Here is a 144179-nt window from a genome sequence, read left to right on the forward strand (position 1 = left end):
TATAGAAAAGTTAAGGGTGATCAGATTTAGGTTACGTTAGTGCCCAAGGTTCTGGTTTTGAGTCTAGTATCTCTATGAGTTTTTCCTTGATGTAATGATGTCTCTAACTTGGGTGAAAATATTTGTTTTCACTGACTGGTCCAGAATTAGATGCATTGATATCCCATCTTGTAAAATCCATAATAAATTGTATAAAAATTGTATGGACCTGTACAAGTAGTCCCTGGAAAACTAAAAGAATAAACTACCTAATTATTGAAAAGCAACTTGGTGTGAGTGGGTTTCCGACTACAATCAGAGGTTTATTCTGCTACTCGAGGCGAGTTTCTCTCTGCATTGTGTAATCTGTAATGCTGTGCATTATTTGCTATAGCTCGTATGTGTTATGCGGGTAGCACTAGGTCGGATTAGTGTCTAGCGAGATTATGGTATTCGCCCAAAGTACTAAGGAATATGTATAGAAGGGCTCGATGTATCCAACGAGGGATCATACGTAGCTAATATGTCTCAAGGGCTCGACGTACTAAGCAAGGGGGATCAGGCGTAACTGATGTGTCCCAAAGGGGTTAGGTTCAGGGGATATGGCTTAACCAATGTGTCCTAAGGGCTCGATGCACTGAGCAAGGTGGTCAAGTTTAGTCAATGTATCCCAAGGGGTGTATGCTTGTTTATGATTTGTTCTTTGACGGGTATGTGTGTTTGTGTGGTCAATGTTGTTGGAACATGTGTGTTAGGGGGAGAGCTTGTATGAGATTATACCATGTATGTGTGAAATTCACTAAGCTTTGTGCTTACCCCTTTTCCTTAAAAATTATTGTTTCATGATCAACAGGTACCTGGGATGGCAAGGCATAACAGTACACATTGGCTCGAGACAGATTATCGGAGTTTTGATGTTACATTGGATTATGCTTTTCTTAAATTTGGAATTTATAATTATTAAATGGTTTTTGAAATTACTCGATCGTGGGATTGTAGTTTTGAAACTTCTTTTGAATAAAAGATACAATTTTTATTATACTTATGTGGTTTTAAAAATTTCAAATTTATTTAAAATTTTGGAACATTACAAGTTGGTATCAGAGCACAACTTGAGAGAATTAGCCTCACTTCGGTGAGTTCTAAACTTAATTTTGCGGCTCGAGAATTATTTTGAAGGAAAGTTTTTGTAAAAACAAAAGAAAAGGTTTTGGAAACATAGATCGAGGACGCGGGGTGTACAGTCAGCTGAAGCAATTAGAAAGGATTAAATGGTTTGATGTGGTTTATTGCTTTCTAGGACATAAGGTGTATACATCCTAGATGCCCTAATTTTTCAAATGTTATGTTAGACGCATGTTATATGTGCTATTTGGAATTTATGTTAATGTTGATAGGTTGTTAAGTGAATGTTTTAGGTTGTATGCAATATGAACTAAATAGACTTAGAATGTTTGATTTAGTCTCGTGTGCAGCTCTCGTTTCAGTCCAACCGTTATGGTGTGAAATCTTTTATTCGAATGACTATCTGGTTTTACATTGTATATGATTGTGCATTCACGAGACGCCACATCAGGACTGGTGGAGACTCTGTGATATAAGATTAGGAAGGTGAGGGTGATTCCTAGGGATCTAGGAAAAACATAGCAAATGCTATGTAACATCCCAAGACCATGTATACCTTATAAGCCCTTATTCTTTGGTAAATTGTCAAGTTTAGCCTTTTTTTAGAAAAGGTGTTAAATGAGTATGCAGGGCATATGCGAGTGTACACTCAGCATACTCATATGCGTGTTTTTGGCGCGGAAGCCACCTAGTACGTTTGGCGTACCAGAGGGTACGTTGGGTGTACTAGGCCCAGAGTGAAAACCCAAATTTAGGTTGTGTCCCTATATAAAGGATATGATGGCCTCATTCTTGGCCACCATTCTTAGACAACCAACCCTCCCAAACCCTAATCCTTGTCCTTGAGCTTGTGTGTCTCCATTTGAGAGCATTTAAGTGATTTTGTGTGTTCTTGGAGTGAAGAAGGAGCTTTGAAGAAGAAGGAGTGGGAGTCCAGGCTATAGATCTGAGCATATATGTGTTGGGAGTTTCATTTGGAGGTATAAAGCTCAAAGCTTGCTCACTCTTTTGTTTTGTGCATCATGTTAGACCATTTTAGGGTTTTGGTCCCAAAGTTGCATGCTTTATGAGAAAATGAGCTCCAGAGATTATGAGCAGCTCCTTTGAGTGTCCTTAGGGGTATAGTGTCATAAAAATCGAGACTTGGACGTTTGAATCAACCCATGCATGAGATATGAGCATTTTGAGATAAGAGAATGAGAGTTTTGGGTGTTTGTGACTTGATCAAGCATGCAAAGTCTTAAAGTCACTGACTTTTTGGAGTAAGAGACTTTAGGGAGTCCAGATCTATGATATGTGCCAAGGTCTTAATTGATTAAGACCAAAAGAGTAGAAAGAGCAAAACTGGGACGTACGCCGAGCATAATCCCAGTCGTCACAACGTAGGGTTGAGGATCCCCGATGAGAATTATTGTTATGAGCTTATTGAGTTAGGACCGGAGGGTCCACCTGAGTTGTGGGACCAGAGGGTCTCCACTAAGACACATTGACCGGAGGGTCGTATTGAGTTAGCCTCGAGTGGCTAATGTGATGTGTGTGGTATTTTGGGGAACTCACTAAGCTTCGTGCTTACCTTGTTGTGTGTTATGTGTTTCAGGTATCTCTTAGGATCACAGGAAGGCACCGACTTGATTATACACACAACCGAGTTGGAGTTATGTTTTTGGAGGATCATGGATTTGTGTTATAAACAGTTTTGGGACCTATTTTTGGACAATTTGATGATTATGGAATTTTGTGATTTTGAAATGAGATAATTGGGTTTTTAAATGAAATTTTTTGTTTGAAAATTTACGGTGTTACAAGTTGGTATCAGAGCCTTGGTTTGAGGGATTCAGATGCACCCCGAGTGTGTTTGGACTCAAACTGAGGATTTGAGAAAAGATTTCAAAAGTAATGATTTTTCCTAAAACGAGAAAGAGTTTTAAGAGAAACGAGTTGGAGCAGTGTGTACAATCAGCCAGAGCCCAAATGGTGATTTCCCAAAATACCCTTACTTATTTGTGTTATGAGATATTTATGAGATATTAGAAACACATGCTAGAGAATAGGCTAGGTATTTCATATTCTAGGGCTAGAGTTGCCTGATTTGGGATGCATTAGCCTAGGAGATGCTATTGATTAGTGTTATCTGTTATTTTCCCTAAGTATGTGTTGAGTTCTAAGATGAGGGGTAACCTAGGAGAGATACTTAGATAAGCATGTGAGTAGCCTACTGAGAGAATAGTCTGATATTTGTGAGAGATAGGGTAATTGTGAATTAGAATCCTAGGAGGAGGACTTGGGGTGACTATAAGTTAGGTGTGGAATGTAGTATTGGACCCGTACTACTAAAACCACCAGATATGTATGCAATCCAAGTAGGAATCCTTAGGATGCTAAGGAACAATTAGGGATGAGTGGTCGAGTATGGGTGTGCTCGATCGAGTATCTGATGATTTTTGTGTTGTGTTTCAGAGACATCATGGTGGGTACATGCCACAACCCCGAGAGCAATGGGACTAGCAATGATGAGATTCGCAAGATGATTCATGATGAGGTGGTTGTAGCCATTCGAGAGGCGATTCCTGAGACGTTTGGATCTATTAAGACCACCTTGATCGATACATTTGATGAGCGATATGCTGCTACCGCCACCGCAGCTATCGTTGCTGCCAGGCCACAGGGAGGTGACTTGTTGTTGTTTTGGAAGTTCAGCAACACGAAGCCACCTGAGTTTGATGGGACACAGGATTTGATTGCTTCTATGAGGTGGATCTCTGATATCGAGGGATGTTTTTACACATGCTCTTGGCCAGAGCATTTGAGGGCTAGGTTTGCGTTGAACCAGCTTCGCTTGGGAGCGAAGGACTGGTGGAAGTTTGTGACAGCCAGTTTTACTCTTGCAGAGGATACTGAAGTGACTTGCGAGAGGTTTACATTGATGTTCCAAGATGAGTATGTTCCCTGGTGGAGAGGGAACGGTTGGCCCAGGAGTTTCTGTCTCTCAAGCAGAAGACAGTCGGTGACTGAGATTACATGGCCGTTTCACGAGAGGGCGTTGTTCTACCCCTAGCATGTGTCTACTGAGCAGGCACGCATGAGCCGGTATTTGAGAATTTGAGGAGGGATATTCGATAGTTTGCAGCGAACTCATATTATCGAACATTTGTTGAGATTCAGGCAAATTCCAGGAGGAGGGTGATCGAGCCGGAGACTCAGGCCAGGGAGGAGGCAGAGTCTCAGGGGAGAGACCGGAGGCTGGTGCAGTCGCAGCCGACAGCGAAGCAGGCTAAGCCTGTTGATTCGGGATCAGGAGGCCAGAAGGGCCACACTTGTGGCAAGTGTGGCAAGAGTCATGAGGGATCTTGTCGGGCGGGGAATTGGTACAAATGTGGCAAGGAGGGGCATATGGCGAAGGATTGCCCCAAGGGATTTGCAGTCTGCTTTCACTGCAACTACACCGGCCATCAGAAGGCCGAGTACCCTCAGCTGGTTCAGGGATCAGCATAGGGTTCCACTCCTGCTGCTTTGCGTGGTATTGATAGTCGGCCGATGAAGGCCGAGGCTTCGAGGGCTCATGGGTGAGCTTTTCAGCTGACAACGAAGGAGGTCCACGCAACACCTGATGTCGTGGCTGGTACATATCGAGTCGGGAAAAGTCATGTGGAATCCAAGGAATTGATCTTAAGCTAGTGAGCATTTAGATAGTATGCTGGTACATATCAAAAACGATTTTCCATTCGATCGAAAATGGTGATCGAGGACACCGAAGTACGAGTAGATAGAGAGTAGTTTAATGATAATCCTTTAGATTGGTAGTGAGGAGTTCTGTTTATATCAATAGAATGTTGACTACGCGACATGGAGCTGAGATCTCTAGGATTGGATGGGATAACACATCCCTACGTGATTGGATTGTTGCCGATGTATCGAAAAACCTTACTAGAGGAGTTGGTTGGTGTCATCGAGTGGATCATTGAAAGGCCAGTCTTCAGATTCGAGGAGTGGGTTGAAACCGTTTAGACTGCTGATAGGAATATAGAGGCATATCAGGAGAAAGAGCTTAGTTTGGAGACATAGTTGGGCAAGAATAAGCTGATAGGTTTTACAGGTTACAAAATCATGTGGCAAAAACTAACCTAACTCTTAAGTTCACATGCAGCCTAATTGGATCTATATTTTACTATTGAAAGATATAAACTATGAACATCAGAGAACCATATGGAAACCCTAGTATTTTCAAAAATCATAAATAAGTTCTGGTTTACATACCTTTTTATTATTCTTGTAAATAACCAATGAATTCCTTCTTTAATAGCTCTTGGAAGCAAGCACCAGAAATCTCGTGTCTCGTGTCTCAAGATGGTTCATACCCAAACCCTAACAACTAAGGAAACTTGAAAAGAGAGGAGAGGGGAGGTAAATTTTGGCTTTCCTTTTGGGAGAAGTGATGGCCGCAAATGGGTAGCCTAAGGGCCATATTTTATAGCTGATATGAAAACCTAAATAACCCTTACTTGATTAAAATAATATTATTTCAAATCAAGTAATTATCTAGTTTCCTAATTATCCATATTATTTATATGACATATTTTAGAAACCCTAATTTAGCTCCTCAAAACCGTCCACCACCTTGTAAGGTTCTAGAATCCCTTCTGTTCAATTGTTGAATGATTACAATTTTAGTCCCTACACCTTTAATTAAACCAATTAGTCCCAAAATGTGACAACCCAAAATTTCCATTCTGTACAAACAATATCACTTCAATAGAAGTTATAACAGTCATAGTTAATTTTCAGACTTTTTCGTATAAGTTTGAGTACTTCAGGGTTTACACTTCAGGAAATATCAGGAGAGTGGATGCACTAGGATTTTGTGCAACACTGTTATTCCAACACTCTGTTATATTAGAAATCATTTCGGGAATAAAAATATTTTCTGCCAAAAATATCTCAGGACTATAAATAGAATTCTGAACCAAATTCATTCATTATTCGCATTTCCAACTAGATAAAAGCCATTTTCTCTCTCACGGATCTTCGGGTTTTTATCCCAAATCATGAGTACACTTCTCTAGTTGTTTTATAATGCTTATTATGTGCTTAACAACTTAGATTACATATCAAATCTGTGAGATTCGAGAGTTTACCGCCCAAGAACGTTCTTGGAGAGTAAACTCCAAAATGTGGCTTAAATGCTACCTAGTCTTTTCCCCATGATAAGTAACAAATTTAGGCTTATTTATAAATGTATTTAGGACTAGAAAAAAATCCAAAACACCAAGATCTAGGTGTTCACGGCCCAAGAAATTCTTGGACCGTGAACTCCAAAATCAAGGGCCAAAGAGTGTTTTAGTCACTCCTAAAGCCTTGGACTTTAACCCCTATTTAATCCTAACTAATTTGAGGAATTTAAAAGATCAAAGACACCTTCCAATGTGAGTTTACGGCCCTATTAATGTGCTTGGGCCGTGAACATCAATCAAGGGCACCAAAGTGTGCCTAGGACCTTCATTAGCTTAAAACAAATGCCTAGAAACTATCCTACATGTGCTTGGGACTTGAAAGCATAAAAACACCCATCCCATGAGAGTTTACGGCAGTAAACTCCAAAGGAAATGGTCTTTGGGCCGAAAACTCCTAAAAGGAGTGTATTAATGCCCTAAACTACCCAAAGGATTAAACCACCAAGTAGAACTTATTCTAGAAATCAAGTAACACTTCGAAACAAATTATGTCAACATGTTTGAGAGCTTACGGCCGTAAACTCAAGGGTTTACGACTGTAAACTCCTTGTGTGGATTTTATTGAAGAGTAAACACATATATAAGGTCTTTGGGAACTTTAAACCCCTTTAGCCTTGTCCCACAACAACTTAGATGCAACCCTTAAGACTTATAACACATATACAAGGTGTTTACATGTTTAAGAGTGTCCAAACTTAATCTATTAGTTATTATTTGGCTAATTATATATATATATATATATATATATATATATATATATATATATATATATATATATATATATATATATATATATATATATGTTCATTATATGATAACTAGGCTCGTGCGTGTGTACAAGTCTCCGTTTGCCACCTAAAACAGTATCTGACACTCCATCCAATCCACTCACCACAAATGAGTTCATACCCCTTTAATTAACCTTTGAAATACTTTTAAATGTTTTTAATGCTTTTATGGGGGGAATACAAGTTAAATACTTATAGTTATTACATCAATCACATGTGATTAATAACTATAAAACCAATGATTTTATTACTGTTCAAACTGTTTATCAAACTGTTTTACTTCAAACTGCTTTACAAACTCTTGTACTTATCAAATACTTTTATTTAAACTTTGTTATACTTCTTATAAATTGCATGCCCATATATGTATAAATATATAAGCAATGTTTAAAGGGCTTAGGAAGGCCATCCGCCCTATTTCCTTTTCCTCGATTTGGATGTGGTTTGGTGGGATTTCGGGTAGCCGTCCAAAGGTCGTTTCAATATTAATTATATATCAAGTGTACATATATAGACATAAAAGTACTTCCATATTCATGCGTATTAGTTACATCATTAGTAAGTTACCATGGGGGTAACACATGATCATACTACTACAATTTCTAGATCAATGAGTCAGTTCATTCATGAGTCAATACTTACTACTATGAGAACATATACAACTATACTAAAGAAGAACATATACAACTATACTAAAAGAAGAACATATACAACTATACTAGGAAGAGAGCATATACAACGATACTAGAACAAGTAACATTACATTACATATACATGAATACGTTAACAATTGTTATCCACTGTATCGGAGCATGCCTTAAATGTCATGGCCCGAGTTGTAGCCAGAATTCTCTTAGAGGGAGAGCGTGAGTTTGCGTATAGATCTATACTGGATTGACTATCCTACACCTTGCTGGTAGCTACAGCCGGACCTGCAGGTCTGCGGGTGCCAAACGTCATTCCGTTTTACGACCATTCGTATGTCGTTGTTACCAGTCAATAGTATGGTGCAATTAATCACATGATACCTTAATATAAATCCGGTTTAAGGTAGTTAGTACAACAGTAGTTCCTATAAGACAACACTATAGTACTACAATAATTTACCCCTTACATATATTTAGTGATTAATTCACTTAAACATTAATGTACAAACTATATTTTGTTAATGATAGTTACACTTGGGAAATTACACACTTTTACAACAAATGAACATACAAAACAGTTAAGCCTTGGTAGAAGGCTACTTTAATAGAAAATATAGGTTTTTCTAAGAGATTCAAACTTTTACAAACACTTGCAAACATTTACATACATTTTACAAACTTACACTTAAGACATGTTCAAACGTTTTGATAACAAACACCGACATTAAATACTTATGAACTCACCAGCTTAATGCTGATAAACTCTTTCAAAATAACTTGTATTCTCAGGTCATCAGTAGACAGGTACCGAGACCATCTTTCGAGAAAATGGAGCGCATCCAAGATTCATCTTATTATTTTGATTTACATTATTTTTGGTGTCTATAACTGTACAGAACACGCTTGTATTAAAATTATATATTTAATGCAATGGATGATGTTGTTTTCTTGTTTACTTTTACTGTGTTGTGATACTTTACATGACGTCCTCCGCCCCATAACGTTTCCGCCGTTCTCGGTTTTGGGGTGTGACACAATATTTATTCTAATTAATTTTTGATTAACTCTTAATTAACTAATACTACTTCTAATTAATATATTATTCTCATAATATATTAATAAATCATTTATTGTTATTTATTAATCATATAGTAAATCAATAAATCAGTGTCTCCCTTAAAAGCCATCGTATTCAATTACTAGGTTTGAGGCAACCCAAAAGGACTTTGCTAATAATTCCAGTATATACAAATTTAGTTATTGGATTAGACACCTAATCCAACAGCCTCCCACTTGGATAAGTCTATAATTACAATTGTTAGTACAGTTTCTTAATTAAACAACAAAGGGTGCTTCCCAAAGCAACTCCAGACTTTGATCTGATCTGACATTAGTCCTAAGATAAGTGATCAAATATTTCTTCATTCTACCAAATATCGTATGGACACGAGACATGGATTAGAATCAATCTCCTGTCAAAATTTTTTCCCAAGTTTCTGATTTGTGATGACCTCATAAGACTTATTAATTGAAGACGTCAATTTAGTCATGGTTAGGCCCAACATTATAAGTCAACACCAAATCACCGAGGGACCCAAAGATATCGTTTTTTCGGTTATGGCAAAAGGAACTAATAAACTTTGACTCATATGCTTGTATCCTTTACTCATCAAATCATGCAATGCACTAAGTTTTATAACATCAAGTTACTGATGCGTTTACATAATACCAATCCATAACCGACTTGTAAATTACAACTCATATATCTCCACTTTAAGAATATAAGATATTATCATGTCATAATTACTCGTGATAGAATCCATGAAGTAATTCTCTGAGCGTGGGTTTATCCAATACTCAAATCTCCAGTTTCTAAGTACTCATGAATGTTACAGCAACACAATTGTTATTTCTAATCTCCATAGACAATCAACAATCCAATTCATGAAAATCTTCATTAATTACTTCCTAAATTATGAGCGGTTGTGGAGTTTCAAATAATCAAATTATTCAGGATGTAAAACATGCAAATCAAAACACAAGAAGAAATAATTGACAAAGGCAGTAAACTAACTCATAAATAATCTTTATTATTCTGTAAAATCACAAAATCAGTGAAAATTTAAATTTTTCAAAAACATCCTAATAACCATAAATGTTTACAAAACCATTGTTTCAAGAGTGTTATTCAATAATCAGAGTGTCCCAGGATCCAAAATCACAAAACGATAAGGATGTGCACGGTCACACATTTGCTTCCCTGATCATCTGAAGTATCCGAAACATAAAACTAAAATTGTAAGATCAACTTAGTGATTTCCCTCAAGTGCCACCACAAAAACAGGTAACATATACAATTATGCATGATGAGTCCACATCTAACAGACTGGATTACCCCTAAGCCCACAACAAGAGTCTTGCTTGCCTTCCAGCCCACAACTCATGTTTGGCTTGCTCCCGAGCCTACAACATAAGTCTAGCTTGCCTTGCTGGCCCATATCTTATGTCTGGCTTGCTCCTAGGTTTGTTGGCTACTGCAAAAAGTAGTACTACCTCAATCCAACAATACCATTTTGACATATACATAATAGATAACATGTATCCAACAAGAAAATAATAATATAACCAGTCAGACAAATAAACATGAAAATCTATAGATCACTGCCGTATAACAACATCCTATATACCAAGATACATAACCTAGTGGGCCGACATTGGTGCCTTCGACCCATAAGTACAGTGAGGAAAACTCAACTCTCGGTCTGAAAAAGATCATTTAATAGGACACAACTCTGAATATCAGATCAAACGGTAACCTATTCATCAAATAATGATCAGTCTAAATTACCACTCAAAATACCCAAAATACCATTAGGTAAAACGTGACAACCGTCAAATTCCAGTCAAGTCAAAGTCAACTAAAGTCAACAAGTCAAGTCGATCGACTTAATTAACCTTTGTGTACTAGGGCTTACGTTAGGTAATTACTATACAACTCGCTATGTTAACAAGAAATCATCAAAAGTCCGTACATCTAGATTCCCTTAACCTAAAATTGTGGTAAGTAACGAACCAAACCGATAAAACAATGTTGCATACTCATTGGGAGTGTGTAAGATCCTTAAACATGGCTTAATGGGACTTACGGACCTTGCGTTGCGGAGCCAAACACTCACAAATGTCACACACGAAACCTCTCTCAATCATTTTCACTCTATCTCTCTTTATCTAGAAATCTCTCCCAAATCTCTCTTTGTATGAGAAATATCTCCAAGAATGTGAAATCTCTCCTAAATCTCTCTTTGTATGAGAAATCTCTCCAAGAATGTAAAATCTCTCCCAAATCTCTCTTTGTATGAGAAATCTCTCCAAGAATGTGAAATCTCTCCCAAATCTCTCTTTGTATGAGAAATCTCTCCAAGAATGTGAAATCTCTCCCAAATCTCTCCAAGAATGTGAAATCTCTCCCAAATCTCTCTTTGTATGAGAAATCTCTCCAAGTATGTGAAATCTCTCCCAAATCTCTCTTTGTATGAGAAATCTCTCCAAGAATGTGAAATCTCTCCCAAATCTCTCTTTGTCTGAGAAATCTCTCCAAGAATGTGAAATCTCTCCTAAATCTCTCCAAGTATGTGAAATCTCTCCCAAATCTCTCTCAAAACCTCTTTTTAATTTATTTTGATCATTTGGGGCATTCCGACACTTGACTTGGTGAAAAAGCACTCGATACGAGAAGAATCCTTAGAAATTAGCCTCTTAGGGCCGAAGCCTCTCTATAGGGGCCAAACCCCTCTTGGAACCGAGGCCACATAGATCAAGTCCGAAGTCCTTGACTAGCCGCAACCAGCGAGCCGCAACCACCGACCACAGCAGCCTCGCCTTCGGTTCCCTGCTGATGAAGCCACCACGGTAGCTGCTCGGACCGCATCGGATCTCGCCTTCGGACCGCAGTCATGCGACCAAGCCACTTTGGATTTAGGTTGCTGATGACCGAGCCTTAGCACCTCCGGTCCCGAACTTCGGATTTCAGCACTTTCTACCCGGTTTTCAGCATTTTTAACGTTTTAAGCCCGTTTTTTAATTATTTTAACGCGGGATTTTCTCCAAAAATCATATTTTAACATATAAGACCCTAAATATTCATAATTTAAACATATTTTTATGGAAATATATATTTAAGAATAAAATCTATTAAGTAAGATCTTAAGGTGGAGTGTGGATCTTGTTATAATATTTGACACAAACAACCACCCCATGCCCATTCCTTTGACCAGATATTGTACTCCTAGTCACCTCTTGGTACTTTCCTACTCTTTTCCCCAGCAAATCCATATCCAAAGAGTTGGGAAAATCTCCTCTTACTCTTCATTTCTCTCATTTCTCTCATTTCCTGTGACAACCCGATATTTCAATTCTTTGTAAATGACCAAAAAGGGTCAAGTATTGTAACCACTTTTGAGTAATAAAATTTACTTTCATAATAAAATGTACAAATAGTTCTATTTAATTTCCTTCTATGTTTAAATGTCTTTGAACCATGATCGTACGTGAAAAGAACGTCCAAATCCGACTTCATATAGCGAAGTTATGATTTTTTTCAAGTTCGGCTTAGCAACAGACAACTAAAAACTCGAATCAGAGATCGAGCGACTTTTGGCCGGAATGACCTAAACGAGAATCGAAGGTCTCGACAATGGTATTCCAGCGGTAAAAAGTCTGGCAAAAACCGACATCAGATAAAGAAGTTATGAATTTTCAAAGAAATTCCTTAAACACGATGAGTTTAAAATAAATAATAAAAACATAATTTCGGAATTTGCAGTCGGAGTCTAAACAAAAGTTGTAGAGCATAGTCTCACCTACGCGTGGATATAAAGACCATCGAAAACGGAGTTCGTATGAAGAAGATATGAATTTTTGAAGTTTATTAAATAAATTATATATTTATTTAATTCAAAATTCGGACCTTATCCGAAGAGGAGTCAGCGTCCTCATCCGAGATACGCGCTGCGTACCCCTGTACGCCCTGCGTACCCGAGAGACTTGGCCTCTGATCGTCCACGTCGCCCTATCCGAGGCGTCCGACCCGTCCGAAGCATCCGACCTGTCCGACCCGCCGTCCCATCCGACCCGCCTCCCCAGCAACCCGTCCCATCCGACCCGCCTCCCCAGCAACCCGTCCCATCCGAAGCCGAGGCAGTCGAGGCTTCGGTCATGCATGACGTACGCGTACGCGCTGCGTACGAGCGTACGCCCCGCGTACCGAAGCAGACCAGCCTTCCTATAAATAGGATGCGAGGGCTTCCGAGAAAAGGGCTCATTTCTCTCCTCTCTCTCACAATCTTGCCTCGTTTTCCGTGCCCGTTCAAACCCGAAGCTCTGGTCTTTTTGCTCAAGTCCCGAGGGTCGATTTTACTCCCGAGATTCCTGAGAATCCCAAGAAAAATCCGTTTCCAGAGACGAAACTCTGCTCGGTTTTCCATCTCGCTATCTTCAAACTTTCAAGTGAGTTCATACCCCTTAATTTACCTTTTAAATATTCTATAAATTCTTTTATATGCTTTCAAGGGGGGTATTACAAGTAAAACACACGAGTATTGTCGTGTGTTACATAAAGAAACTCTTTTATATGCTGTTATATATCCAAATCACATGCGATTTATAAACCTTTAAGGAACTTTCATATATATATAACGTATGTTAAAATAGCATTCTATCTTTTGAAATATAAATTTGTTGTAATGCATGTATAAACTAGACTTTTCTTAGATTATTCTTGTCTATCTTAGACTCTACACCAAAAATCTATGCTTTCATAAACAAGTGATTTCCTTTTCTAGGTATTTCTAAACAAACAAGACACACTTTTAGAAAACTATAATAGGTATAGTTTTACGAACAAATTTCTAACTCTTATGTACTAGAAACATGAATTTCAAGAAGTTTACTTTCGTATACAAGAACAAACGTAACATTTTAACAAGTAGATCTGTTTTTATACCACGGTTTTGTGAGACACTAACTTCATGTACGTTCGAGTACACATTTCAAGTCCTATATTATATACCAGAATCCCTTGGAGGGGGAGCATGGTGTTTGTGTATAGATCTATACGGGCTTGACAACCCGCGCCCTGACTGTTAGCTGCAGTCCACCGTTTGGGGTGACAAACGTCATAACATTCCAACGCCTGAAGAACGTTGTGTATAGGCATTCCGAGTCAATAGTATGGTTATAAAACTCACAAGGGGTATTAAAAATGCATTGATTTACAAGGTTTTCAAACTCATTGGTTATTTTACACTTACATACAATTTAGAAACAAACATTGGTCTTGAGTGAAGGCTACTATTATACTAGTAGAAAATATAGGATTTTCTAAACACAAACAAACAAAGACAAAACATTTCATTTCATTCAAACATTGTCATTTAAATACTTATGAAACTCACCAGCTTAAATGATGATCTACTCTTTCAAAATTTACTTGTATGTCCCAGGAAATCAGTAAATTTCAGGTATTCATTTTGCTTTTGATGAAGGGATGCTGCGGCGCCAGTTTAATCTCGTATTTTGACATCATATTGTAATTGGTTTTGAACATGTAACTTTTGACAAATGTAAACTATAAATTATATATATGATGGTTGTATTGCTTTCTTTACTATGTATTCATTTGTTACGTTACCACATGAAGTCATCCGCCCCCGAACGTTTCCGCCGTTCAGGTTTGGAGGTGTGACAGATTGGTATCAGAGCAATGTTTATAGTGAACTAAGTATATCAAACCACATAAGATATACAAACTATAAATGCTTAAGGGACTAATACTCTCTGACAAAACAAATTTTCTTTTTACGCTTAAGCAGCTTTGCGTTCAACTTAAATTGATAGTTCATTTAAGTACAATTACATGCATACCACAAATTATTTTCATGTTATACAACTATACAAGTATTTAGACAAGTTGACACTACGATTGAGACTCGATATATGTAATCAGATTTTGGACAAATATAGCGTGATCAACTATATTTGCCCGAGATTGGACCAACGTATATCGAGGAATGATCGTAGTAAGCAACAAGTCAAACGTTACCAAACCATTACAAGAATTAAAATACTATAGGAGTATTTGCGATCTAAACTAGTTTAACTTACATGTTTTGCATGTTTCAACTTTATTCTATTCTTATAACCCTATTTCTCGTACAGTCAAATGGCTGGATTTCACCACCCTGGCGACCCCTACTTTCCCAACCAAGGCAACGGTGGATGGATCGAAGATGATCCCGAAGAGGACGAGGAACCCATAGAAGTGGGTGATGACTCCGGTACCGACTCAGAGCCGGAAGTTATCGATCCACCACCCATTCAACCTCCCGTCTTCGTAAGGAACTTTCAAGGACCGACTCCCGTCTGGGGAAGTCACCTCCACCATTGGAGCCAACAGCAAAACCTACGCCCTCCCTACGGCATGTGTCGGGACTTCTATGATGTCCGCGTCGGATGTTTAGCTGATCGAGCACTCCCGGTAATGGTGGGTAAGTTAGCCAATCAGTCCTATCAGTCTGGAGTTCAAGCTAGTCGACTCCGGGATGTCAACATGGAAGTGCAGGTTCACACTTCTGACATCCGTAAGCTGGACAAGATACAGGACAATGCTCAACTCCAAACCGAAGCATTTCAAGCGCAAATGATTGCAGCCCTTGCTGAACTGAGGGAACAACAAGCCGCTTTTGATAGGCGTCTAATGGAGTCAAAGCAATCAGATGCGGAGTCAAGCTCCAAGCGCAACCTTCGACGCAAGTAGTGCTTGTCAAGGACTCAAATTTTGTTATAGCTTAGGACCTCGGCTAAAAGTCTTTAAATTTCTCGAACTTTGTAATCGGAGACCCTTATAGGGGTCAAATTTTCATGATCGTTGTAACAACTTTTATATTAATATAAGTGACACTATTACTACTATGTTGAGTATTTCGTTCAAACCTTGAATGGTCTTTGGGAAGCCAAATACTTGTTTCATACCTTCAGTCTTACAAATAACTTTCATTCTTCTATTTTAAGACTCATAGTATCATCTATTGTTGAACTATAGCGATTTAGTTCATGAGACACATACATTTTCTATTTTATGAAATTCTTATCCTTGTCTTTTCAACCTATAGTTGAAGGATGCCTCCGCGTAGGAATCCAAGGCGAAACAACGGTGAGGAAGCACCTGTACCACCACCACCTCCTCCACCTCAATTTGATGTTGTTATGTTTCAAGCAGCCGTCACGGCAGCGGTGGCAGCTGCCATGTCACAGATCAATAACTCGAGTACTAATGGCTCGGGATCTGGCACACACCTATCCAACCATGGCGAGAGTCATGGACCACCTCGAGAATGCACCTATAAGGACTTCACTAATGCCAAGCCCCAGATGTTTTATGGAACTGGTGGTGTAATGGCCCTGAGGCAGTGGATTGAAAGGACGGAGGCAGTCTTTGAAATCTGCTCCTGCCCCGAGCACAGCAAAGTCAAATTTGCAACTTTCACCCTTCTTGATAAAGCTTTAACTTGGTGGAATGGCCACGTTAAAGTACTTACCCTAATCGTGGCAAACTCCATAAGCTGGGAGAGCCTGAAAGCCATGATGATGAGAGAATACTGCCCACAGGGAGAGATTCAAAAGCTTGAACACGAACTATGGACTCTCGGAATGGTTGGTACCGACATCGCTACTTATACCAACAGATTCTGCGAGCTGGCAATCCTTTGTCCAGATATGATTGCTCCCGAGAGCAAGAAAATAGAAAGGTACTTCTGGGGACTGACGCCCCAAATGCGATCAAGCGTGTTAGCTTCTAAACCTGACACCTTTGAAAGTGCTAAGGAACTGGCACAATCTCTGATTGACTACGGAGGTCATCAGAACTCAACCACTTCTGCACCAGCACCACAGAAAGGAAACAACAACAACAACAACAACAACAATGGCAGAAAGAGAGTGTGGAATAAAGGGAAGGTTGGGTCTTCCCAAGAATCCGCAAAGAAACAACTGGTTTCAGTGAATGCTGCCACTGTACCTACTACAGCTCCTACAAATACCTACCCAACAAAGCCTTATATAGGTAACCTCCCAAAGTGCACAAAATGCAATTACCACCACCATGGACCTTGTCAAGAAATGCAGTGCGCCAACTGCAACAGGAAAGGACACACAGCCCGTTTCTGCAAGGACCCTGCAAAACCTATCACTCAAGTTCCTGGTGCGGGTGTAGGGCAGACTTGCTACGGTTGTGGTGAGGTGGGCCACTACAAGAGGAACTGTCCTAAGGCAGCAGGCACCGGAGGTGTGGGACGAGTTTTGGCAATAGGCCACGACGAAGCTGTAGCTGACCCAACTATAGTTGCTGGTACGTTCCTTCTCGATAATTCATACGCATGCATATTATTCGATAGTGGAGCGGAGAGAAGCTTCGTGAGTCAAAACTTTATTCATTTACTTAAACCTAAACCTAGCAAGTTAGAAAAATCATTCACTGTAGAGATGGCCAATGGAAAAACCGAAAACACTAATTGCATATACATGGACTGTACGTTAACTTTAGACGGCCATTCTTTCCCAATCAATCTCATGCCGGTCCAAATTAAAAGTTTCGACGTCATAGTCGGCATGGATTGGTTGAGTCTTCTTCGCGCCGACATCATGTGCTTTGAGAAAGCAGTCCGTCTTAATCTCCCTAACAACGAAACCTTAGTTATCTACGGCGACAAATCTAGTACAAACCTTCGCATCATTTCGTGCATCCAAGCTCGAAAGTGCTTGCGGAAGGATTGTCAAGCATTCCTAGCGCACATCGTTGATACAAGTCAAGAACTGAAGGACATCAAGAGCATCTCGGTAGTACGCGACTTTCCCGATATCTTTCCAGAAGAACTACCAGGATTACCACCGCAACGCCAAGTCGAGTTCAGAATCGACTTAGTTCCAGGAGCTACCCCAGTAGCAAAGTCGCCTTACCGTCTCGCACCAGCAGAGATGCAGGAACTTTCCAGTCAACTTAATGAACTCCTTCAAAAAGGATTCATAAGACCAAGTTTCTCATCTTGGGGAGCACCGGTCTTGTTTGTAAAGAAGAAAGACGGATCGTTCCGTATGTGCATCGACTACAGAGAGCTGAACAAACTTAGTATCAAGAACCGCTATCCTCTACCCCGCATTGACGACCTATTCGATCAACTTCAAGGAGCGAACTACTTCTCAAAGATAGACCTACGATCCGGATATCACCAATTACGAGTTCTAGAGGGGGACATTCCAAAGACAGCTTTCCGAACTCGTTATGGACACTACGAATTTGTAGTGATGTCGTTCGGATTAACCAATGCACCAGCAGTATTTATGGACCTAATGAATAGGGTATGCCGCCCTTACTTGGATCAGTTCGTCATCGTCTTTATCGATGATATACTTATCTACTCTCGAAGTGAGGAAGAGCATAGTCAGCACCTACGAAAAGTCCTAGAAACACTGCGAACGGAGAAACTCTATGCGAAGTTCTCTAAATGCGAATTTTGGATTCGAAGAGTCGAATTTTTAGGCCACGTTGTTAGCGAGAAAGGTATACACGTGGACCCCTCCAAAATTAAGGCTATTGAGAACTGGTCGGCACCAAAGACACCTACAGAAATTCGTCAATTTCTAGGTCTAGCTGGCTACTATCGCAGATTCATAAAGAACTTTTCGAGCATTGCGAAACCTCTTACTACATTAACCCAGAAAGGTGTGGCCTTTGACTGGGAAGCGAAACAAGAGAAGGCATTCCAGACACTAAAGCAGGCCTTGTGCACCGCACCGATACTATCCCTCCCCGAAGGGATAGAAGACTTCGTGGTGTATTGCGATGCGTCAAATCAAGGACTTGGTTGTGTTCTTATGCAGAGAGGGAAGGTTATCGCTTATGCCTCCCGACAGCTTAAGACACACGAAGTGAGCTATACGACACACGATCTCGAGTTAGGAGCAGTGGTATTTGCTCTGAAGATCTGGAGGCACTACTTATACGGAACAAAGAGTACTATTTTCACCGATCACAAGAGCCTTCAACACATTTTCGATCAAAAGGAACTCAACATGCGACAACGACGATGGGTTGAGTTACTGAATGACTACGAATGCGAAATTCGTTATCATCCTGGCAAGGCCAACGTAGTAGTTGACGCCCTCAGTCGAAAGGAATACACTGGTCGGAGGGTCAAATCTCTGACCATGACTATCCATTCCCACTTATCCACACAAATTAAGGAGGCACAAATGGAATCTTTGCAACCTAAAAATGTGGCAAGTGAATCCCTGCGAGGAATGGAGAAGAATCTAGAAGTCAAGGGTGGCGGAGCCTACTATCTCATGGACCGAATCTGGACCCCGAAACATGGTGGTTTCAGAAACGTAGTAATGACCGAGGCTCACAACTCAAGATATTCCATTCACCCGGGTTCATATAAAATGTATCTGGATCTTAAGAAGCAGTACTGGTGGCCTAACATGAAAGCAGAAATTGCTACCTTCGTGAGTAAATGTCTTACTTGCGCTAAGGTTAAGGTCGAGTATCAGAAACCGTCAGGATTACTACAACAACCAGAGATACCAGAATGGAAACGGGAGCGGATTACTATGGACTTCATAACCAAGTTACCCAAGACGACAAGTGGACTCGATACCATATGGGTCATTGTCGACAGATTCACCAAATCTGCGCATTTCCTACCCATCAAGGAGACTGACAAAATGGAGAAGCTTACAAGAACTTACTTAAGGGAAGTAGTGCGACTGCATGGTGTTCCGATATCCATTATCTCCGATCGAGATAGTAGATTCACTTCAAGATTCTGGCAGTCACTACAAAGTTCCCTGGGAACTAGGCTAGACATGAGTACAGCCTACCACCCACAAACAGACGGACAAAGTGAGAGAACAATACAAACTTTAGAAGATATGCTGAGAGCCTGTGTGATTGACTTTGGAAAGGCATGGGATATTCATTTACCCCTTGTCGAATTTTCATACAACAATAGTTATCATACAAGCATAAAGGCTGCTCCGTTTGAAGCCCTCTATGGTCGAAAGTGCAGATCCCCTATGTGCTGGACTGAAGTTGGCGATACCCAGTTAGCTAGAGGAAGAATTCCTGAAAGCACTCTCACCGGTCCGGAAATCATACGAGAAACGACAGAGAAGATCGTTCAGATTCGTGAACGATTGAAAGCCTCGAGAGACCGACAGAAAAGCTACGCTGACCAAAGGAGGAAACCTTTGGAATTCCAGGTAGGAGACCACGTCTTATTAAAGGTCTCACCGTGGAACGGTTTAATACGATTTGGAAAGCGTGGGAAACTAAATCCAAGATACATAGGGCCTTTCGAGATCCTTGCCAGAATCGGCCCTGTGGCTTACAAGCTTAACCTACCGCGCGAACTTAGTAACATCCATCCAACCTTCCACGTCTCAAACTTGAAAAAGTGTCTGTCCGACGAGACTCTTGTTATTCCACTCGACGAGATCGAGATCAACGAGAGCCTCAACTTTGTGGAAGAACCAGTAGAAATCATGGACCGAGAGGTCAAACAAACAAAACAAAGTCGCATACCCATCGTGAAGGTTCATTGGAACGCCAAGCGGGGACCTGAATTCACATGGGAACGCGAAGATCAGATGAAACAACAGTACCCTCATCTCTTTCATGTTCACTAGTATCTTTACTACTTTAAATTTCGGGACGAAATTCTCTCTAACGGGGGGATGATGTGACAACCCGATATTTCAACTCTTTGTAAATGACCAAAAAGGGTCAAATATTGTAACCACTTTTGAGTAATAAAATTTACTTTCATAATAAAATGTACAAATAGTTCTATTTAATTTCCTTCTATGTTTAAATGTCTTTGAACCATGATCGTACGTGAAAAGAACGCCCAAATCCGACTTCATATAGCGAAGTTATGATTTTTTTCAAGTTCGGCTTAGCAACAGACAGCTAAAAACTCGAATCGGAGATCGAGCGACTTTTGGCCGGAATGACCTAAACGAGAATCGAAGGTCTCGACAATGGTATTCCAGCGGTAAAAAGTCTGGCAAAAACCGACATCAGATAAAGAAGTTATGAATTTTCAAAGAAATTCCTTAAACACGATGAGTTTAAAATAAATAATAAAAAAAATAATTTCGGAATTTGCCGTCGGAGTCTAAACGAAAGTTGTAGAGCATAGTCTCACCTACGCGTGGATATAAAGACCATCGAAAACGGAGTTCGTATGAAGAAGATATGAATTTTTGAAGTTTATTAAATAAATTATATATTTATTTAATTCAAAATTCGGACCTTATTCGAAGAGGAGTCAACGTCCTCATCCGAGATACGCGCTGCGTACCCCTGTACGCCCTGCGTACCCGAGAGACTTGGTCTCTGATCGTCCACGTCGCCCTATCCGAGGCGTCCGACCCATCCGACCCGTCCGACCCGTCCGAAGCATCCGACCCGTCCGACCCGCCGTCCCATCCGACCCGCCTCCCCAGCAACCCGTCCCATCCGAAGCCGAGGCAGTCGAGGCTTCGGTCATGCATGACGTACGCGTACGCGCTGCGTACGAGCATACGCCCCGCGTACCGAGGCAGACCAGCCTTCCTATAAATAGGATGCGAGGGCTTCTGAGAAAAGGGCTCATTTCTCTCCTCTCTCTCTCACAATCTTGCCTCGTTTTCCGTGCCCGTTCAAACCCGAAGCTCTGGTCTTTTTGCTCAAGTCCCGAGGGTCGATTTTACTCCCGAGATTCCTGAGAATCCCGAGAAAAATCCGTTTCCAGAGACGAAACTCTGCTCGGTTTTCCATCTCGCTATCTTCAAACTTTCAAGTGAGTTCATACCCCTTAATTTACCTTTTAAATATTCTATAAATTCTTTTATATGCTTTCAAGGGGGGGATTACAAGTAAAACACACGAGTATTGTCGTGTGTTACATAAAGAAACTCTTTTATATGCTGTTATATATCCAAATCACATGCGATTTATAAACCTTTAAGGAACTTTCATATATATAACGTATGTTAAAATAGCATTCTATCTTTTGAAATATAAATTTGTTGTAAACTAAACTTTTCTTAGATTATTCTTGTCTATCTTAGTTTCTACACCAAAAATCTATGCTTTCATAAACAAGTGATTTCCTTTTCTAGGTATTTCTAAACAAACAAGACACACTTTTAGAAAACTATAATAGGTATAGTTTTACGAACAAATTTCTAACTCTTATGTACTAGAAACATGAATTTCAAGAAGTTTACTTTCGTATACAAGAACAAACGTAACATTTTAACAAGTAGATCTGTTTTTATACCACGGTTTTGTGAGACAGTAACTTCATGTACGTTCGAGTACACATTTCAAGTCCTATATTATATACCAGAATCCCTTGGAGGGGGAGCATGGTGTTTGTGTATAGATCTATACGGGCTTGACAAACCGCGCCCTGACTGTTAGCTGCAGTCCACCGTTTGGGGGTGACAAACGTCATAATATTCCAACGCCTGAAGAACGTTGTGTATAGGCATTCCGAGTCAATAGTATGGTTATAAAACTCACAAGGGGTATTAAAAATGCATTGATTTACAAGGTTTTCAAACTCATTGGTTATTTTACACTTACATACAATTTAGAAACAAACATTGGTCTTGAGTGAAGGCTACTATTATACTAGTAGAAAATATAGGATTTTCTAAACACAAACAAACAAAGACAAAACATTTCATTTCATTCAAACATTGTCATTTAAATACTTATGAAACTCACCAGCTTAAATGCTGATCTACTCTTTCAAAATTTACTTGTATGTCCCAGGAAATCAGTAAATTTCAGGTATTCATTTTGCTTTTGATGAAGGGATGCTGCGGCGCCAGTTTAATCTCGTATTTTGACATCATATTGTAATTGGTTTTGAACATGTAACTTTTGACAAATGTAAACTATAAATTATATATATGATGGTTGTATTGCTTTCTTTACTATGTATTCATTTGTTACGTTACCACATGAAGTCATCCGCCCCCGAACGTTTCCGCCGTTCAGGTTTGGGGGTGTGACATTTCCACCCAAGGAACAAACACCTTTTCTCTCAAACTTTCTCCCTGAAATTCGATACTCAAGGCTGATCATCAAGTTTTCTTACACTCTTGGTAAGTATAATTCACCCCCTTGTGTTAATTACACTTCCCTTTATTTATATCATAGAATGCTTTTACAAATTCCATCAATTTGGAATTAGATTCTCGTAAATCTCTAGGCATCTTCAAGTGTTCTTGAGTTGAACACTTCTCACCTCCAACACTCATCTACTGAAACCACTCAAGGTGAGTTCATACCCCTATCTTTTCATGTTTTTCTTAAGTTTTAAGGTGTCACACCTCGAACACCGAAGGCGGAAACATTTCCAGGGTTGACTCCATGTTGAGTATCAAATCCAATGCACATAGTAAGCAAAGTAAACAATCATTACATTACATATAAAAGTTTACATTCGTTTGAAAATAAAGTTGTACAAGTGTGATACATAGTATATATGAACAAAAGTAAGACGTGTCTTCTACGCACTCCGTCTTCTCCTAAGTGAATCATCGGGTACCTGTCTAATACGGACCTGAGAATACATGCAGTTTGAAAACCAGCATAACGCTGGTGAGTTCATAAGCGGTTTTGTTTTCTGAAAATGTACAAGTTCCTTTCTATTTTCTGAAAAAGTTACACACCAAGAAAATCCCATATTTTCTTAAAAGTTGGTTATCGAATCCAAAATGTAATGTAAAAGTTGTACACTGAAAAACATGTTTACCCTTGTGAACTGTAAAGTTTAGTTATCTAAATTGTTACACGATTCTGGTTATGTACAAATGTTACCCCAGGAAAATCCCATATTTTCCTGAATGTTGGTTACCAAATGTGAAAGATGTATACTGAGAACCTGGTTGTCCTTGTGAAATGTATTAGTTTTAACACGTATATAAAACTAACATGTAGAAAGTAAACTAGTTACTAAATCCATTATTACTAACAAGTAAATCTCTGTTATCCAAATTCCGAGTTCCATAACCATACGATAGACTAGATATGGCAATAAGTAGTCCACATCACCTATGACTTTCGTCACCCTTGAACCTTTCGGTTCGGCTGTAGCTAGCAGCCAGGTGTAGGGTAGTCAGCCCCGTACAGATCTATACACTCAATTCACACTCCCTATCTAAGAGATTCTGGTTACGGGTGCGGTCCTCCACTCGCGTATCTCCGTGGAGTGTTCACCGAGGACGTGTCTCCAATTTATAGGAATAACAAACTTACTAGTAATAATACAGAAAGTTCCTGTTATGAACCATAATCCTCCACTCGCGTATCTCTGTGGAGTGTTACCGAGGACAAAATAGTGTACTGAGTTTTATGTTCAAGGTTCAAATGTCATGCTTTTAACTGATATAATGTGGAAAACCATTTGTGAAAATATAAAATACAACATTTTGTAACGTAATTCACAAATAATATGTTTACGTGTTCTGCATGTTCAAACGGTTATCTGTTATGACTATCAATGTTAAAAGCATATGTAATATGAAACACAACATATGTAAAACAAGTTTTGAGTACAAGTATCCCTTGTACTTTGCTTGTATTCCCCCTGAAAACAGTGAAAAACATTGAAAAAGGGTAGGGGTATGAACTCACCAGACGAGAAAACGCGATGGTTTGGATGCTAAGTGTTGGTTCGGGGCTTGATAATGCGTGAGGTTCCTATGTAATATGAAATGATATCTAAATGTATCTAGTTAGATTTAAACCACTAATTAGATATGATAATACACTCCAATGAGCGAAAACACTTCAAACCAAGTGTTTGGAGTGACCCGGGTGGCATCTATGGACAAGTATGGCTTAGGAATGGAGTTTACTCTTCAAGAGTAAACTCCTTAGGGAGTTTACGGCCCTAAGACCATGACCACATGATTTCACGGCTGTGAACTCATGGTTGATGGGTTTTAAGGTGCTAAATGGTCAAGTATCACTTGGGGAGTGTTGGTATGATTTAATCTAAGGCATGGGAATGAATTAAACCACCAAAAGAACCATCAAAGGGAGTTTACGACCCTAAACTAGGAGTTTATGGTCGTAAGCTCCTTTTACGTTTCTTAAATTGATGATTTAGTGGCCTTAGATTAATCACATGTGATTCAAACAATTTTTACAAGCCTTAGAATGAATTTAGGGCACCATTTGACTAGTTTATGTGAGTTTACGGCCCTGGAACCCATCCTTGGGGGGTTATGGCCGTGAACTCTCAAATGGAGGGTTTTGATCATGTTTAAGGTCCCCAAATTGATTGTGGTTGGTTCTAGAATTTATCCCAAGGCTATTGGTGTGTTTAAATGGCTTTTAAACACTTGATTTTGAGTTTACTCTCCATGAGGATGAGGTTACGGCCCAAGCATGTTCTTGGGTAGTAAACTCATGTTTACTCCTCAAAAATGATGTTTAAGGTGTTCTAAGTCCGAATTGGTAAGCCACAAAGTCATATCTAAGTCCCAAATGTGATTTGAAGGGGTTTTAAGGCTCAAAAACCCACTTTATATGTGTTTACGGCCCAAGCATGCTCCATGGCCGTAAACTCATGAAGATGGTCCTTTTCCAAAGATTAAACACGAATTTGAAGGCTAATGATGCTATACTATGAGTTAAGGAAGTTACCTTGATGAATTTGAGCCTTAAATTGATGTTTTTGGACCTAATTCTTTGGTTTGAGGAGAGAGGTTAGAGAGAGAGAGTAGTGAGAGAGAGCAAAAGCTTCAAATGGAAGCTTAAACCACTTTAAATAGTGTTCAAGATTTGGACACGGTGGAATTCTACCCGATACCGATGTTAGACGTAGCTTTTGGTCGCACTCGATCAAGTTGCCGTAATCCGATATGGTTGATTCTAAAAATTTTTTGTTTACTAGAATGGGGTGTTATTATGGGTTTTAAACGTGTTTGAACACCCATTAAGTCATAATAGAAATCTCAATTTTTAATGACTTAATTAATGACGTAAACGGAAACGAAATTGATAACGACGAATGAATTAACGGAAAGGGTTACGAAAAGGATTACAAATAATGGTATGAACTTCGGGTTGTCACATAAGGGGGGGGGGATACAAGTTAAAACACCAAGAACACAACTAAACTCATTTAACAGCCTTCATCAGAAAAGTTCAACTCCATTCACGGACTGTTTTGGGCAACTTAAACATTTTAGTTTTCAAAACTGTTTTATGTGCAAGTAGTTCCAGTTCTTAGCTTTAAAATGACTACTTGCACATCTCCACACGCCTTTTCTACAATTTATGGTGATTTTTACAAAACTGCCTATCATTCCAAGAGCAAATCCGGACCAGTCTGTGATTATGTGTCACACCCCAAAACCGGAACGGCGGAAACGTTCTGGGGTGGATGACGTCATGTCAAGTATCACAACACATGCATTATAGTAATGAAAGTACAACAAAACATTGTATTAATAGTAATAGTTTTACATGGTTACATTACAACAATTCAGAGTAATACAAGTAATAGAATAGATGGTAAGGTCCAAAACAGTGAATTCAGATCGTAGACATTATCAAATGAAAGATACGTCTAGCAAGGTCTAAAACAGTGAATACAATGGATACTGTGAATACAGACCCCATACAACATCAAATGAGAGATACGTATTGTAAGGTCAAAACAGAGGAGACAGACCCCAGACGGTATCAAATGAAAGATACGTCTTGTAAGGTCAAAACAGTGTGACTCTGAAATGAATTACCAGCATACAGTGTAAATTGCTGGCGAAATACTGTTACCTTAAAGCCAATGAATTATAAGGTAACCCGGGATACTCGTAACCATACTTACTAGAGTACCAGACGCCCTACAAGCGTCTAAAATGTGACATTTGTCACCCGTTGGCTTGGTAGGCCGGGACTGTAGCTAGCAGTCTGGGTGCGGGGTTGTCAATCCCGTATAGATCTATACACACAATGTCCGCTCTCTCTACAGGAGACTCTGGTTACCAACTAGATGACGGAGAAGGCCGTGTCCTGAAGATGCATCCCAAATAGTGGGTAGAGACTTCCAACTAGTGGGTTTCTAATGTAAGTGTAGGCTAGAGGTAGAGACTCTTAACTGAACTGACTAGAGAATTCCTATATGTCCCAACTCATATACATAATATATAACTAATGATTCAACTACCTTCGGACGGCCATCCGATCCCACCAGACCACATCTCAACAAAGAAAAGGAAATAGGGCAGACGAGCCTTCCTAAGTCTTTCAATCATTACTTATATGTACCTATATAAGCACAGACATACATCTAACTACGAATGAGTGTGTATCAAGTAGGAGTGATCTTTGTGAAGTAGGTGTGTCTAATAAGTGAAGTAGGAGTGATCGCAAAGTGAAGTAAGAGTGTTGAACGAGTATAAGCGTATCACGAAGTAGAGATGACAATAAGTGAAGTATGAGCGTATCGAGTATAAGTGAAGTAGAGTCAATATCAAGTATAAGCGAAGTAGAATCGTATCACTAAGTAAGAGTGTGAATAAGTATAAGCGTCCATCAGGTATAAGTGACTTCAAGTATAAGTGAAAGTGTTACAGAGTAGGAGTATAAAATAAGTATAAGCGAAGCAGCAGTATTTAACAAGTAAAAGTATACGTCGAAAAGGGGAAACTTTGATGAAAAACCTTTATATTCGGAGAAAATCACAATTTGTATCCTTTTGTAAAAACATGTTTGAAAACCTTTGGAAATCTTTCATAAATCAGTTCAGAATGAATTTAGGTAAAACAGTATAAATAAGAGTTTTGAAACAATTGAAAACCATTATAGTGTCCTACTCGGTAAAACAGTGTATAGTGTGGTAAAATCTTGAGCATGCGGGTTATCAATCACATGTGATTGAAATGATAATTGGCATGTTTAACTTGTATTCCCCCCTATAAAACATGTAAAAACATTTAAAAGGTTCATTCAGGGGTATGAACTCACCTGGTGCAAGTAGGTCCGACGAAAGTGTCGTTTGGGCGTTCGGTGTCACGCAAGGACTTGAACACACACAATGACCTAATTAACATATGATAACATATGTTCACATACAATTAGTATATTTAATACTAATTAAACAAATATACACGCTCGCAGGAGCGGAAAACACTTTGGTTAAGTGTTTGGGTGTCCCGGGTAGCGTTTAAGGGTGTGTATGACCTAGGAATGGAGTTTACTCTCCGAGAGTAACCCTTAATACTTAGTTTACAGCCCAGGGACTACTCACCATGATTTTACGGCCGTAAACTCATGGTGAGGGTATCTAGTGTGCTAAAGTGTCTCATATCCATGGTAGATTTATGCTAGGCTCAAATATCAATTGTGTAAATGGGTTTAAGGCATGAAATGGCCCCTTTGAGGAGTTTACGGCCATAAGCAAGGGAGGTTACGGCCGTAAGCTCCTATACATACATTCTTTTGGTGTTTTTAAAGGCTTAAGTGGTAGAGGGTAATTTCCTAAGCATTTTGGTAATAGTCTAAGGCCATTTGGGGGACAAAATTATTGTTTTGGGGATGTTTAAGGGTGTTTACGGCCCTGGTACATGCCTGGGCCGTAAACTACTTTTGACCCTTCATTTTGTTGTGTTTAATTGGTCCAAACCCCAAATACTAAGTCCCTAAATTATGTGTGAAGCCTAAGGGTGTTTTAGGAGTGAGTTAGGGGCACTTTTTCATGTTAGTGAGGTGTTTACGGCCTTGGCAAGAGCCTGGGCCGTAAACTCCATTTTACACCCCAAATCTTTATGTTTAAGTGATCTAAACCCAAGAGGATAAGCCCTTAATTCATTTGTTAAGCCCTAGGGTGATTTGGGAGTGTTTTTGGGGCATTTTGACAAGGTTTAGAGGTGTTTACGGCCTAAGCATGTGCTTGGGCGGTAAACTCTCTTTTATGCCTCATTTTGATTATATTAAATGAGCAAACACTCCTAGGCTAAATCCCTAATAGTTTCTAAGCTTAAGGATGAGTTTTAAGGCATGTTTGGCACCATATTAGGGGTTTACGGCCCTAGAGTGTTCCTGGGCCGTAAACTCCTTATTCCATGCCTTCTTGGACCATTTTTGGGCTATAAACACAAATCATAATGTTTAGAATAAGCTAGGGTAAGCGGACTTACAATTTGGAAGCGTTTGGTTGCGGATTCGGGGAGAAAACGAGTCTAGAGAGAGTATAGAGAGAGAGTGTTTAGGGAGTGTAAAAAATCTCCAGTGGACTCCACTCACCTTTATATAGGGTTCCGAGTCGGGGCTCAGTGGAATTTTACCCGATACTGCCGTTAAACGGGGCTTTTGGTCGCACCCGATTTAGCGGTCGTAATAATAAAAACTAACTTTTTCCAATTAAATAGAAATGTGTGTTATGTGTTTTTATTTCTTTTTATCACGACTTAACGACATATTAATGTAAACCAATGGAATGTTTATTAAATTGACGCCCTCTAATTAACGAAACTTTTATACAGTGAAATATTTCGTTAACGGTAACGGGGAAATGTAACGGGACAACTTGGGTTGTCACATTATGGACTTTTTCACACAAGTTGGAGGTCATTAAAATTCATAATAATAGTTATGAACAAACTACACTCATTTCCCAAACCCTCAGAATTTACGGATGCTGATTTGGACCTTTGATGATTTTTCTATAAATTTTCTAAGATCAGTAAAAGAAAATGTTAACAACAGAAAAATGCTATCAATTTCATTTCACCTTGTAACATGTTGAGCAAGGTGTATATCTTTACGTGGATGTATGTTTTTGCAAATAAATGACATTTTGACTTAGTATATAGTCATACATCAGAAAACAAATGGATTTTTACCTACAAAAGTATGGTAATTAATTAGTTGTTATATTGCATGTTGCTTCACTTTAGTAAAAGGCATATATACATATCGGTAAACAAAAGGGTTTTTACCTTCACAAATACAGTAGCTAACCATAATAACAAAGTTATAACTATCACATGTAAACGTTTTGATAAACTATAATAGGTATGGTTTATGTTTCCATTAACACAACAAACACATTCCGGAAGGTTTTATTCCCACAGAAAAAGGTTTTACACTCACGCACACCACACATAAACTTGTTAACTTAAATTGTGAGACATTCTCTCCCCGTACGTCCGAGTATGGGAGCCAAATTCTTGGTAGTTATAACCAGAGTCTCTTGTAGGGAGAACGTGATATTTGTGTATAGATCTATATTGGGTTAGACACCCCACACTTGAGCTGCATGCAACAACTAGACTGGCAGGTCTGTGGTGACAAGTGTCATTTCTGTTCCGCGACGCCTGAGAAACATCGTGGCAGGTTCATTCAGTCATAGTATGGTTATAGCGACTCATATAGGAAGTTAGCAACTCATAAAGTTTACGGGGATTTTTATAATCAAAAGGGGTTTTATGTCAATCTAAAATCACTTTCTATCTCAATAAGTATGGATATTACTGTACACTTTCGGTCTTGGTATTTAAGGCTACACGTCATTCATTACGGGAATTCCCCTCATATCAAAAAGGGTTTTATGCCAATTTAAAACCACGGTTATATCATTAAGTATGGAAAATACTTGTTTATTCTTGGTCCTGGGATTTAGGGCCACATAACTTTTAAAAGGAAAATATTGGATTTTTCTTGGTGACACACAACACATTACAAAGAACGGTTTCCAAACTCTTTGTCTCAAAAACTTATGAACTCACCAACTTAATTGTTGACACTTTTTCAAAACTACTTGTATTCTCAGGAATTCAGTGAAACAGGAAATCAACAGCGTTTTGAGGATGGGACGATAAATCGTCAAACAGTTCATTTTGTTATCATAATATAATTGATTTGAATCATGTAAACATATACTTTGGTGTAACTTTTTAAATTATATTTATGATGCTTGTATTTACTTTGAGCACTATTATACTCGTTGTTGTGATACTATACATGAAGTCCTCCACCCTCGGATATTTCCGCCATCCTTGGTTTGGGGGTGTGACAGATTGGTATCAAAGAATTGTTTATTATGAACTATGTATATCGAACCACATAAGATATACAAACTATAAATACATTGAGACTAAAGTATCTGATTTAACATTTTCCAAATAACTATACTTTTAAAAATAAATTGTTTCTTGTTAAAAGTATACATGCATGCATACATACTAAGGTCAACATCATTCTAGAACAAAACAAAAGTAATGGTTGTTGAATATCACAGGTAAGCTCGGGGATGCATGGTCAGTCTTAGGAGTGGCATAGGCTGATCAACTATGCTGGTCCGAGGAGTGATTAGCACCTGCCCAAGAATGGTTGTCATATGGCGACAAGTCTAAAAACTTACCAACACTACCACAATGAGAACATTAGAACAGAACATGAGTTTAAAATACTAAGGGAGTATTTTGTGTTACTATAAGTACTTACATGAGAACTAAACAGGTCTCTATCAAGTAGGTCAATAGTTGTTAAGTGGATATGCTAAGGTTATATGAAATTTAGGCGTTATAGACTCAGAATTTGTGACCGTTGCTTTACTTCCTATTCGCGTTGGATTGTGGATTTGGAGTTAGAATAACCTATTCGAAGGACTATCCTGCCTTGATTTCATATAATTGGTATACACTACACAAGTATTGACATAACTGATAAAGATCATCTAATAATTATCTAGATAGTTCGTCCAATAATTATCTCCTTACTCTTATTCTCGCACGTATAACATGACAATATCCTACCTACCAGACGACCCTTACCTTCCCAACCAGAGAAATGGTGGATGGTTATGAGAAGAATCGGAACCGGAACCGGAGGTAATCAACCCTCCATGCATATCCAGGGTTCCCGTGAACCGTTTCAACTATATCGAACATGTGCCCCGTTGGGCAACCATGATCGAGGGTTGAAGTCGACAACAATGACAGCAACCACCATGTGGAGACCAACGAGGGTGCTATGACCTCAACCACGGGGGACCGACAGATAGAGCCCTCCCGGCGAAGACCTGGAAGATCGCGAACATCGGGGATTAAAACAGGAAGATTACAACCCAATTTCGGAAACTGCGCGCTACTACAGACCCTACCGTCTAACGTACCTGAGACTCGGAAAGAGACTACTATTTCGGAGACCAACTCTCTATTTAGGACCTTATCGCCATTTGGGCAGAGGCAAGAGAGTAACGGGATAGACACACGACATTCAAAGAGAGGAGGATTGCAGACAAGCATCAACTGACAAAGCTGCAAGGTGCATCGACTTTGCCTCAGGCATCGCAAGGGACGGATCGTCGTGAGTAGAGTTCATACCGCTCACAAGACCTTGTAAATTAGGTTCATGAGTATGCGTTGGTGCTACTCTATTCTAGGCGTAAGCACGACACTGCGATTTAAGCGGTCATACTAAATGAGAGATCTAGTTGCTATCAAAACTTTTCCATGCACGGATGTGAGGTAGACCTGCATCGAGGTCAAAATTTTCGCTGAAACCATAATTACTAGATTCATATAACCAAGATGGGCTTAGGACGTACCTAACAGAATCAAAGGTTTATTCAGTCTTAATTATATAACTAAGCATACATCAATTGGTCGTAATAAGGACCTAGCTTGGATCAAGTTACAAGGTTTCACTTGGATACAGAACTACTAAAACACATGAGTTTATCATATAAAGACTCTCGTTATGAACTGTTTACAGAACACCCTTAACAACTGAATTACGTTACAAATTGATATAAGATAAACTTAGTTAGAAAACTCGCGACGTATAGCCATTCTAAAGACTAATTTCCGTCTTACCTTTAAACATTTTGGTTGAGAGGTTCCTTCTTCGTAGACCTAAAGGGTGCAATCATACGAGCACTAATGCACCGGATCCCATCAAAACTCCTTAGAAAAGTGTGTTTGAACAAACATGATCCCAAGATGAGTAAATCTTAAAACGCCTGTATGAAACCTACTTCTACCCACTACCATAACTCGGTCTCAGGAACGTTAGCAGAAACACCAAGAATAGTACAACAATGTGCAAAATTTATATATGTGAATATGAATCGTAAGAATGAACTTGAGAAAATTATCCCCACTCACGAAGTCGTTTTCATCGTAAAACAGAGCTATGTCTTCACCAAGAGGCAACCAACCAACTAGCAAGGCGCCAACCTTGCAGATAGACTCTGCTACTTTTCAAGCTGCAGTCACGGCAGTCGTGGCAGCCGTCATGGCGCAACTCAATGCTAACCACGCTAGCAGACACGGAGAAGGTGTCGGAAATACTAACCACAATAGCAATCGAGAACACCAGCGGACATCTACCAACGAAAATACCTCAGGCCACAAACCTACGAACAAGAAGCGAAAGTTTTGGAACAAAAAGGAGCGCAACCAATCTCAAAGATCCGCTAAAAGACAACAACCCGTGGCAACCCCTACAATTACGACAACAATCACAACACATGCCTCGACATCACCCACAACATCTATCGCTCAAGCATCAGACAAGAAATATATGGGAGCACTCCCAAAGTGTAACAAGTGTAACTACCATCAGACAGGAGCTTACCGGATTTTACACTGTAACAACTACAACAGGAAAGGAAATACCGTCCATTTCTGCAAGGCCCCGACCCAACATCTCCTTTCAATCACCAGCACTAAGGTAGGCCCAGTATGCTACCTATGCGGTGAAACGGGACACTTCAAGAGAGAGTGTCCAACTGAGAAGAATGACGGAGGAGCAGGAGGAGTGTGATGAACACACCAGCAGGAGCAGCAAGGAAACCTATTAGGACTTTTGTAATGTTTCCAACGACAAAAACGTTTAAGTACCATATGTTTGTAATGAATTTGGTATGCTTGCTAAAATCACCGTCTCTCTAAAAGTAGTTAAAATACTCTCTCGTTCAAATCAAACCAAAGACACTCATATATGACCTTAGGATCATTACCTGTAAGCTGTGATGACTTTGTATATACATCGGTGTTAATTATAATCAAAATACTAAAGACTTGAAACAAATAATTCCATTCTGACTCCTATTCCATGTCTAGTGGTAGGAATTGAGTGGGGCCACTCACTCGACGATTTCACCAACATCAAATTACATACGACGTTCATATACCGCTCGATCACAAAATGACCTGTCAGGGATCATGATATCAAGTATCATTACTAGCTATTGAAACACACCCACTACTAGTGCTAGACACTGTGGTATGAATCATCTATAGTAATATAACATCGAGCAAAACGGAACACACAGAAAAGAAACACAAGATACTCTATCACTCTAATGATCACTTCTTATGAATACAGCTTAACACATGTTTTACCTAAAGAGATACTATTATCACCATTCAATTTTGATTGGTATAGCCCTCATCTTCCCGGTTTAACGACTATGAAAGGACCCTTCACCTAACCCACTGAATATCGAAACCTTTGTCTCCCATAAACACATCCAGCACGGACCTCCGGGTCATCTCTCGCTGTGAAACCCCAAAACACGCACCAGAGGAGTGTTATACTTCCCGAAACCTTATCACAAGTATTTCCAGGAGACACTTCGGGAATGTCATGCATACAACATACCAGGTTCAAGCACAGAAGCTTGGGATGGATACAGTTAGTCTACCACTACTACGTGTATACGCGAGGATAATGTATAATTAAGATTCTATGGACATTGGATATGTGCTTCCGCCCTATTTCCTGTTCCATATCTGGTTGTGGACTTGGGGCAGAGTCACCCATCCAACTGTCTTGCCAACCTTAAGTACATACGAACTATATGCGCAAGTTAATGATAGATGGACCAGGTACGAGTCCTGCCATGAACTTTGGGCCAAGGTTGCCCAGGAGGACGAGCGAACGTCCTACCATTCGAATAAGTCTAGTCACATAAACCAAACCCTCGTGCTTCTTACCGAGCTAAGCAATCGAGGAACACTGCAGCAGGCCATATACAGCGCTCCGAGGAGAAGTCATTACTTATGGCTTAAGACAGCTAAAGATGTACGAGGTAGGCTAGGTCACGCATGACATTGAACTATGAGCAGTAGTGTACGCCCTAGAGGTCTGGAGGCACTATCTCCACGATACGAAGCACACGAAAACTCGCTACTCCCCATCATCCAGACTCGGACAAGATGAGTCCGGACCTCAAAAAGTACCATCAGTGGACGAATAGGAAAGCAGACATCGCTACACATGTGGGCAAGTATCAGACTTGTGCCAATGTCAAGAGAGAATAAGGGAAGCCTTCGCGTTTCCTACAACAACTAGTGATACCTGAAAGGAAGTAGGAGCGGCTAACCATGGGCTTCATAACCAAGCTACCCAAGGAAATGGATGGTCTCAATACCATTTGGGTAACCGTCGACAGACTAGACAAAAACGTACACTCCCTACTAATCAAAGAAACCGACAGGATGGAGGAATCGACTAGAACATACATCAAAGAGATTATGCGACCATAGGGTCTATTAATATCTGTTATCCTTATTAGAGATAGTAGATTCGTTTCGTGACCCTGGCGACCCTTGCAGGGAACTAGGTTAGACTTGAGCATGGCCTACCAACAGCAAACCAACAGGCATAACAAAAGGGACTGTTCAAATCTTGGGCTACATGTTAATAGCTTGAGTGATTAACTTCGGTAAAACGTGGGTGTGCCCACTTACCACTTGGTGAAATCGAAATGAACGAGAGTCTCCACTTTGTAGCGGGGAGCATAAAGGCACACATAGAACACACTATCATTTCAAAACAATAACTCCTTTAAATTGACTTAGCTCAAGTTACAATAAGAAATTCCAAGGCGTCATTTAACATCAGGCGGATTGGTCCCCGCCATACCAATTTCTTGTACTACAAAAAGTTCTCCCCATCTTTTCTCCAAATTCATTAAGTCCCGGCCAAAGTGCTAATTTCGGGACGAAATTCCCTCTAATGGGGGGATGATGTGCCAACCGTCAAATTTCAGTCAAGTCAAATTCAACTAAAGTCAACAAGTCAAACCGATCGACTCAATTAACCTTTGTGTACTAGGGCTTACGTTAGGTAATTGCTATACAACTCGCTATGCTAATGAGAAATCATCAAAAGTCCGTACATCTAGATTCCCTTAACCTAAAACTGTGGTAAGTAACGAACCAAACCGATAAAACAATGTTGCATACTCATTGGGAGTGTGTAAGATCCTTAAACATGGCTTACGGACCTTGCGTTGCGGAGCCAAACACTCACAAATGTCACACACGAAACCTCTCTCAATCGTTTTCACTCTATCTCACTTTATCTAGAAATCTCTCCCAAATCTCTCTTTGTATGAGAAATATCTCCAAGAATGTGAAATCTCTCCCAAATCTCTCTTTGTATGAGAAATCTCTCCAAGAATGTGAAATCTCTCCCAAATCTCTCTTTGTATGAGAAATCTCTCCAAGAATGTGAAATCTCTCCAAGAATGTGAAATCTCTCCCAAATCTCTCTTTGTATGAGAAATCTCTCCAAGAATGTGAAATCTCTCCCAAATCTCTCCAAGAATGTGAAATCTCTCCCAAATCTCTCTTTGTATGAGAAATCTCTCCAAGTATGTGAAATCTCTCCCAAATCTCTCTTTATATGAGAAATCTCTCCAAGAATGTGAAATCTCTCCCAAATCTCTCTTTGTATGAGAAATATCTCCAATAATGTGAAATCTCTACCAAATCTCTCCAAGTATATGAAATCTCTCCCAAATCTCTCTCAAAACCTCTTTTGAATTTATTTTGATCATTTGGGGCATCCCGACACTTGACTTGGTGAAAAACCACTCGATACGAGAAGAATCCTTAGAAATTAGCCTCTTAGGGCCGAAGCCTCTCTATAGGGGCCAAACCCCACTTGGAACCGAGGCCACATAGATCGAGTCCGAAGTCCTTGACTAGCCGTAGCCAGCGAGCCGCAACCACCGACCGCAGCAGCCTCGCCTTCGGTTCCCTGCTGATGAAGCCACCACGGTAGCTGCTCGGACCGCATCGGATCTCGCCTTCGGACCGTAGTCATGCGACCAAGCCACTTCGGATTTAGGCTGCTGATGACCGAGCCTTAGCACCTCCGGTCCTGAACTTCGGATTTCAACACTTTCTACCCCGTTTTTAGCATTTTTAACGTTTTAAGCCCGTTTTTAATTATTTTAACGCGGGATTTTCTCCAAAAATCATATTTTAACATATAAGACCCTAAAGATTCATAATTTAAACATATTTTTATGGAAATATATATTTAAGAATAAAATCTATTAAGTAAGATCTTAAGGTAGAGTGTGGATCTTGCTATAATATTTGACACAAACAACCACCCCATGCCCATTACTTTGAACAGCTATTGTACTCCCCACCACTCCTAGTCACCTCATGGTACTTTCCTACTCTTTTCCCCAGCAAATCCATATCCAAAGAGTTGGGAAAATCTCCTCTCACTCTTCATTTCTCTCATTTCTCTCATTTCCACCCAAGGAACAAACACCTTTTCTCTCAAACTTTCTCCCTCAAATTCGATATTCAAGGCTGATCATCAAGTTTTCTTACACTCTTGGTAAGTATAATTCATCCCCCTTGTGTTAATTACACTTCCCTTTACTCATATCATAGAATGCTTATACAAATTCCATCAATTTGGTGTTAGATTCTTGTAAATCTCTAGGCATCTTCAAGTGTTCTTGAGTTGAACACTTCTCACCTCCAACACTCATCTACTGAAACCACTCAAGGTGAGTTCATACTCCTATCTTTTCATGTTTTTCTTAAGTTTTAAGGGGGGAATACAAGTTAAAACACCAATAACACAACTAAACTCATTTAGCAGCCTTCATCAGAAAAGTTCAACTCCATTCACGGACTGTTTTTGTCACACCCCAAAACCGGAACGGCAGAAACGTTCTGGGTGGATGACGTCATGTCCAGTATCACAACATATGCAGTATAGTAATCAATGTACAACAACCATTGCATCAAGAGTAATAGTTTTACATAGTCTACAATGCATAGAAACATCAAAGTAATACAAGTAATAATATAGTTGCACCTCGGTTCTAGGCTGGCTTCACAAAAGCTCCCGGGTGTACTTGTCTAATGCTGACCTGAGAATACAAGTTATTTTGAAAGCGATTATCAGCATTTTTATAAATGCTGGTGAGTTCATAAGTAGTTAGTGTCATTTGTGTAAGTAAGCATTTTATTCAAAATAACTTTATAAAAATAGTAGATTAGAATCAACGGTGTATTAGAGTCCTTTCCAGAAAATCCTATATTTTCTAAATAAAAGCAGTCTTCTACCAAGACTCGACAAAGTTATGTTTTAAAGAGTAATTTTCCCTGAAATACTATCATTACCAAAATACGGTATTTGATTTTAATGTAAGTAGGAGAATAAACAATAGGGAAAATAACATATGCCTCAGCAGAGAAATACTGCTGACTAAGGCAAAAGAAATCATAGACTCCAGGAGAGTATCGAATGAACGAAACGCCTGGCTCAGTCTAACAAAAGGAGACACAGACCCCAGACGGTATCAAATGTATGATATGGCTAGCAAGGTCAAAAACAAAGAAACACAGACCCCAGACAGTATCAAATGAAAGATACAGCTAGCAAGGTCTAAATCCAAGAGAAATACAGACCCCAGACAGTATCAAATGAAAGATACAACTAGCAAGGTCTAAAACAAAGAGTAATTCTAAGAGTGCGTTTCCAGCATACAGTGTTAATCATCGTTACCTTAAGGCCATGAATTATAAGGTAAACATGGAGATACTCGTAACCATACTGATCGACACTAGAGTACTTGACGCCCTACAAGCGTCGGTGTAAATATGACATTTGTCACCCCTTGGCTTGGTAGGCCGTGGACTGTAGCTAGCAGTCATGTTGCGGGGGTGTCAATCCCGTATAGATCTATACACACAATGCCCGCTCTCCTTACAGGAGACTCTGGTTACCAACTCGACGACGGGGAGATCCGTGTCTTGAAGATGCATCTCATAATCTGAATTCTATTAGAGGCGCTGGACTAACGGTAGAGACTCACAACTGAATTGATCGATGTAAACCTTCATGTCTATACATGTATACTTGATATATAATTAATGTTTAAACGACCTTCGGACGAATATCCGATCCCATGAGACCACATCCAAACGAGGAAAAGGAAATAGGGCGAACTAGCCTTCCTAAGTCCTTTAAACATCATTTAAATAACTATACAGGTACATACATGCATTTAACGACGTAGAAGCATTTAACTAAGTAGAAGCGTTTAACGAAGTAGTAGCATTAACGAAGTAGGAGCGTTTCACGAAGTAGAAGCGTTAACAAAGAAGAAGCATTAATAAAGTAGAAGCGTTAATAAAGTTGAAGCGTTTCACGAAGTAGAAGCGTTTAACGAAGTAGTAGCATTTAACTAAGTAGGAGCATTTAACGAAGTAGAGGCATAACAAAGTAGTAGTATCTAACGAAGTAGAAGTATAAAAACATGGAAGAAAACTTCGATGAAAACTTTGGAAAACCTTTACACTTAAGAAAATCATGACTTGGTATTCTTTTGTAAAATAGTTTGAAAACCTTTAGAAACCCTTGAAAATCTTTCATAAACAAGTTTTGATTATAACTTTGATAAAACAATATAAGTAAAGAAAAACCTTTGTTTCAAATACTGCTGTAACTGGTTTTGAAGTAAAACATACAGCGCGAGAGTCAGGTAAAGACGTTTTGGAAAACCATTTATAGTACCATCATTGGTAAAACAGCTGGCAGTGTAATAAATCCTTGTGCATGCGGGTTATCAATCACATGTGATTGATATGATAATTGGCATGTTTTAACTTGTATCCCCCCCCCCCATAAAAGCATGTAAAAACATTTAAAAGGTTAATTTATGGGTATGAACTCACCTGTTGTAAGTGGATCGGGTGAAGGTGCCAGTTGGGTGCTCGGTGTCAAGTAAAGACTTGAACACGCTTAGTGACCGATTAACATATGATGACATATGTTTACATACAATTAGTAGATATAATACTAATTAAACACGTATACACATCCTAAAATGCGGAAAACACTTTGGTCAAGTGCTAGGAGTGTCCCGGGTAACATCTAAGGGTGTGTATGGCCACTACAAGAAAAAGATCCTTTTACGACTTGCAAACAATGACACCCATTGATTTATGTTACGCAAATGAGAGTGACATTAAAAAATTGTCATCTCTTCAAAAAATTTAAGGATTTAGGTCACGCATTATTGCGTGCCCTTAAAAATAATGTCAAAAGAAAAAAAGTTAAAAACACGGAGGGCGCTGTATCTTAAATGGGCGTCCTCTGTAAGTGTAGCTTTATAATTTTAATGAACGCGCGTGTTTAGTAGACACGGGGGAAAATGAAATCCCCAAAATTTTGAAAACCCGCCTTGTTCTTTTCTACCTTCTTACTATCATTCATCTTCGCAATCATAGGATCTCTACTCTAGTGACTCTGAAGATCAACAAATTTCAAGCCCTAGTCTCCCTCTGAGACAGATACAAAAAGAGAAGAAACATGAAGAATGCACCTATCGTTGTTACAACTTATGATGCTTCTCAAAGCTTTTGATAAGAACACCGACTCAAATGTTTCTCAAAGCTTTTGATAAGCACCCTGCCGGCTTTGCATACCAAAACATCGCATAATCTTCTGTTTATCCACCTGTGTTTCTTGCAACAGGTGTATTTTTCATTCTCTAAACCTCACTCCAAATCTCGATTTGTATGATTTATAGCCCTAATTTCAATTCCTAGATTTTGCAGATGCTCGCACGCCTTTTTCCCGTCATCCTTCTACCTTGGTGTTGTTTCTTTCATCGGTCCTTCCGATTGGTCTTCTTCTTCATCACCATCTACTAAAAGACTCATCGATTTTGGCGATTATGGCTTCTGTGATTCTCTCGTCTTCGGCTCTCCAATCTCCAATTTCACTCTAAAAACATCGATTGAACTCCTCGCTTCACCTATCGTCTACCAAAAATAAATGTTGATTGCAACCACCTTCAAGCACGATGCCTCTCAGCTACACATCTAGAATAATAACATATATCACTCTCAAACACCCCCCTTAGTTTCTTCATTATTATCGACGTCGTGTGATTTCTAGGGCTCGCAACAACCTCCTCTATCTTACATTGAAAATCATTTCCCCCTCCCATCGCTGACCCTTTTGGAGCGATTTCTAGGGTTTAAATCAACATTTACCCTTGTCGACAATCCATCCGATGCATTCATTGCCTTTTGTTACCTTTCGAGAATTCTCTTGATGTACCAGCTGAAGCAACTTGGCTTAATACATATGAAAGATTATCACCATGCTGGATATCCATTCGTCCTTCCTTCTCAGGTAAATCATTCGTCCTTCCCTCTCTGGTATTGACTGTAGGTTTTGTTTAATTTTCTTTCAATTAATTCAGATTCTCATGTTAATCCATACGAAAGTAATGTCCAGGTTATGAATCTGATGTCGAACTAAATAATTAAACTCATAAAGTGATCATTTGTTAAGCTGTTTTAAGCAAAATCAGCTTTCAAGATTAGGAATGTCATATTGGATTAATTGATTAATCTTAGAGTGAATTAATTGAGTTTTTGGAAACAAATTTAATGCTCAAGGACCTCATATACATTCATCAACATCTTTCTAGGATATTGTAACAATTACTAAGGGCAAAAAGGTAATTTTGGTGCCTGAAAAGATACTTGTTTTTGTTTCAGGAATGCTCAGACGACATGCTGAGGTGCTTGGGAAAGTACATGTAGCTACAAGGATGCGGCCTGCAGCCCTGCTGAAGCTTTATGGGCTTTAGCATATGGGGGTCCAATGTCTTTACTTCCATTTGTAGTAAGCAAAGTTGATGCGTGATGCAAAAGCTATTCAGACTCTTCTTGATTGTAGCATGTGTAGTCTGAACTTTCAAGCACTATCAGTTCATTTATATTGTTTGGTCATACTTCCCTTTGACTCTAATATTTATATTTTCCTTCCTACCCTTTTGTTTTTGCTGCAGACTCAAGTAATTGCTACAACAGCTGTTGGGTGCTTCTATTATGCAACACCATTGCCCCAGTTGTCTTTATTTCATTGTGCTTATTTGAAAACAGGGTCATGAAAAGGAAACTGCTGAAAATGGGCCATGGGTGTTTACTTTGGATGCTCCAAGTTGGCTACTGTTAGTAAAGCAGAAGAGCTTCTGGAAAAACTCAGGAGTGTTTCCTGGAATGCTGCAGTTCAGGGTAATATACCTACATATATCTTATTGATTGTAGTTTCTTGTCACTTCTAATGAATGCTTTTGTTACCATTCATTTTCATATCTGATTCCACGTTTACATTGTTGATGTTCTTTTCACTAAAATCCTATTGAAAATGGTTCATGATACCTATTCCTCTATATCTTGTAGATATGGAAGATCTGAAGCAGTTTGCCAAAAGTAAAGGCGCCCCTGAAGCTGACAACTTGAACCACTGGGTTGATAATATTTAGAAAAGAAACATGTTCATTATATATATATATATATATATATATATATATATATATATATATATATATATATATATATATATATATATATATATATATATTTCATATGTCATTGTCACAAGAGGATGTGTCTCAAGCTGACTCCGCACTTTATGCAGCTGTGTCAGTGGGTCTAGAAACTGAAACCATAATACCTTGAAGATCTCATCTCTTTTTCTGATGCTTTTGGATCTCTTTGTTTAAGGTATAAACCTGTTTTCATCACACATTAAGCAACTCAAGAATCCATTAAGATATGTCTCTTTTAAGGTCTTCCTATACCACTATGTTTGAATATCATGTCAATTTCATGAGGGAAGCATGTTTAAATTTCATGGAATTGTGCATAAAGTAAATTACATTTTTGTCCCTGAGTAATGATAGAGTCTGGATGGATGAGGTGGCAGCAATGCAGGCATATTCTTGTCCCACAGGTTATTATTTGTTCAGTGCATAAAGTAAATTACATTTTTGTCCCTGAGTTAACTGTTTTTTTTTTGGTTCCAAAAAGTTTTCTCTTGCAATTTTGGTCTCAAACTGAACATATAATGACAATATATTACAAGAACCTCAAATAAGGACCAAAATTGTAAAAAACAAGATATACTTGGGGACCAAAAATGTAAATTAGTCTTGGATTTATTATGTTTTAATTTGGGTGTATTTTTTTTATTTGTGGCAGGTGTTGGAGATGATTAATAATTCGCATTATTTATATCGAATGACAGTTGTTCGTGTAATTTCTCTACTTGCCCCAGTTATGGGCTCAGAAATTACTTTTTCTAAACTTCTTCCAACACTTATTACCTTATCCAAAGACATGTAATTATTTAATTAGTTACATTTTTTTAATGTCTTTTTATTCTCCTCTTTCTATTTTCTATTTAATTTATTTGTTTTCTTCAGAGTGTTGAATATCAAGTTTAATGTCGCAAAGGTCTTGCAGTTGTTAATTCCTATAGTCGACCATTCAGTAAGTAACAATATGGTGTTCCAAGAAAATGGACCTATGTGTAAGCGATAAAGTCATATCTCGAGCGAGGATTTCAAATGAGGTTGTAGCTATTATTATTATTATTATTATTATTATTATTATTATTATTATTATTATTATTAATGGAGAAGACGGGATCTCCATGTTGAAGCAACAAATTCTTGAAAATGTTAGTTTCCTATTTTACCCTTGTCCATTAAGAATGGATTATTATTTTTATTTGTTTATTTATCTATCTGGCAGGTGTCTAGAAAGATTGTTAAAGTTGAGGAGAAGCTTGCAAAGGGATGGGGTGGTGAGAATGCTTATCATATGAAAGGGTATCGGTATTTGCTATTAGATGGTGACATGAGTATTTCAAGGGCGTCCCCACCTAGAAAAGTAACAACCCTAACGAAGGTCAGAATGGTCATTTCCCACAATATCAGTTTTTCATTCAGACACATAAAATGCTGAAATAAAATATTTATTTTGACAGGAATCATTGCTTGCTATAAATAAGGTTAGAGAAGATGCTTGAATTTAATATCGGGTCAGGTTTATCAATTGATGAAAATAAGTTATGGTTACTTTTTCATGGTTACTTGTGCTGTAGGGATCCCATACTTAATGTTAGTGATCTATCAATTGAAGCAAGTAGGAACTTAGTTTTGTTTCTTGATCAACTAAGGTATCAAGCTGTGAAGTCACTCATCAATATGGGAGAAAGTTGTTTTTATCTCCTGTTTGAAATGTACTCATCCAGGTGTTGTGTGAAAGTCATATACTAAAGCAAGGTTGGTGTAAGAGTTGATGATGAGAACATTGTTCCAAGACCTTCAGTGAGTTATGATGATTTCCCTTAATAGCAATGTAGTATTAGGTTATATAGTTAGCGATGATTATTTGTATTTGAAATTTTAGTACAATGAATTATATTTCTTATTTATCATGTATTTTATTTTGTATTTTGTATGACATTAACTTTTGTGCAATGGATTGTATTTTTTGTATAGGTTATTTTATTTTCTATTATGAGACATGAAATGCAAATTTAATTTGAAAATTAGTAAATCTATAAATATTTTTTTTTTAAAAAAAAAATAAAAATTACGATACGCAAAAATGTGTGTCATCTTCATTTATGACATGACCTTTCTTGACAGCGGTTTTAATGATACACATTGCGTGTCATAAATGCGCGTCATCTATAGACGACACGCAAAAGCGCGTCGTCTCTCGTTATGAAAGGGCCTTCCTTGACGCGCATTTGTGCGTCATCTGAGCGTTTCACGACGCGCAATGAGCGTCGTAAAAGGCCTTTTTTCTAGTAGTGGGCCTAGATAGGGAGTTTACTCTTCAAGAGTAAACTCTTTATAGAGTTTACGGCCCTAAGACCTCATCCCCATGATTTTACGGCCGTAAACTCATGGATGGTGTGTTCTTTGATGCATTAAGGTCTTATAACACTTGTGGAACTAGGCTAGGTTCAATTCTAGGGCTTATAAAGGGTTTAAGGCTTCAAAATGGACCATTTGAGGAGTTTACGGTCCATTGACACTCCTTGAGGAGTTTACGGCCATAAACTCCATGGTTTACGGTAGTAAACTCTTGGACACCTTCCATTCTTTGATTTCAAGGTCCTTGGCTCATTCCTAACAAGTTCTAGTGAGGGTATAAGGCTTTTTAGGGGGTTGAAACTTCATTTGGCATGTTTTAGGGGAGTTTATGGTCTAAGAATATGCTTGGGCTGTAAACTCTAGTTTGCCCTCCAAATGGTAATGCTTGGGTGTTCCAAGTCTGAAATGGTAAGTCCCTTAGTCATATCTTACGCCTAAATGAGGTTTGGAAGTGTTTTGGGCTTGATTTGCATATTTAGAGGGTGTTTACGGTCTAATCATATGCTTGGACCGTAAACCCTCTTTCAAACCCCCGAACTTGATGATTCAAGGCTCAAACACTTCTAGGTTTAACCCAATACTAGTTTCTAAGCATAAAGGAGGGAGTTTTGGGCATTTTGGCACCATTTTAGGTGTTTACGGCCTAAGGAGGTTCGTAGGCCATGAACTCCTTTTAGTTGACTTTCTTGAGTGATTTTTGAACTATAGCAACAAGCAATGATGTTTAGAACAAGTTAGTGTAAGGGAACTTACGTTTTGGAAGCGGAAACTTGCGGTTTTGAGGTGAAATCGGACTTGAGGAGAGAGAGTAGAGAGAGAAAGTAGAGAGAGAGAGAGAGTCTAAGGTGGGAAAAAGGTGGGAGTGAAACCCACTCAACCCTTATATAGGGTGGAGTTTATGGCCTGGTTGGGGTTCACCTGACACCAACCGCGAACGGGGTTTTTCACGACTTTTGTTAATCACGACAAATTTTAAAATTATACCGCCTAAATTTTGGTTCGCTTGACGAATATTATTTAAAATATTCCAACGGGTTAAATTTCAGGTCAAAAATATTTTTGGGATAAATTTGGCTAATTTTTGACGTAATTAATTTTGACGTTAATTTCGACGTTAAAACTAACGGAAATTTTTGGGTTGTCGCATCATCCCCCCGCTAGAGGGAATTTCGTCCCGAAATTCAGGTTTAGGCAAGGAAGTTGGTATGAATGATCAAGTAGAGGTATGAGGGCACTTCGTATTTAATTGGTCCTCGCACTCCTTGGTGAACTCTGACCTATGCTTGGCATTCCAGCAAACCTTCACTTACGGGATGCGGATTTCGTCTCGTGCAGTTAGCGATTTCCTACAGGTTCGCTTACGAAGTTAGGGTTCTCAATGGTTTCTATCAAGATGAGTGGAATACAAAGAGTGACGTCGGGCAAACACTTATCAAGTCTAAGAAGTGGATTGATTTAGGGTGGAACTTGTGGAATTTCTGAAAGTAGTAATGGTCTGACGAGGGTTGGACCAATCTTTGTAAAGAATCTCGGATGGTCCTAAGCTCTCGGGAAGGGTAGAGCTTTTCAGTATTTAGAACATAGTGTACTTCTGTGGCGAGATCATCACTGACATGATCGCTATTCCGAAGTTCCAACCGTTCTCTCTCATACTGAAAGTGTAGTCCTTCAGGTTGTTTCTTAGAAAGCTCGGGTTGTCCTTGGATTCGTGTTCCCTGTTGATTGGCTCTCCGAGGTTTTATGGATTATCGAATGGATTGCATGCCTACATGTATTTGTTTGTTGCAGAGTGTCTATCTCAATCTTGTGCAAAATGAACCTGCACTTCTGATTCTTGAGATATTTCTAACAGAAACCCTCAGGGTCGGGGAGATAGGGTTTCACCAGACGAGTGCTTAGAAAGTTTTTAAACTTTACATTATTGTCTAGTTAGCACTTTCACAATATGATTCCTAATGGGAAAGGATCATGCTCTTACTTGCCTTGTTGTTTCATGAACAGCAGGCTCTACTCCAGGCTAACTAAATCCTTAGAGATTTCCCGAAGTGTTGGACTACCTAGGGAGATGGTTCTACTATTTCTGTGCGAGATAGTATTCGTGGAGCACCTGGTAGTCCCCATGAATCTCTAAGACATGCCTTATTCTCTAAGGCGTTGGTTTATTTCAGTTGCAGAAAGCGCGTGCTCTTGTATAACCCATCGACTAACACCTAGACTGGTGTAAGGTCTATAATCTCTTCGGGATCTAGGTTATAAGGCTTAACACAACCTACTTTCACGCTTTAATAAAGTATTCTTGGTTGCGGAGGTTATCTTGTGGTTCTTGGCATTCTAGTGTTCGCTTCGGAGAATGCAGTCTATCATCTACAGAGCGATGGTGACTTATTCCACGTAAGGGGGCAGAGTGTCCTAGGCACTACTCGTCGGTAACGAGGCGGACGAAGTGTCTGAGTAGTGCGAACATCTTCTGCAATTACTCTTTCGAAGGTTCTGAGTTTTCTCGATCTAGGTCAAATCTAGTAAGTATAGGGTTCCATCACTCGGAACTTTAATCTCCTCATCCATTCTTCTCAGAGTTTAACTTATCGTAGCTTCCAGGGATCCGGGATATCCGTTGAGATGCTTATTTCGGGGAATTAAGCGTGAGTGGATGGTCGTAGTCAATGTCCTAGACTCTTACGACTCATATTTCTTTACCAACCGAGGGTGTTAGCTACTATGTTGGCTTAACCGGGATGACAACAAATTTCGGATTTGTGGTCATTATAGTAGCTCAACCCGCCGTGGTTCTCTTGACTCTAGCTCGTATTCTATGGGATAGGATGAAGGGTTTTACTATGAGGTTCATGGTAGAGCTCATACTTGGCTTAACCGCTAATACTTGGTGTATGCAAGCCGTATACAATTGAGGTCGGCAGGATGTTCAGTTGTGCGACTCCACCCCAGACCCACAACCCAACGAGGAACAAGGAGTAGGGAGGAAGCACACATCTTAAATCTTTTTGATCTCAATTATATACCATCCTTATGCATATACTCAGTTATAGTGGTCAGTCCCTAGAGTTCTATCATCTTGATTGACGAACCTGTTTGCGAGATGCGAGGGGTCTTTCTGGGGGTTCTACGGAGTATGCTTTGGGTGGTTATCGTCTTATGGAATACCTGCAGTGTCTTTGCTTCGGTTTCTTTCTGTCTAATAAAGGTTGGTTAACAGCGCGCGATACCCTTCTCCTGGGTACTTTGGAAGGTTTGAAATACGAGTGACGACTGACGGATCGTATTAGTCTTTATTACTTTTATTTTGTTTAGGTTCGGAAGAACCTTTAATTGCCGAAATGGCTCTGGTGAAAGTTCTTTTTAAACAACACTAGGGAGTTATACACGGTTGCACTAAGTCGAACCATGATTGGTAGAGGCATCGAAGTTGGCATACTTCAACATGACATAGAATGAGGGTCGATAGAGTCCTGTGCCGAACGAGCACACAAGTTCTAGGCGTCTCGGGTTTTGTCCCGTATATCACTGTCGCGGATACTTGGACCGATAGAGTCGACGCAGAACTGTAGAGGGTCCTGAGTGTTTATGAATAGGGTAGCTTTCATGAATGGATTTTCACGAGGCATTTCTATAATCGCCTAACATCTACTAGTCATGTATTATTAAGGTGGGGAGGACTGTTGACTGAGCGACTCCGCCCTAAATCCACAACCAAACGAGGAACAGGAAATGAGGCGGCCTTCATTCACTCTAGGTCTATCCATCTCAATTATACATGGCCGTAACATATATATCTAGCCATTATAGTTTTACCTGATGAAATTTCAAATTTTATAACAATGCTGCGACTTTCACCTTAACGGGGAAGTATTTACATTTAGAATTAGCCTTTTAATGTTTTCGGTTAGTTATCTAAATTGAGAGACGTACCAAAAATCTACCGGGTTCCTTGATGCTTTTCCCTAAGCATTAGAGTTAGACTCCTCCTGTGTCCTTGTCTTTTCTTTCCATTGGGCAATCTCGCTTTAGGTGCCCAATCTCACCACATAGGTGGCATACTTGATTGATCGTCGCATTGATGGTTGATGTAATAAACTCAACCGGGGTCCTGCAGACGCGGGCGGTATGCCCCTTCATGTTGCACCTAGCACAAAAGAGTTCTCGACAGATACCATGATGATGGTAGCTACACTTGCTGCAGTAGGGAAAGTTTCCTAGGTATGGTCTTCTTGAAGTCAGGATGGAAGAGCTGGCAGGGGTATTGACTGTCTCAGCTTGTTGCCCTTCAGAAGGTCCTTGAGCTGGGGTACTTCCTTCCTCGTTCTTAAACTTTCTCTTCAGTGGAGTTGGTTGAGGTTCTTGGGTGGCTGGGTATGCAGGTGTTGGTTGTTGCTGTCCATTACTAGGATCGGAATTCCCGATAGGGCTCTTGCTAACATTGGCGTTGTTAGCATTCAGTTGAGCCATGACAGCTGCAACGGCTGCCGAGACTACAGCCTGGAATGTAGCTTCATCGAATAGTAGAGTCGGTTTCTTGCCAGCGGATGGGTTACGCGTCTTCGGAGGCATGGTTTTTCCTACACGGAAAGGAATACAAGCTGATAAGAGACGATGGTTAACCCTGGACATATCTTTCCTTACTATATTAGGCATAAATTTTTCCCGTGCCTCGGATATTGGTTGCCTGAGTGTCGACCTACATCCCTATGATGTAGTTCGGGTATTCAAGGTAGGAGTATGAGTATCGGAAGAGCCATAAGATGAGAGTCGTTCCTACTAAGCTACCTTTAAACTGGGAAAGGTTCACTATCCGGCTTGGAAAGTTCTGAGAACTGTTCGGAACGAAGACCGCAGGAAGAAAGGCTCATGAAGACTTATGGCTAAACACCCTCAATAGAGGTGTGGGGATCCGCTCTAATTGTATTACTTGCAACGGCAAAAGGCGATTTACCTAACACATAGCGTGAGTAGTGTAATCACTAACTCACTAAATTGTATTATTTTATGGATGTATTAGCGTGACGAACACGAGGAAAAGACACCTCTCGGGTTCCATGTACTGGCTCCCTCTGTCTACCTCATATCTTTGACTGGGACCGTTTGTTTCCTTCGGGTAGTTACCTAGGGTTCTCTTCTCCTATAGACATATTGAATTCCTACCCCGTCTTACTTTCGATTCCGACTCTGGGTGTCATCACTTCATGGTGGATGACTGGAAACCTCGGAAGTTTAGGCAAATTTCCCACCATGTCCCTAAAAAGATATAGGCACTTGGTGATTTCAATAGTCTCGCCTAGTTCATTTATTTCCGAACTGGAAATCTTCTCAATGAACCTCTTCGGGGTCTGAATGAACTCTTCTGCCGAGTACTGAAGTGGATTGGGTTTTCTACAGGGTTCGTGCGAGAATGGAAATGTCTAAATAATCCTAAGAGATTATTAACATTTCACTGGGTGATCCATATCGAGTCCTGCTACGATTACATAGGGTATACAAATCATATTTAGCTTAGATCTGATAGGCCTTCGAATATGTGATACTAATCTATATCCACATCCCAACGAGGAAAAGGAAGTAGAGCGAAACCACACATTCTTAGCCTATGGGATCCTTATTATATATAACCTTGGGAGTATACCCTCTGTAATTGTAGGTATATCAATAAGGATCTTTTTAGTTCTTCACACAAGGTTATCTATGGATCCTAAAATGCCCCTATGGTATTTTAATTTCTTGTTTGTTCCTTAACTTCTGAATATGATTTTGGGATTAATGTGAGTCTTTTAGTATTCCAAAATACTACCATAGTATTTTAAACTTTATGTTTGGCTCTAGCATTCCTAGTTGGTAAGTTTCAAACCTGTTGCAACACCACTATCACTCCCAAGCACACGTTCATCGCATCTCGAATAAATGTAGTTGATCAGGTTACATTTATTCCAGCTTACGATTATTTAACTGCCCAGGTTTGACGGTAATGCTAAACATCCAAAGACTTTTATTCTTATTCTTCTTGTGATACTTGTGTTCGAGTGTTTAGATTCTTGATGTTCTTATACTTTGGTAAAATATGGTTATATTTTAAAGTTTATATATATATATATATATATATATATATATATATATATATATATATATATATATATATATATATATATATATATATATATTGGTCAGAGTGTTTTATCCCTATGTATTTATAGGCTGTATATCTTTTATGAATTGATATACTTAGCTCACTATAAACAATGCTCTGATACCAATCTGTCACACCCCAAAACCGGAACGACGGAAACATTCTGGGGTGGATAACGTTATGTCAAGTATCACAACATATGCAGTATAGTAATCAAAGTACAACAACCATTGCATTAATAGTAATAGTTTTACATAGTTTACAATGAATAGAAACATCAAAGTAATACAAGTAATAATATAGTTGCAGCTCGGTTCTAGGTTGGCTTCACAAAAGCTCCCGGGTGTACCTGTCTAATGCTGACCTGAGAATACAAGTTATTTTGAAAGCGATTATCAGCATTTTTATAAATGCTGGTGAGTTCATAAGTATTTAGTGTCATTTGTGTAAGTAAGCATTTTATTCAAAATAACTTTATAAAAGTAGTAGTTTAGAATCAACGGTGTATTAGAGTCCTTTTCAAAAAATCCTACATTTTCTAAATAAAAACAGTCTTCTACCCAGACTCGACAGAGTTATATTTTAAAGAGTAATTTTCCCTGAAATACTATCATTACCAAAATACGGTATTTGATTTTAAAGTAAGTAGGAGAATAAACAATAGGGAAAATAACATATGCCTCAGCAGAGAAATACTGCTAACTAAGGCAAAAGAAATCATAGACTCCAGGAGAGTATCGAATGAACGACACACCTGGCTCAGTCTAACAAAAGGAGACACAGACCCCAGACGGTATCAAATGTACGATACGGCTAGCAAGGTCTAAAACAAAGAAACACAGACCCCAGACAGTATCAAATGAAAGATACAACTAGCAAGGTCTAAATCCAAGAGAAATACAGACCCCAGACAGTGTCAAATAAAAGATACAGTTAGCAAGGTCTAAAACAAAGAGTAATTCTAAGAGTGCATTTCCAGCATATAGTGTTAATCATCGTTACCTTAAGGCCATGAATTATAAGGTAAACATGGAGATACTCGTAACCATACTGATCGACACTAGAGTACTTGACGCCCTACAAGCGTCGTTTTAAATATGACATTTGTCACCCCTTGGCTTGGTAGGCCATGGACTGTAGCTAGCAGTCAGGGTGCGGGGGTGTCAATCCCGTATAGATCTATACACACAATGCCCACTCTCATTACAGGAGACTCTGGTTACCAACTCGACGATCGGGAGATCCGTGTCTTGAAGATGCATCTCATAATCTGAATTCTATTAGAGGCGCTGGACTAACGGTAGAGACTCACAACTGAATTGATCGATGTAAACCTTCATGTCTACACATGTATACTTGATATATAATTAATGTTTAAAAGACCTTCGGACGAATATCCGATCCCACGAGACCACATCCAAATGAGGAAAAGGAAATAGGGCGAACTAGCCTTCCTAAGTCCTTTAAACATCATTTATATAACTATACAGGTACAGGCATGCATTTAACGACATAGAAGCATTTAACTAAGTAGAAGCGTTTAACGAAGTAGTAGCATTAACGAAGTAGGAGCGTTTCACGAAGTAGAAGCGTTAACAAAGAAGAAGCATTAATAAAGTAGAAGCATTAATAAAGTAGAAGCGTTAATTAAGTAGAAGTGTTTCACGAAGTAGAAGCGTTTAACGAAGTAGTAGCATTTAACTAAGTAAGAGCATTTAACGAAGTAGAGGCATAACAAAGTAGTAGTATCTAACAAAGTAGAAGTATAAAAACATGGAAGAAAACTTTGATGAAAACTTTGGAAAACCTTTACACTAAAGAAAATCATGACTTGGTATTCTTTTGTAAAATAGTTTGAAAACCTTTAGAAACCCTTGAAAATCTTTCATAAACAAGTTTTGATTATAACTTTGATAAAAACAATATAAGTAAAGAAAAACCTTTGTTTCAAATACTGTTGTAACTGGTTTTGAAGTAAAACATACAGCGCGAGAGTCAGGTAAAGACGTTTTGGAAAACCATTTATAGTACCATAATTGGTAAAACAGCTGGCAGTGTAATAAATCCTTGTGCATGCGGGTTATCAATCACATGTGATTGATATGATAACTGGCATGTTTTAACTTGTATCCCCCCCCCATAAAAGCATGTAAAAACATTTAAAAGGTTAATTTATGGGTATGAACTCACCTGTTGTAAGTGGATCGGGTGAAGGTGCCGGTTGGGTGCTCGGTGTCAAGTAAAGACTTGAACACGCTTAGTGACCTATTAACATATGATGACATATGTTTACATACAATTAGTAGATATAATACTAATTAAACACGTATACACATCCTAAAATGCGGAAAACACTTTGGTCAAGTGCTAGGAGTGTCCCGGGTAACATCTAAGGGTGTGTATGGCCTAGATAGGGAGTTTACTCTTCAAGAGTAAACTTTTTATAGAGTTTACGGCCCTAAGACTTCATCCCCATGAGTTTACGGTCGTAAACTCATGGATAGTGTGTTCTTTGATGCATTAAGGTCTTATAACACTTATGGAACTAGGCTAGGTTCAATTCTAGAGGCTTATAAAGGGTGTAAGGCTTCAAAATGGACCATTTGAGGAGTTTACGTTCCATTGACACTCCTTGAGGAGTTTACGGCCGTAAACCCCATGGTTTACGTTAGTAAACTCTTGGACACCTTCGATTATTTGATTTCAAGGTCCTTGGCTCATTCCTAACAAGTTCTAGTGAGGGTATAAGGCTTTTTAGGGGGTTGAAACTTCATTTGGCATGTTTTAGGGGAGTTTACGGTCTAAGAATATGCTTGGGCCGTAAACTCTAGTTTGCCCTCCAAATGGTAATGCTTGGGTGTTCCAAGTCTGAAATGGTAAGTCCCTTAGTCATATCTTAAGCCTAAATGAGGTTTGGAAGTGTCTTGGGCTTGATTTGCATATTTAGAGGGTGTTTACGGTCTAAGCATATGCTTGGACCGTAAACCCTCTTTCAAACCCCCAAACTTGATGATTCAAGGCTCAAACACTTCTAGGTTTAACCCAAAACTAGTTTCTAAGCATAAAGGAAGGAGTTTTGGGCATTTTGGCACCATTTTAGGTGTTTACGGCCTAAGGTGGTTCGTAGGCCGTGAACTCCTTTTAGTTGACTTTCTTGAGTGATTTTTGAACTATAGCAACAAGTAATGATGTTTAGAACAAGTTAGGGTAAGGGAACTTACGTTTTGGAAGCGGAAACTTGCGGTTTTGAGGTGAAATCGGACTTGAGGAGAGAGAGTAGAGAGAGAAAGTAGAGAGAGAGTCTAAGGTGGGAAAAAGGTGGGAGTGAAACCCACTCAACCCTTATATAGGGTGGAGTTTATGGCCTGGTTGGGGTTCACCTGACACCAACCGCGAACGGGGTATTTCACGACTTCTGTTAATCACGTCAAAATTTAAAATTATACCGCCTAAATTTTGGTTCGCTTGACGAATATTATTTAAAATATTCCAACAGGTTAAATTTCGGGTCAAAAATATTTTCGGAATAAATTTGGCTAGTTTTTGACGTAATTAATTTTGACGTTAAAACTAACGAATTTTTTTGGGTTGTTACTGTTTTGGGCAACTTAAACATTTTAGTTTTCAAAAATGTTTTAGGCTCAAGTAGTTCCAGTTCTTAGCTTTAAAATGACTACTTGCACATCTCCACACAATTTTTCTACAATTTATGGTGATTTTTACAAAACTGCCTATCTTTCCAAGAGCAAATCCGGACCAGTCTGTGATTATGGACTTTTTCACACAAGTTGGAGGTCATTAAAATTCATAATAAAAGTTATGAACAAACTACACTTATTTCCCAAACCCTCAGAATTTACGGATGCTGATTTGGACCTTTGATGATTTTTCTATAAATTTTCTAAGATCAGTAAAAGAAAATGTTAACAACAGAAAAATGCTATCAATTTCATTTCACATTGTAACATGTTGAGCAAGGTGTATATCTTTATGTGGATGTATGTTTTTGCAAATAAATGACATTTTGACTTAGTATATAGTCATACATCAGAAAACAAATGGATTTTTACCTACAAAAGTATGGTAATTAATTAGTTGTTATATTGCATGTTGCTTCACTTTAGTAAAAGGCATATATACATATCGGTAAACAAAAGGGTTTTCACCTTCACAAATACAGTAGCTAACCATAATAACAAAGTTATAACTATCACATTAAAATGTTTTGATAAACTATAATAGGTATGGTTTACGTTTCCATTAACACAATAAACACATTTCGGAAGGTTTTATTCCCATAGAAAAAGGTTTTACACTCACGCACACCACACGTAAACTTGTTAACTTAAATTGTGAGACATTTTCTCCCCGTACGTCCGAATACGGGATCCAAATTCCTAGTAGTTATAACCAGAGTCCCTTGTAGGGAGAACGTGATAGTTGGGTATAGATCTATATTGGGTTAGACACCCCACACTTGAGCTGCATGCAACAACTAGACCGGCAGGTCTCTGGTGACAAGTGTCATTTCTGTTCCGCGACGCCTGAGAAACGTCGTGGCAGGTTCATTCAGTCATAGTATGGTTATAGCGACTAACATAGGAAGTTAGCAACTCATAAAGTTTACGGGGATTTTTATAATCAAAAGGGGTTTTATGTCAATTTAAAATCACTTTCTATCTCAATAAGTACGGATATTACTGTACACTTTCGGTCTTGGTATTGAAGGCTACACGTCATTCATTACGGGAATTTCCCTCAAATCAAAAAGGGTTTTATGCCGATTTAAAACCACGGTTATATCATTAAGTATGAAAAATACTTGTTTATTCTTAGTCCTGGGATTTAGGACCACAAAACTTTTAAAAGGAAAATATTGGATTTTTCTTGGTGACACACAATACATTACAAAGAACGGTTTCCAAACTCTTTGTCTCAAAAACTTATGAACTCACCAACTTAATTGTTGACACTTTTTCAAAACTACTTGTATTCTCAGAAATCCAGTGAAACAGGAAATCAATAGCGTTTTGAGGATGGGACGATAAATCGTCAAACAGTTCATTTTGTTATCATAATATAATTGATTTGAATCATGTAAACATATACTTTGGTGTAACTTTTTCAATTATATTTATGATGCTTGTATTTACTTTGAGCACTATTATACTCGTTGTTGTGATACTATACATGAAGTCCTCCACCCCCGGACGTTTCCGCCATCTTTGGTTTGGGGGTGTGACATAAAACTTGGTTAAAACATGTCAAATTCAAAAAGTCAAACTTAGTCAACACATCTGAGTACGCCCAATGTACTCAACTTATAACCTTGGTGTACACGAATGCCCATCGTTCCTAACGAACTCATAACGTTTGCAAATGGATCTTTTTTTCCTCTTAATAAGAGCTTAATCCTTAAGCTCTTTTGTCTAACTTCCAGATCTAGCCCTCAAATAACGTCCTTAACCATAAAGTTTCCAGCTTTATGGTCTTGCATGGCCATTAAGTGCCCAAACACAAAAACTCTGACTACTTAACCCATTAAGATAACGTAGATCATGTATGGAAGGAAACTAATGACCAAGACTACATTTTTATGCTTCTAAATACTCCAAAACGTCTGAAAGGATAAGTTATATGGATTAGAGTAACCCATAATCAAAATACCAAAATTATGGGATCAAAAGAACATAATTTCATGGCTATACAATATGTAATCAATACTTCATCAAGTTCAGATCTTTTTACCTCCAAAAGATGTCAAATGATGTTGCTATCCTGGATCCAAAGTGTTCCACTCCTCCAAGATGATATTCTCTTCCTTCTCACATCTTCAAGAACACCAAAACACACTCAAAGGCTCAAAAATTCTCTCAAATGGATTAGGGTTTGCAAAGTGGTCGAAATGGGGATGGAGGCTGATGAAAGGAAGAAGGTATGGGAGTTAAGGATGTTTAAATAGGGTCCAAACCCTAAAATTAGGGTATGCACCCTGTCCATTTACGCCCAACGTTCTTGGGGGAATGCCGAGCATTCAGGCTCAACTTCAAAATTTACGAAAATGCCATTAAGGGCCAAAATGCAACAATTCTCATATCAAGGGTTAAAAGGTAAATAATTGGAAATCGAGGTGTTACATATTCAATCACCAAAAACAATTACATTTACTCTATTACAAGTTTCAAACTAATCATCTAACTACTAAAACTAATATCATCTCTCAAACCAATGCTCCTAGCATGTTGATTATGCTTAACCCTACTAAGAACTGTGACAACCCGAAATAATCATTCTGAACAAACCATATCAAGCCAATAGAAGTAGAACAGTTACAGTAAAAATTCAGACTCCGAGTATAAGTTTGGCAGTTTTCAGGACTTACACTTAAGGAGATATTAGGAGAGTGGATGCACTAGGGTTTTGTGCAACACTGTTATTCCAATACTCTAGGACATTGGAGTTCGTTTCAGGAATAAAAATATTTTCTGCCAAAATATCTCAGGACTATAAATAGAATTCTGAACCAAATTGGTTCATTAGTTGAATTCCATACTTGGAAATTGAGGTGTTACAATTCTCCCCCAATTGAACTAGACTTCGTCCTCAAAGTCCGCTGCTACAGTTAACACCGAATAAAGAATCCTTGACCCACTAACTTAACAATTGGAGAATAACCATCACTACTCTATCTGAAACTCGAATATCTGATACTTTTCCTGACCTCGAAACAGGTAAACATATCACAAAACATGGTCAATACGACTTCACTTCGCAACCCGGAATATACAGAACCCTTCTGACCTGAATTTCCTTGCTCATACCACCTAGTAAATAGAATCTCTAACCATTCGATGGTGCTGAACCATACATTTGAAAACAAGGAGACTCCCATCGCGTGTCTCAGATAAATAACCATTGTAGAATAACACGATCAATGTCAACATATTCCACAAACTTCCTCCAACCATTTCGAAATCAAGACATCTTATAAGGACAACTAGAGAGACCACATAGAAACCTACAATTGCCAATAACAGTCCACTAACTTGGAAATACCCAAACGAAACAACTATCTTTCTCTCCATAACTTTATGACCCAATTTCCAAAGAAAACCACTACATCCGGGAACTCTCAAACTACAACCATAAACCAACATTGTTACTATACTCTCCGAAACTGGAAACTCATCAATCTAAACTTTAGAAACCTTACCTTAAGAATGCCAATCATCCAATTATTGAACCCACCCTTGACTTCCTGACAAGACACTCGAGATATCTACAATGAACTCCATGGCTTGAGATTTCAACACCGATACCCAAGAACATTTATCCACCCACATGACTCAAACCAACTGGTCACTGAGTCTCCCAGTTCCCACAATGCACTAACACCCAAACACGCCAAAAGGACTAATGATCCGAGACCCAAAAGTCTCAACCAAAGGACTACCGCACCTTACCCATTCAATTCATTTAGCTAATGGTTCATGATACATTATGACACCATCCAACCATTGAGAGGAGAAGCTCACGGTTCCTCACCATTCTTGCTAAATCTCTGGTCTCAACCATGAAGATTCCTTACCAGCGGGCGATGGGCCTATAGACACACGACCATCATCCTATTGACATGTAGGAATTCAAACAATGTCTCGCTTATCACTTACTAAAACCATTGGGGTCATACCATACTACAATACATAGTCATTCCATATTCTCACAACAATTCTTGGTACAATCTAAACCATCCCATCACTGACCTGAAGACTCATGACCAACACTATAGGTGCCTAAAGATACCCAACCATCTATCCGCCGACTTGCGGAAACCTAAACAATATATCTCTCAAAAAAAGTTGTTGCTTCCGCCTCACTTCCATCAACCACTGATCTCATCTTAAGGCATCCATACCACAAGAATCCTCTTGTACATTTCCACACTGCCATACTGCCACCAAAAACCACAACCATCTAGCTCTATGTTGGGTCTACTCCCTAACTATAAAGATCACATGTCTACTCTCTCTTTCCTCCAAACACAATTGTTGGAAGAACATAACCCCCACCAAAGAGAGCGACATTACAATCCATCTGTCAACCCCTCAGCCCCTGGTTGCAATCCTCGATCCGATCATAACCATTGCTTTCATCTTGAGTCCCGCGACTCAGCTGGCATTACCTTGAGCAAGGCCTTCGAGACATAAAAATCAACTAACTCATCTAGTTCTGCACCATTCAAACCCAAACTGACATGGACATTGAGGCCCAAACAATTACCGACCCCATCTTCATGCCTAAACAACCATAACCAAAAGATCGACAGATATGAAACCATTGCCATGAATCCTGGTATCAAACCATGCTATCATCCCCGACTAGCTCCTTACAATCCCCAAAATTTTCCTCGATTCGAGTATGGATCTTGTGCTTCCAGTAGTACGAGCCCAATACTACCTTCCACACCTATCCATACTTTCCTCGAGAATCATCCCGAGTCTTCTAAGTCATCTACTCATAATAATACTCACAATACCCGCTCAACAACGTAATACCCCGCACTAAAGCACTTCCTAAGTTCTCATAGGATTCTCAACCTCCCCTTCCATCAGCTGTTGAAGAAACCATGTTAATGTTAGCTAACCACTTCATGAATACAATTATATGCAACAAAACTTAAATAATGTTTCGACTAAAAGACTTAACCCTATAACGGTTAGACTCAAATGAGAGTTGCGTAATAGGACCAAATCCTTCACTCTAAGATTATTTAACCTTCGTAGCATGTAATTTAACGTATCCATTTGATAGTTAACCCAAATCAATATGAATCCCACAAAGCACAAAGCAAGCAACATTCGAGTAGTGGAGTCAACTGGAATTAAGACATAAGAAAATTAGGCATATCCTCATAGAGAACTCCCGACTTCTAGGCCCAAGCATCTAGGATACACCTTCATCTTGTCCTCACTCTATCAAGAGTGGCCAATGATTCCTTACGTTGACCTGCTATGAACTGCACACACTCATGAAACTTCCACTAACCCTGCAGCCACTCGTGAATGCTAATCATACATAATGTTGTATCTCATAGACAGTCGAATACTTGACTCTACCCTAAAGCCCTTAATAAGACAAGAACAATAAATAAAGTTAAATCAAACATTCCCATGCTATATAATTTTTGTTATGTACAACTATGGTGCACACACTAAGCGACTACAATAATGATGTCAATTTCACCTATCATATAAGAAGTCTGTTGGATTAGTGTCTAAGTCCATAACTATTTTGGTATGTACTTGACCCGATGGTGCATGGTCCTTTTGGGTTGCCTTCACCAAAGCAACTTGATTGGAGAAATAAATAGAAAGAGAGGTTATTATGATTTATTAATATGTTATAAGAATAATATATTAAAGGAGAAATCATATTTGTTTAATTAATATTGGTCAATAATTAATTAAGAATTAATTTTGTGATCAAATGTAATTAATTAAACTATAGGGGCTGATTTGTAATTATGTGATAGTTACAAAATAAGGTAAGGATTATCTTATAAGTATGGTGGACGAATTTGAGGTTGGAAAGCCTTAGAATTCGAGTATGATAAGGATTCAAGGATTATCTTATTGGTTGCTTAATGGATAATCAACTAGATAAGGATAATGACTGAAACCCTATCTCTACACCTATATAAACTCCCCTAGGGTCATGAATTCGTGTATCCCTTCCCAAGAGGTCCCAAATACGAATTCTAACCTCCCTCCTCTCTCTATATACCTTCTCAACTTGCTTATGGTGTTTGTAAGCCATTAGAGGAGTGACACTTGTGACTCTCTGCTTTCCAAAGTCAATTCAAGGAGGAATTGGGATTGTTATTGCTACATAACAATCAAGGTAACATTATAAACTTACTCTAATATCTAATATGATTACTTATATGCTAGAATTAGGGTTTATAGTCTTGGATTCAAAGCATGTACAATAGAGAAACCTAGATCCAAGCATTAGGGTTTGTATGAGCACATAGGATGTCTTATGACCAAAACCCATCAGTGGTATCAGAGCCATGATTGGTTTCTATTGTATTGATGCTTGATGTAACTGAAAATCATGTTTTGGCCTCACTGTTCGACCTGACTCGGCGAGTCACTCTTGGACTCGGCGAGTCAGCCTTACTCGGCGAGTTCCAGAGGGTGACTCGGCGAGTCGGTGCGTCAGACAGTGCTTATCTCGGGATTTCTTGCTGTTTTTGCATTGGGATAATTACCTTATCATGTTAGATTAATATTAATCCGATTATATGATATATTTTACTATAATTTTAATCTAATTGAAGATATTTATCAATTAATAGGATAATTGTTTCCTTATAAGATATTTGATTAATTATTTTAAGTAAATTGATAAATTATTTTGCAAGAAATCATCAAATATGGATAATTATGTGATTAAATGTTAATTTGAATTATTTGTTATTTGATCCTTGTTGTTGTGAAAAGTTTCATATTTGGCCCTTTAGGTTTTATAGTTTAAATTTGAACCCCAAAAGTTTTGTTGTTTTGAAATTTAAATAGTTGAAACCCTAATATTTTGAAAAAAGGTTTCAAAACTTGCCCTCAAGTTTTGGAATTTAAATTTTGATTAAATAGTTTAATTTTGATGCATATTTAAATTCTAAACCCTAATGTGTTGAAATGTTTCAAAACTTGCCCTCAAGTTTTGGAATTTAAAAGTTGATTAAAAAGTTTAATTAGGAATGTTAAATTCTAAAACTCTAAGAAGTTTTGAAAAAGTTCAAATCACACCATTATGGTTTTATTAATTAAGGTGTATAATTAAAAGGGATTTAATAAATCCATAAAAGTTTAGGTTTACAATTTAAGTGAATTAAAAGTATAATTGTTAAACTGAACCACCTAATATTTTAAAAGTGTAAAATACACCCTATACTGTATATAACATTAAAAGTCTAACATTATATATATGTATGAGTAAAAGTCAGTCTTACCGTTAGTAGGCCTCATTCACGAAGCTAGTCTATAAGGGGTGTTTAAGGAAATTGCCTATAAAATGGCGATTGAATGGGTATCCACTCTTACCCACCGCACTCTTGACTAGTGGAGGGTCGTTAGCCAAACGGGTAGGATAGGACGAAACCTTCCATTATAAGTATAGTGTATTATCAAAGTAACTAAATGTTTTCATAAAATTCCCAATCTTAGTTACTTAGGCAAAAGTGAATTGATGCAATTCCATGAAATTACACTTTGTGCCCTTGCGAAGACGTTAGTGGAGCGTGTGTGGTTAACCGGCACACTAAATGGGTCTAAGCAAAGGTAGCAAAGGGTGACTCAATGTTTGTCATAGTTCGGTGGAGCGTGTGTGGTTTTCCGGCACATCGAATAGATGACTGTAACATGTGAGGGCACCATGTAAGTTTGCATGGTTATTCACACCCGCTTTGTGATCCTCGGCATCCCAGTCACAAACAAGAGGGGCATATCGAGATTTAAACATGCCATTGAAAGTTCAATGAATCTCAAAGGATCTAGGAGTTTTCATAGATTTAAAACTTAAATTTCTTTTTCGTTTTTCATGGTGGAAATTAGTGAATCGTCATTCACTTACCTTCAAATATTCTACAACTAGATTACGGCATCCCTTTTCTAGGTTGTAGCGTATTGTGTTGGGTCCTAGCCTTGGAATTTCATTTGGGTGATCTACCAAGGACTCAATCTATCAACTAACTTGAATTCGTTTTTCTCCCGTTTTGTAGATGTCAAAGTTCGACAACTATGGTCATCTCAAATCCCGTGGAACAAGCATTCCACATGAAGATAATATTCCACGATTCGATCGAGGAACAAGAAATCATACTTCACTTCCTCCTCCTTCTCCAATTATTCTCCCTAACCCACAAGATTGTAAAATTGAAAGGTTCAATATCACTCAAGCCCTTTTGGCAAGTAAACATAAAGAAGGTAAGTCGGTGTGTGCACACGTCCTCGGGATGAAGTCGCACATTGATAGACTAAGAATGATGGGATCCGTTGTCTGTGAGGAAATAGCTGTTGATTGGGTTCTTCAGTCACTTCCCAACTCATATAGTGAGTTCGTAAGAGAGTACTATATGATGAATCACGACGTGACCCTTATAGATCTCACCTACATGCTTATTGCTGCTGAATCAGTAATGGTTTGGCACAATAGAAAAGCAAAGTTGATTGGTGAATCTGCCTTCAAGACCTCTATGGATATAGACAATGGCGATGAAAGGCGTGCAATGATCGAAAAGTTTGATCATAAGAGAAAGGCGATGTCTAAAGTAGTTCCATGTGTTGTTCCAAAAGAGTCATTTTGGTTTTATTGCCAAGAGAAGGGGAATTGGAAATAAAGTTGCCCTAATTACCTAAGAGATCTAAGAGATGGGAGAGTCAAAAGTATGACTGCGCTTTAGGTAAATATCCACTATCTAACTCAATTAAGTTCCTATTCATTGATTCTTAATACATGATGTAATAAGATTGCATTTGAATGTTTTGCAGGGTCGGTGAAAAGAAAGGAAGCTTGATAAGAGAAAGCAAGATGAATCTAATCACAAGGGATGGATCTCGATCGCATGGACTTGAAGATTAGATTTTGAGCTTAGAAAGTTATGATAGAATTGTTAGAAATTTTCTTTTGTACATAGTTTTCAATGGATTTTGCATTGTAAGGACAAGTTTTTTCCGTTGCTTTTATAAATAAAATAAATATTGTTTGACTAATTTATTTAATTGTTTATTTCCTTACAATGAAATCATTATGAAAAATCAATGTTTGAATATTTCTACAACGAATGGATATGATTCTTGTTTATGTTATTTATGGAAACGTCAAGAATTTACCAAATAGGGAGAGTTTCTCATCGCCCAAAGTTTCAATCGGACAGAAATTTGGAATCATGCAACTTGGTTGCATGATGAATGAGAAATTCATATTTGGAAATTAGACCAACTCGTTGACAAAGTGTCAAGTGAAGGACTAGGAGATCAAGTACACAAAGTAGTGTGTTGATCAAGTTCACCATAAGAATAACAAAGATATTCGTCATGATTTACTAAAGGCTTAGTAAATATGATTATACTTACAAGATTAAGTGTAATTCTAAATTGATTAAAGGGTTTAGATCAATAGTAGAACGAATAAGAAGAATCAAGTGGGCAGAAAGATAAAATTTTTTCCATTCTAATAAGAAGGGAGAGTAGGTTTTATGCTTTATCATAGGTCTTAATGATTAAGAACCATGTCTCAATAGATCCTCTAAGTGAGTCTTAGTACAATTGCATGTCTAAGAAGAGGAATCAAGAATTGAAGAAATGGTTAAATCAATAAATCAATCATACTTCGTTCCAAAACAAGTCTTAAAGTTAAGATTGTGACAATGAGTGAAAAGTATTAAGAAGGTTTAACACATTCATTAAATGTGGTAAGTTGTGATGTCTTAGATAAGACAAAGACCAACTAGGACCAATTTATGAAGAGTTTTGATAAAAGCTACACTAACTCTTGAATATTTGTTTGTCAAGAAATGTTTTGACAAAAGAATCTTATATGTTAAGGAGTCAGTGGGAGTCTTAATGGTCTTGAAAGGTTTCAAGAACAAATCAAATAAACATTATCGATCATCACTAGCACACGAGTTGAGGCTTACAACCTATCGTGTTGACATTATTTGCTGCTACAATTGAGTTAATTATGCATATGAGTCCTATGAGTTCTCATCTTGAATGCATAAAAGGCAAAGCACCTTAATCAATGAAAGGTACATTGATAGGAAAAGGTGAGATGCTTAACTACTTGGAAGACGTGGTGGGCAGCTGTGCTACCATAAGGCAAGAAATCAAGATTAAGATAGTTCGGTCCATATGAGTTTGAATTTGTCGTAAACTTTGGTTTTGACAAATTCACATGGATAGGAACAAATACACTATTTAAATCTAAGTGTCATAAGATTTCCTCCTTCATGAAAATGATTGTGAGGAAATGCTTTCACTAAGACAGATTTTAAGAAGATAGTGATTGTAAAACTGCATTCTCGAATTCAATTATGGTTACGGCATCCCTTTCCATAATTTGAATTGTGAGGTTTGGCAGTTAGTCTTAATTGTTTAGACACACATATGAACTATCGAAGGCAAAGGTGTATAAAGAATCCTTGATAAAAGATTATCAAAGCACTAAGTATTAGAAACATGAACTTAAGAAATTCAATAAGCATTGTTTTCTGAAAGTTAAGATGTTTATGAATACATGTCGAAGCTAGTGGGAGCATAAGTGTTATGTTTTATAACAATCATCATGATAGTGGGAGCACAAATGTTATGAATGTATGATTATTAAGGAAAGTATTGCAAGGTTAGCAATATTAATTATAGAAAACAAGAGTCATACTTTGCAAAGTTGTAAGAGTTGAAAGGTTGTTTTGCTATAATTAAGGGAGAGAATATTATGCTTCATTTCAAATCTAAAGGATTAGGTTGAGAAATGTTAATAAATTTAGTCAAAGTTACATAGTGTGTTCTTAAAATTTCGATTATGATTACGGCATCCCTTTTCACAATTCGAATTTTGAGAACATAGCAAATAAAACATTATGTGTCGTGTCCCATACGCTTCGGGTATAGGATCGATTACAAATGCTTAATGTTTGACCATTCTAAAAATTTTCCAAATGTTGAGCGCATTTAGAGGGAAAAGGGACTAGAATTGGTTTTGACTAAAACAATTAAACAACTATCAAAGGACAACCCAAAGTTCGACGAGGATTGGTCGCTTGTGAGTAGTTGGAAGTATTGGAAAATATGGAAATGTTTCCATATTGGATGGACCGTATCGACATCATTACGAATAGATAAGATTCTATTAAGAATGAGTTGTCATATGGAACATATGGAAGTGTGTCCATATTGGGAATTGAATATTGAGAAATCTATGACTAGATTAGAAACTTCTATGCAAAAGGATGTTCAAAGAATGTACTTTGAGTGAGAGACATCACGTCTATGGAATTGTCTTGTAACAATCTCCGATAGAGGACTTTGTAATATCATTGGCAATAGTCTTTGTGACTTTGGTGTAGTGACATTACGAAAGGATAGTTGCAAAGAATGTTAGAATCTAGCATATTCTATAAGTAGCAAGAATTTGATATTCTTTGACTTATGAAAAACGGATTTGGAGTTGTGAGATGAGAAGGATTGGAAATGTATTCAATGAGATCTATTTCACAAAGTAAGAACCATAGGTAAACATTGTGTTCATGCTAGGAGCATGGGACAAGTGTTGGAATTCAAGTAAGAAGTTGATTAACCGAAACGACAAATAATGAGTAATCAATATGGTGATAAATAAAAGGCATTTTATTTATACTCAAAGGTTTGAGGCCATATGGGATTAGTATTATTCTTGTGTTTCACATTTGCATGTTTTGACTTCCAGAATAATTGAGTTTATTAAGAATAATCGAATTATTCAAACGGGCCACAGTCGTTCATATGTTGGAAGTAGATATGAATGAAGACTGTCGTGAATTGGTGTGTGGATTGTCTAAAAGAGTATTAGACATAAGCAAGAGTTTGCTGCAACGTTCATGAGTGCTTATGAATGTGATTTGAGCATTGGATTAAACCTACGCTCACTTGGATCACTCAATGGATTGTATCACGAGTGATTGGTGAGACGATAACATCTTATATTCTTGAAACCGAGATGTGTGAGTTGTATCTTGCAAATCGGTTACACATTGATAATATGTAAACGCACCAGTAACTTGGTGTTATAAAACATATTGTTGTGTGTGATTCGGTGCATGAGTACAAGCAAGCATTGTATCAAAGTTTATCCGTTCCTTTTATCCAATGTAGGATAAAAGCGATATCTTTGGGCCCCTCGATGGTTTAGTGATGACAAACGTAAATGCTCGGCCGGGCTAGGGCTAATTTGATTTGTTCAATTAGTCAGTCGTCATAAATCTGAAATAGAGAAGTAGTACAAAGAGAATGATTTGAAATCATGTCTCATATGATATCTAGAATGGAGGAATATATGATCCCTTATCTAAGGACACGCGTATCTGATATGATCAGAGTTGACAACGGCTTTGGAAAGCTACGATTGCAGATCGGGATCCGAAGTCATACGCAGAATAGTTGTTAGACTTATCCAAGTGGGAGACTATTGGATTAGTGTCTAAGTCCATAACTATTTTGGTATGTACTTGACCCGATGGTGCATGGTCCTTTTGGGTTGCCTTCACCAAAGCAACTTGATTGGAGAAATAAATAGAAAGAGAGGTTATTATGATTTATTAATATGTTATAAGAATAATATATTAAAGGAGAAATCATATTTGTTTAATTAATATTGGTCAATAATTAATTAAGAATTAATTTTGTGATCAAATGTAATTAATTAAACTATAGGGGCTGATTTGTAATTATGTGATAGTTACAAAATAAGGTAAGGATTATCTTATAAGTATGGTGGACGAATTTGAGGTTGGAAAGCCTTAGAATTCGAGTATGATAAGGATTCAAGGATTATCTTATTGGTTGCTTAATGGATAATCAACTAGATAAGGATAATGACTGAAACCCTATCTCTACACCTATATAAACACCCCTAGGGTCATGAATTCGTGTATCCCTTCCCAAGAGGTCCCAAATACGAATTCTAACCTCCCTCCTCTCTCTATATACCTTCTCTACTTGCTTATGGTGTTTGTAAGCCATTAGAGGAGTGACACTTGTGACTCTCTGCTTTCCAAAGTCAATTCAAGGAGGAATTGGGATTGTTATTGCTACATAACAATCAAGGTAACATTATAAACTTACTCTAATATCTAATATGATTACTTATATGCTAGAATTAGGGTTTATAGTCGTGGATTCAAAGCATGTACAATAGAGAAACCTAGATCCAAGCATTAGGGTTTGTATGAGCACATAGGATGTCTTATGACCAAAACCCATCAAAGTCCTCCTAGGCTATCATGCATCATACATTAGGTAATTATATCATTTAATTCCGAAAGATCCCTAGCCTATCACAAGCATGCAGTTCCACCATAATCATCATAACCAATTAACAGTGTGGTAACCTGGGGTATACTTTCTTGCTCCGGCTGATCATACACATCTCATCCTTCCTTGGTTACTTTTAAAAATAATTTGAATTTAATTTGAAAACTTTTACAAATCCTTATTTTGATTATGGGTTCACATTAATGTTCATCCAATTCACTCAAACCAGGTCTCTAATACCAACTTGTAACATCCCAAAAATGAGAGTAAATTTAAATTTTCAAAAAACATCCCAATAACCATAAATGTTAACAAAACCTTTGTTTCAAGAGTGTTATTCCATAATCAGAGTGTCCCTAGAATCCAAAATCATAAAACTAGAAGGATGTGCACGATCACGTCTTTGCTTCCCCGATCATCTGAAGTAGTTAAAACATAAAACTGAAACTGTAAGATCGGCTGAGTGAGTTCCCCCAAGTACCACCACAAAACAAGTAACATATACAATCATGCATGTTGGGTCCACAACTAACAGACTGGATTACCCCTAAGCCCATAGCATGAGTCTGGCTTTCCTTCCGGGCCACAACTTATGTCTGTTTTGTTCCCAAGCCCACAATATAAGCTAGGCTTGCCTTACTAATCCACAAATTATGTCTGGCTTGCTCCCGAGGCCACAACATAAGTCTAGCTTCCCTTACTGGCCCACAACTTATGGCTGGTTTGCTCCCGGATTTGTTGGCTACAACATAAAGCAATACTACCTCAATCGAACCATACCATGTCTACATATATATAACAAATAACATGTATCCAACAAACAGATAATCACATAACCAATTAGACATACAAATAGGCAAATCTACAGATCATTACCGCATAGCAACATCTTATATACCATGATAAGTGAACCGACATTGGTGCCTTCGACCCACAAGTACAGTGAGGAAAACTCACCTCTCAGTCTGAAAAAGATCGTTGAACAAGACATAGCTCAGAATATTAGCTCAAATGGTAACCTATTCATCGAATAACGACCAATCTCAATTACTACTCAAAATACCCAAAATACCCTGAGGTCAAAACTGGTCAAAACAGGTCAAAGTAAAAAGTCAAACTTCGTCAAAACAGGTCAAAGTCAAAAAGTTAAACTTGGTCAACACAGTTGAGTATGCCCAACATACTCAACTTGTATGCTTGGTGTACACAAGTTTGACCAGAAACGAGATGCCGACCATGAATGCCCAACGTTCACGACTGGGTCGTTTTTATTCTTAATAAAAGCTTAATCCTTAAGCTCTTTTGTCCAACTTCTAGATCTAGCCATCAAATAACGTCCTTAACCATAAAGTTTCCAACTTTACGGTCTTGCATGGCCATTAAGTGCCCAAACACAAAAACTCGAAGTACTTAACCCATTAAGACAACCTAGATAATGCATGGAAGAAAACTAATAAACAAGACTATATTTTTATGCTTCTAAATACTCCAAAACGTCTGAAAGGATAAGTTATATGGATTAGAGTAACCCATAATCATAATACCAAGCTTATGGGATCAAAAGAACATAATTTCATGGCTATACAATATGTAATCAATACTTCATCAAGTTCAGATCTTTTTACCTCCAAAAGATGTCAAATGATGTTGCTATCCTGGATCCAAAGTGTTCCACTCCTCCAAGATGATATTCTCTTCCTTCTCACATCTTCAAGAACACCAAAACACACTCAAAGGCTCAAAAATTCTCTCAAATGGATTAGGGTTTGCAAAGTGGTCGAAATCGGGATGGAGGCTGATGAAAGGAAGAAGGTATGGGAGTTAAGGATGTTTAAATAGGGTCCAAACCCTAAAATTAGGGTATGCACCCTGTCCATTTACGCCCAACGTTCTTGGGGGAACGCCGAGCATTCAGGCTCAACTTCAAAATTTACGAAAATGCCATTAAGGGCCAAAATGCAACAATTCTCATATCAAGGGTTAAAAGGTAAATAATTGGAAATCGAGGTGTTACATATTCAATCACCAAAAACAATTATATTTACTCTATTACAAGTTTCAAACTAATCATCTAACTACTAAAACTAATATCATCTCTCAAACCAATGCTCCTAGCATGTTGATTATGCTTAACCCTACTAAGAACTGTGACAACCTGAAATAATCATTATGAACAAACCATATCAAGCCAATAGAAGTAGAACAGTTACAGTAAAAATTCAGACTCCGAGTATAAGTTTGGCAGTTTTCAGGATTTACACTTAAGGAGATATTAGGAGAGTGGATGCACTAGGGTTTTGTGCAACACTGTTATTCCAATACTCTAGGACATTAGAGTTCGTTTCAGGAATAAAAATATTTTCTGCCAAAATATCTCAGGACTATAAATAGAATTCTGAACCAAATTGGTTCATTAGTTGAATTCCATTTAGAGAAAAGTCAAAATTCTCTCTCACAGATTTTGGGTTTTTATCCTAAATTATGAGTAACTCTTTCTAGTAGTGTTAGAAAGCTTTAAATGTGTTCATAACATAGATTACATAGCTAAATCTTTCGATTTAGGAGTGTACTCCCCAAGGTGTTCTTGGGCGGTAAACTCCCGAAACCAAACCTAGATTGTCCCCCGTGTTATACTACTGCCTTGGACTTGTATAGGAGTGTATTAGGGACATGAAATCAAGCAAGAATCACCCAAGTTTGGGAGTTCACAGCCCAAGAGTCTCTTAGGCCGTAAACTCCAAAAAGCATGCACAAAATGGTGCTTTTAAGGCACCTAAGGCTTAGACTTGATTTTAGAGATTTACCCTAAAGTGTTTAAAGCCTAGAAAACATAAGGAATCACAAGTATTAAGGAGTTTACGGCCAAGACAAGTTCTTGGGCCGTAAACCCCTATAAATGGGTCAAATGACACCCTAACTCCTTCCTTATGCCTAGAACCCAACATAGATCATAACCTTGAAATGTTTGAGACTTGAAAACACCATAAACACCCTCCCAAGGGAGTTTACAGCCATAAACTCCAAGGGAATATGGTCCTAGGGCCGTAAACTCCTTAAAGGAGTTAATAGGAAGCCCAAACACTTGATTTAGCCTTGAAACAATTCACCACTAGAGTTGTATTAATTCTAAGTTTCATTTAGAGACCCTAAGGAGAGTTTGCGGCCAGGAGTTTACTCCCCTGGGCCGTAAACTCCAAAACATATGGTCATTACACCTTAAACTCCCATTAGAGGCCTTGCACTCCTTTGTTGCAACCCATTAGCCTCCTAGCACTTGACCAAAAGTGTTTTCCTCGCGTTAAAATATTTATACTTGTATAATTAGTGTTTTAATCACTAATTATTTATATACATATGTCTTCATATGTAATTAGGATCATTGTGTGTGTCTAAAGTCTTCACTTGACACCAAGCACTTGTCCGATCCTTCTTTACAATAACAGTCCGTTCAATTCCAGTCACTTACTGCAGGTGAGTTCATACCCCTTAATTAATGTTTTAAACTATTTTTAAATGTTTTATTGGGGGGGGGGATACAAGTAGAATCATGTTGTTTATTATATCAATCACATGTGATTAATAAGTAGAATTATGCTAGTTATTATATCAATCACATGTGATTAATATACAGCATTCAAATGATTTGGCTACTCATTAGCCGTTTTACCAAACTGTTTCCTTCAAATATTTTTCATAAACACTTTATGTGTTTTAAACTCTTTATTACACTGTACATTTTACTCTGTATATTACATTTCAAACTTATTTACAACTGTGTTTCAAACAAATGTTTCCTTATACTTAAACTGTTTTATCAAACCTATGCCTTCAAACTGTTTTATAGATTGACATCAAGTCGATCTTTTCTTAAAATAATAATTATGTTTCAAATGTTTTACAAAAATTATTTATGCTTTTATATTATAAATTGCATGCCTCTATATGTATAATTATATAAGAAATGTTTAAAAGACTTAGGAAGGCTATCCACCCTATTTCCTTTTCGCGCTTGAGATGTGGTCTGGTGGATTATCGGGTACTCATCCGAAAGTCCTTTAAATATTAGTTATATATCATGTGTACATATATAGTCATAAAAGGTCCTTCCAGTTCATCCCATGCCCTTGAGTAGCAAGGGTATACATCCATGTTCATACGTACCAGTTAGATTACTAGTAAACTACCATATGGGTAGTTTAGGAATGTAACACCCCGTTCTTAGAATGTTTAATTGGGAGTCCCTGAGATTTAAGAGGAAGGATAATTCTGGTCCTTTTTCGGGAAATGGGTGTCATCCGAGGAGGTTTCAGGGTGGTGTATGTTGTTAGAAAAATTGGGCTTCTCGTCACCCTCGTATGAATGTAAAGTTATTTGGGAGCGGGTTTAGATTAGAGGAGTTGCGGTGTTTTGAAGTTGATTATCGTTTATAGTTCTTTGCGGAGTAAGTGGGAAAAGGTCCCATGCATGCATGGCATGCATGCATGTATTTTGAAGTTTGGCTGGGTACGCCCAGCGTAATAGAGGGAAGGATGGCGGGGTGGCTGGGTGAGTACGCCCAGCGTACTCTCAGAAACTCCAAACCCTAAATTTGGGTCAGCCACTATATAAGGGACATGTTGGTTCATACCCTAGTCTCGATAAGCTCATCTTTAACCTCAAAAACCCTAGATAACCCGTAATCCTCCATTGTTGGGTGTGTTTGACCTTGGAAAGCCCATTTTGGCAAAAGAAAGGCTAGAAGGAGAAAGGAGAAGTTGTCAAAGAAGAAGAGGATCGATTGGAGCTTGTAGATCTGAAGAGATGCCATCCTTTGGAGCTTGTTTGAGGTATAAAGCTTCTTGCTTGCCATCTATTATGCATAGATCTAAGTGTTGTGGAGTTTTTAGCATCTCTCTTGTCCCAAAGTTCTCACCTTGACTCATGCTTTGTGTTGGCCGAGATTATATGTCCTTTTAGACCTTTGGAGAGGTCTTGAGTGAGAAAAATGAGGTCCTAAGAGTTGTAGTTGTTCCATGTGTGAGAAACATAGGTCTTAATGGATTATGTCACACCCCCGAACCAGGCGGCGGAAACGTCCGGGGGCTGTTGTGACTCAATTGTATACCATAACATTGAATATATATGAAACATAACAACATTCGTCACCATGCATTAATATAGTACAACCAGTAGCGTTTACATGAAATACACTGTTTAAATATTACATTCCCAAAAATAAATTGTTCGATTCGTACATAAATAAACTGCAAGCCATCACTGAATATGATTTCCTTTGATTCACTGGTTCCCTGAGAATACAAGTATTTTGAAAAACGTCAACATATGAAATGTTGGTGAGTTCATAAGTTGCATTTGAAAAACAATGTTTCGTATCGTTTGAAAACCACCAGAAAATCCGATATTTTCTGAAAAGAGAAGCTTTTGAAAACGTTTGTGAAGATCCATAAGTATGCCTGTTTGTTTCTATACTTGTAAAAAAAAAAATTGTTTATTGAAGTTGTATGAATTTCGAATCTGTATGTATTGAAAAACCCTAGGAAAACCCGATGTTTTCCTAATTCTTTGAATTCCATGAATTTACATTGAAACCATTGTAACGCGTGAAGTTATCAATACCAGGCGACATTGGATTATTTTTGAGCATGATTATCTGCTACAAACTCGCGTTACACAAACGACTAGTCTGCAGCAATACTAACGATCCCGTAGGCGTCGTCCGTACTAACCACGCTATCCAACCGCCCTGACTACGTGTAGTCCCACATCCGAAGAGAAAGAGGACACGAAGGCCTCGATGACTCCATTAGCCGGTTGGGGATAAAAAGGTACGAGGGGTCCCAGACCCGCCTCGCATAAAAGGCAGACTCTACTGGCGACACTAAAGGACCCTTGGGGACCAGTAGTCTGCAAGCCATTGAAAGTCCGGTTACGTCGTGTCGGATCGGTAAAACCCAACACTTCGTAAGATTGAAGTCTTCGGGCCTTAAGATCAGGTCGTCGGGCTAGCTAGGCTCAACGAACAAGATTTTACACTTGTGGGGCCCAAAGATAGTGCATAGACGTCTGTGCACACTCGCATGTATAATGAATTCCCAATCGTTATTTGTATGAATCGTAGTATTGAAGTATCATAGTATCGTCGTGTTAGTAGTTTCGGATTTTTATTGGTTCGAGACCGAACCAATTCGTTTAACAACGACTTTTGGTGTTGTAATATATTGTATTTTGTCGATAGTCGTGGTACCATCATTTGGTCAAATTGCATGCATTGAATTAGTCTTGAAAATTTTCTGTTTTCAGCCCCTCCTTGTTTGTAAAATTTACTTTTTCACCCCTTTATTTAAATACTTTCCGGTTTGGTCTTTAAATCAATTTTTTTTTGACATTTTAACACCAAAAATTATTGAAATAAATATTTTTCAGCATATTTTTCATAGAAAACAGCTTAAGTCCCTGAAATTTCAGTTTTCTCGGTTATAACCCTTCTTTTCGCAATTTTGACAATTTTGGCCCAAATTGTAAAATTTTTGCAACTTTGGTCCTTTTTAAATTTAAAAAGCATTTTAAACCTTTGAAAAGGACTTGGATCACTTATGGTCCACTGTTTTACAGAAAATCACAGTTTTGGCCCTCCAAAACAGAAAAATTCGCATAATGGGCCTCATTGGGCCGAAATTGTCATTTTTAGCCCATTAAGCTTGAAATTTATGTTTTTAATCCTCTAAATGAGTATATTTCCAGAAATTATTTTATGGAAACTGTTTTGACACACTTCATCCATCAGAATTCGTGAAATGTCAATTTGGACCCTTAATTTTGTATTTTTCACATTTTAGGCCCAAAATTTATGTTTTTAGCCCAAAGAAAATTGTTACTAAATTACTTAGCCATTTTTCTTGAAACACTTTGTATGTAGAAACATATTTGATGCAAAAATCATTTAACATAAGATATATCTTGGTTTTGAGGGGTTTTATGGCTAGATCCAACATTTTAGCACACAAAAGCATACATGTAAGCATGGAAATCATACAAGGCATACAAAACACATATAGATCTACACTTTCACTTGTATTCCCCCCCCCCCCCCACAAAACTCATAAAAACAGAAAATAGGGGGTATGAAGCTCACCTTGGGTGTGGGGGCTCGGTTTTGCAAAGAAAATGGAAGGAAAATGAAGTGATTTTCGGCCTTAGCACCCTTCCTTGGTAGATCTCGAGTTTGGTGACTTCTAAGGTGTATGATCACAATTTGGAATAGATTTAGAAGAGGTTTTTGATGGAATGAAATAGCTAGATCATATATATAAGTAAATACTTACCCAAGATGGTGATTAGCTTGAATGATCCCCTTGAAAGCTTCTAAAAATCTCGCAATTATGAGGAGGAAAGGAGAGAGTTTTCTTGCATGTTCTTTGAGAGAATTTTGTGAAATGTGTGTGTGTTTGAGATGTGGCCGAGAGTGAGAGAGATAGGAAGAAGAGATGTGATCTTTGAAGTGATATGCTCCTAGAAGTATGAGTTGTGCATGGAAACATGTTGGATATTAATGAGGTGGCAAGCAAATAGCCAACTCTTCCATTTCTTCTTGGACTTGGGCCTTGGGCCGAGAATTTAAAAGGGAAAAAGGAAGAATTTGGGCCTTTGCCCCTAAGCCCAATATTAGAGTTAATTTGGGTGAATTTTCTTATAAAAGAATATAGTATGATTTTTCCATTTTTGTTGAACTAGTTTAGGGTATTCATGGATCAAAGCTTTCAATTCATTTCATTCTAGGCCCAATATGGCCCAAAATGTTGAAATAAATTAGTGTGGGTCCAATTAGAGCCCAATTAGGGTTCTAAGCCCATGATAGTCTAATTGGAAGCTTATTGGTCCATTTGGATCCAATAAGGGAGTCCTAGTCCAAAGTGGACTTAAACAAGGACTTCTAGGGTTTCCAATTGTTTGGTGACTATTTGTAGTACTTGTATAATGTATTTGATTGAAGTTTTTGAAGTCATAATCATAGGTGTTACACATGTTCTTAAGTTTTTGATTCACATTAGCTTGAATGTATAGATTACATAACACAAAATTTCCAGTTGTGACATCATCCCGCCGTTAGAGAGGGAATTTCGTCCCGAAATTCTGTTTGAAAGCTAGATTTGAGAATGCTAGAATAGGTGAGGGTACTTTTGCTTCATTTGGTCTTCGCGTTCCCAAGTGAATTATGGCCCACGCTTTGCGTTCCACCGTACTTTCACGATCGGGATGCAGCTCTGTTTAGTACGCTTCACCTCCCTGTCCATGATTTCGACTGGTTCTTCGATGAACAGGAGATTCTCATTGATTTCGATTTTGTCAAGAGGAATGACAAGGGTTTCGTCTGATAGGCACTTCTTTAGGTTTGAGACATGAAACACGGGGTGTACACCGTTTAGCTCCGCGGGTAGTTGTAGTCTGTAGGCTACCGGACCTATTCGGGCGACGATTTCGAAAGGTCCAATGTATCGCGGGTTCAGCTTTCCCCGTTTTCCGAAACGTATAACCCCTTTCCAGGGTGAGACCTTCAACAATACTCGGTCACCGACCTGGAATTCTAAGGGCTTTCGCCGTCTATCAGCGTAGCTCTTTTGTCGATCACGCGATGCTTGTAATCGGGCTCTGATCTGAACGATCTTTTCTGTGGTTTCGCGAATGATCTCCGGTCCTGTTAGTGCCCTGTCTGACGTATGCGTTCTTGCTAGTTGGGTGTCACCTACTTCAGCCCAACATAACGGTGATCTACATTTACGCCCGTACAGTGCTTCGAAAGGGGCCACCTTGATGCTCGAATGGTAGCTATTGTTATATGAGAATTCGATCAACGGTAGGTGGGTGTCCCAAGACTTTCCAAAGTCTATCACACAAGCACGAAGCATGTCTTCAAGCGTTTGAATGGTTCGTTCACTTTGACCGTCCGTTTGTGGGTGATATGCGGTACTCATATCGAGATGAGTTCCCATTGCCTTGTGGAGTGATTGCCAAAAGCGCGATGTGAACCTACTGTCCCTATCCGAGATGATAGATTTTGGCACTCCATGGAGTCTTACGATTTCTCGTAGGTACAACCGCGTCAGTCTCTCCATCTTGTAGGATTCTTTGATTGGCAGGAAGTGGGCAGATTTCGTCAGTCGGTCGATTATTACCCATATGGTGTCCAGTCCTTCCGACGTCTTGGGCAGCTTGGTCACGAAATCCATAGAAATCCCCTCCCATTTCCACTCAGGGATTGCCGGTTGCTGTAACAATCCGGAAGGTTTCTGGTACTCCACCTTTACTTTGGCGCACGTAAGGCACTTACTAACATAGGTCACGATTTCCGCCTTCATGTTAGGCCACCAATAGTGTTGTTTAATGTCCAAGTACATCTTGTCCGAACCGGGATGAATGGAGTATCGTGTCTTGTGAGCTTCCTTCATAACGGTCTCCCTAAATCCTCCGATTTTTGGGACCCAAATACGGTTCATGAAGTAGTATACCCCATTCTCCTTTGCTTCTAGGTTCTTCTCCATCTCGCGCAATGCCTCGCTAGTTCTATTTTCCGCTTTCATAGCCTCTGACTGGGCTAATGCAATTTGAGTGGCCAGATGAGACTGAATGGTTATCGAGTGTGTTTTCGTACGGCGATTAGAGTACTCCTTCCGACTTAATGCATCAGCTACCATGTTGGCCTTGCCTGGATGGTACCTGATCTCGCATTCGTAGTCGTTTAGCAATTCCACCCATCTTCGTTGTCTCATGTTCAGCTCCTTCTGATTCAAGATGTGCTGGAGGCTCTTGTGGTCCGTGAAGATGGTGCACTTTGTACCGTACAGGTAGTGCCTCCAAATTTTCAGAGCGAAGACCATGGCTCCCAGTTCTAGGTCATGGGTCGTGTAATTTACTTCGTGCGTTTTTAGCTGGCGGGACGCATATGCTATCACTCTTCCACGTTGCATGAGAACGCAACCTAAGCCTTGATTCGACGCGTCACAGTAGACTACAAAATCTTCCGTTCCTTCGGGTAGAGATAGCACAGGAGCGCTACAGAGAGCTTGCTTCAAGGTTCGAAACGCAATTTCTTGTTGGTCTGTCCATTTGAATGGAACGCCCTTTTGCGTAAGCAAGGTAAGCGGCTTGGCGATCTTAGAGAAGTTTTGGATGAATCTCCTATAATAGCCTGCTAGGCCTAAGAACTGACGAATTTCTGTGGGCGTAGTCGGAGTTGCCCATCCTTCCACAGCTTTGACCTTAGAGGGATCCACATGAATTCCATCTTGGCTAACTACATGACCTAGAAAATTCACGCTCCGTAGCCAAAACTCACACTTAGAGAGTTTGGCGTAAAGCTTTTCTGATCGCAGCGTCTCTAGGACTTGTCGGAGATGTTGGCCATGCTCCTCTTTGCTTCGAGAATAGACGAGGATGTCATCGATAAACACAATGACGAAGTTGTCCAGGAATGGTCGACAAATTCGATTCATTAGGTCCATGAATGCGGCAGGTGCATTTGTTAGACCGAAGGGCATTACGACGAATTCATAATGTCCGTAGCGGGTTCGGAAAGCGGTTTTAGGAATATCTTCTTCTCGGACTTTGAGTTGGTGGTATCTGGACCGTAAATCTATTTTGGAAAAGTAACTAGCTCCTTGGAGCTGGTCGAATAGATCATCGATTCGCGGGAGTGGGTAGCGGTTTTTAACAGTGAGTTTATTTAACTCTCTGTAATCGATGCACATTCTGAAAGATCCGTCCTTCTTTTTGACAAAGAGCACCGGAGCTCCCCATGGCGAGTAGCTAGGTCGGATAAATCCTTTGTCCAGAAGCTCACTAAGTTGGCTGGACAATTCCTGCATTTCAGCAGGAGCCAACCGATATGGTGATTTAGTGAGAGGAGTTGCTCCTGGAACGAGGTCGATTCGGAACTCAACCTGTCTCTCTGGGGGTACTCCTGGAAGATCTTCAGGAAACACGTCCGAGAATTCACACGCTACCGGAATATCTTGGATGTTAGTTTCTTCTTTGGCCCTGTCCACTATGTGAGCCAAGAACGCCAAATTATTCTTTCGCAGATGTTTTTGTGCTTTGATGCACGAGATGAGGCGAAGATTCGTGCTAGGTTTGTCTCCGTAAATTACTAAGGTTTCGTGATTCGGGAGACGAAGGCGAACGGCCTTCTCGTGGCACATAATCTCAGCATGGTGGGGGCTTAACCAATCCATGCCAATAATCACATCGAAACTCCTAATTGATACTGGCATTAAGTTTATTCGAAAAACGTGTTGGTTGAGGGTTAGGGTACATCCGATGTAGATTTCCCTAGTGGATTCGGTTTTCCCATTGGCCATTTCCACCGTATAGGTTTCATTTAGCTTCTGGGGTTGTTGTTTTAATAAATGTTTAAACTTCTCGCTTACGAAACTTCGCTCCGCTCCGGTATCAAATAAGATGCATGCATAAGTGTGGTTTAGGGGAAACGTACCGGTCACAACTGCGGGGTCCTGAACTGCATCACTCTGACCCATAGTCAACATTCTTCCTGCTCCCCTGTTTCCTGAGTTGTTGTTAGGGCAATCTCGGCGGAAATGCCCCGTCCTTCCACACCCGAAGCAGGTGTGGCTAGGCCCTGCATTATTGCCGTCGGCATTGGTGTTGTTGTTATTGCGGTAGTTGTTGTTGTTGTTGTTCTGGTTGTTTCCCTGACTCTGGTTCCTAGGAGGGTACGTCCTGCAGAACCTTGCAGTGTGTCCCCTTCGGTTGCAACTGGTGCAATGGAGTTCCTTGCATTCGCCGTGATGGTGGAGGCCGCACTTATTGCAACTGGGAAGATTACCGGAGTAGGGTCTTGAAGCATTTGAAGCAGCTGAGGCTGGAGCATGTGGTGTGGCTGGAACCGGTGCGGTGACAGCGTTAACTGCCACTGTCTGTTGCTTTTTAGAGGTCTCGGGGCCCTGACGCCCCTTTCTCTTGTTGTTCCATCCTTTCTTACCATCACCCTCCTTCTTCTTCTCAGTCTCCACTGGTTTCTCGCCCTTCTTGTTGTTATGATCATATAGCCTCTTTGCCAATCTCTTCGCACTGTCAAACGTTTCGGGGTTTGCAGCTATCACATTCCCCTGAATGGGAGGTGTCAGTCCCTAGATGAATCGCTCGATCTTCTTTCCTTCTGATGTGATCATACCCGGGCACAACAGAGATAGTTCGCTAAACCTCGATATGTAGGCATCGATGTTCGCATTCTGCACAGTGAGGTTCCATAATTCCTGCTCCATCTTTTGTATTTCGCCTCGGGGGCAGTACTCAGCCATTAACATTTCTTTCATTTATGCCCAGGGGATAGAGTTGGCGACAGGGAGCGTCATAGCTTCCACGTGTCCGTTCCACCAAGTGAGTGCTTGATCCACAAAAGTACAGGCCGTGAACTTCACCTTCATCTGCTCGGGGCACTCGCATATCTCGAATACCGACTCTACCTTCTCGATCCATCGCTTCAGAGTGATCACTCCTCCAGTGCCGTTGAAAGCTCGTGGTTTAGCGTTCGCAAAGTCCTTGTAGGTGCACGTTTTAGTGGGTCCTTGGTTCGTCCCGTTGTTCGAACTTCCGGATCCTTGCCCGTTACCTCCTCCGTTGTTCCCTCGGTGAAGTTGTGCCATAGCTGTTGTGACCGCAACAGACACGGCTGCCTGGAAAGCAGTGGAGTCAACTTCGGGCGGGGTTGGTTCGGGATTTCCACGAGTAGCTGGGCGAGGCATCTTTCTGTCATGAAACGGAAAGATGTTGAGTGTACGTGGTTTCTGTGAGGTTGTGATCCTACTAACTAAGTGTATGATACGAACCTAAACATTACTACCATCGAGCATACAATCATAACGTCTCAACACATAGCAACTGATAATATCATAGCGAAACACACAAAAGTTCATTAATATTATCCGCATGTAATACAAGAAAATTTGCTCGTAAGAGCATACATGAGTGACACTAATCCGACAGCATAACGGCTCCATGAGTAGTGTAGTCACTTAAACATAGAGTCGGAGTACATAACATAGTTCCTAACGACCTACTATGATAAGTCTATCCCTAACTGCGATGAGCTGCGTCAGGAGGTGGTGCCGAGGTCATATGCCGAAATGTTGTGCCAGCAGCTGCGCCATCTCTGCCATGTCTCCAATAACCTCATCCCTCTCATGCTCCGCTTGCACTGCCCGAGCCTCCATAGCATACAGCTGTTGTCGCAGTGCGGCGATCTCAGCTTCGAGGGAACGGTTCTCTCTTGGGGGGTTCGCTGGTGGAGCGGGGTGATCTGGTTGTGCCTCGTCCTCGCATGGCGGGATGGGGTCCTGGTCCCCGACCTGACCTTCCTCGTCGTCATCGTCGATCTCTCCAAATTCGTAGTCAGTGTCTACGTATTCGTCGGGTCCGACATCGTGTGCTTCCCCTGGATTCTCTCCCGGATCATCCACAAGCATCCCGTGAGCTACTAAGACCTGATGAAACTGGATACCCTGCTGCTCCTCCTCAGGCTCCTCCTCCTCTAGCCACCCGTTGTTTCCCTGATTAGGGAAGTAGGGGTCTCCAGGGTGATGAAAACCAGCCATGCTGTCTGCGCGAGTACATAAATATGCTAACATTATTCCTAGGTGCTATGACTATTGTACAGACTAAGCGATCGTTCTCTTTCTGGTGATAAAGGTATAGTTTTAGGTTCCCTAGCTGTCCCGATCTTATCAAGACGTGTGCTAGTTTTACTTTGGAGGGAATGTAGTTGATCAGGCTACATTCACTCCTCGGTATCACTATGAACAGTCCCGATTTAACCGAGATGCCAGCATTATTGTGTTTGATTCGGCGTTAGGTCCTTAATTCTAATGCAAGCAAGTGTGTTTTATTTACTTGTTTTGTTCAGAGTTATGTTAGTCCCTCTTTTGGTTTATAGTTGCATATCAATGTGTGGCTCGACATGCTAGTTCACTATAAAAAAAGCTCTGATACCAACCTGTCACACCCCCGAACCAGGCGTTGGAAACGTCCGGGGGCTGTTGTGACTCAATTGTATACCATAACATTGAATATATATGAAACATAACAACATTCGTCACCATGCATTAATATAGTACAACCAGTAGCGTTTACATGAAATACACTGTTTAAATATTACATTCCCAAAAATAAATTGTTCGATTCGTACATAAATAAACTGCAAGCCATCACTGAATATGATTTCCTTTGATTCACTGGTTCCCTGAGAATACAAGTATTTTGAAAAACGTCAACATATGAAATGTTGGTGAGTTCATAAGTTGCATTTGAAAAACAATGTTTCGTATCGTTTGAAAACCACCAGAAAATCCGATATTTTCTGAAAAGAGAAGCTTTTGAAAACGTTTGTGAAGATCCATAAGTATGCCTGTTTGTTTCTATACTTGTAAAAAAAAAAATTGTTTATTGAAGTTGTATGAATTTCGAATCTGTATGTATTGAAAAACCCTAGGAAAACCCGATGTTTTCCTAATTCTTTGAATTCCATGAATTTACATTGAAACCATTGTAACGCGTGAAGTTATCAATACCAGGCGACATTGGATTATTTTTGAGCATGATTATCTGCTACAAACTCGCGTTACACAAACGACTAGTCTGCAGCAATACTAACGATCCCGTAGGCGTCGTCCGTACTAACCACGCTATCCAACCGCCCTGACTACGTGTAGTCCCACATCCGAAGAGAAAGAGGACACGAAGGCCTCGATGACTCCATTAGCCGGTTGGGGATAAAAAGGTACGAGGGGTCCCAGACCCGCCTCGCATAAAAGGCAGACTCTACTGGCGACACTAAAGGACCCTTGGGGACCAGTAGTCTGCAAGCCATTGAAAGTCCGGTTACGTCGTGTCGGATCGGTAAAACCCAACACTTCGTAAGATTGAAGTCTTCGGGCCTTAAGATCAGGTCGTCGGGCTAGCTAGGCTCAACGAACAAGATTTTACACTTGTGGGGCCCAAAGATAGTGCATAGACGTCTGTGCACACTCGCATGTATAATGAATTCCCAATCGTTATTTGTATGAATCGTAGTATTGAAGTATCATAGTATCGTCGTGTTAGTAGTTTCGGATTTTTATTGGTTCGAGACCGAACCAATTCGTTTAACAACGACTTTTGGTGTTGTAATGTATTGTATTTTGTCGATAGTCGTGGTACCATTATTTGGTCAAATTGCATGCATTGAATTAGTCTTGAAAATTTTCTGTTTTCAGCCCCTCCTTGTTTGTAAAATTTACTTTTTCACCCCTTTATTTAAGTACTTTCCGGTTTGGTCCTTAAATCAATTTTTTTTGACATTTTAACACCAAAAATTATTGAAATAAATATTTTTCAGCATATTTTTCATAGAAAACAGCTTAAGTCCCTGAAATTTCAGTTTTCTCGGTTATAACCCTTCTTTTCGCAATTTTGACAATTTTGGCCCAAATTGTAAAATTTTTGCAACTTTGGTCCTTTTTAAATTTAAAAAGCATTTTAAACCTTTGAAAAGGACTTGGATCACTTATGGTCCACTGTTTTACAGAAAATCACAGTTTTGGCCCTCCAAAACAGAAAAATTCGCATAATGGGCCTCATTGGGCCGAAATTGTCATTTTTAGCCCATTAAGCTTGAAATTTATGTTTTTAATCCTCTAAATGAGTATATTTCCAGAAATTATTTTATGGAAACTGTTTTGACACACTTCATCCATCAGAATTCGTGAAATGTCAATTTGGACCCTTAATTTTGTATTTTTCACATTTTAGGCCCAAAATTTATGTTTTTAGCCCAAAGAAAATTGTTACTAAATTACTTAGCCATTTTTCTTGAAACACTTTGTATGTAGAAACATATTTGATGCAAAAATCATTTAACATAAGATATATCTCGGTTTTGAGGGGTTTTATGGCTAGATCCAACATTTTAGCACACAAAAGCATACATGTAAGCATGGAAATCATACAAGGCATACAAAACACATATAGATCTACACTTTCACTTGTATTCACCCCCCCCCCCCCCCCCCCCACAAAACTCATAAAAACAGAAAATAGGGGGTATGAAGCTCACCTTGGGTGTGGGGGCTCGGTTTTGCAAAGAAAATGGAAGGAAAATGAAGTGATTTTCGGCCTTAGCACCCTTCCTTGGTAGATCTCGAGTTTGGTGACTTCTAAGGTGTATGATCACAATTTGGAATAGATTTAGAAGAGGTTTTTGATGGAATGAAATAGCTAGATCATATATATAAGTAAATACTTACCCAAGATGGTGATTAGCTTGAATGATCCCCTTGAAAGCTTCTAAAAATCTCGAAATTATGAGGAGGAAAGGAGAGAGTTTTCTTGCATGTTCTTTGAGAGAATTTTGTGAAATGTGTGTGTGTTTGAGATGTGGCCGAGAGTGAGAGAGATAGGAAGAAGAGATGTGATCTTTGAAGTGATATGCTCCTAGAAGTATGAGTTGTGCATGGAAACATGTTGGATATTAATGAGGTGGCAAGCAAATAGCCAACTCTTCCATTTCTTCTTGGACTTGGGCCTTGGGCCGAGAATTTGAAAGGGAAAAAGGAAGAATTTGGGCCTTTGCCCCTAAGCCCAATATTAGAGTTAATTTGGGTGAATTTTCTTATAAAAGAATATAGTATGATTTTTCCATTTTTGTTGAACTAGTTTAGGGTATTCATGGATCAAAGCTTTCAATTCATTTCATTCTAGGCCCAATATGGCCAAAAATGTTGAAATAAATTAGTGTGGGTCCAATTAGAGCCCAATTAGGGTTCTAAGCCCATGATAGTCTAATTGGAAGCTTATTGGTCCATTTGGATCCAATAAGGGAGTCCTAGTCCAAAGTGGACTTAAACAAGGACTTCTAGGGTTTCCAATTGTTTGGTGACTATTTGTAGTACTTGTATAATGTATTTGATTGAAGTTTTTGAAGTCATAATCATAGGTGTTACACATGTTCTTAAGTTTTTGATTCACATTAGCTTGAATGTATAGATTACATAACACAAAATTTCCAGTTGTGACAGATTAAGACCTTGGATTAAGAGCTTATGGATGTCCCCAGTGATAAAGTTTTAGACTTTATGAATCTTAGGCATATTTGGCCTAGGGATCTGAAGTTTGGGCTTAAGAGCTTAAGCCATTAAGAAGTTACGAGGACTTGATGAATAGCAAAGTTACGCCCCGCGTAACTTGTGAGTACGCCCCGCGTAGCGGGCCAGTGTCCCGATTTCCATGATGCGAGCTTTATTGTACGCCCAGCGTACCACATCTGTGACATTTTCATTTTGGGCCTTATAGTTTGGGCTGTTATTGGACTGCTGGATTTTGGGTCGTGACTGGACATTATGGTTAGAGTATTGTGGGCCCATTGGTTGTTATGGATCATGAGTTTAGGCCCATTTGGTGATGTGGGCCCAATTTAGTAAATTGGGCCAATAGTGGGCTTTGCTTTGGACTTTTGGACTTGGGCCATTGGTGGGCTTGGGAGCTTACCTAATGTTGGGCCGGATTGGGTTAAGGGTAAAATGGTCAATTTACCCTTGGAAGAGTATGGTGCTTAGCCTAATGTTTATTTGTGCTATGATGGCTAGTTCGGGATTTGTGCTAAGTCGGTGATTCGAGAATCTGCTTCTTCAGTTCAGAGTTTCGGCAGTGCGAGGTGAGTTATCCTCACTATATCGACAGGGTCTACGGCACCAAGGCCGACCCTTTATCGGATGGAAATCCGGATAGTTGTCTGTTATTGTATTGCTTGATATGGGTCGGAAGGCATTATGTTATGGGCCGGAAGGCATATATGTTATGGGCCGGAAGGCATTATGTTATGGGCCGGAAGGCATTCTATGTTATGTGGACCGGAAGGTCATGGCCTGGAAAGGCGTATGTGCGTAAGTAGTATTTTGGCTGAGACGTAGGGTGATGCTATGCTAGTGATCAGTTAGGTCGGTATCCTGGTTAAGGTGATGATATGTTATGTGATATGTTTGATTGATTTGTTGACTGTGAACTGTTACATGATTGTGTGTTACGTACACATGGTTGTTTGGACTGGAGTTTGACCCGATGTGCATGGCTGTTCTATATTGTGTATTGTTACGTATGCTATTTATGTTATGGGCCGAAAAGCAATACGCTACGGGTCGGAAGGCAATATGCTATGGGCCGGAAGGCATTATCTTATGGGCCGGAAGGCAATATGTTTTGGACCGGAAGGTCGTAGCCTGGAAGGGCGTATTTGTGGTTGGTATTTTGGGGGTATCTCACTAAGCTTTCGGGCTTACAGTTGTGGTTTAAATGTTCTTCAGGTTCTTCAGGAGACCGTGGCAAGGCGAAGGAGTGATCGTACCGCTCCTCGTGTTTATGTTTATGGCATGATTCTGGAAATACTCTGATATTAAATGTATTGAAAACCTTTTTGTAATAACGTTATTAAAATGGATTGTTTTTTAAAAGTTAAAATTTGGCTGAAATTTTTCGGATGTTACAAGTTGGTATCAGAGCCTTGGTTTGAGTGAATTGGAGGAACATTCGTGTGAATCCAGTCTCAAATCAAGGAGAGTTTTTTTTGAAGAGAAATTAAATGGTTTTCAAAATAAGTAAAGAGAGGACGCGGAGTTACGATCAGCCGGAGCCAGTAAGTAACCCCAAAATACCATACATGATAATTGTTTTTGAGCATTGATAGAACAGCATGCTAGTGCTAGGCTAGGGATCTTCAGGATTTCATGATAATGCTGCCTGATTTGTGATGCCTGTAGCCTAGGGTTTCCTTGTGGGAGATTTCCAGTGTTCCTCTAATGGTGAGGGTTGAGCGCTTGTTTGCATGTTTTCTCTAGGGCATTGTGGTAGTACTTCATACAAATATGGGTAGGTGTGGAAGGTAGTATGGGCCCGTACTACTGAAAGCACAGGACCAGTACGCGTATCAGGGAAACCATGACCCCTAGGGTTGGGTGGAGAGTTGGTTCCCGGGATAGTGGGAAGTATCTGAGATTTGTGGTGTTCCTTTCGGTATAGAGATTCCGATGCATGCTGGGAGTGGATCCAGGTCAGGATCGGGAGCAGGAGAGGGAGTACCGGACGGGTCGGTGCCGCTCGAGGTTATTGGTCAGTCGAGCACATGCGAGTTGGATGCGAGGATTCGTGAGATCCTGCGTATTGAGGTTGCTGCGTTGTTCCGGGCCGAGTTGCCGGAACTGTTTGGGTCGATCAAGACCGCCATGGTTGAGTATTTTGATGAGCGTTATGCAACTCTCACAGAGGTGGCTGCCGCGGCGGCTACAACGGCTGTAGCTGCGGCAGGGGGGGCTGCTCGGGGTTTTCAGTATCGGGACTTCAATAATACGAAGCCTCCCACCTTTGTTGGAGTTCAGGACCCGATTGTTGCTATGAGATGGTTATCAGGCGTGGAGGGGTGTTTCTTCACGTGTTCATGCCCTGCTGATAAGAGGGTGAGGTGTGCTCTGAACCTGTTAAGGCTCGGGGCGAAGGATTGGTGGAGGTTGACCACGAGGTCATATTCGGATGCGCAGAGGGCTGCAGTTTCATGGGATCAGTTCAGAGAGCGTGTGTTTGCGTATACATGAATACGTTAATAATTGTGATCCACTATATCGGAGCATGCCTTAAATGTCATGGCCCGAGTTGTAGCCAGAATTCTCTTGGAGGGAGAGCGTGAGTTTGCGTATAGATCTATACTGGATTGACTATCCTACACCTTGTTGCTAGCTACAGCCGGACCTGCAGGTCTGCGGGTGCCAAACGTCATTCCGTTATTACGACCATTCTTATGTCGTTGTTACCAGTCGATAGTATGGTACAATTAATCACATGATGCCTTAATATAAATCCGGTTTAAGGTAGTTAGTACAGCAGTAGTTCCTATAATACAACACTACAGTACTACATTTATTTTCCCTTTACATATATTTAGTGATCTTTTCACTTAAACATTTAATGTAAAAACTATATTTTATAAATGATAGTTATACTTGGGAAAATTACACACTTTTACAAGAAACGAACATTTAGAACAGTTAAGTCTTGGTAGAAGACTACATTGAGAACAGTTAGGTCTTGGTAGAAGACGCACTTTATATAATAGTAGGAATCATAGGGATTTCTAGGGTTTTTCAAACGTTTACAGTTGTTTTACAAACATTTTCATACTTACAGTTCATATACATTTTCAATACTTACGATTTACATACATTTTCAATACTTACAATTCATTTACTTACAAATTCTTACATACAAATTAAGACACTAAATACTTATGATCTCACCAGCTTCAAAGCTGATACTCGCTTTCAAAATTACTTGTATCCTCAGGTCATCATAGACAGGTACCGATGCAAGGAAAAAGGAAGATGGAGCTTGTTCAAGACTCATCTTTCATTTTGATTTATGCTTTAGTGTTTATCAAAATTTGACAGAACACATGTATAATAATTATATTATTAATGCAATGGATGATGTTGTTGCTTTTTTACTACTTTTCATTGTTGTGATACTGTACATGACATCCTCCGCCCCAGAACGTTTCCGCCGTTCTTGGTTTTGGGGTGTGACAGATTGGTATCAGAGCATTGTTTATAGTGAATTAAGTATATCAACCCATAAAAGATATACTAACTATAAATACATAAAGGATTAAAAATACTCTGACCAAGAGTTTATATTTTAAATAATAAAATATTTAATTAAGTATACGTCCCTGCATTCATACTAAAATCAGTGTCACTAGGACAATACAAAAGAATTACGATTGTTGGGCAACACAAGTGGGCTTAGAGATATATGGTCAAAACTGGGAAGATATAGCCTGATCACCTATATTATCCGAGGGTTGACTAGCATGTGCCTAAGTGTAATTGTGTGGTTGCAACAATGCTAAAATCTTACCAACCCTACCACAATGAGAACAATAGAACATAACATTAAAATTAAAATACTATAGGAGTATTTGGTGTTACTATAAGTACATTATACTTGAGAACTAAAACAGGATCTTCATTACTAGGTTCATAGTTGCTAAGTGGATACACTAAGGATATATGTAATTAGGATGTTATAGACTTAGAATCTGTGATATTTTACCTTACCCCGATTATGTGTGAATTTGGAGTTAAGGTCACATATTCGAAGGCCTATCCTGTTTCGATTACATATAACTGGTATGCACTTCACAAATAGCGATGTAACTGATGAAGGTTTTCTAAATAATTATCTAGATAGTTCGTCTAATAATTATTTCTTACCCCAATTCTCGCATAGATAACATGGCTGGACTCCATCCCCACGGCAACCGGTACCTTCTGAATGAGGTCATAGCTTGTTGGTTTGGAGAAGAACTAGAGAATGATCATCCTATCCCTTTAAATGATCACCATGATGAAAACCTTTCAGACGATGCTAATTCTGAACCAGAGGTTGAGAACCTACCCCAAGTAGCTCCCTTTCTAATTCCTAACCCTCGTCTGGCTTTTCATGGCCCAACGCCTGAGTGGGTGGAATGCTTGGAAACATGGAGCCAAGGACAAGATCAGCCCATGCCATTTAATGGCGACCGAAGCTTTTACGACTTGAGCAATGGGGGCTTAGCAGATAGAGTCTTGCCAATCTTGGTCCGCAGAGTGGCCGAAATGAGATTCAAGGCAGGACAACGCTACATCAGATTTCCGAAGATGTCACCGATACGAGAATACATACCCTCCGCACCATTCGTCTAGAAGATGCTCACGAGAGATCAGAGAGAAACCATGAAACCCTGTTGCAAGCGCTGTCTGAGTCACGAGCCGAAGTCATAAAGCTTCGAGTATGCTAGAGGGTGTACAAAAGACACCTACTTGACATGGAACGTCAACTGGCTGAACTGAGAGCTCACCAGAGGGATGACCGTCGCCGGTAGTAGACGCTTTACTTTATTTTCCTTATAAAAAGGAATAGTGTTTTTCTGTCTATGCCCGATGTGGCATTTTCTATGAAATTATCTTGTACCATAAGTACTTTAGTTAGGTCCCTATGCTGTCAAGAATTATCTTCTCTGGATATGATGTAAGACCTTTACAAGGTCATTTTCCCGAATCTTTACATCGTGAATATCAAAGATATTGACAGCCGGCTAACTTTTATGTCATTCTTCATTCAAGTACTCTTATCATACTTTCATTGGGGTCTATCTGAAACATGCTTTAGTCAAGTTATTGGACTATAGTGATTTATCTCCGGAGACATTTCCAAGTCTCTTTCAGTGGTTGGATCTTGTTATTCACCAACCCATGATACCTCGGCTTGCACAACAAACGTTTTGAGACCATTCTTCGAACTTACTTCTACTCATTACTAGGACTGCATCATAGGGATGTAGGTCAAACTTTCGAGAACATAGTCGTACTCTTTACATGAACAATCTAAGTACATCAAGGGTCAACCAGAATCACTCACAAAACCCTTATCTTTCGTGTTACAGAATCATGTCATCATCCGGAAGCAATCAGTCGAACAACGAAACCTCCGCTTTTCCTATGGACGCCGCTACGTTTCAAACAGCAGTTACAGCTGCCGTGGTGGCTGCCGTAACCACGGTCCTTGCGCACCGTAGCACTATCAGCACAGTCAATGCTGCTGATGGGAATGAAGTTTCCAATCGTGGTATCCATCCAGGAAGTCGCCAAACAGTAACAGTCACAGGCTCGCAAAGCCGAAAAACAGAGAACAAGAAAAGAAAGCGTCAAGCCTGGAAAGAACGCAAGAGATCCCAAAAGCTGGCTATACAACAGCAGCAAGTGGAAACCCCTACCGTTCCCATACCGAGCAGGCCATACGAGGGAAAACCCCCGAAGTGTGATAAGTGTAGTTTCCATCATCATGGGGCTTGCCATGAGATGCAATGTTGCAATTGCCTAAACATAGGGCACCATGCTCGTGGCTGTGGAGCACCGGCACGACCCATCACTCAAGTCCCTTTCATCGGGATTGACCCTACACACAAGATTAGTTATAACGCCGAACGATTTAAGAAGCAATTTTCAAAGTGGAGTAACGAGGAAGGCACTCGTGTCCACATAACACTGGCTAAACACTGAAATCCCGTCACCAAAGCTAGTACTAGCCAGTCATGCCACCAATGCGGGGAGATAGGGCACTTCAAGAAAGATTGCTTGATAGCAAAGAACTCTGGCGCAGATGGGAGAATTCTCAGGATCACAGCTGCAGGAGAGCCTACTCCGGAACCCCTCATTAATGTAATTTAGGAGTGTTGTTGTAACAGACTTATAAACTATCCAGAACTAGTGCAACTAGAGTCTTACCTTTTGTGAAATCCTATCTGTATAGGGATTCTCGTGCTGCGTATACTTGTCTTTTGTAGTATACCTTATTTCGCAGCAATGGTCTTGTTGTAAGTCTAAAGTATTGTAACTCTGTTGATGGTTGCATGGTTGTGTTTTTTCTGTAAACGTCTTATGTTCAAATCTAATGTCTTTAAGTTTCAGTATGATTCCGACATTATCATACGACCCGGTTCAATTTGATCCTCACAAAAATAGCTTCATACGTACATCTCTTTCTTCTAGATCACTTTTCCAGCGAAGCCGTCATATCAGAACACCGAAGTACTCATGCTAGGAGTACCTCTTAGTTATTTTCTTTCCGAAGAAATCCCCGAAGTACCACTCGTCCAGTACGTCAAGTTTAATCCAAGGATCCATGCGATTGATCTATCACTGAGGAAGGTATACATAAGAGTGATATATAATCAAGCTTCTACAGGTTTAGAATTGATGATTCCACTTTAACTTCTTTTTCCCCCGATGGGATGTGAGCTTAAAGAAGAATCAGTTATTCGACTACTTTTTCAATCTTAATTATATACGACTCGTATACCCGAAGTTGTGATTGTGAAACCATGTATGAATTCTAATATGAGCTTCAGGACGGAGAACTGCTTCAGACTACGAGTAATCACATCATCATGTGAACAAACTTAGAACCCAGTACGACTCCCGTAAACGGATCGCCCTACAGCTTAAACATCTACGGAGACACAAGAATAGCTCGGACAACTTAGTGAACTACACAGAAAGAGAATCAGAAGACTAGGCTTATCACCCTGGAGAACCCCAGTCTTATTCTCCCAGAGATCGACAGATTGCATCGTATGTGCCTCGGATATCGAGGACTCCGTCAAGATTTTCATTAGAAATCGTTATCTCTGCCTTGCGTAGATGAAATGGTTGAGCAAACGCAAGGAAAGAAACTACTTCCAGGAATGGATCTGAGATCCGAATATCACCAGTTCGAGTGTTAGGGAAGGATGTCCGAAAGACTATCTTCCGAATTTGATACGGACACTTCGAGTCCGTAGTGATACCCTTCGGATAGGACCAATATGCCCATAGCTTTCATGAGCTAAGCGAGTAGGGTACGTCTTTCTTACTTGGATCAGTTCGTCATTTCTCCATGTAATGACTTACTTATCTACCCTTGTAGTAAGAAGGAACCCATGGAAACATTACCTTCAGAGGAACTTCTCGTGAAGTTCTCTAGGCACGAGTTTTGAAATTGAAGAGTCAAATTTCTATGACACACTGTTAGTAATGTGGGAAATTTTGAGTACTCTTTCAATTTGTTAAAACTGTTGGGCATTTGTCGACACCAGAGACGCCGACAGTCTTTCGCCAAATTCTAGGTCTTACAGACCTACTGTCATAGTTCATCCAGAAACCCTCGCAAATCACAAGAAACCATACGACCTTGACCCAGCAAGGAGTGGCCCTTGATAGGGAATTTAAGCAAGAGAAAGAACCTTTGGAGATTCCAAGTGAGAGACCAAATTCTTTAGGAAGTCTCACTCGGGAACGGCTTAATATGCTTCGTAAAGCGTGGAAAGATAAATCCAAGATAGACAGGACCTCCGAGATTCTTACCAAAATCAGTCATGTATCTCGCAAACTAGACCTACTCCGTGAACTCAGTAACGTACATTATACTCTTAGCGTCTCGATCATGAAACCATACCTCTCCGTTAGGACTCTTGTAAGTCCACTCGTCGAGATCCTCGCCTTCGTATTAGAACCGTAGTGACTCAAGACCGAGAGGTCAAGCGGACGAAGCAACGCCATCGCCCGTTAGTGAAGGTTCGTTGGGATTCCAACCGAGAACCCAATTTCACTTAGGTGCGCTAGAACCAATCGAGTATGAAGTTTCCTCCTCACAACTCGATCATTCGTACCTACTTCCTTGCCTAAATTCTAATTTCGGGACAAAATTCCCTTCAACAGGGGGATAATGTGACAACCCGAAATTTACATTCTGAACAAACCATATCAAGCCAATAGAAGTAGAACAGTTACAGTAAAAATTCAGACTCCGAGTATAAGTTTGGTAGTTTTCAGGATTTACACTTAAGGAGATATTAGGAGAGTGGATGCACTAGGGTTTTGTGCAACACTGTTATTCCAATACTCTAGGACATTAGAGTTCGTTTCAGGAATAAAAATATTTTCTGCCAAAATATCTCAGGACTATAAATAGAATTCTTAACCAAATTGGTTCATTAGTTGAATTCCATTTAGAGAAAAGTCAAAATTCTCTCTCATGGATCTTCGGGTTTTTATCCTAAATTGTGAGTAACTCTTTCTAGTAGTGTTAGAAAGCTTTAAATGTGTTCATAACATAGATTACATAGCTAAATCTTTCGATTTAGGAGTTTACTCCCCAAGGTGTTCTTGGGCGGTAAACTCCCGAAACCAAACCTAGATTGTCCCCCATGTTATACTACTGCCTTGGACTTGTATAGGAGTGTATTAGGGACATGAAATCAAGCAAGAATCACCCAAGTTTGGGAGTTCACGGTCCAAGAGTCTCTTAGGCCGTAAACTCCAAAAGCATGCACAAAATGGTGCTTTTAAGGCACCTAAGGCTTAGACTTGATTTTAGACATTTACCCTAAAGTGTTTAAAGCCTAGAAAACATAAGGAATCACAAGTATTAAGGAGTTTATGGCCAGGACAAGTTCTTGGGCCGTAAACCCCTATAAAGGGGTCAAATGACACCCTAACTCCTTCCTTATGCCTAGAACCCAACATAGATCATAACCTTGAAATGTTTGAGACTTGAAAACACCATAAACACCCTCCCAAGGGAGTTTACAACCGTAAACTCCAAGGGAATATGGTCCCAGGGCCGTAAACTCCTTAAAGGAGTTAATAGGAAGCCCAAACACTTGATTTAGCCTTGAAACAATTCACCACTAGAGTTGTATTAATTCTAAGCTTCATTTAGAGACCCTAAGGAGAGTTTACGGCCAGGAGCTTACTCCCCTGGGCTGTAAACTCCAAAACATATGGTCATTAGACCTTAAACTCCCATTAGAGGCCTTGCACTCCTTTGTTGCAACCCATTAGCCTCCTAGCACTTGACCAAAAGTGTTTTCCTCGCGTTAAAATGTTTATACTTGTATAATTAGTGTTTTAATCACTAATTATTTATATACATATGTCTTCATATGTAATTAGGATCATTGTGTGTGTCTAAAGTCTTCACTTGACACCAAGCATTTGTTCGATCCTTCCTTACGATAACAGTCCATTCAATTCCAGTCCCTTACTGCAGGTGAGTTCATAACCCTTAATTAATGTTTTAAAATATTTTTAAATTTTTTATGGGGGGGGGATACAAGTAGAATCATGCTAGTTATTATATCAATCACATGTGATTAATATACATCATTCAAATGATTTGGCTACTCATTAGCCGTTTTACCAAACTGTTTCCTTCAAATATTTTTCATAAACACTTTATGTGTTTTAAAATCTTTATTACACTTTACATTTTACTCTGTATATTACATTTCAAACTTATTTACAACTGTGTTTCAAACAAATGTTTCCTTATACTTAAACTATTTTATCAAACCTATGCCTTCAAACTGTTTTATAGATTGACATCAAGTCGATCTTTTCTTAAAATAATAATTATGTTTCAAATGTTTTACAAAACTTATTTATGCTTTTATATTATAAATTGCATGCCTCTATATGTATAATTATATAAGAAATGTTTAAAAGACTTAGGAAGGCTATCCACCCTATTTCCTTTTCGCGCTTGAGATGTGGTCTGGTGGATTATTGGGTACTCATCCGAAAGTCGTTTAAATATTAGTTATATATCATGTGTACATATATAGTCATAAAAGGTCCTTCCAGCTCATCTCATGCCCTTGAGTAGCAAGGGTATACATCAATGTTCATACGTACCAGTTAGATTACTAGTAAACTACCATATGGGTAGTTTAGGAAGATACTAGAACTATTACTAGAACGCGATATCATACTATGAGTCAGTTCATTCATGAGTCAATACTTACTAATAGAAGAACATATACAACTATACTAGAAAGAGAACATATACAACGATACTAGAACGATTACATTACTATACTTGCTAAGTAGAAAGCACGTACATTACAGCTAGAACAGTTCATTACGTTACATATACATGAATACGTTAATAATTGTGATCCACTATATCGGAGCATGCCTTAAATGTCATGGCCCGAGTTGTAGCCAGAATTCTCTTGGAGGGAGAGCGTGAGTTTGTGTATAGATCTATACTGGATTGAATATCCTACACCTTGCTACTAGCTACAGCCGGACCTGCAGGTCTGCGGGTGCCAAACGTCATTCCGTTATTACGACCATTCTTATGTCGTTGTTACCAGTCGATAGTATGGTACAATTAATCACATGATGCCTTAATATAAATCCGGTTTATGGTAGTTAGTACAGCAGTAGTTCCTATAATACAACACTACAGTACTACATTTCTTTTCCCTTTACATATATTTAGTGATCTTTTCACTTAAACATTTAATGTAAAAACTATATTTTATAAATGATAGTTATACTTGGGAAAATTACACACTTTTACAAGAAACGAACATTTAAAACAGTTAAGTCTTGGTAGAAGACTACATTGAGAATAGTTAGGTCTTGGTAGAAGACGCACTTTATATAATAGTAGGAATCATAGGGATTTTTAGGGTTTTTCAAACGTTTATAGTTGTTTTACAAACATTTTCATACTTACAGTTCATATACATTTTCAATACTTACGATTTACATACATTTTCAATACTTACAATTCATTTACTTACAAATTCTTACATACAAATTAAGACACTAAATACTTATGATCTCACCAGCTTCAAAGCTGATACTCGCTTTCAAAATTACTTGTATCCTCAGGTCATCATAGACAGGTACCAATGCAAGGAGAAAGGTAGATGGAGCTTGTTCAAGACTCATCTTTCATTTTGATTTATGCTTTAGTGTTTATCAAAATTTGACAGAACACATGTATAATAATTATATTATTAATGCAATGGATGATGTTGTTGCTTGTTTACTACTTTTCATTGTTGTGATACTGTACATGACGTCCTCCGCCCCAGAACGTTTCCGCCGTTCTTGGTTTTGGGGTGTGACAAGAACCTTCGTGAAAGGATCTATAGGATTGTCTTCTGGAGACACTCCCCTTACTACGAGATGTCCTTTTTCACTCTATGTCTGATATAATGGTACTTTCTGTCGATATGTCTGGATTTACCATGATCTCTTGGCTCTTTGGTCACACTCCTTCATTATCACAAAAAAAAAATTCCATTAGCTCATAAATGGTCGGGACTACTCTGAGATCGCTGATGAAGTTCTTTACCCAATCCGCTTCCTTTGATGCTTCACTTGCTACTATGTAATCTGATTCACAAGTAGAATCAGCCACCGTATCTTGCTTGGAACTTTTCCAAGTGACTGCTCCTCCATTTAGTAGGAATACCCAACCAGATTCATAATGAAGGTTGTCTCTATCTGTTTGAAAGTTCGCATCATTGTACCCACTCACTCTCAATGTTTCACTGCCACCAAGGACTAGAACCAAGTCTTTTGTCCTTCGTAGATACTTGAGTATGTTCTTCACTGCTATCGAATGAGCTATGTTATGATTTCCTTGAAAGCGACTAACCATGCTTAAAGCAAAAGACACATCAAGGTAGGCGTGAGCAAAACCGAACCCGAAAACCCAAAAACTGTCAAAAACTGATGGAACTGAAACCAAGCATAAACCGAAGGGTTGGGTTAAGATTTTTCAAAAACTGAAAATTTCAGTTTGGGTCGGTTTCTTTATATGGTAAAACCAAAACAAATCGAACCCAAACCGATTATATAAAATGCTTATAAAATATATATTTTATATACATAATATATATGTAATTTGTGAAATCCTAACACAATCATCGTCTGGTTCATGTGGTTAAGACGCTTCTCCTTTGATCCTTAGCTCGCATGTTTGAAACATGGTACATGCACAACTGATTTATTTTTCCAAACACTTAATTCTATCCCACATCGTTGGAGGATGTAAACACAATGCCTCATCTCAAGCCTTATAAACACTTTCTCTTTTCTCATAAACTCAATTCATCCCACATCACCAATGAGACTGAAAATTAGTACCTCTTGGTGCTTATATAAACTTGTGTCATGCTTAACTTGGCTTAAACGTACACAAAATTCTTTAACCCGGAATCGAACCCAGGAAATTGGAAAATGAACCGGGAACTGAAAAATCGAACCCGTTGGTTTGGGTTATGGGTTCGGTTTGGATTATTTAAAACCTGATTCCATTAGTTTGGGTTCGGTTATAGGTCAAAACCGACGCAAACCGACCCATGCTCAGCCTTACATTTGGGCGAGTACATGTCATAGCATACATGATCGATCCTACAACCAAAACATATGGGACTCGACCTATTTCCACTAACTCTTCATCTGTACTAGGGCTTTGAGTCTTACTCAACTTGGCATTGCTCAAAATAGGTAACTCTTATTTCTTGGAATATTCCATACTAAAACGTTTTAGTACGTTATCCAAGTATGTAATCTGACTGAGACCAATTAGTATTTTCTTTCTATCCTATAAAATTCTTATCCCAAGAATATATACAACTTCCCCTAGATCCTTCATGGCGAAACACTTCCGGAGCCAAGATTTCAACTATTGCAAGGTTGAAATGTCATTTCCCATAATGAGTATGTCATCAATATACAATACTAGGAAAGTTGCTATACTCCCACTATCCTTGAGGTACACACATGACTCATCCTCACTCATAGAGACACCAAATTCTTTGACTTTCTCATGGAAGCAAAGGTTTCATCTACGAGATGCTTGTTTCGACAATTAAGGGTATAAGGATTATCTAATTTTAACTATTCTATTTTAGCCAAATAAAACTATAATTATTAAATAAGGAAACCTAACAACCATACCTATTTTCAAAACTTAGGGATGAAGGCTAGGGTTTCAAGAACCCTAGCCCAAGTCGAAAGCCATACCGTTAGGGTTTAATTTCTTTAAACCCTAAATTGATTTATTCAACTATTATGCATATTCAATTGAAAACATTAGGCTCTGATAATACTGATAGGTTTTATAGGTTACTATGAACATCAAAGAACCCTATAGAAACCCTAGTATTTTCAAAAATCATAAATAAGTTAGGGTTTACATACCTTTTTATTATTATTGTAAATAACCATTGAATTCCTTCTTCAATATCTATTTGAAGCAAGCACTAGAAATCTCGTGCCTGTGATGGTTCACACCCAAACCCTAGCAACTACGGGAACTTGAAGAGAGAGGAGAGGGGAGGTAAATTCCTGCTATCCTTTTGGAATAAGTGATGGTTGAAAATGGGTAGTCTAAGGACCCTATTATAGCTGATAGATAACCCTAGATAACCCCTTACTTGATTAAAATAATATTATTTCAAATCAGGTAATTATATAGTTTGCTAATTATCCATATTATCTATATGTAATATTCCAAAAACCATAATTTAGCTCATTAAAACCGTCCAACACCTTGGAAGGTTATGGAATCCCTTTTGTTCAACTATTAAACAATTACGGCTTTAGTCCTTGCACTTTTAATTAAGCTAATCAATCCTAAAACTGATTCTAATTAATTTATGATTAATTCTTAATCAAATAATACTACTTCTAATTAATATATTATTCTCATAATATATTAATAAATCATTTATTTCTATTTATTAATCATATGTATATCAATAAATTAGTCTCTTTTTAAAAGTCATCATATTCAATTACTAGCTTTGAGGGCAACCCAAAAGGACTTTTCTAATAGATCAAGTATATACCAATTTAGTTATTGGCTTAGATATCTACTCCAACATAAGCGGGTGCATGATTCGCCTCTACTAACATTTACCAAGAACGTGATGTTGTTTTACCGAGAACTAGAGGTCCAAAGGACCACAAAATCTGTGGTAGGGGTAGAAGGACCCACAAGTCTGTGTGTTGCAAGTTCGAATGCAATAGGTACAGACAGAAGGGACATATCAGTTAGGACTACACATTAGATGTAGAGTAATGTCATGGTCATATTAGGGCCAAACGTATGTGGTTTGTGATATGGATGTCATAGGTCCTAGTACCTACAATTTGCAGGAGGTGGAGGCAAGGACTTAAGACATATCTTGTATCTGTTCTTCATGTTGTATGTTATTGTTATTATATCCATGTTACATATGTTTGCTCATGTATAACCGGCTTTGTATCAGAGTATACTGTGAATATTTTTAGCAAGTTACATGAGTAGGTTTATGTAGCCTTAGAACTAGTTACTCGAATGCGTTGGTGATTTTGGATAGTAGGCTTACTCATTAATATCACATGCCTTTGGGAATTAGTTGGGTCGAAAATTTGAGAGTATTTCATTCTCTCCTGATTGAGGTCGTCAACGATAGGACAATTATATTTACCTATGGTTATCGAGGTTGTACCTTTGTGGTATGTGGTGAGAGGTTATCGATCGAATTAATTCCAATAGCGATGCGGGAGCTACGTGTAATAGTGAAAATAGATGGATGGTCAGGTTGGTGCGGGGATTGTTTGTTGTCACAAATAGGCGCGGGTTCGAACAAACGCAGGGGAGAACGATTAGTACAAGGTGATTCCCTAGTCAGAGCATGATGATATGTTCATCCGCAAGGCTCTGAGTAACCTACTGCATTACAGAGTTGAGTATTTAGCAATTATGAAGGATACATACTAAAAAAGGGAAAGAAGACAGTTGAGGATGTACTGGTCATATGGGAGTTTGCTGGTGCTTGCTTTAGGAAACTCCAATGCTTCTGGTGAAGAAAAAGGTCTACTTACTTCCGTATTATGATTGGTCACTTAGAATCAATAATGTATGGATCGTCTAGGTAAATTTGGTTTTCAATCAACCAAGGAGCAGCGGTGGATTTTCGTCAGATTCCTGGTAGGAGAGAGTTATCATCCAGGGAAATAGTCTAAGGATTATGCAGACCTCGGTATAGTAGGGAAGACTTTATGGCAGCTGTTATAGACTTTAGAAATTTATAGTCTTTTTAAGTGACACAATTAGGGAAATGAAAATTTGATGAACGTCGGGAAGGAAGATCCAATTTAAGAATAATGTATCTCTGTGGTTTGTTTGATGTTCGGAAATGTCGCGGGTTTGATTATTTATGAATGGTGCATCTTTTTTCAGGCCAAAAGGAAGATCCAATTTAAGAATGGTGTATCTTTGTGATTTGTTTGTTGTTCGGAAATGTCGCGGGTTTGATTATCAATGAAGGGTGCATCTTATTTTTAGACCAGTATTCATCGGGCACTTTAAGTCATTAGCATCAAATCACGTTTTAAAGATAGTTGGATAGGCTTTGGTTTAGGATTATGGTGAGAGTCCCATTTCCTGTTCTTATTTGATAAAAGCTTGGAGGTTCTAGGAATGGTCCAAAAACCATATTTAATTATCTAGTTTTTAGGTTTGATAAATTGTTTGTTCTTGTGTATTATTATCATAGGATTGAGGAATGATGGATGGGTTCCTTTAGGTCAGTAGGATGATGATTTTATACATATAGGCCTATTGAGGTGTTGGTCGTGAGCCAGATAGGCCTGATTGGGATGATAACAAGGCCAACGAGGTGTCATGAGCTAAGGTAATGGTATATGAGTGTACGATTGGTATGTATTGGATGCGTGTTTAGAATGATTTAGTCTATTTGGTTGGTAATTGATTGACGAAGGTAGTGTTGGGTATGATTTGACGCAAAATATGAGACCTTGTGTAACACCTAGATCCCTGGTACGTATTTGAATATTATTTATTCATTTTAACAAGGCAACTCGACGAGTTGGTAGCCTCAAACTCGTCGAGTAGATATAGAGAGGGACGCGGGGCTTGAAGTCTACTCGACGAGTTAGGAAGCCCCGACTCGACGAGTCGGATTGCCAGAATGATACCCTAATTTTAAGGGTTTGACACCCTATTTAAAGAACATAACACCCCTTTGTGGCCTCCCTCATCGTCTCCCATTGTCTAGAAAACCCTAATCAGTGAGCTTGAGCTTTATGTGAGTATGTGAACCATTTTTGAGTGATTTGGTGTGATTTGAAGCTTGTGAGTAGAAGAAGAAGCCAGAGGACTCCAAGAGAAGGTTGTAGATCCATAAGCAACATCACATTTCCTTCACTTTCTGGCAATCAAGTCTATACCTTGGCCATTTGTTTTCTAGATCTTCTTGTGGGGTAGTTAGGGAAATTTGGAGCAATTTTTTTGGAACCATTCATGAGTGCAAGCATGAGTTGGTGTATTTACTGCAGATCTAGGTTCTTGAGGGACCCCATGGCATAAAGGTGCCAACTTTATGGCCATGGGAGTCCCATGCACCTTATGAGCCACCGTTTTGGACCTTTTGAGCTAAAAACCACATGTATGCACATAAAGTTGGAAACTTTACGTGACATAAGGACCTTAGGGGTCCAGATCTATGTTTTGGAGGTAATGAACCCAACTGAAATCGACTGAATGGATTAAGATCTTCGGGGACTCGAAGAGTTGTTCATGTGACTCGCAGAGTCGGGTCACGGTTCCCCAAATTTTTCTGTTAATGAGTGAACTCGTTGAGTCTAGGAGGTGACTCAGCGAGCTAGACATAGTTTTGGACTTGGATGTTGAAGAACTCAACGAATTGAGATGGGTTGTCCCGATTCTGAGTAAGCAGAACTCGACGAGTCTAAGGATGACTCGACGAGTTGACTCACTTAATTGTGACTATGATTGGGCAGAGAACTCGGTGAGTCGGGGGAATGACTCGGCGAGTTGGATCGTGATTTTATGGTTCTTGAGTAGTAGAACTCGGAGAGTTGATAGACAAACTTGGCGAGTTAAGTCAATCAGAATGTTGACTTTGACCAGGGGTAAAATGGTCATTTTACCATGTGAAAGATTCTTATATTTTGACTCAGTCTATTGTGTTGATGATAGCCGGGGAGTCGTTGGAGCAGCCATCAGATTAGTCGGTGATATGATAGCCTAATTAGGTTATGCTTAGTTATGGTTACTCTGTAGCACCCGGTTCCTGGTATGTATTTCATTCTGGTATTTTTTTTTCGCAATTTGGACTGAGATTCGGCGAGTTGATGGCCCAACTCGTTGAGTAGTAGCGGTTTGGACCCGGGGGTTAAGTGACGGACTCATCGAGTCGGCAACAAGACTCGACGAGTAGACTTTGACTGGGCAAAACCCTAATCTGAGGGTTTGCACCCTATTTAAACAACCTTATACAGCCTCCATCGCCCCCTTATGCTCCTAGAACACTCCATACAAAACCTTAATCGTGTTGTGAAGATCTAAAGGTCTTTTTGGTGATTTTTGGTAGTTTGTGTGGTGGCAAAAAGGAAGGGAAAAGCTTGAGGAACCAAGAGGTTGGCCAGAGGAGTCAAGCTTGTGTATCATCTACCTTATAAAGTCGACACTTTGTTCCTTCTTGTATTAGATCCCTTTTTAGGGAGATTTAGGGCTTTTATAAGCCATTCTTGGTGACCAACCATGATTGCAAGCATGGTGGGGGTTAAGGTTTCAGATCTAGGCTTATTAAAGGGTTAGAAGGCAGAAAGGGACAGCCTTTGCACCCATGGAAAGCCCCATGCAACTCAAGAGCTTCTTTTATGGTCTTTTTAGCTCATAATCCCATGAATGCACGTAAAGTTCATAACTTTACATGCTAGATTAATCTCAGGAGCCTAGATCTATCATTTGGACAAGTGTTGTACATCAGAAATCGAGAAATGAGACTTGGACAACCTCGACTCGGCGCGTTGTTCTTGGGACTCGGCGAGTCCGAGGCTTGACTTCCCTTTTTCCTGTTAGGTTTCAAAGGAACCCAATAAGTGTTAGAATGGTTTTAGAAGGGTTTGGGGGAGTGACCCAATGCATTGGACTTAGCCATAGTCCTGGAGTTCATAGGACTCGACGAGTGCATGAGCAGACTCGGCAAGTCCAAGGCAATATCCCAATTTTGAAGATGAACTCGACGAGTTGTTCATACAACTCAGCGAGTTAAGGACATGACTTGTTTGTAGGAGGAGGATGAACTCGATGAGGTGTTCATACAACTCGGCGAGCCGGACGGAGGTTCATTCGAGGATATTTTTGAAGGAGGACTCATCGAGTCGTTGCTAAACCCAACGAGTAAAAGCGTGAAGAAGGTTAGATGAAAGGATAGGGACTCCACGAGTTGGCAACCCAACTCGGCGAATCAGGTCAATTGAAAGTTGACTTTGACTTTGACTTTGTCAGGGGTAAAATAGTCATTTTACCATAAAAGTAGTTATCAGTGTTTGATTTTGTGTTTTATGGATTTATAGACAGAGTATCACCAGAGCAGCAGTCAGACATCTGTCGATCAGCTTTTCAGCAGTCAGTATTACGAGGTGAGTTACCTTCTAGTAGAAGTAGGTCTAAGGCACCAATGTCGGCCCACCAGTAGGAGTCGTATGTTAGATGATTGTCTTTGTGATATTCATCTAGGTTTGCTACTACCTGATATGTTATGTGCTAGTATGATATGATGTTATATTCTAGTAGCAGTAGGGGAGATAGCCCCAGGATTCTCGGTCGATAGGACCACAAGGGGGTAGTCATACCCAATCATGCTAGAAAGAATATGATTATGTGTTACATGTTATGTGGTAGTAGTATAGGGGTGAAATAGTCCCCAGTATCCGGTCGAGAAGACCGAAGGGGAGGCTAACACCTAGATATGTTAGGCAGTATCCGGTCGAGAAGACCGAAGGGGAGGCCGACACCCAGATATGTTAGGCAGTATTTGGTCGAGAGGACCGAAGGGGTAGGTCGGGCACCCAGATATGCCTGACAGTATATGCATGATATGTGATTGTATGATGGGGGAACTCACTAAGCTTCGTGCTTACAGTTTTCAGTTTTGTTTCAGGTACCTCTTTAGCGAAGGGGAAGGAGCCGACGCGGTAGTTGCACATCATACACACACACACACGTTGGATTTCCGCATTATGAGATTCTTGGGAATGTACTCTGACTTATTTTACTTTTGACGAAATGGTTTTTATGGTGACATGTTTTCGATTGTTGATATATCGGTCGTGACATGAGATATCATTATGAATGTTTTCATACCGATGGTTTTTATGTTATAATTTATTTTAAAAACGAAATTTTTGGCCTTGAATTTTGGGATGTTACAAGTTGGTATCAGAGCCCTGGTTTGAGCGATTCAAGCACGCCCTCGGGGATGTATGGACTCAAACCAAGGGATTAAAAGATTTTTACAAGAAAATGGTTTTCTAAAAGTTGTGTTAAAAGTTGTAAGAAAGAACAAGGTGTGTGATGTGCGCGACCGACCGAGCTCAATTCCGTTTTCCCCAAAGTACCCATACAAGTTTATGTTATGATTATCAATTTCAGTAGAACAACATGCTAGATTAGGACTAAGGATCTAGGAAGGATACCTTATGTGTCTGTTATATGTGTTACATGATAGTGATGATTAGACAGAGATAGGATAGCCTGCCTAGGTTATGCCTGATTACCTGAGCTTATATCGCATGTTAGTATAGATTCCCGTTATGTGAATTGAATTGCTTGATCTTGTTTCCTTTCTGTCTGAATGCTGCTTGCTTTGTGCTACGTAGGACTCGGAGTGATGGGAATTAGCTATTAGGTGGGTACCTGAGGTCATATGCTATTAGGTTTGAATAATCTCAGAGTGTTGGATTTGACCCCACTGCATAGCTCTTGTTTGATTCCTAACCATTGTAGGGATGAGTCCCTTACTCGAACGATTATCTAAGCCTCGTGGCATGTGACTGTATCAATATGGTGGCCAATTGGCATTGCAAAGAGGCCTTCAGCAGTTGAGGACTGGATTGGATGAAGTTAGAGGTACCCTAGGGCAAGCCTAGGATGAGAGTAGCAGAGATCAATAGTAGTAGAAGGGACTTGGTGGAGTCGAGGCAGTTCTTGAGGAAAGTACGGATAGATGTGGAAGGTAGTATGGGCCCGTACTACTGAAAGCAGAGGATCTGTACTTGAGTTGAGAAAGGCTGAGACGAGACCAAGAAACATGTGGTAGATGTGATCCCTCTAGATGTATCAGTATCACTGACGGTTGTCATTATGTATTGCAGAATGGTGGCACTACATCCGAGGCCAGCAGTTGGTAGTTCAGGGGAGGGATCGGGTTCGGGTTCAGGTTCCGAACCAGTGAATGAGAGGCTATGCGAGTTCATCGCGTCCAAGATCACTAGAGGCATCCTTGATGTGACCCCGGTCATCTTTGGGTTGATTAAGGAAGGAATTATCGAGCTGATGGAGGATCGCCTCAGGGCGTTCAGGAGTGACATGACGACCAGCCAGTCAGGACCACACACACTGTCCTTTAAGGACTTCAAGGGCTATGGTGCGCCGGATTTCCTTGGGGTGAAGGAACCCATTGTGGCCAGGCGGTGGATGGTAGACATTGAGTCTGCACAATTAGACATTGAGTCTGCACAATTGACCAGCTTCTTCCCCGAGGGGTCGAAGGTGAGATATGCAGCAGGATGCTTAAGAGACAGGGCCAAAGATTGGTGGGAGTCGGTTGGTGACTCTCTGGGAGCCTCGGCTATTAAGGCTATGGCGTGGCCGGATTTTGTGACCCGGTTCAGGGCTGAGTTTCCACCTGTGGTGGAACTCCAGCAGTTGGCCTGGGAGTTCCTGGATATGAGACAGACGAGTGTGACAGTGGTGGAGATCACCGCCAACTTTCGGGAGAGGGCATTACTGGTGCCCCAGTATGCGGGAGACGAGGATGTGAGAAGGACCCGCTATCACGACATGCTACGAGCCGACATTCGGGAGCATGTCAGTTTTTCAGCTTGCCCTACCCTGGATTCCATGATTGCCAGGGAAATGGAGAGGGAGAGTGACCTAGAGCACATCCGGAAGAGGAAGGCCGAGGAGGGACACATGACTGTGGCTTCGGGGAAGAAGCCTAAGGGATCAGACGTTGGGCCAAAAGGCCAGCAGGGCCGAGGACGCTGCATGAAATGCGGCAAGTCACATGAGGGAGCATGCAGGTCGGGATCGTCGGGCTTCTATAAGTGCGGAAAGTTGGGGCATTTCAGCAAGGATTGTACCGCCCTGCACCCACTATTTAGACATCCGAGTTGCGGTCTTTCCACTACAACCAGAGGGTCCATAAGAAGGCCAATTGCCCCCAGTTGATAGCATCAGCACCAGTAAAGCGCCAGCCCCGGCGACCCTGCGGATTACTGACGGTTGGTAGGTCAAGACAGAGGCTCCGGTGGTGAGGAGCCGGGCCTTCCAGTTGACTAACGAGGAGGCACGCACCGCACCCGATGTGGTGACGGGTATGATTCTTCCCCTATGATTTTTTTTCATTATGTGTTGATGTTGATATATGCTTGTATATATATGTTTAGGATCGTTCCATGTGAACGGTATACCGGTTTAGGTGTTGTTTGGCTCGGGTGCTACCTGATCGTTTGTTTCTCTTGCGCTTAGCAAGAGGTTTCCTGAGTCTTCGGGCATGTTGGATTGCCCTCTAGAGGTCGAGATTGCTAACGACCGCTCTATGCGAGCCTCAGAGGTCTTCTGGGATTGTGTTTTGAGGTTGTTCGAAGAGCTTTATCTAGTGGATTTGGTTCCCATACCTTTGCGGGGGAACAAGGTTATTATTGGTATGGATTGGCTAAGCCCCAATGGGGCAGTGATCGATTGTGCGCAGCAGTTGGTGCGGATCAGGACCCCAAGTGGGGGAGAGCTGGTGATCCAGGGTGAAAAGCCACAGTGAGGACCAGCCATATGTTCAACAAGGAGAGCGAGACGCTACCTTCAGCAGGGTTGCACATGATTTGTCGCCTATGTTACGGATACTCGGGAGGCGGGTAAGACAACGGTGGGCAATGTGTCAGTAGTGCGAGAGTTTGTGGATGTATTCCCCGAGGAGATACCTGGGATACCTCCAGAAAGCCAGGTGGAGTTCAGGATCGACCTCGTCCCTGGTGCGGCTCCAATAGCCAAGGCACCGTATCGGTTAGCTCCTCCTGAGATGCAGGAGTTGTCTACACAACTACAGGATTTGTTAGACAAGGGATTCATCAGACCGAGCAGTTCACCCTGGGGAGCCCCGATTCTATTTGTGAAGAAGGATGGGTCGCATTGGATGTGTATATACTACCGGGAGCTGAATAAGGTAACGATGAAGAACCGTTACCCACTCCTGAGGATTGATGACCTCTTTGACCAGCTACAGGGAGCATCTTGGTTCCCCAAGATTGATTTGCGCTCGAGGTATCATCAGATGAGGGTCAGAGAGGAGGATGTGTAGAAGACTGCGTTCCGGACGCGCTATGGTCACTATGAGTTCGTGGTGATGCCTTTCGGGCTCACCAATGCTCCTGCTGCATTCATGGATCTCATGAACTGCGTGTACATACCGATGTTCGATCGGTCTTTGATAGTTTTCATCAATGACATCTTGATTTATTCCAAGATACGAGAGTAGCATGAGGAGCATTTACGGGAGGTTTTGGCTACTTTGAGGAGGGAGAGCTTGTATGTTAAGTTCTCCAAGTGTGAGTTCTGGTTATGCGTGGTTCAGTTTCTTGGGCACCTTGTCAACCAGAATGGGATATCAGTTGATCCGGCCAAGGTGGAGGCCGTGATGAAGTGGGAAGTCCCGAGGTCTCCATCTGGGATTCAGAGCTTCCTGGGATTGGCAAGCTACTATCATAGATTCATTCAGGACTTCTCCAAGATAGTTGTACCTCTCACCAAGCTGACAAGGAAAGTCGTGGTCTTCCGCTGGGGGCCTGAGCAGTAGGTTGCGTTTGAGACATTGAGACAGAGATTGTGCGAGGTGCCAATCTTAGCCCTGCCGGAGGGTATGGTGGATTTTTTGGAGTACTGCGATATTGGGCGCGATATTGATGCAGAGAGGGCATGTTATTGCTTATGTTTCGAGGCAGCTAAAGCCTCATGAGGCGAACTACCCGACACATGACTTGGAGCTGGGGGCGGTTGTCTTTGCCCTCAAGATTTGGCGTCATTACCTCTATGGGGTGCGTTGTACTATTTACACGGACCATAAGAACCTGAGGTATCTCATGGACCAGTTGAATCTGAACATGAGGCAACGTCGATGGTTAGATGTGGTGAAGGATTATGATTGTGAGATTCTTTACCACCTGGGGAAGGCCAATGTGGTGGCCGATGCGCATAGCCGCAAGGCAGCGCCGATCAGAGATATCTACATGCAGATGACCGTGGTAACTCCGCTGTTGAAGCAGATCCGAGAGGCCCAATAGGAGGCTATGAAGGAGGAACATCGAAAGAGCGAGCGCATTGTGGGTCAGGTTTCCTCCTTCGACTATGATAGCCGAGGGTTGTTAACCCTCCACCGTAGGGTGTGGGTCCCCCAGACAACCCTATGTTGCCTGTAAAAAGAGAATGCTGGTAAGTCAACCCCCCGAGGTCGAGTACCGGCACGAGTATGTTCCCGAGTAATCCAAAGAGAAAAGAGAATGGTCTCTCGTAAATTTATAATGTTAATTCCTCTAAGTGAGTCGTTATAACGATACTAAATAATGACAATTTCGCCTGTCTAGGCGTTTTTGAACGTTGATGGAAAATAGAATAATGTTTTTGTCACCCTAGACTGGTTTAGTCTAACTGTAGCGAACAGCTCAGGTGTGGGGTGTCATCCCCGTATAGATCTATACACAAACCCCCGCTCTCCCTCCAAGAGACTCTAGTTGTAACTACAGGCTATAATCATACACTCAATAGGTGTCAACCGACACGTCTCACTAGATCCTTAATCGAATTTATGCGAAGAGAAACATATAAAACTCATTCCAGGCCCAATGAACCATGTAAGTGAGCGACTAAGGCCCACTAAACATGTAAGTCATTTTCAGGCCCGAAAGGAATGAGATTAAATAACATGGGCCCAAAATATATGTAACAGGACAACTAAGGCCCATTTCACATCTAAGGTATTTACAAGCCCATTAAGCCAAAAATTTACAATTAAGGCCCAATTTTAGTAAAAATAACATTTTAGGCCCCTTTTTGGACAAAACTTGTATTTAAGGCTAATTTTTGTAAAAATAACATTTTAACTCACTTTTGTCAGAAATATCATTTTTAGCTTGATTTTTATAGGGAAATCTTCAGAAAAGTCCCAATATTTACGGAAAAGTTACACTTTAGTCCCAAGATTTTTTTTTGAACGACAAAGTTCTGAAAACCGGCAAAAATTTACAGTTTGACCCTTTTTGACCGGTTAAAACCGGTACCAAATTAATTTGGGACTATTTCATAAACTAATCCAAAATATTGGGACTTTTCTGTAAACAAAAAATATTAGGACTTTTCTGTAAGCAAAAATATTAAGACTTTTCTACAAACAGAACCCTTATTATTATTATGATTATTATGATTATGATTATTATTATTATTATTATTATTATTATTATTATTATTATTATTATTATTATTAAAAATATAAATAAGAATATTATTTTTTTTAAACTTGTTATTATTAATATTGTTACTAATACATATAAATGCATTAAATGAAAAAATAATATTAATGACATTGTTTAAGGGTGGAGGTGGAGGAGATAGTGATGCTTTTAGCATTGAAATCGTGAATGTCTAATTGTATATGTTGGATTAGTGTCTAAGTCCATAACTATTTTGGTATGTACTTGACCCGATGGTGCATGGTCCTTTTGGGTTGCCTTTACCAAAGCAACTTGATAGGATGAATTATGGAGAGAAAGAATTAAATATGATTTAATAATATATTATGGGAATAATGTATTAAAGGAGAAATCATATTGTTTAATTAATATTAGTCAATAATTAATTGGTAATTAGTTTTGTGACTAAAAGAGATTAATTAAACTTAAGGGACTGGAATTGTAATTATAGGATAATTGCAATTTGGGCCATGGATTGCCTTGTATTAAGGAGTGGACGAATTCTATGGGGAAGTCCATAAGAAATCGTCCAAGGCCTTAAGGAAAGGAATCTAGGGGTTGCTTAGGGCTTAAGCATCCAAATTAGGGTTCCCTTGTTAGATAACCCTAATAGCCTCCTATATATATAGATCCCTTATGACCCAAAAACGTGGCTAAGCATCCTTCTAGGGTTTCACACGTTTTAGCGCAGCCTCCATCATCTCTCCTCCTCATCCTCTTGCTCTTGGTGTTTGTGAACCATTAGAGGAGTGACATTTGTGACTCTAAGCTTTCTAAAGTCAATAGAAGAAGGAATTGTGATTGTTATTGCTACATAACAATCAAGGTAACATCTTAAACCCATTCTTATGTTAATATGATTACTTGTATGCTAGAATTAGGGTTTATAGTCTTGGATAACTTGCATGTACAATAGAGAAACCTAGATCCAAGCATTAGGGTTTGTATGAGCACATAGGATGTTCTTATGACCAAAACCCATTAGTATATTTTTACTTTGTATATGGTCATTTCATATTTGTTATTATTGTTTTCAATTCAGAATATTAATACTTAACAATTTAAAAGAAGTTGCATATTAATAGTTTAAGGTAGTAGGGTTTCTCACTTTATATATATATATATAATTGTTTAAGGTAGAAGAATTACTTTCCAAATCCAACAAATCCACTACAAACATCTGCGTAGGTAACTCATATCAAAATTCAAAAGTATTAATTACAATATTATGTTTAATAAAAAGTAATAGGAATAATTCAAAATATTAATCCAAAAAACATGTCCTATTACTTTTTATTAAACAAGATATTGTAATTAATATTTTTTGAATTTTGATATGGGCTACCTATGTAGATATTTGTAGTGGATCTGTTGGATTTGGAAAATAATCCTTCTACCTTAACTATTTTTATATACAAAGTGAGAAATCCTTCTAGCTTAAACCATTTATAAACAATTTTACAAATATGTAACTTCTTTTAAATTGTTAAGTATTATTATTTTGAATTGAAAACAATAGCAACAAATCTGAAATGACCATATACAAAGTAAAAATATACAAGCAAACATTCATGATTTCAATCCTAAAAGGATCAACATCTCCTCCACCTCCACCCTAAAACAATGTCATTAATATTATTTTTTTCATTTAAATGCATTTATATGTATTAGTAACAATATTAATAATAACCAGTTCAAAAAAAAGTATTCTTATTTATAATAATAATAATAATAATAATAATAATAATAATAATAATAATAATAATAATAATAATAATAATAATAATAATAATAAGAGTTTTGTTTGTAGAAAAGTACTAATATTTTTTTTACAAAAAACTCCCAATATTTTGGATTAGTTTACGAAATAGTCTCAAATTAATTTGGTACCGGTTTCAACCGATCAAAAAGGGTCAAACTGCAAATTTTTGCCGGTTTTCGGGACTTTTTCGTTCAAAAAAAAATCTTGGGACTAAAATGTAACTTTTCTGTAAATATTGGGACTTTTCTGAAGATTTCCCATTTTTATAAAAATATACATATTCGGCCCATTATAGAAAATTTTATCTTTTTGGCCCAAATTATTATATTTTTGCAACTTTAACCCTTTTTATAAAAAATTTACATTTTTGGCACAACTTTCTTGAAAATGACATTTAAGCCCACAAAAGATTAAAATTTACAATTTTTGGGCCCAAAACTATGAGAAGCCCAAATAAGGCCCATTTATGAAAATGTTTACATTTTTAGTCCTTGTAAGGTCTCAAATGTCGAGATTAGCCTTGTTTAGCAAAAATTTCATTTTGAACCTCTTACTAGCCGTGAGTTACATAAATAGCCCATTCTTTTGTCATTTTGTCGATTTTTGCCCCTTTTATGAAGTTTTTCCTAACTTTAAGTAACTTATATGTATTTTAAACCCTTTTCTTGTAAGATAAGTTGAAATTAGTGTTATATTTTACCAATATCATCATCTTTTAGTAGATCTTTAAGTTTATGAAGTTTACAACACATAAACACATATGTAACTAAAGAAAACACACAAACTCATGCATACACACATATATCTACACAAAACAACTTGTATTCTCCCCCAAAACAAAGTAAAAATTAAAAATAAGGGGTATAAACTCACATTGGTTTGAAGTTTTCGGTTTTTGGTGAGGGAATGAGCAGATCTCGCCCCTAGATGTGTTCTTGAGAAGATTTTCGAGCTCTAAGATGTGCTAAGAGCATAGATCATGAAATGATGTGGGTTAAGAAGAGATTTTTGGTGTAAACTTAAAGTTAAAACTATGGAGTCAAACAAAAACTTACCAAAAGTGATGAGCTTTGATGAAGAGTTCTTGATCTTTCACAAGATACACTTGAAAATTTAGAGATATGGTGAGTGAATTCTTGATGTTCTAGAGAGCTTTTTAGTGGAGTTGAAATGAAAGAAAATAAGGGTGGTGAAACATCCTTGGCCGAGAGTTAAAATGAAGAGAGAAGAAGGAGGGAAATGTTGAAGTGATCTTGTATGGGTGTATGTGATTTTCTTGTTATTTGATGTGTTTAAGCATAGAAGTCCACAATGCAAAGATTAGGTGGCACATGCATGTTGAGTCTCTTTTTTATTTGTTTGTGGGCCGAGAATGGGGAAAGGAAAAGAAGAGAGGAAAACTTTGGGCCATATTAGCTCATGTTTGACATTATGAAGCCCAAGATGAGAATTTTCGGCCCATTGGACCCTTATGAGGGTTCACGGCCCAATGAAGCCTGAAAATATAGTTTGCAGGCAATTAGGGCTTATGAAACCATGTACAGCCCATCATGTCCCATTAGAGATAAGATGAATCATTCTAGGCCCACATGACCCAAAATACTTTAGTTTCATGGATGTGGGTCCAATAATTGGGTTCCTTGGCCCAAAATAGTCAAATTGAAAGTTTATTGGTCCATTAGGCCCAATAATAGGATCCTAGTCCATAATAAACTTGAACTGGGATTTTTAGGTTTTCAACCCATAGTTGAATATATGGAAAGTATTGTATTAGGTTTTGAACTTCACTCAGGAGTTTAGATTCAAATGGATGGTTTCATTTTAGCATATAGCATGATATTCACTTAGAGTACAAGTTTTGCAATATCTAATGTTTACATGAAAATAGAATCTCCTAGCTAAAAATGCTAGTTGTGACACTTCTGAAGGACAAGGCACGTGATTGGTGGGAGGAGGTCGAGCGATCCATTGGAGATGATGCAGTTGTTGATGCGATGACTTGGAGTGATTTCACAGTCAGGTTCAGGGTCGAGTTTGTGCCTGTGATAGAGGTGCAACAGTTTGCTAGGGAGTTTCAGGATCTCCAGCAGACGAATGAGACGGTGACCTAGATCACCACTATGTTCAGGGAGAGGGACCTTCTCGTTCCGTAGTACCCGGTGGACGAAGAGATGAAAAATGTCCGATATCATGAGATGTTGTGGAGTGATATCCGCCAGTTTGTTATCCAATCCAACTACAAGATGTCGGAAGACATGATTGCTAGAGATTGAGAGAGGAGATGGATTTGGAGATGGAAAAGAAGAGGAAACCCGATGGGGTTCAGCGAGGGAATGCGGGCAAGAAGCCCAAGGTATCAAATCACAGATCTCGGAGCCAGCAGAGACATGACCGTTGTGGAAAATGCGGTAAGATGCACGAAGGAACATGCAAGGTGGGGAGTTCGGGCTGCTACCAATGCGGTTGAACTGGTTACGTGAGCCGGTATTGCACAGCTGTCACACCCCAAAACCAAGAACGGCAGAAACGTTCTGGGGCGGAGGACGTCATGTATAGTATCACAACACAGTAAATGTAAATAAGCAAACAACATCATCCATTGCATTAAATATATAATTTTAATACAAGTGTGTTCTGTACAGTTATAGACACCAAAATAATGTAACACAAAATAATATGAGATGAGTCTTGAATGCACTCCATCTTCTCAAAAGCTGGCCTCGGTACCTATCTACTGATGACCTGAGAATACAAGTTATTTTGAAAGAGTTTATCAGCATTAAGCTGGTGAGTTCATAAGTATTTTAGTGTCAATGTTTGTTGTCAAAAAGTTTGATTCTGTCTCAATGTATAAGTTTCTAGTATATCTGTATATGTATTGTTTCTCGTATCTTTGTATATGTATTGTTTCTAGTATATCTGTATATATATTGTTTCTAGTATATCTGTATATGTATTGTTTCTAGTATATCTGTATATGTATTGTTTCTAGTATATCTGTATATGTATTGATCCTGCGTTACCCCGATGGTAACCAGCTAATGATGTACTGATGAGCATGAATATGGAAGTACTTTTATGTCTATACATGTATATATGATAAATAAGTAATATGGAAATGACCTTCGGATGGTCACCCGAAATCCCACCAGACCACATCCAAATCGAGGAAAAGGAAATAGGGCGGATGGCATTCCTAAGCCTTTTGAACATTATTTATATATCTATACATATATGGGCATGCAATTGTATATATGAAGCATAAATAAGTTTTCATAAAACATTTTGAAGCGTAAATATAATTTCAAGAGAAGATTGATTTGATGTCGATCTATAAATCATTTTGAAAGCATAAGTTGATAAATCAGTTTAAGTAAAAGAAGCATTTGATTGAATCACAGCCTATAAGTAAGTTTGGATAGTAAGACAGTTTGTAAAACATTTCAAAGTAAGGCATTTTGATAAACAGTTTGAACAGTGGTAAAAATCGTTGTTTTCCTAGTTATTAATCACATGTGATTAAACACAATCACATGTGATTGAAGTAATAACTTATAAGTATTTGACTTGTATCCCCCCCCCATAAAGTATTTAAAACACTTAAAATCATTTCAAAGGTTGATTCAAAGGGGTATGAACTCACTTGTGGTGAATCGTTTGAATTGCAGTGTCGGCTACCGTGCTAGGTGACAAACGGAGACTGGTTTACACGCACGAGCCTAGTTATCATATAATAAACATATATATAACTAATTAGACATATAATAACTTAAATAAATAAGTTAAGACACTTAGAAAACATTTAAACACTTTTGTGAGTGTATAGGGTTCAAATGGTTGCATCTAAGTTGCTACGGGACAAGGCAAAAGGGTTTGAAACATCAAATAGCCTTGTATAGGAGTTCACCATCCAACAAACCCCAAACCTTGGAGTTTACGGCCGTAAACTCATAGGTTTATGGCCGTGAACTCCTCAAATGGTGTTTTTGGGTGTTTTGTGGTGTTATCTTGCATCTAGAACACTTCTATCTTTATTGGAATAATGTATGAAGTAGTTTTAAGGCTCTAGAACACTCCATAAGGGAGTTTACGGCCTAAGGTCCTTCACCTTAGAGTTTACGGCCGTAAACTCTAGGAAATAAATTGATTTGAGGCACTTAAACATCAAGAATGGCATCCATGATTTTATCTAAGGCTAATGGGGACAAGAGGCACACTTTGGTGCCTTCACTTGGAGTTTACGGCCCAAGTCATGTTCCTTGGCCGTAAACTCCTTCCAAGGAGTTGTTTCTAAGTGTTCTTCTCTCCATTCTAGTCCCAAAGGTACAAGGTAAATTGTCTAAAGGCCTTAGGTGTGCTTGGAATGATTTTTGTCCCACAAAATGGGGTTTACGGCCCAAGAAGGGTTCTTGGCCGTAAACTCTAACTAACTTGTGATTTTGATGAGCTTTTGGTGTTCTAAACAAGCACAAGTACTAGTAGTTAATGTCCTTAAGCATTTGGGGAAAGTTTTAGGGCATTTAAGCCCTTGAAAAGGGGTTTACGGCCCAAGGGAGTTCCTTGGCCGTAAACTCCTAGAAACTTATGTATTTGATGTCTTTTGATGCCTAAAATAAGCACAAGCAATTTAGGGTAAAGGTCTTTAAGCATTTAGGGGGAGTTTAGGGCACTAATTGCCCTTAAAAAGGGGTTTACGGCCCAAGGTAGTTCCTTGGCCGTAAACTCCAAAGACTTATGTTTCTTGGATGCTTTTTGGCCTTTAAAGATCATACTCCAACTCCTAAACAAGTCCTCTAACATAGGAACGGGTCTAGAAGGCATTAAAGTTCCATTTTGGAGTTTACTCCCCAAGAACGTTCTTGGGCGGTAAACTCCCGGATCTTGAAATCTAAACATGTTATTGTTGCTAATATGCATTAAACAAGTATTGAAACACATATAGAAAAGTAGACTCACAATCTGGGATGAAAACCCGAAGATCCGTCAGAGAGAATATGGCTTTTCTCTATTTGGAATTGTGAATAATGAATTAATTTAATTTAGAAAACTATTTATAGTCCTGGAATATTTTGGCAGAAAATATTTTCATTCCTGATGTTGGACTGTAACAGTATGAAACTTGAAATGCCCAAGTTTCACAAAACCAGGAGTATCCACTCTCCTGATATCATTTAAAACATAAACCCTAATGTACACAAACTTGTTCGGAAAAGCTTGAAAATCACTGAAACTGAATTAGTTTCTATTGAATAGATGATGTTCGTACAATGGAAATTTCGGGTTGTCACATCATCCCCCTGTTAGAGGGAATTTCGTCCCGAAATTAGAATTTAAGCAAATAAAAATTAAAAACAATTAAGCGAAAAGATGAGGGTATTTCAACTTCATCTGATCCTCGCGTTCCCAAGTGAATTCCGGTCCTCGCTTGGCGTTCCAGCGAACCTTCACGATAGGGATACGGCTTTGTTTCGTCTGCTTGACCTCACGGTCCATGACCTCTACAGGTTCTTCCACGAAGTTGAGGCTCTCGTTGATCTCGATCTCGTCGAGTGGGATTACGAGAGTCTCGTCGGACAGACACTTTTTCAAGTTAGATACGTGGAATGTAGAATGTACGTTACCAAGTGTGTCGGGTAGATCTAGTTTGTAAGCTACAGGGCCGACTCTGGCAAGAATCTCGAAAGGCCCTATGTACCTCGGATTAAGCTTCCCACGCTTGCCGAAGCGTATCAAGCCTTTCCAGGGTGAGACTTTGAGAAGGTCTCGGTCTCCCACCTGAAATTCCAAAGGTTTTCTTCGTTTATCGGCGTAGCTCTTCTGTCGGTCTCTAGAGGCTTTCAATCGTTCACGAATTTGAACGATTTTCTCTGTCGTTTCCCGAATGATTTCTGGACCAGTGAGAGTACTGTCGGAAGCTTGCCCTCTTGCTAATTGGGTATCACCAACCTTAGCCCAGCACAGAGGGGATCTGCACTTGCGGCCGTAGAGAGCTTCGAATGGAGCAGCCTTGATGCTTGTGTGATAACTGTTATTATAGGAAAATTCGACTAGGGGTAAATGAGTATCCCATGCCTTCCCAAAATCAATCACACAGGCTCGCAACATGTCTTCCAATGTTTGAATGGTTCTCTCACTCTGTCCGTCGGTCTGTGGATGGTAGGCTGTGCTCATGTCCAGCCTTGTTCCCAGGGAACGTTGTAGGGATTGCCAAAATCTTGAAGTGAACCTACTATCTCTATCGGAGATAATGGAAATAGGTACACCATGCAACCGTACAATTTCCCTAATGTATGTTCTTGTAAGTTTCTCCATCTTGTCGGTTTCTTTGATAGGCAGGAAGTGTGCAGACTTGGTCAATCTATCAACGATGACCCATATGGTGTCAAGTCTCCCGTCGTCTTGGGCAACTTGGTTATGAAATCCATAGTGATCCGCTCCCACTTCCATTCCGGGATCTCCGGTTGTTGCAGTAAACCAGAGGGCTTCTGGTACTCGACCTTAACCTTCGCGCAAGTAAGGCATTTACTCACAAAGGTAGCAATCTCTGCTTTCATATTGGGCCACCAGTATAGCTTTTTAAGATCCAGATACATCTTATCTGAACCTGGGTGGACGGAATACCGAGTGTTGTGCGCCTCGGTCATGACCACGTCTCGGAAACCACCGTGTTTCGGTGTCCAGATCCGGTCCATGAAATATAAAGCTCCGTCACCCTTGGCTTCGAAGTTCTTGTCCATTCCCCTAAGGGCTTCACTCGACACATTTTCAGGTTTCATGGCCTCAAGTTGAGCCGCCTGAATTTGCTCAGTCAAGTGTGAATGGATGGTTATTGATAATGACTTGACCTTGCGACCAGAATATTCTTTCCGACTTAGGGCGTCTGCTACTACGTTGGCTTTACCCGGATGATAACGAATATCGCATTCGTAGTCACTGAGTAGTTCGACCCACCGTCGTTGTCTCATGTTCAGCTCCTTCTGATCGAAAATGTGTTGTAAACTCTTGTGGTCGGTAAAGATAGTGCTCTTCGTCCCATACAAGTAATGTCTCCAGATCTTCAGAGCAAACACTACTGCTCCTAGCTCAAGATCGTGGGTCGTGTAGTTAACCTCATGTGTCTTCAACTGTCTCGAGGCGTAGGCGATGACCTTACCTCGCTGCATCAGAACACATCCGAGTCCTTGGTTGGATGCATCGCAATAGACTAAGAAGTCTTCTATTCCTTCAGGAAGGGATAGTATTGGTGCGGTGCACAAGGCTCGTTTGAGCGTTTGGAACGCTCTTTCTTGCTTCTCTTCCCAGTCAAAGGCCACGCCTTTCTGGGTCAGGGTCGTAAGAGGCTTCGCTATTCGGGAGAAGTTCTGAATGAACCTGCGGTAGTAGCCAGCTAAACCTAGAAATTGACGAATTTCTGTAGGTGTCTTTGGTGCTGACCAGTTCTCAATGGCTGTTATTTTGGATGGGTCCACGTGGATTCCTTCTTCGCTAACCACGTGTCCTAAGAATTCGACTCTTCAGATCCAAAATTCACATTTTGAGAACTTCGCATAAAGTTTCTCTTTCCGTAGTGTCTCTAGAACTTGTCGCAGATGATCACCATGCTCTTTCTTACTTCGGGAGTAGATCAGGATGTCGTCAATGAAAACGATGACGAACTGGTCTAAGTAAGGTCGGCATACTCTATTCATCAGATCCATGAAGACTGCGGGCGCATTGGTCAATCCGAATGGCATCACTACGAACTCGTAGTGTCCGTAACGAGTTCGGAAGGCTGTCTTCGGCACATCCTCCTCGAGCACTCGTAACTGGTGATATCCGAACCTCAGATCAATCTTGGAAAAATAGTTCGCCCCTTGCAGTTGGTCGAATAGATCATCTATGCGTGGCAGAGGGTAACGATTTTTGATCGTCAATTTGTTGAGTTCTCTGTAGTCAATACACATACGGAATGATCCGTCTTTCTTCTTAACGAACAAGACTGGTGCTCCCCAAGGTGAGAAACTTGGTCTTATAAAGCCCTTGCTGAGCAGTTCGTTAAGTTGACCAGAGAGTTCTTGCATCTCGGCTGGTGCTAAACGGTAGGGCGACTTGGCTACTGGGGTAGCTCCTGGGACTAAGTCTATTCTGAACTCGACTTGTCGTTGCGGAGGTAACCCGGGTAGTTCTTCTGGGAAAATGTCTGGAAAGTCGCTCACTACTGGGAGGTTCTTCAGTTCTTTCGTTTCTAGGTTCGTGTCGACGACGTGAGCAAGGAATGCGTGGTATTCTTTGCGCAGATATTTCTGTGCTTGAATACTAGATATAATGCGAAGACTCGCACCAGGTTTGTCGTCGTAGACTATAAGAGTTTCGTTAGACGGGAGGTTTAGTCGGACTGCTTTCTCGTAGCACATGATGTCGGCGCGATGAAGACTTAACCAATCCATGCCGATAATAACGTCGAAACTTTTTATCGAGACCGGCATAAGGTCAATTGGGAATGAATGGTTATCTAAGGTTAGAAGACAACCTAAGTATATGCTATTAGTACTTTCAGTTTTCCCATTGGCCATTTCTACTGTGAATTGTTCATTAAGTGCGTGTGGTTGTTGCTTAAGCATGCGAGCAAATTTGTGGTTTACGAAGCTTCGCTCCGCTCCACTATCGAACAGAATGCATGCATAGGAGTTATCAAGGAGGAACGTACCAGTCACCACTATCGGGTCAGCAACTGCTTCCCCGTGGCCTATTGCTAGTACCCTCCCTGCTCCTCCAGTATTCCTCGCCTTAGGGCAGTCCCTTTTAAAGTGGCCTGTTTCGCCACATCCATAGCAAGGTGGGCTCACGCCAGAGCCAGGAACTTGGGAGATCGGTTGCGCCGGGAACCTACAGAATCGGACGGTGTGTCCTTTTCTGTGGCAGTTAGAACACTGCATTTCACGGCAGGCGCCGTTATGGTGGAAGTTGCACTTGTTGCACTTCGGCAAACTTCCAGAATACTGCTTCCTCGAAGCAGTAACAGCAGTAGGGGCTACCGCAGCATGTACTGCTACGATTTGTTGTTTCTTTGAAGCACGCTGCTTCTTCTTCTCGTCCCAGAACTTCCGCTTGTTGCCAGCGGGTTTAGAGGGTTCCGGGATGGCTAGGGTGGTTGTGGTTGCAGGGGTCTTGACTCCATGGTCAATAAGTCTTTGTGCCAATCGCTTGGCACTGTCGAAAGTAGCAAGGTTGGATGCTAAGACGTTCCCCTGGTACGGAGGCACTAGCCCCCATATATACCGCTCAATCTTTTTCCCTTCAGTGGGAACCATGTTGGGGCATAGGGCCACCAGTTCGCTAAAGCGGGCAGTGTAAGCGATCACATTGGTGCCCTTCATTTTCAGATTCCAGAGTTCATGTTCTAACTTCTGGACTTCGCCCCTAGGGCAGTACTCCTCAGTCATGAGGTCTTTCATCGTTGCCCAGCCCATGTCGTTAGCCACGACGAGAGTTAGGGCTTTGACGTGGCCGTTCCACCACGTTAGGGCTTTATCCTCGAAGGTGCACGCGGCATATTTCACTTTAAATGCAGCCGGGCACGAACATATTTCGAAGACTGATTCAGTCTTCTCGAACCATTGCGAGAGAGCAATGACTCCGCCGGTGCCATAGAAAGGCTTCGGCTTGCAGTTTGTGAAATCCTTGTAAGAGCACTCCCTGGAGCGCACTGGGATTTCAACTGGAATAGATTCGACAGGGGTTCCACCTCTGCTAGCATCAGACGAGTGATACTGAGCCATGGCAGTTGCCACTGCTGCAACTACGACAGCATTCAGGGCTGCAGTATCGATGACTGCAGGTGGTGGAGGCGGTGGAGGTACAGGATTATTCCTATTTCTGGGAGACTTGCGAGGAGGCATCCTTCAGCTATAAGTTTATAAAGACAAGAAGGATGTTAAGAATCAATTTGTAAGCAACTTGAGAGTGACCCATGGACTAACTAACCATAGCCCAACAGTTTGAATGAGTGTTAGAAATCACAATATGAAATATCAGTAGGAATACACAAGTGTACAAATTTTCCCACAGATTAGGTAGATTTCAATAGCACTGGTATTACCGATGTAATAAGTTCAAGGAAAATCGACCTAACAGTAGGTCTTACATCATACCATAAGGACAATACTGACAGTCCTAGATTCCTAATTAGAGTACCGAAAGTTAGGAATATTTTACAGACAAGTGCCACTTAGAGCACATAAGTTCAAGGCTATCCCTAAATCAAAAGACAGAGATGTACTACACATCATCTAATGGCGATGGGAATTCCTCGGGCGATCCTTGAGGTCGGACATTTGACGAAACACCTCTTGAAGGTGTCGGTCCTGAGCTCTCTGACGAGTTCGAAGTTCTAAGACTTCAGCACGGGAGGCAACCAGCTGTTGCTGCAGAGTTTCGTTGGTTCTCCGGGTCCGTTCCATGTCCTCTTCGAGACGGCGAATGCGGACTGTATTGACACCTGAATTGGCATCAATCTCCATGACCCGGTCGATGGCTGCTCGACCTTGCTCGACATTATGAGCTATTCTGCGGATGATCACCGGCAGAGCTCTGTCAGCAGAGCCACCATCGCTAACATTATAAAAGGTTCGGTCCCCAAAATATGGTAAGGGCTGACCCTGCTCATCACTCCAGCGATTCAGATTGTTTGCCCACATGGGTGTAGGACCTGGAAACGCTAGTCGAGGGTTGTTGTTCGGGGCTTGACCTACTAGCGGTAGGTTGTTGACTTCAGGCTCGGAGTCATATCCATCTGAAAAACCTTCTGCGAGGTGATCATCCAAAGGGATTGGATGATCATCTTCGGGCTCTTCATCGATCCACCCGGCATTGCCTTCATTGGGAAAGTACGGGTCGCCATGATGGAATCCAGCCATTTAGATCTACGCGAGAAGAGAGGTATAAGAATATAGTATACGTGTAACTAATAGCACAAAATACTCCTATAGTATTTTAAGATTAAGTTCTACTGATCTTCTTGTGGTATTGTTGGTAAGTTTTTAGACTTGTTAACATATCACAACCATTCTAGGGCATATGCTAATCACTCCTAGGACCAGCATAGTTGATCAGGCTATGCCATTCCAAGGACTGACCATACATCCCCGAGCTCACTTGTGATATTCAACAATCGTAATACTTTTGTTCTTGTCATTGTGACACTGATTTTAGTATGAATGCAGACTAGTATACTTAATTAAATATTTTATTATTTAAAGTATAGACTCTTGGTCAGAGTGTTTTAGTCCCTTTTGGGTTTATAGATTAGTATATCTTTTATGGGTTGATATACTTGATTCACTATAAACAATGCTCTGATACCAATCTGTCACACCCCAAAACCAAGAACGGCGGAAACGTTTTGGGGCGGAGGACGTCATGTATAGTATCACAACACAGTAAATGTAAATAAGAAAACAACATCATCCATTGCATTAAATATATAATTTTAATACAAGTGTGTTCTGTACAGTTATTGACACTAAAAATAATGAAACACAAAATAATATGAGATGAGTCTTGAATGCACTCCATCTTCTCAAAAGCTAGCCTCGGTACCTGTCTACTGATGACCTGAGAATACAAGTTATTTTGAAAGAGTTTATCAGCATTAAGCTGGTGAGTTCATAAGTATTTTAGTGTCAATGTTTCTTGTAAAAACGTTTGAACCTGTCTCAATGTATAAGTTGTAAAAATGTAAACAAATGTTTGAAAGTGTTTGTAAAAGTTTGAATCTCTCAGAAAATCCTATATTTTCTATAAAAGTAACCTTCTACCAAGGCTAGGCTGTTTTGTAAACTTTTCTGTTGTAAAGTGTGTGATTACCCAAATATAACTATCATTTGTAAAAATATAGTTTGTACATTAATGCTTAAGTGATATTATCACTAAAATATGTAATGGGTAAATCATTGTAGTACTGTAGCTTTGTATAATAAGACTACTGCTGTACTAAATACTACTACCTTAAACCGGATTTATATTAAGGCATAATGTAATAAATTGCGCCATGCTATCGACTGGTAACAACGACATAATGAATGGTCGTAATAAAAGAAATGACGTTTGGCACCCGCAGACCTGCAGGTCCGGCTGTAGCTAGCAGCAAGGTGTAGGATAGTCAATCCAGTATATATCTATACGCAAACTCACGCTCTCCCTCCAAGAGAATTCTGGCTACAACTCGGGCCATGACAATTAAGGCATGCCCGATACAGTGGATCACAATTTTTACGTATTTATGTATATGTATTGTTTCTTGTATATCTGTATATGTATTGTTTCTCGTATCTTTGTATATGTATTGTTTCTAGTATATCTGTATATGTATTGTTTCTAGTATATCTGTATATGTATTGTTTCTAGTATATCTGTATATGTATTGTTTCTAGTATATCTGTATATGTATTGATCCTGCGTTACCCCGATGGTAACCAGCTAATGATGTACTGATGAGCATGAATATGGAAGTACTTTTATGTCTATACATGTATATATGATATATAAGTAATATGGAAATGACCTTCGGATGGTCACCTGAAATCCCACCAGACCACATCCAAATCGAGGAAAAGGAAATAGGGCGGATGGCATTCCTAAGCCTTTTGAACATTATTTATATATCTATACATATATGGGCATGCAATTGTATATATGAAGCATAAATAAGTTTTCATAAAACATTTTGAAGCGTAAATATAATTTCAAGAGAAGATTGATTTGATGTCGATCTATAAATCATTTTGAAAGCATAAGTTGATAAATCAGTTTAAGTAAAAGAAGCATTTGATTGAATCACAGCCTATAAGTAAGTTTGGATAGTAAGACAGTTTGTAAAACATTTCAAAGTAAGGCATTTTGATAAACAATTTGAACAGTGGTAAAAATCGTTGTTTTCCTAGTTATTAATCACATGTGATTAAACACAATCACATGTGATTGAAGTAATAACTTATAAGTATTTGACTTGTATCCCCCCCCCATAAAGTATTTAAAACACTTAAAATCATTTCAAAGGTTGATTCAAAGGGGTATGAACTCACTTGTGGTGAATCGTTTGAATTGCAGTGTCGGCTACCGTGCTAGGTGACAAACGGAGACTGGTTTACACGCACGAGCCTAGTTATCATATAATAAACATATATATAACTAATTAGACATATAATAACTTAAATAAATAAGTTAAGACACTTAGAAAACATTTAAACACTTTTGTGAGTGTATAGGGTTCAAATGGTTGCATCTAAGTTGCTACGGGACAAGGCAAAAGGGTTTGAAACATCAAATAGCCTTGTATAGGAGTTCACCATCCAACAAACCCCACACCTTGGAGTTTACGGCCGTAAACTCATAGGTTTATGGCCGTGAACTCCTCAAATGGTGTTTTTGGGTGTTTTGTGGTGTTATCTTGCATCTAGAACACTTCTATCTTTATTGGAATAATGTATGAAGTAGTTTTAAGGCTCTAGAACACTCCATAAGGGAGTTTACGGCCTAAGGTCCTTCACCTTAGAGTTTACGGCCGTAAACTCTAGGAAATAAATTGATTTGAGGCACTTAAACATCAAGAATGGCATCCATGATTTTATCTAAGGCTAATGGGGACAAGAGGCACACTTTGGTGCCTTCACTTGGAGTTTACGGCCCAAGTCATGTTCCTTGGCCGTAAACTCCTTCCAAGGAGTTGTTTCTAAGTGTTCTTCTCTCCATTCTAGTCCCAAAGGTGCAAGGTAAATTGTCTAAAGGCCTTAGGTGTGCTTGGAATGATTTTTGTCCCACAAAATGGGGTTTACGGCCCAAGAAGGGTTCTTGGCCGTAAACTCTAACTAACTTGTGATTTTGATGAGCTTTTGGTGTTCTAAACAAGCACAAGTACTAGTAGTTAATGTCCTTAAGCATTTGGGGAAAGTTTTAGGGCATTTAAGCCCTTGAAAAGGGGTTTACGGCCCAAGGGAGTTCCTTGGCCGTAAACTCCTAGAAACTTATGTATTTGATGTCTTTTGATGCCTAAAATAAGCACAAGCAATTTAGGGTAAAGGTCTTTAAGCATTTAGGGGGAGTTTAGGGCACTAATTGCCCTTAAAAAGGGGTTTACGGCCCAAGGTAGTTCCTTGGCCGTAAACTCCAAAGACTTATGTTTCTTGGATGCTTTTTGGCCTTTAAAGATCATACTCCAACTCCTAAACAAGTCCTCTAACATAGGAACGGGTCTAGAAGGCATTAAAGTTCCATTTTGGAGTTTACTCCCCAAGAACGTTCTTGGGCGGTAAACTCCCGGATCTTGAAATCTAAACATGTTATTGTTGCTAATATGCATTAAACAAGTATTGAAACACATATAGAAAAGTAGACTCACAATCTGGGATGAAAACCCGAAGATCCGTCAGAGAGAATATGGCTTTTCTCTATTTGGAATTGTGAATAATGAATTAATTTAATTTAGAAAACTATTTATAGTCCTGGAATATTTTGACAGAAAATATTTTCATTCCTGATGTTGGACTGTAACAGTATGAAACTTGAAATGCCCAAGTTTCACAAAACCAGGAGTATCCACTCTCCTGATATCATCTAAAACATAAACCCTAATGTACACAAACTTGTTCGGAAAAGCTTGAAAATCACTGAAACTGAATTAGTTTCTATTGAATAGATGATGTTCGTACAATGGAAATTTCGGGTTGTCACAACAGCCACCACCACCATCACGACAACATTAGATCTGATTTGTTTTCAGTGCAATCAGAGGGAACACAAGCGGTCCCAGTGCCCAAGTTTAATAGCAACAGGGAAAGTGGTCGCACCTTCTCTTGCCACATTGAGGATTACAGATGGGCATTAGGGCCAGGCTGAGGCGCCTATAGCATAGAGCAGGGCTTTTCAGCTTACTGCAGAGGAGGCACGAGCATCTCCTGACGTGGTGACGGGTATGTATCTTCTCCTTGTCTCTTTATACGTATTGATTTTTGCTTATGTTTATGTGTTTCATTATAGGATCGTTCCTCGTGAAAGGTATTTCTGCTCTGGTATTATTTGATTCGGGGGCTACCCAATTGTTTGTGTCTCTCGCACTTAGCAAGTGGTTTAGTAGAGCTCCGGGGGAGCTGGACTGTACCTTGGACGTCGAAATAGCAGATGACAAGACCGTCAGGGTTGCGAGGGTTCATCGGGGATGTACACTACATTTGTTCGATGAGCAGTTCTCAGTAGACTTTGTTCCTATTCCCCTGCGAGGGAATAAGCTGATCGTGGGTATGGATTGGTTGAGTCCAAATGGATCAGTGATTGACTGCGAGTGGCAGCAGGTGAGGGTTCGGACTCATAGTAGGGGAGGGCTAGTGATTCAGGGCGAGAGACCATAAGGTGGATTGACTCTATGCTCTGCAGCGAGGGCAAGGCGCTATCTTCAGTAGGGTTGTGCGGGTTACGTCACCTATGTCATGGATACCCGAGATAAGGGTAAGGCGATAGTCGATGACGTACCGGTAGTGTACATAATACCCGAACATATTCCTGGAGGATTTACCTGAGATACCTCCAGCCGCATTCGTGGACCTCATGAACTGCGTTTGCAGACCGATGCTGGATCGGTCTGTAATAGTCTTCATTGATGATATCTTGGTCTATTCCAAGACTTAGGAGTAGCACGAGGAGCACCTGAGGGAGGTGCTGGAGACACTGAGGAGGGAGTGACTTTTTGCGAAGTTCTCCAAGTGTGAGTTTTGGTTGCGCGAGGTGCAGTTTCTTGGGCATCTTGTCAACCACAAGGGTATTCTGGTCGATTCAGCCAAGATACAGGCCGTGATGCAGTGGGAGGTTCCGAGGTCTCCAATTGAGATTCAAAGTTTTCTTGGTCTAGCGGTTTATTACCGGAGATTCATCCAGGATTTCTCCAAGATCGTTGTTCCTTTGACCCGACTAACCAAGAAGTCGGTGACATTCCGATGGGGGCCTAAGCAGCAAGCAACCTTCAAGATGTGTGACATCCCAATTTCACAGTCTGAGGAAATACGTTGCGGAATTTGTTCCCAGAAAAACCTGATAAATATGTTATCAAATCATTTTCCAAGGAAATGTATTTTATTCATTTTAAAACTTTAGGATGTCATCGTCAATACAGAAACATAAGCATAAACAGAACTTACATTCATTTACACTAGTGATTTTACATCTCCTTTAATTTCTCGGTGTAATGTAGCTTTGTATCGACACCTATGATAAAAATAACTTGAGTGGGTTAGGTTAGGGAACCTAGTGAGTACATAGGGGTTTCAACCCACAATAATAAAGTTATTGTGTTTTATCATCAAACAAATAACTCAATTACCCATCCCCATTATCTTCTTTATTTCTTAAGGATTTACCCTAAGAATCATCTATTACTCATTCCTAAGGATTCACCCTAAGGAATAGGCACGAAGTACATCGTTTCCCGAGTTTATACAAAAGGCACTAAATTCATAGTTGCCAGGGTTCATCCAACATGTGCTAAGTCCATAGCTCTCATTTATCGACAATATTATTCACGGGAATCCACCTACAATACATGTCAATGGGCTTTTAAAGTACATCTGATGAACATATTGTTCATAACACCTACAGGTTGCGAGCCTGCTAGTGTTCCACAGACCGTTTAGAATAGTCCATGGTTGTCATCCATACTCTGCTAAACGACGGGGGCCAACGTTTGGGTAAGGGCTTCTCTCATATTTCACCTGTCACCCTCATCTCGTGATCTATATCACCGATCATCTCATTTATCCAACTCATCTTTCATCACATACCAACTATTTCATCTACCCATGTTTACCCAACATTTTTGTACATATAAAATACATATACAGTTTAAATCATTTAAAACCTATATAAATCATTCATTCAACATCCATCTCAAATAAACAAACAGTATATATTCACATAGCAAGTATTTTATATAAAATACTTCATATCTATGTGTAAGATGAAAGTGACTATACACTCACTTGATAAGATGGTGATTGGACATCACTTCGTTTCTTAAAACAATCTTTTTCATTGAAACCGGGAGGTTTGCTCAAAAACCTTGTTTCACGCAGGTAGAGTTTCGACTCGAAAAATTTATTTTCTCGGGGACTTTGGGGCTTAGGGACTTGCTTCGGGTATTAGGGAGGTTCCATAGGCTTCGGGGGTATTTATTGTAGCTAAAAAGGAAGTAGAAGGTGGAAGAGTGTAAAATTTTCCAAACAATTTCGAAAGGTCCCGCATCCTTTTTATAGTGGTCGAAGCCTCGCATTATGTTGGCCGTAATTCTTCGGTACGCGGGACATACTGGCTTGAGGAGTCCTACGTAGAGCATACCCTCGTACGCTAGGCGTTCGAGGCATACAAGGCTTTTGTTCGATTCTTGTGCCTCGGACGTGTCAAGATACGTGTCTAGCAAAGGAAGGGCGACGTGGCTGACTCCAGATCGAATATGTGCTAAGTACGCTAGGCGTACTCCTTCGGACCAGCCTCGAAGTTTGTTCCCAGAACTTCAAAAATCCATATCTTTCACATACGAGCTCCGTTTTTGACGTTCTTTATATCCACGCATAGGTGAGATTATACTCTACAACTTTTATTTAGACTCCATCGACTAATTTTGATTTTATTTTTAAAGTTATTTTTTTAATAGGCCGGGACATGAAAAGTCCGTTAAAAGTTCACATTTCTTCATCCAACGTCCGTTTTCGTCTGTCTTTTTACCGTTGAACTACTATTAACAAGATCTTCGATTCTCATTTAGGTTGTGTTCGTTAAAAATCGCTTGATCTATAATTTGAATTCCGGGCTGCATATTGTTATGCTAAATCTTAGCAAAATTCATAACTTCCTCATACGAATTCAGATTTGGACATTCTTTTTATGCACACTCTCTGTTAAACGTGTACTACGACTTTCTTTTAGATCGCTAAGGTTAAAAAGCACTTTATCGTAAATTTACTTTTTACCTCACACAACGTCGTGCCAGTTCTGTCGCAAAACATCTACAGGTCATAACTTCTTCGTTATAACTCGGATTTCGGTATTCATTATATCTCCGAAATCCTTGTTTGGATCACTACAACTTTCTCCATAGATATCGAATTTATATAACATTTTACTTTCGACGCTTATTTGTATCCTTAATTTATTAAATCAAAATAATTAAGTATAAAACACATAAATTCACATAATTTATTCGTATTACTTCAAAACATGTTACAATAGTTGACCTGGACTATTACATCGTCTTTAATGCTTAGCCCAAAAACACGGGCGTTACAATTCTCTCCCCCTTAGGACGGTTCTGTCCCCAGAATCATATATCAGCAAATAAATGTGGATAGCAACTCATTCATATATTTCCATCACACAAACACTAAATCGACCATCTTGCATCGCAACTTCTTAGTCTTACAGTCAACGATTGCCTCTGGTTCTTCAATTAACTTCTTGTTTTCATCGAACCTTATTTCAGAAATTGGAATTATGTTGGGAACTTGTCTCGAAAACTTCCTTAAATAACACACGTGGAAAGTGTTATGAATACCATCTAGTTCTTCTGGTAGTTCTAGCTTGTAAGCTTGGTTCCCAATCCTCTGAAGAACTTTAAACGGTCCAATAAACCTTGGACTCTACTTTCCTCTTTTACCAAATCTTATAAATCCCTTCCACGGCGAGACTTTAAGTAAAACCAAATCTCCAACTTCGAATGTTATCGGTTGTCTTTTCTTTTCATCATAGCTCTTTTGACTATCCTGAGCTGCTAACATCCTTTCCCTAATCACTTTCAGCTTTTTAATTGTCTGATGGACTATCTCGGGTCCCATAAACTGCTTTTCTCCAGCTTCAAGCAAACATGATGGCGTTCGACACTTTTGTCCATACAAAGCATTATAAGGTGCCATCTTGATGCTCGAGTGGAAACTATTATTGTAGTGAAATTCTACTAGAGGTAAATGTTGATCCCAGTTACCTTGGAATTCCAGGGTTCATGCTCTTAACATATCCTCCAATGTTTGAATGGTTCGTTCGCTCTGACCATCGGTTTGTGGATGGTAAGTTGTACTTAGACACAATTGCATACCCAATTCCTCTTGTAAACTTCTCCAAAACTGTCACACCCCAAAACCATGAATGGCGGAAACATTCTGGGGCGGAGGACGTCATGTACAGTATCACAAACAATGAATAAGAGTAAACAAGCAACAACATCATCCATTGCATTAATAATATAATTTCATACATGTGTGTTCTGTCAAAGTTATAGACACCAAAAATATACATATCAAAATAAAAGATGAGTGTTGAACGAACTCCATATTCTCAAAAGTCTGGCACCTGTACCTGTCTAGTGGTGACCTGAGAATACTGTAGTATTTAAGTGACTACCTCTGTACTCCTATTGCCTTATTTGAGGGATACGGCCTAATGTGATGGCTAGATCCCAGGCTAGACGCCCCCCTGTCAAAGGGATTTTGGGACCTTTACACGACCCCTGCATATTTGCACGTCGTGAACATCCAGATTACTATGATCATGTATACCCGATATAACAATCACAATGCATTGTGATTCATCGGTATAGTTAGATCCTGAACTTGTTCTATGCTATAGCACCTAGTGATGTCTGTCCTATTATCGTATATGTAAACGCACTCAGGTAAACGTATGTATGTAAACGTACTCATGTAACCGTAATCATGTAAACATATCTATGTAATAGTATAGTAATGTACTGTAATGTTCTGTGTGTGCTAGCTGTAACGAGTGTTCTCTCTCTATCTAGCAAGTATTGACTCATGAATGAACTGACTCATTGTATGTTTCATTGTTCTAGTAATAATAATAGTATCCTCCTGTGCTACCCCTATGGTAACTTACTAGCGATGTATTGGTACGTATGAACATGGAAGTATACCCTTGCTACCCAAGGGTACCGAATGAACTGGAAGGACCTTTTATGACTATATATGTACACATGATATATAAATAATATTTAAACGACCTTCGGACGGGTACCCGATATCCCACTAGACCACATCTCAAGCGCGAAAAGGAAATAGGGTGGATAGCCTTCCTAAGTCCTTTAAACATTTCTTATATAACTATACATACCTAGACATGCAATTGATAATAAGTAAAACAGATTTTAAGCAAATGGATTTGATAAGTATAAGAACTTGTAAAACAGTTTGAAGCAAAACAGTTTGATAAACAATTTGAACAATACGGAAATCACTGGTTTTGTAGTTATTAATCACATGTGATTGATGTAATAACTATAAGTATTTGACTTGTATTCCCCCCCCCCATAAAAGCATTTAAAAACATTCAAACCATTGATTAAGGGGTATGAACTCACCTGTAGTGAGTGGTACGGATGTACTGAAGATGTAGGATTGCTAGGTGTCAAGTGAAGTCTTGAACACACGCTATGATCCTAGTTAACATATAATCACACATATGTGTACCCAATTAGCTTTAAACTACGAATTGAAATTGTTTAGACTTCCTAGAACATGTTAAAAACTTATAATAAGTGTTATTAGCCCTAAGGATTACATCTAAGTTGTTGTAGGACCCGGCTAGTGAGTTTAGGGTTCCAAAGGACCCCATATATGAGTTTACTCTCCAATAAACCTCACACAAGGAGTTTACGGTCATAAACCCTTGAGTTTATGGCTGTGAACTCCTAAGCTTAATGTCATTTGGTGTTTTGAAGTTCTAAATGATCCCTAGAAGCATTCCTACTTGGTGGATTAATCCTTGGAAGGGTTTAGGGCATTAATACACTCCTTTGAGGAGTTTACGGCCCCAAGGCCATTTCCTTTTGAGTTTACTGTCGTAAACTCATATGGAAAGGGGTGTTTTTATGTTTTCAAGTCCCATACTCATCTAGGATAGGTTTTAGACAATTATCTAAGGCTAATGAAGGCCTTAGGCACACTTTGGTACCCCTCTTTGATGTTCACGGCCCAAAGACCAAAACCATAAGAGATTACGGCCGTAATATCTCTTTGGGATGGGCATTTGATGATTTAAAGTTCCTAAATAACTAGGAGTACATCAAGGCTATTGTTCCAAGGCTTTAGGAGTGATTAAGGCACTCTTTGGCCCTTGAGTTTGGAGTTCATGGTCCAAGAACTTCTTGGGCTGTGAACACTTTACTCTTGGTGTTCATGGGTGATTTCTAGTCTTATAAACACTAACATACAAGCCTAAGGTAGTTACTTATCAAGGGGAAAGGACTAGGCATCAATTTATCCTTATAAAAGAGTTTACTCCCCAAGGTGTTCTTGGGCGGTAAACTCTCGAATCTTGCTATTTTGTTATGAAATCTATGTTAATAAGCACAATATAAGCCATATAATACAACTAGAGAAAGGTACTCATGATTTGGGATGAAAACCCGAAGATCCGTGAGAGAGAAAATGGCTTTTCTCTAGTTGGAAATGTAACTAATGAATAAATATGGTTCAGAATCCTATATATAGTCCTGGGATTTTTGGCAGAAAATAGTTTTATTCAATAAATGAACTCTAATATCATAGAGTTTTGAAATAACAAAGTTGCACATAACCCTAGTGCATCCTCTCTCCTGATATCTCTTTAAGTGTAAATCTTGAAATACTCAAACTTAAACAGAAAATTGTGAAAATTTACTGCAACTGTTCTGACTTCTATTGAAGTGCTATTGTTTGTACAGAATAGAATTTCGGGTTGTCACAAAAACCTTGATGTGAAACGACTATCATGTTCTGATACAATCATTAAAGGAACACCGTGAAGTCTTGCTATCTCCTTTACGTAAGCATTTGCAAGTTTATCCATAGACCATTTTTCATTGGCTGGTATGAAGTGTGCACGTTTAGTAAACCGATTAACGACCACCCAAATCATGTCGTGACCGATCTTCGTTCTGGGCAGTTTAGTCACAAAATCCATGGTGATATCTTCCCATTTACCCATGGGTACAGGTAAAGGTTCTAAACTCCCATACGATTTCTGATGTTGTTCCTTTACTCTCACACATGTCACACTCTCGACTACATACTTTGCAACATCGAGCTTCATCGTCGGCCACCAATAGTAGGGTTTCATATCCCTACACATTTTCTTGCTTCCGGGATGAATCAAGTACATGGTCTTGTGAGCTTCTTCCTTCAGAAGATATCTAATTACTCCCGTTTTAGGTACCCAAATCCTATCTTGGAATACCTTCAGTCCTTGACCGTTTGTAATGAACACTAACGTTTTGCCCAAATGTTCTTCCTTTCGGTCATTTTTCTTTAAAGCTTCTTCTTGAGCTTTCTTGATGTTTTCCACAATCGTTGAGACAAGTTCGATTCTTAATGCTCTTGGCATTTTCTTTTCAAGGCTCACTTTTTTGCTTAAAGCATCAACTACAACATTTGCTTTACCAGGGTGGTAAAGTATTTCACAGTCGTAATCCTTAAGCAACTCTAGCTAGCGTCGTTGTCTCATATTCAATTCCTTCTGATTAAAGAGATACTAAAGACTCTTATGATCAGTGAAAAGTTTGCACTTTGTGCCATAAAGATAATGTCTCCATATCTTTAGGGTGAATACTACCACTGCCAACTCCAAATCATGAGTGGGGTAGTTCTTTTCATGTTCTTTCAATTGTCTCGATGCATATGCTATCACCTTATCTCTTTGGGTCATAACACAACCTAACCCAACTCCAGATGCATTGTTATAAACTGCAAAGTATTCAACTCCGTTCTAGGAAACACTAACCAGACATGGCTTATATAATGACTCCATACGTTATCTCTTCATCCTAGGTAATAGTCGTAACTATTATGTTTCCTTCAAATGAGTATCTACTTTTGAAATTCTTGTATGCAGGCGGTGCTTGATCTTGCACCTGCTCCCTATCCCATGTTGAACTTTCAATTGTGACATTCAAGTCACAATCTCGATCTTTATTGGAGACTCCTCCTTCTTTTTAACAAACTTAAGACAAGTTCTTTCCTTCGATTACCATAGTAGACTGATGGGTAATGTTCTAATAACCTCTCCTCATATTATGTACTGCTTAGACTCATGTCTTTTAGAGTCGAGTTTCTAAACGTAATATACCTTCCTTCGTGTTCCAATGTGATCACATTCTAGCATGTAGTACTTCTAGCTACAAGCCTCTTACTTTAATAATGATTGGGATACTTCAATCTTCCCGTTAGAGTGAGATACTGTGACAACCCGATATTTCAACTCTTTGTAACGACCAAAATGGGTCAAGTATTGTAACCACTTCTGAATAATAAAAAGTTACTTTCATAATAACATGTATAAATAAGTTCTACTTAATTTCCTTCTATGATTAAATGTCTTTGAACCATGTTCGTACGTGAAAAGAACGCCCAAATCCGACTTCACATAGCGAAGTTATAAATTTTCCAAGTTCGGCTTAGCAACAGACAGCTAAAAACTCGAATCGGAAATCGAGCGACTTTTGGCCGGAATGACCTAAACGAGAATCGAAGGTCTCGACAATGGTATTCCAGCGGTAAAAAGTCTTGCAAAAACCGACATCAGATAAAGAAGTTATGAATTTTCTAAGAAATTCCTTAAACACGATGGATTTTTAATAAATAATAAAAAAATAATTTTGGAATTTGCCGACGGAGTCTAAACGAAAGTTGTAGAGCGTAGTCTCACCTACGTGAGGATATAAAGACCATCGAAAACGGAGTTCGTATGAAGAAGATATGAATTTTGGAAGTTTATTAAATAAATTAATTATTTATTTTAATCAAAATTCGGATATTATCCGAAGGGGAGTCAGCGTCCTCATCCGAGGTACGCGCTACGTACCCCTGTACGCCCCGTGTAACCGAGAGGATTGGCCTCTGATCGTTCACGTCGCGCTATCCGAAGGAAACCGACCCGTCCGACCCGTCCGAAGCCCCGACCCGTCCGACCCGACGTCCCATCCGACCCGCGTACCCAGCAACCCGTCCCATCCGAACCGAGGCAGTCGAGGCTTCGGTCATGCATGACGTACGCGTACGCGCTGCGTACGAGCGTACGCCCCGCGTACCGAGGTAGACCAGCCTTACTATAAATAGGATGCGAGGGTTTCTAAAGAAAGGGTTCGTTTCTCTTCTCTCTCTCTCAACTTTGCCTCGTTTTCCGTGTCCGTTCAAACCCGAAGCTCTGGTCTTTTTGGCTCAAGTCCCGAAGGTCGATTTTACTCCCGAGATTCCCGAGAATCCCGAGGAAAATCCGTTTCCCGAGACGAAACTCTGCCCGGTTTTCCATCTCGCTATCTTCAAACTTTCAAGTGAGTTTCATACCCCTTAATCAACCTTTTTAATTATTCTAAATACTTTTATATGCTTTCAAGGGGGGGGGGGATTACAAGTAAAACACACGAGTATTATCGTGTGTTACATAAAGAAACTCTTTCATATACTGTTATATATTCAAATCACATGCGATTTATAAACATTTAAAGGAACTTTTATATATATATATAACATATGTCATAATAGCATTTTACCTTTTAAAATATAATGTTGTTGTAATGCATGTATAAACTAAACTGTTCTTAGATTTTTCTTGTCTATCCTAGACTCTACACCAAAAATCTATACTTTCATAAACAAGTGATTCCTTTTCTCAATATTTCTAAACAAACAAGACACGCTTTTTGGAAACTATAATAGGTATAGTTTTACGAACAAATTTCTAACTCTTATGTACTAGAAACATATATTTCAAGAAGTTTACTTTCGTATACAAGAACAAACGTAACATTTTAACAAGTAGATCTGTTTTTATACCACGGGTTTGTGAGACACTAACTTCATGTACGTTCGAGTACACATTTCAAGTCCTGTATTATATACCAGAATCCCTTGGAGGGGGAGCATGGTGTTTGTGTATAGATCTATACGGGCTTGACAACGCGCGCCCTGACTGTTAGCTGCAGTCCACCGTTTGGGGTGACAAACGTCATAACATTCCAACGCCTGAAGAACGTTGTGTATAGGCATTCAGAGTCAATAGTATGGTTATAAAACTCACAAGGGGTATTAAAAATGCATTGATTTACGAGGTTTTTCAAACTCATTGGTTATTCTACATTTACATACATTTTGGAAACAAACATTGGTCTTGAGTGAAGGCTACTTTTATACTAGTAGAAAATATAGGATTTTCTAAACACAAACAAACAAAGATAAAACATTTCATTTCGTTCAAACATTGTCACTTAAATACTTATGAAATTCACCAGCTTAAATGCTGATCTACTCTTTCAAAATTACTTGTATGTCCCAGGGATTCAGTAATTTCAGGTACTAATATGCTTTTGAAGAAGAGATGCTGCGGCGCCAGTTTAATCTCATATTTTGACATCATATTGTAATTGGTTTTGAACATGTAACTTTTGACAAATGTAAACTTTCAATTATATATATGATGGTTGTATTGCTTTCTTTACTATGTATTCATTTGTTACGTTACCACATGAAGTCATCCGCCCCCGAACGTTTCCGCCGTTCAGGTTTGGGGGTGTGACAGATTGGTATCAGAGCAATGTTTATAGTGAACTAAGTATATCGAACCACATAAGATATACAAACTATAAATGCTTAAGGGACTAATACTCTCTGACGAAACAAATTTTCTTTTTACACTTAAGCAGCATTTCGTTCAACTTAAATTGATAGTTCATTTAAGTACAATTACATGCATACCACAAACTATTTTCATGTTATACAACTATACAAGTATTTAGACAAGTTGACACTACGATTGAGACTCGATATATGTAATCAGATTTTGGACAAATATAGCGTGATCAACTATATTTGCCCAAGATTGGACCAACGTATATCGAGGAATGATCGTAGTAAGCAACAAGTCAAAACTTACCAAACCATTACAAGAATCAAACACAAAAATTTAAATATTATAGGAGTATTTGCTATCTAAACTAGTTTAACTTACATGTTTTACATGTTCCGACTTTACCCAATTCTTATAACCCTATTTCTCGTACAGTCAAATGGCTGGATTTCACCACCCTGGCGACCCCTACTTTCCCAACCAAGGCAACGGAGGATGGATCGAAGATGATCCCGAAGAGGACGAGGAACCCATAGAAGTGGGTGATGACTCCGGTACCGACTCAGAGCCGGAAGTTATCGATCCACCACCCATTCAGCCTCCCATCTTCGTAAGGAACTTTCAAGGACCGACTCCCGTCTGGGGAAGTCACCTCCACCATTGGAGCCAACAGCAAAACCTATGCCCTCCCTACGGCATGTGCCGGGACTTCTATGATGTCCGCGGCGGAGGTTCGGCTGATCGAGCACTCCCGGTAATGGTGGGTAAGTTAGCCAATCAGTCCTATCAGTCTGGAGTACAAGCTAGTCAACTCCGGGATATCAACGTGGAAGTGCATGTTCACACTTCTGACATCCGTAGGCTAGACAAGATGCAAGACAACTCCCAATTCCAAGTTGAAGCGTTTCAAGCGCAAATGATTGCAGCCCTCGCCGAACTAAGGGAACAACAAGCCGCTTTCGATAGGCGTCTAATGGAGTCAAAGCAATCAGATACGGAGTCAAGCTCCAAGCGCAACCTTCGACGCAAGTAGTGCTTGTCTAGGACTCAAATTTTGTTATAGCTTAGGACCTCGGCTAAAAGTCTTTAAATTTCTCGAACTTAGTAATCGGAGACCCTTATAGGGGTCAAATTTTCATGATCGTTGTAACAACTTTTATATTAATATAAGTGGCACTATTACTACTATGTTAAGTATTTCGTTCGAACCTTGAATGGTCTTTGTGAACCCAAATACTTGTTTCATACCTTCAGTCTTACAAATAACTTTCATTCTTCTATTTTAAGACTCATACTATCATCTGTTGTTGATCTATAGCGATTTAGTTCATGAGACACATACATTTTTCCATTCTATGAAATTCTTATCCTTGTCTTTTCAATCTATAGTTGAAGGATGCCTCCGCGTAGGAATCCGAGGCGAAACAACGGTGAGGAAGCACCTATACCACCACCACCTCCACCACCCCAATTTGATGCTGTTATGTTTCAAGCAGCAGTCACCGCAGCGGTAGCAGCTGCCATGTCACAGATCAATAACTCAAGTACTAATGGCTCGGGATCTGGCACACACCCATCCAACCATGGCGAGAGTCATGGACCACCTCGAGAATGCACCTATAAGGACTTCACTAATGCCAAGCCCCGGATGTTTCATGGTACTGGTGGTGTGATGGCCCTGAGGCAGTGGATTGAAATGACGGAGGCAGTCTTTGAAATCTGCTCCTGCCCTGAGCACAGCAAGGTCAAATTTGCAACTTTCACCCTTCTCGATAAAGCTTTAACTTGGTGGAATGGCCACGTTAAAGTACTTACCCTAATTGTGGCAAACTCCATAAGCTGGGAGAGCTTGAAGGCCATGATGATGAGAGAATACTGCCCACGGGGAGAAATTCAAAAGCTTGAACACGAGCTATGGACTCTCGGAATGGTGGGTACCGACATCGCTACTTATACCAACAGATTCTGCGAACTGGCAATCCTTTGTCCAAATATGATTGCTCCCGAGAGCATGAAGATAGAAAGGTACATCTGGGGACTGACGCCCCAAATGCGATCAAGCGTGTTAGCTTCTAAACCTGACACCTTTGAAAGTGCTAAGGAACTGGCACAATCTTTGATCGACTACGGAGGTCATCAGAACTCAACCACTTCTGCACCAGCACCACAGAAAGGAAACAACAACAACAACAACTACAACAACAACAGCAACAACAACAACAATGGCAGGAAGAGAGCGTGGATTAAAGGGAAGGGTGGGTCTTCCCAAGAATCCGCAAAGAAACAACTGGTGTCAGTTAATGCTGCCACTGTACCTGCTACAGCCCCTACAAATACCTACCCAACAAAGCCTTATATAGGTAACCTCCCAAAATGCACCAAATGCAATTACCACCACCATGGACCTTGTCGAGATATGCAGTGCGCCAACTGCAGCAGGAAAGGACACACAGCCCGTTTCTGCAAGGAACCCGCAAAGCCGATCACTCAAATTCCCGGTGCGGGTGTAGGGCAGGCTTGCTATGGTTGTGGCGAGGTGGGCCACTACAAGAGAAACTGTCCTAAGGCAGCAGGCACCAGAGGTGTGGGACAAGTTTTGGCAATAGGCCACGACGAAGCTGTAGCTGACCCAACTATAGTTGCTGGTACGTTCCTTCTCGATAATTCATACGCATGCATATTATTCGATAGTGGAGCGGAGAGAAGCTTCGTGAGTCAAAACTTTATTCATTTACTTAAACCTAAACCTAGCAAGTTAGAAAAATCATTCACTGTAGAGATGGCCAATGGAAAAACCGAAAACACAAATTGCATATACATGGGCTGTACGTTAACATTAGACGGCCATTCTTTCCCAATCAATCTCATGCCGGTTCAAATTAAAAGTTTCGACGTCATCGTCGGCATGGATTGGTTGAGTCTTCTTCGCGCCGACATCATGTGCTTTGAGAAAGCAGTCCGTCTTAACCTCCCTAACAACGAAACATTAGTTGTCTACGGCGACAAATGTAGTACAAACCTTCGCATCATTTCGTGCATCCAAGCTCGAAAGTGCTTGCGGAAGGATTGTCGAGCATTCCTAGTGCACATCGTCGATACAAGTCAAGAACTGAAGGACATCAAGAGCATCTCGGTAGTACGCGACTTTCCCGATATCTTTCCAGAAGAACTACCAGGATTACCACAGCAATGCCAAGTCGAGTTCAGAATCGACTTAATTCCAGGAGCTACCCCAGTAGCGAAGTCGCCTTATCGTCTTGCACCAGCAGAGATGCAGGAACTTTCCAGTCAACTTAATGAACTCCTTCACAAAGGATTCATAAGACCAAGTTTCTCACCTTGGGGAGCACCGGTCTTTTTTGTAAAGAAGAAAGACGGATCGTTCCGTATGTGCATCGACTACAGAGAGCTGAACAAACTTACTGTCAAGAACCGCTATCCTCTACCCCGTATCGACGACCTATTCGATCAACTTCAAGGGGCGAACTACTTCTCCAAAATAGACCTGCGATCCGGATATCACCAATTACGAGTTCTAGAGGGGGACATTCCAAAGACAGCCTTCCGAACTCGTTATGGACACTACGAGTTCGTGGTGATGCCGTTCGGATTAACCAATGCACCAGCAGTATTTATGGACCTAATGAATAGGGTATGCCGCCCTTACTTGGATCAGTTCGTCATCGTCTTTATCGATGATATACTTATCTGCTCTCGAAGTGAGGAAGAGCATAGTCAACACCTACGAAAAGTCCTAGAAACACTGCGAATGGAGAAACTCTATGCGAAGTTCTCTAAATGCGAATTTTGGATTCGAAGAGTCGAATTTTTAGGTCACGTTGTTAGCGAGAAAGGTATACACGTGGACCCCTCCAAAATTAAGGCTATTGAGAACTGGTCGGCACCAAAGACACCTACAGAAATTCGTCAATTTCTAGGTCTAGCTGGCTACTATCGCAGATTCATAAAGAACTTTTCGAGCATTGCGAAACCTCTTACTTCATTAACCCAGAAAGGAGTGGCCTTTGACTGGGAAACGAAACAAGAGAAGGCATTCCAGACACTAAAACAGGCCTTGTGCACCGCACCGATACTATCCCTCCCCGAAGGGATAGAAGACTTCGTAGTGTATTGCGATGCTTCAAATCAAGGACTTGGTTGTGTTCTTATGCAGAGAGGGAAGGTTATCGCTTATGCCTCCCGATAGCTTAAGACACACGAAGTGAACTATACGACACACGACCTCGAGTTAGGAGCAGTGGTGTTTGCTCTGAAGATCTGGAGGCACTACTTATACGGAACAAAGAGTACTATATTCACCGATCACAAGAGCCTTCAACACATTTTCGATCAGAAGGAACTCAACATGCGACAACGACGATGGGTTGAGTTACTGAATGACTACGAATGCGAAATTCGTTATCATCCTGGCAAGGCCAACGTAGTAGCCGACGCCCTCAGTCGAAAGGAATACACTGGTCGGAGGGTCAAATCTCTGACCATGACTATCCATTCCCACCTATCCACACAAATTAAGGAAGCACAAATGGAAGCTTTGCAACCTGAAAATGTGGCGGGTGAATCCCTGCGAGGAATGGAGAAGAATTTAGAAGTCAAGGGTGGCGGAGCCTACTATCTCATGGACCGAATCTGGACCCCAAATCATGGTGGTTTCAGAAACGTAGTCATGACCGAGGCTCACAATTCAAGATATTCCGTTCACCCGGGTTCAGATAAAATGTATCTGGATCTTAAGAAACTATACTGGTGGCCTAACATGAAAGCAGAAATTGCTACCTTCGTGAGTAAATGTCTTACTTGCGCTAAGGTTAAGGTCGAGTATCAGAAACCGTCAGGACTGCTACAACAACCAGAGATACCGGAATGGAAATGGGAGCGGATTACTATGGACTTCATAACCAAGTTACCCAAGACGACAGGTGGACTCGATACCATATGGGTCATTGTCGATAGATTGACCAAATCCGCACATTTCCTACCCATCAAAGAGACTGACAAAATGGAGAAGCTTACAAGAACTTACTTAAGGGAAGTAGTGCGACTGCATGGTGTTCCGATATCCATTATCTCCGATCGAGATAGTAGATTCACTTCAAGATTCTGGCAGTCACTACAAAGTTCCCTGGGAACTAGGCTAGACATGAGTACAGCCTACCACCCACAGACAGACGGACAAAGTGAGAGAACAATACAAACTTTAGAAGACATGCGGAGAGCTTGCGTGATTGACTTTGGAAAGGCATGGGATATTCATTTACCCCTTGTCGAATTTTCATACAACAATAGTTATCATACAAGCATAAAGGCTGCTCCGTTTGAAGCCCTCTATGGTCGAAAGTGCAGATCCCCTCTGTGCTGGACTGAAGTTGGCGATACCCAGTTAGCTAGAGGAAGAGTTCCGGAAAGAACTCTCACAGGTCCGGAGATCATACGTGAAACAACAGAGAAGATCGTTCAAATTCGTGAACGATTGAAAGCCTCAAGAGACCGACAGAAAAGCTACGCTGACCAAAGGAGAAAACCTTTGGAATTCCAGGTAGGAGACCACGTCTTGTTAAAGGTCTCACCATGGAAGGGTTTAATACGATTTGGAAAGCGTGGGAAACTAAATCCAAGATACATAGGGCCTTTCGAGATTCTTGCCAGAATCGGCCCTGTGGCTTACAAGCTTAACCTACCTCGCGAACTTAGTAACATCCATCCAACCTTCCACGTCTCAAACTTGAAAAAGTGTCTGTCCGACGAGACTCTTGTTATTCCACTCAACGAGATCGAGATCAACAAGAGCCTCAACTTTGTGGAAGAACCAGTAGAAATCATGGACCGAGAGGTCAAGCAAACAAAACAAAGTCGCATACCCATCGTGAAGGTTCGCTGGAACGCCAAGCGGGGACCCGAATTCACATGGGAACGCGAAGATCAGATGAAACAAAAGTACCCTCATCTCTTTCATGTTCGCTAGTATCTTTACTACTTTAAATTTCGGGACGAAATTCTCTCTAACGGGGGGATGATGTGACAACCCGATATTTCAACTCTTTGTAACGACCAAAATGGGTCAAGTATTGTAACCACTTCTGAATAATAAAAAGTTACTTTCATAATAACATGTATAAATAAGTTCTACTTAATTTCCTTCTATGATTAAATGTCTTTGAACCATGTTCGTACGTGAAAAGAACGCCCAAATCCGACTTCACATAGCGAAGTTATAAATTTTCCAAGTTCGGCATAGCAACAGACAGCTAAAAACTCGAATCGGAAATCGAGCGACTTTTGGCCGGAATGACCTAAACGAGAATCGAAGGTCTCAACAATGGTATTCCAGCGGTAAAAAGTCTGGCAAAAACCGACATCAGATAAAGAAGTTATGAATTTTCTAAGAAATTCCTTAAACACGATGGATTTTTAATAAATAATAAAAAAATAATTTTGGAATTTGCCGACGGAGTCTAAACGAAAGTTGTAGAGCGTAGTCTCACCTACGCGAGGATATAAAGACCATCAAAAACGGAGTTCGTATGAAGAAGATATGAATTTTGGAAGTTTATTAAATAAATTAATTATTTATTTTAATCAAAATTCGGATATTATCCGAAGGGGAGTCAGCGTCCTCATCCGAGGTACGCGCTACGTACCCCTGTACGCCCCGTGTAACCGAGAGGATTGGCCTCTGATCGTTCACGTCGCGCTATCCGAAGGAAACCGACCCGTCCGACCCGTCCGAAGCCCCGACCC

The sequence above is a fragment of the Lactuca sativa genome, chromosome 7, assembly GCF_002870075.4.
Source record: "Lactuca sativa cultivar Salinas chromosome 7, Lsat_Salinas_v11, whole genome shotgun sequence".
NCBI classification, from domain to species: Eukaryota; Viridiplantae; Streptophyta; class Magnoliopsida; order Asterales; family Asteraceae; genus Lactuca; species Lactuca sativa.